This window comes from Microtus pennsylvanicus, chromosome 8, assembly GCF_037038515.1.
Source record: "Microtus pennsylvanicus isolate mMicPen1 chromosome 8, mMicPen1.hap1, whole genome shotgun sequence".
Taxonomy (NCBI): Eukaryota; Metazoa; Chordata; class Mammalia; order Rodentia; family Cricetidae; genus Microtus; species Microtus pennsylvanicus.
Window position 1 is genome coordinate 1,061,595 of NC_134586.1, and position 144,179 is coordinate 1,205,773.

General features: G+C 42.5%; 2 protein-coding genes across 4 annotated transcripts in view; both read left to right on the forward strand.

Moving 5' to 3' along the window:
* Window positions 1-18,822: 18,822 nt before the first annotated feature.
* Caprin2 (caprin family member 2) lies at window positions 18,823-65,441 on the forward strand. 2 transcript variants are annotated; one of them, XM_075982226.1, is made up of 19 exons: window positions 18,823-18,945; window positions 19,869-20,059; window positions 23,805-23,867; window positions 30,511-30,597; window positions 33,872-34,110; window positions 35,097-35,179; window positions 38,222-38,377; window positions 40,138-40,181; window positions 40,475-41,122; window positions 43,752-43,874; window positions 45,043-45,112; window positions 48,718-48,782; window positions 51,913-52,014; window positions 53,871-53,984; window positions 57,612-57,780; window positions 59,842-60,027; window positions 61,803-61,903; window positions 62,758-62,821; window positions 64,537-65,440. In XM_075982226.1, the coding sequence occupies exons 2-19, from the start codon at window positions 19,898-19,900 to the stop codon at window positions 65,100-65,102; spliced, it is 3,042 nt and encodes a 1,013-aa protein (XP_075838341.1). In that variant the 5' UTR covers window positions 18,823-18,945; window positions 19,869-19,897; the 3' UTR covers window positions 65,103-65,440. The 2 variants fall into 2 exon arrangements, with proteins under 2 accessions (XP_075838341.1, XP_075838342.1); XM_075982227.1 differs by lacking the exon at window positions 35,097-35,179 and having other exon boundaries at window positions 18,826-18,945; window positions 64,537-65,441.
* Window positions 65,442-82,128: 16,687 nt separating this feature from the next.
* Ipo8 (importin 8) overlaps window positions 82,129-144,179 on the forward strand; it is a 72,569-nt gene continuing 10,518 nt past the window's right edge. For both annotated transcript variants that reach the window (XM_075982228.1, XM_075982229.1), the window contains exons 1-20: window positions 82,129-82,416; window positions 90,431-90,512; window positions 92,116-92,272; window positions 95,291-95,449; window positions 96,709-96,865; window positions 103,786-103,875; window positions 105,349-105,443; window positions 106,161-106,245; window positions 109,894-110,028; window positions 112,574-112,673; window positions 116,598-116,674; window positions 116,966-117,082; window positions 118,371-118,460; window positions 128,502-128,667; window positions 129,652-129,812; window positions 131,358-131,483; window positions 137,241-137,307; window positions 138,854-138,979; window positions 139,864-139,961; window positions 143,028-143,123. In XM_075982228.1, the coding sequence (XP_075838343.1) occupies window positions 82,333-82,416; window positions 90,431-90,512; window positions 92,116-92,272; window positions 95,291-95,449; window positions 96,709-96,865; window positions 103,786-103,875; window positions 105,349-105,443; window positions 106,161-106,245; window positions 109,894-110,028; window positions 112,574-112,673; window positions 116,598-116,674; window positions 116,966-117,082; window positions 118,371-118,460; window positions 128,502-128,667; window positions 129,652-129,812; window positions 131,358-131,483; window positions 137,241-137,307; window positions 138,854-138,979; window positions 139,864-139,961; window positions 143,028-143,123 (2,268 nt within the window). In that variant the 5' untranslated portion in view covers window positions 82,129-82,332. The remainder of the gene's footprint in view (window positions 82,417-90,430; window positions 90,513-92,115; window positions 92,273-95,290; window positions 95,450-96,708; window positions 96,866-103,785; window positions 103,876-105,348; window positions 105,444-106,160; window positions 106,246-109,893; window positions 110,029-112,573; window positions 112,674-116,597; window positions 116,675-116,965; window positions 117,083-118,370; window positions 118,461-128,501; window positions 128,668-129,651; window positions 129,813-131,357; window positions 131,484-137,240; window positions 137,308-138,853; window positions 138,980-139,863; window positions 139,962-143,027; window positions 143,124-144,179) is intronic.

Genomic DNA, 144,179 nt, shown 5'->3' on the forward strand with positions numbered 1-144,179 from the left:
GCTGCTGCTGCTACATACACAAGCTCAGCCAATTTCCTTCTTACCGTACGAATTGCCGTATGAATGCCCACCAGGTGGCACTAGTCGGAGAAAAAAACGAAGAGAACGTTGTAGGCTTTCCTTTTAAAGACAGGCTCTCCCGTCCCCAGCTTGCGCAGCTATGGGAAGATGAGGGAACCTTTAGGAGGCAGAATCAAGCAGAGGAAGGTAGGTCATTGGAGGAACTTCCTAGAAGAGATACTGGGATCCTGAAAATCTCTCCCTCTATGGCGTCGGTGTCTGTCTGTCTCTCCCTCCTCTCCCACCCTCTGTTCCTCATCTTCCCCTTTTCCCGTTTCCCCAGCTCCTGTGTTGAACAACCTCCCGCCCCTGCAGTTCTGTTACAATGCTCTGCCTCTTCTCTGGGACTGGAACCTTTAGTCATTAGCTAAAATAAACTTTTTCTTTTTATAAGCTGACTTTCCCAGGTGCTTTGCCACAGATGCTTGCGCACCTTAAAGAGAGAAATAAGGCCTACCTTCAAAACTTTTCAATAAGGACAAAGGATATTCCAGGCCAATATAACATTTTGATAATAAATCATTTTTATGTTAATCAGCATATAATTACATCATTTACCCCCTTCCCTTCTTCCCTTCAAACACACACACACACAAAGTACAGGTTCTCAACCAGGCTGGGGGTGGCGCATGCCTTTAATCCCAGCACTCAGCAGAGGCAGATAGATCTCTGTGAGTTCTAGGGCATCCTAGTCTAGGACAGCCAGGGCTGTTATGCAGAGAAACCATCTCTCAAAGAGAGAAGAAAAGAAAAGAAGAAGAGGAGAGAGAAATTAAGAAAACAGTTAATACCCTCAATTTAGATAAACTCCCTGAATGGTCACCCTAATATTTTGGAACAAAAACAAGCTAACATGTTGACTGATTCATAGTTTAGTAAAGAGTTATTTCAACCCAAATGCAAACTTTAAAAGTAATTATTTGTTTCCTTTTTATTTTTTTTTATATGTGGGTATTTTACCTACATGCATATGTCTGGGATTCCCTGGAGCTGGCGTTAAAGTTCTCGGCAGTCATGTGGGTATTGGGAATAGAACCTGGGTCCTTTGGAAAAACAGACCACGCTCTTAAACTGCTGGATGAACTTTCTAGCACCCCACCCAACAGGCTCTCCCTCTGTAGCCCAGGAGGGCCTCAAGCTTAAGGCAAACTCAGGGAATCCTGACTGCCCTTCCTGCTTGACTGTTGGGATTACAACATAAACCACCATGCTCAGTTTACAATCTGTTTCCATTTGTTTGGCCAGGATAATTTAGGTTCTTAGTAAGAACTCAGATAGTGACAGTTATGCTAATGCTATAATCCCTGAATTTGAGAGGCAGAGGCAGGATGGTCGTAGGCAACTCAGCCTCAGTCGTGACCTCTTATTTTACCAACCAAACAAACATTTTTAAAAATTTATTTGAATGTTATGATTGTTTTTGCCTGTAAGTTTGTATGTGTACTGTATGCATTCCTGGTGCCCTCAGAAACTGGAAGAGGGTGCTGAAGCCCCTGGAACTGGAATTACAGAGGATTGTTGGCTGTCATATGCATACTGGGAGCTGAACTCAGGTCCTCTGCAAGAACAGCCAGTGCGCTTAGCTGCTGAGCCATCTTTCCAGCCCTTTTCACTTACTTATAAGGGAGGCATGTATGCCTGCTGCAATCTGCAATCACAGTGGGTGGTCTACTTCAAATTATTTTTAAGAAATTTATTTTTATGTTTAATCATGTTTCTGTCTGGGGGCTGTACATAATTGAGTGAGGGTGCCCACAGGTACCAGAAAAGGATGTCAAAGCACACAGGAGCCAGTTTGTTGTTTGTGTGTTTGTTTTGCTTTTCTTTTACTTGTTTTTTTGTTGTTTTTCTTCTTGTTGTTGTTGTTGTTTTGGATGGTTTCTCTATGTAGTCTCTCTTGGAGACTGTACCCTGAAGTATTTGTAGGCCTTGGCTAATTCATATCCTCAGGATCTGGGGTGTATGTGTAGGACTGGATCCCGGGGAAAGGGAGCTGAATTTAAAATGGAAACAGAGAGTTTACTTAGAAGTCTTTCATGATACAGAATCGATGCCCTGGCTAGGCATCCAGGAGATGGCGCTAATACACTGTAAGGTTGTGTCTTGTAAGTAGTTATCACATGACCTGAGGAAACCTTGGAAGCTCTGCTGTAGCCACGGTGAAGGAAGTGGAATGCCCAGAGAACAGCCTTGCCAATATATATATATATGTGCCTGGTTCACCAGTTACTAGGGAGGTTAAAGTAGGGACTATGAGTTGAAGAGTGAGTTTAATACCAGGCTAGTAACTTAGTAAGACTCTGCTTCAAAATAAAAGCATTTAAAGAAGAAGAAAGGAAAGATGAAAGGAAAGGAAATGGGGGTAGGAAGGTAGAGTGGTGGGGAGCTTAACCAGCATGCGAGAGGCCTCTGGGTTTGATCTCAATTGCCTCATGTCATATAAGCCATAAAACCCACCATCACTCATGTCAAATGGGAGACCCAGAGGATAGTCCATCACACACACGTGCACACACACACACACAAACACACCACACACACACACACATGTCTAGTGAGAAGGGGGCAAGACTTGGGTGAGCGTAGTTAGTGGTAGGATATAGTATCACAGTACTGATACCAGAGGCCTGTCAACAGCACCGATCATGGTGGGGGAGCGTTAGATGAACATCCAGAAACAGTCTGTCATGGACATAGAAGCCAGGATGGGTCAGGAGGTAGAGATCCAGGATTAGCCCTTGGCAGCTCAGCGAGGCCGAGTCTTCCCACCTGAGGTAGATGTGTTGTTTTCAGACAGGGTCTCCTTCTGCAGCCCAGGCTGCCCTAGAGCTCATCATTTAGGCCAAATTTGCCTTGACTTAGAGAGCTCCTCTTGTCTCAGCGTCTATAGTGCTAGGATTATAGGCATAATCCACACTTAGACTCGTGTCTACTCTTAGATAGATGTCCCTTCCCATCTTTTCCTACAGGCCAAACTAACCCATGTCAGACAAACTCCAGGCCTCATTTTTCTTTCTTTTTTTAGAAAGAAGAGTTTATTTAAGACAGTTATCACAGAGAACTTAGGAGTCCATGAACACAGCAAGTAGCAGGGGTGTGTTGTGTAACAGTTTATTCTGTGTTTGAAAATTTTCTTGGACCAATTCTGTTTGATTTTGTAGGTTTATGGGCAGTCTCATTTCTGGTTCTTGGTTATCCAAGCACTGTTGAATATGGGTTCCTTTTCATGGAGTGGTCTTAAATCAAATCAGACATTGGTTGGCTCCTCCCACAACCTCTGTGCCACCATTGCACTGGCTTGTTTTACAGGCAGGATAGATTGTGGGTCACAGATCTTGTGCCTAGGTCGGTGTGCTGTACCAAAGAAACTGGGGCTTAGGGGTGAATTCTCCATTCAAGCACAAGCTTGAGTTCTTTATGTTCTGTGAGATGTACAGATGTTGCCCTTGGTAATGGGTCCAGGCCTCATTTTTCATACCATTATTCAGCCAGTGTTATCAACCACATTTCAAAAACTGGGCTGCTGTTGTTTAATCCCCGAGTGCAGACATTTCTTTATCGCCGGTGCAATTAACCCGAAGTGTGGTCATCGCTTATGTAGAATGCTAAGCATTTCCCTTGCTTGTTTCTGCTTCACCCTTGACTTAAAATTTTTATTCCACGCTGCAGCCAAAAGGTCTTATACAAATACTAAGACTCAGATTAAAACATGAGATCATCCAATAACACTGCTTAATGTCTTCTCTTCATTTCCCATCACACTTTGAATAAAATCCCAAACCTCTTCCATCACCCTTAAGACCCTGAATGACCTTGGCTTCCCTCTGTGTTCTTTTTTTTTTTTTTTTATTATTCTCCCTCTTGCTTGAAACTCGATACATAGGTTTTCTCTCTCTCTCTCTCTCATAAAAAGTAACTCAAGCTTAACTCCAACTACTCCTCTAAGTGTTCTTACTTAGATACTCATGAAGCCTGTTCTATTTAGAAGAAGAAGGGTTGAAAAAAAGAATTTTTTTTTCTTTTGGTTTGATCAACTTGAATGGTGGTTCTGTTCACTGCAGTGTTAATATTGGGGCGGGGGGGGGGAAGGAAGGAATTTGAGAATTCTGTTACTAGCTGACATTTGTGGGGTGTTTGGTGCTGTTAGCCTATTGCTGCATAAGAAATTAGCCCTAGATTTAGTATTTAATGACTTAATACAACCTTTTTAAAAATTTTTTTTGGACAGGGTTTTACTATGTAGCTCAGTCTGGCCTGTAACGCACAAAGATCCACCTGCCTCTGCCTCCTGAGTTCTGGGATCAAAAGCATGTACCACCAGGGCTGGCTTAACACAGCTTTTATTAGTTCAATTTCTGTGGATCAGGGATTGGAGCTTGGCTAGGTTTTTAGGGGTCGTTAAGACTCAGCTATGAAGGCCCAGTTGCCCACTCACCTGGACTGTTTGTTATGTGGGCAAGGTTCTACCGAGTCTTCATTTTCTCGTAGCCTGGTAGTTAAGGCTTGGCCCAGTTTCTCACCACACAGGACTCCCTTAAGAGCAGTTCACTGGAGGGGGATGAGATTATTAGCAACAGAGGAACAGAGAAAAGGAAAAAGGAAAGGAGAGGATTAGGAAGTGGTATCATTTTGCAAGCTGATGACCTAGTTTCCTTTTAGCTAAACAAAGGCCTAAGGACTAGAGAGCCCATGTCAGTGGGCAAAATTAATGAAAGTGACTACCCTACCTCCAGCAGAGTAGATTTATTCTTTGTTCCGACTGTCTTAGTGCCTTGGTGATGCCCACTGCATTGGTGAGTGTACTTTCCTTCACCCAAGTCCATACTTCAAATGATAATCTTTTCTGGGAGCATCTCCTCGGGCCTAGACAGATGTAATATTTTTACCAGCTATCTGGACATCTGCTAGCCCAGCTTTTGATATAAAAAACTCACCATCCACCATCTCTTTTGTTTTAGCCCATGTTTCAAAAGGAAATCATTGTGCTCACACTAAGGAAAGATATCACACAGATCTGAATCAATGATCAGAGATCATGGGGTACTATGTCGGAGGCTGCCTACACTCTACATGTCTTAATTCATTTCTTTTTTCTTTTTGTGTAAAGATTTATTTCTCCTTTGTGTATGCGTGTGTCTGTGTCTGTTGCAGTGGCTGTGGAGGTCAAAGGTATCAAATCCTCCAGAACTGGAGTTACAGGTGGTTGTGATCCATTCTCTATGGGTCTTCTGGAAGAACAGTAAGTGCTCTTCACTGCCAACCTGCCAGTCCCAAATCACAAGAATCTGACTGTGGCTTGGTCATCTTACCTTAAATGGTGCTAATATTGTTTCACTCATAATATTAACAGATAAAGTAATTTGTCTGAGGTCGGGTAGCTTTCAGCCCAACCTGACCTGCTTCAGTATTTTTGTCTCCTTCTTTAACCTCGAATATACTAAGAAAATACTGAGCTGCCTCCCAGTGATGTTATTTCTTTTAGATAGGGCCGTTCTTGCTCTGTAGCCCAGGATAGCCTTGAGCCATCCTTCTGCTTCAGCCTTCCAAGTGCTGGGGTGACTGCGGAGACTACCACATCTGGTTCAACATCTGCATTCTCAGTGTGTTGAATGGAATGTGAACTAGAAGCTGAATTGCTTGGGAGAGCGGTGAGTTGGCGAAGAAAACTGAAAGAAGAAATTCCCTGCATTGAGAGAAGTATCTAGGTTAACCTTAGGCAGTTCTTCCTCTCAAGCCTGCAAATCCCTGGGGCCAAGGATTGTCTCTTGCTCCTTCTGTAAACATTAAGGCAGATATGATGGTGCACACCAGCACGTGGGAGAGCGAGGCAAGAGGATCGCAGGTCTGAGGTTGACCTGCATAGTCATACTCTGTCTCAAAATACCCTCCCTGCCCCATAAAGACTCAGATATTTTACTCACTGTCAAGCAGTTGCTGAAAGAGCACTATTTTGGGGATTGTATTTGTAGCTCTCTGACTATAAAGATGAAACATAAATTGAAAAATTTGAATAACTTGCTCCAGTAATTCACTTAACTGTCATTCATTAAAACTTGAATTCTGTCACCATTAAATGTACCACTATGAAGTGCTACGATATTAGAACATAAGCAATTTGTAAATTATGTGCACAGATTTTAATCAGGCTTACTACTTTGGCTTTCTCTATTATCTACTTAGCAATCAAAGCCAATTGAAGTCTCCTCCACTTAGCATACAAAGCTGAAAAGACTTTCACAATATTTACAGTGAAGATCCTTGACCTATTACTGTTGCTTTTCCTTAATCAAGCGCAGAATGATGTTCTATTTTCTATCTTATCAATAAATCTTCTGTGTTCTTCCATTTGGTTCACTAATAACTCTATGATTTAATTTCAGAGATATTAAATACTATTCCACAAATTATACAATAACCAACTTCTTCAAATGAATCATTAAGTTAAAACCAAAGCTAAACTACTTTTTCTTTGTTTGTCTACAACAAGCCAAAGCTTGATAATTTGTTTTAGTAAGCAGAGTGGGCAGAATTCGGGAGTTTATTGGTAAGAAGTCTGATCTAGAACACAGAGAGGATACTACAGGAAAAAAGACAAGATGAAGATACCTGTGTTATCTAATTCATAATTTATAGTTGGAGAATATAATTGAAAGGCAACCTGAGAAGAACAATGTTGTTTTGCATTCAGCATTTATTAAGTAATTGTGAAGAGAAATAAAAAACCTACATATAAGGTGGGTGTGGTGTCCAATATCTGTGATCCTAACACCAAGGAGTCTGAGGCAGGAGGATCGCCACATGCGCAAGGCTAGCATGGACTACATAATGATTTCCAGGCTGGGTGGGGTACATAGTGAGACCCTACCTTAAAAAAACCAAATCAAACTGGACATGATGGTACAAGCCTTTAGTCCCAGCACTCCAGAGGCAGAGGCAGGCAGATCTCTGAGTTCAAGGCCAGCCAAGTCTACAGAGTGAGTTCCAGGACAACCAGGACTACACAGAAAATCCTGTCTCAAAAAACAAAAAACAAACAAATCAAGACTGGAGAGATGACTCAGTGGTTCAGAGTACAACCTGCTCTTCTAGAGGACCCAGATTTGATTCCAAGTGTACCCTTGGTAGTAACTCACAACTGTCTGTAACCCCAGTTCCAGGGAATCAGACACCATTTTATGAATTCTGAGGACACTAGTGCATAGACATACGTGCAGGCAAAACATCCATACACAGAAAATAATAGTTAAAAAACTAAAGTATCTTAAAAACAAACCAAAAAAGCAGCAATGATGGAGAAGGGTCATCTGTCTATTGGTTAAGGTCATTTGTCTATCTGTTGCTTTCATTGGTTAATTAATAAAGAAACTGCTTGACCTTTAATAGGACAGAAAATTAGGTAGGCGGAGTAAATAGAACAGAATGCTGGGAGAAAGAAGCCGAGTCAGGCAGTCACCATGATTCTCCCACCAGACAGAGACGCAGGTTAAGATCCTCCCTGGTAAGCCACCAGCTCATGGTGTTACACAGATTATTAGAAATGGGTTAGATCAATATGTAAGAGCTAGCCAATAAGAGGCTGGAACTAATGGGCCAAGCAGTGTTTAAAAGAATACAGTTTCCGTATAATTATTTCGGGGCAGAAGCTAACCAGGCAGCTCTGAGCCGGGGCAGCAGGAACTCAGCCCGTCGCTCCGCTCCTCTCAATACAGCAGTAGTATATGGAGAATGTTGGGGACATAATTTCACATGGGAAAAAATCTATTAATTTTTGTTGTTGTTTGAAAAAGCATCTTGCTTCATAGCCTAGGCTACCTAGAACTTGCCATTTAGCATCTGCTGGCCTTGAACTTGTAGCAATATTTCTCCCTCAGTTGCCTGAAGGGTGGGCTCACAGGTTTGTGTCACTATGCCTTGCTTAAATGTCTAGTTTTCATAGACATATGAACTACCAATCTGGTTATACTGTTAGGTTTAGTTAAAGGACAATCAATTTCTTTTCTTTTTCTTTTCTTTTAATTTGGGGGAAGGGAAGGGAGAGGGGGATAGAGAAACAGAGCTCAGGGCAGCCTTGTGGGAAGAGAGAGAGAGAGAAGGGGGAGAGAGTGAGAGAGGGAGAGAGATGCAGAGAAGGGAAAGGAAGAGGAAGAAGAGAGGACAATCAATTTCGTTTTATTTTGCCTTTTGTTTTTTGGTTTTATATTTTGAGATAGGGTCGCTCTGTGTAAGAGCCTTGGCTGTCCTGGAACTCACTTTGTAGACCAGGCTGGCCTGGAACTCAGAGATCCACCTGCCTCTGCCTCCTGAGTGCTGGGATTAAAGGCATGTGCCACCACTGCCCAGCGACAATCAACTTCTAAGGGGTAAATTGACATGGGATGACTGCTCCATTTGTTAGGCCAGTTTTAAAGTTTTCATGCTGTAGCTATGGTAACACTCTGATGACTTACATTGCTATGTCAGAGTCTTCTTATTCATCTATTAGAATTGTTAAGACCTTCCTTTACCAAAGTGTTCATTTTTATGTATCTAAGATACCAAAACAGTTGTCCTCCAAAGAATATTATATCAGGAATTAAATTTAAAGAATTAAATATACAAGAGAGTCCTGGAAATGCGCTGTTGATCTAAATGAGTCCATCTGGCAACCTTCAGTAGCCTTGAAACTCTCGCTCTGACTCAGGCTCAACTTCCTGAGGACTGGATCATAGGTCAAGGCTGCTTTCTTCTCTCCTGTCCTTCCCTGATCATGCCTCCCACCCCCACCTTCCAGACAAGGTCTCTCTGTATAGCTCTGGCTGGACTTGCCTCAGACTGTGACCCTCCTTCTGCCTCAGCCTCCAAGCACTGGGATTATGGGCATGTAGTAGCTCTTGGTGTATTTCTGTGTACTTGAGCCTGTGAAACATTGTATTTGTTGAACACCAAGATGAAACTCAGAGGTTTCCCAAGTACACCAGTAGATAGATCCCGTGGGCCACATTCTGGGGAGTCTAACTGGGCTCTGGCACAGACCTTTGTGGGTTTTGTTTGTTTGTTTGCTTTTTGATTTTTTGAGACAGGGCTTCTCTATGTAGACTTGACTGTTCTGGAACTCATTTTGTAGACCAGGCTGGCCTCAAATGCACAGAGATCCACTTGCCTTTGCTTCCCAAAGGATTAAGATTTTGACTAAATTTCAATTTCACCAATAAAAACTCAGGAGTCAGATGCTGGGCTTGAAAGCCTGTTAGATCAGAGAGGCAGAGAAAGCACCCAGATGACCTTCCTCCTCTGTTGACATCCCAGAAGCCTTTCCTCTCTCCTACCATCCCAAACAAGACTCCTCCAACGGAATGTCCCTCCTTTCTACTTCATATGTGTCTCTCTATTCATCCTTCTGACTACTTCTGACTCTATGTTTTTGTCTTAATAATCCTATATTGACTTCCTGTCGACTGGTTGCTTGCTCTGCCTTTTGACCTATGATTGACTTTATATTTAATCCTGTTTACAATATTCAAGCAGAAAGCTCTTGGATTAAAGGTATGAGCTAGGGCTGAGACACACCATACCTAGGAATAGGTTTTTCCAGTAATAATGCAATTTCTTTCTTTTCTTTTTTCTTTTTTTGAGACAGGGTTTCTCAGTAGCTATGGAGCCAGTCCTGGAACTCCTTCTGTAGACCAGGCTGGCCTTGAACTCAGGGAGATCTGCCTGTCTCTGCCTCTTGAGCACTGGATTAAAGATGTGTGCCACCACCTCCCGGCTGCTAGCTAACTCATACAACTTAAATTAATCCATTTATATTAACCTACATTCTGCCACCTCCTGTTCCTTTTCCTGTCTTGCTGATGCCTCCTCCCGCTCTGCCTTTCTTCTTCCCAGAGTCCTTGGTCTGGTTCCCCCACTTAATCTTATCCTGTCCATCGATTGGCCTGTCAGCTTCTTTATCAACTGAATCACAGCAATATATATTCACATAGTGTAAAGGAATATTTCACAACCCCCCCTTTTTTTTAGCCCATCGAGCTGTCTCACTGGTCCTCGTATCTCTAAATTTTGTTTAAACATCAAGCAAATGCTGCACAGGCTGCCGTGAAGAAACAGTGTGCTATAACTTGAAAAGATACCTTGGAATTGAGAACCATTATAGTTTGCATATAAAATGTCCCCAAAGTCCATTGTGTTGGAGGTCTGGCTCTTAGCTGGCAGCACTGCTAAGAAGTGGTTTGGTTATGAGGATGCTACCTTGATGAGTTAATCAATGGATGATTTTTACAGCTGGATGGACTATTAGGAATTAGTGCCCAGTTGGAAGAAGTAGGTCCTTAAGGTGTAGCTTTGGTGTTCTCTGTCTCTCTCTCTCTCTCTCTCTCTCTCTCTCTCTCTCTCTCTCTGTGTGTGTGTGTGTGTGTGTGTGTTTTTCAAGACAGTGTCTCTTATACAGTGATGGAGGAGGGTCATCTTTCTATCTGTTGTTTCATTGGTTAAGTAGTAAAGAAACTGCTTGGCCTCAGATAGGACAGAAAATTAGGTAGGCGGAGTAGACAGAACAGAATGCTGGGAGAAAGAAGCTGAGTCAGGCAGTCACCATGATTCTCCCACTCCAGACAGATGCAGGTTAAGATCCTCCCTGGTAAGCCACCTCATGGGCTACACAGATTATTAGATCAATATGTAAGAGCTAGCCAAGAAGAGGCTGGAACGAATGGGCCAGGCAGTGTTTAAAAGAATACAGTTTCCGTGTAATTATTTCTGGTAAAGCTAGCCAGGTGGTGGGAAGCAGCCCTCTGTTCCTATTACAATAATACAGAACAGCCTGATGGTCTGGTAATAAACAAGAGTAGCCACCCCAGTTAAGACCCTAAGCAATTATGGAGAGGGTACCTGAACTGGCCTTCCTCTGTACTCAGATTGAGGACTACCTTAATTGTCATCATAGAACCTTCATGCAGCAACTGATGGAAGCAGATGCAGAGATCCACAGCTAAGCTCCCAGAGTCCAGTCAAAGAGAGAGAGGAAGGGTGATAATATGAGCAAAGGGGTCAAGACCATGATGAGGAAACCCACAGAAACAGCTGGCCTGAGCTAGTGGGAGCTCACTGACTCCAGATTGACCAATGGGGAGTCTGCATAGGACTGAATTATGCCCTCTGAATGTGGGTGACAGTTGTGTGGCTAGGGCAGTCTGTGGGACCCCTGGCAGTGGGATCAGGATTTATCCCTAATGTATGAACTGGCTTTTTGGAGCCCAGTCCCTATGGAAGGATATCTTGCTCAGCCTCGATACTAGGGGGAGGGCATTGGTTGTGTCTCAGTGTGATGTGACAGACCTGTTGACTCCCCAGTGGAGGCCTCTGAGGAGGAGGGGAGGGAGAGGGATCTGGGATTGATATATAAAATTAAATATATATACATATACACATATATGTATATATACATATATACACATATATATGAGTAGCCTCAAACTTCTGGTTTCAGGGGTCTCTGTAACCATCATAGCTATCAGAATAATAATCCAAGGGATGCAAGAAGGTGTTTGGTTCAACAGGACCAAGGAGCTGGTGTTGGTTCAAACCCTGAGTAGTTTATTTTACTCACATTTAAGCACAGCACAAGTTGGCAAAAACTTTGCTGATGATAATTAACTGAATCCCATGTGTACAATAAAGTATAAAATACAGACTGAACGTGACTACATTGAGAGTCTTTGTAAAGTGCGTGTGGCACCTTCCATAAAGATGGGTTCTATAGATTGGTTAAGAAAAACAAGCTCACAGGAAGGGTCTGGGAGAGGATCTGGCATGGTCTTGGCCAAACAGCGCAAAGGTTCGAGGCTACTTTCTGGGCAGATAACAGGTTATGCATCACTTCCTTCATAGGAACAACTCTGAGTGTTTGACAATCCAGGTTCCTCCAGTGCTTATCTGTGAGCCCAAGGACCTCCTTGTCTCTGACATCTGGGATGCTTTTGCTACTTCTGTCTCTGGAGTGCTGAGATGATAGGAGCATGTCAGCTCCCTGGCTTTCATGGTTGGAGTTTGTCCTTGCTCTCTCTCTCATGACGGACTTCCTGGCTGCCTTGAGGGAAGAAGCCCTGCCTTGCAACCCCCATAGGCCCAGCAGACACAGCAACAGAGCCAATGGTCTGTGGAAGGGAATCTCTGGAACTGTGAGCTGAAACAAACCTTAAATCCTTCTAGATTGATATCAGGCATTTTGTCATAGCGACTGAAAGTGACTAATACAGTGACAGTTAAGTAGGTAGGGATACCAAAAGCAGTTGTCCTGGAGAAGACGGTACTCTAGCATTGGCCGGAGTCCTGAGGCACCATCTCTTCCGTCCCTTGGGTTTTGTACAGAAGCCTGGGCATCTCCAGCATGGGAAACATGTACATGGGAATCTGTGCTCTCCTAAGACGAGGGCTATCTTAATTACTTTTCTCTTGCTATGAAGAGACACCATGACCAAGGCATTTACCATCATGGCGGGAAGCAAGGTACGGTACTGCATCAGTAATTGGGAACTTATACCCTTTCTTTTCTTTTCTTTTCTTTTCTTTTCTTTTCTTTTCTTTTCTTTTCTTTTCTTTTCTTTTCTTTCTTCTTGAGACAGGGTCTCTCTACATAGCTGTGACTGTCCCAGAACTTATTATGTAGACCAGGCTGTACTTAAAGTCACAGTGGGATTCCCCTCCTTATGCTGTGAATACCATTGGTTAATAAAGAATCTGCTTTGGGTCTATTGCAGCGTAGAATAGGTAAAGGCAGGAATTCCAAGCAGATAGAGGAGGAGAGAGTAGGTGGAGTCAGGGAGAAGCCAAGTAGCGCCCCAGGAGACACCTGGACACCTGATGGAACCTTACCAGTAGGTTACAACCACGTGGCAATACACAGATTAATAGAAATGGATTAATTTAAGATGTAAGAGCTAGCTAGAAATACGCTTAAGCTATTGGCCAAACAGTATTGTAATTAATATAGTTTCTGTGTGAGCAGCTGGGAAACGAATGAGCAGTCTCCGTCTACACAGAGATTTGCCTGTCTCTGTCTTCTAAGGGCTGGGATTAAAGGCATGTACCACCACACTTGGCAAGAGCTTACATTTTATCGACAGGAAGCAAGCAGAGAAAGAGAGACTAGGTAGGCCTGACATGGGCTTTTGAAACCTCAAAGCCTACCCCCAGTGACATGCCTTCTCCAATAAAGACCCAATTACTAGTCCTTCTTAAACAGTCCACCAATTGGGAATCAAACATTCAAATAAATGAGCCCATGGCAGGGGGGAGGGGGTCATTCTCATTCACACCACTACAGGGGATGTCTTATTTTATGAACTCCCATATAGGGACCCATGTGCTTTCCTTTGGCTGCCTTCAAGAACTTTTCATGGGTTGTATATTTTTCTATTTGTTATGAAAATTAACATGTTAATTTCCTTTTATCTTCCGTGCCCTGTAGGTTGCTAGCTTGTAGAAAGAATATCATTCTCTCAGGATTCCTGATGAGATAACATGAAATATTATTTTTCAAATAATTCACTGAATTTATTCTGATACAGGCATTCACGTTAAAGCTTTAATGAGTGTGACATGATTTAAAAGAGGCTAATTTCCAAAATCTTTAAAAATAAAATTATGATGGATGAGGCAAATGGAGAATCATTTATTTCAAAGAATTAAAAACTCATTTGCCACAGGGAATAGAACTTGCTTGCACACCTTCATCTAGTTAATTCTTTCATTGTGATGTATAGTGTCTGTATATATTTATTGTGTGCGTGTGTGGGTGTATGTGTGTGTGTGTGTAAGCCAGAGATCAATACTAGGTGACTCCCTCATGTTGTGGAATAATCTTTTTGTACATTGTGAAGATGTGTACTTGGATTGGTTTAATAAAAAGCTGACTGGCCAATAGCTAGGCAGGATTTTTGGGTCACAGAGGATGCTGGGAAGAAGGGCGGAGTCACCTGCTAGACACAAAGGAAGCAGGATGTGCAGGAGGAGAGGTAACAGCTACCAGCCATGTGGCAGAACATAAATTAATAGGAATGGGCTAATTTAAGATATAAGAACTAGTTAGAAACCAGTCTGAGCTATAGGCTGAGCTTTTATAATTAATAATAAGTCTCCATGTAGTGATTTGGGAGCGGGCTGGTAGGACAGAGAAAGGCTTGCTATACTCTCAGTTGCTCCCTATCTTATTTTTTGAGACAGAGTCTCTTGCTGAAAGTGAACTCCTTATTACTTCAGCTAGACTGCTGGCCTGCAAGCTCCAAGGCTTCTGTCTCTGACTTTCTAGTGCTTAGTTTACAAACACATACTACCATATTGTGTTTTTTAATACTAGCCCTCAGGTCTTCATGCCTGTATGGCAAGCATTTACTGACTGAGCCATTTTCCTAGCTTGTTTTTATGAGACAGCTTCTCACTTTGTAGACCAGGTTGGCCTCCAACTTGCCAAAGATTGTCCTACCCAACCTCCTGAATGCTGGGATTAGAGGCCTGTGCTACAACTGGCTGCCTGATATAGTATTCGCAAAAAGAATCAAAGACATGTGCTGGGCCTCCTTAGCCTTATTCCCGAGGGAAAGGTGAGTGTGCTATCCACCCGTTCTGCAGCCCCAGATGCAGGACAATCAGATCCACAGCCCCGCAATGCAGGACAATCAGACGCGATAGGGCGTCAAGTCAAAGCAGGAACACAGTTTACTACTGTGAACGTCAGTTTATATAGATTAAGTGACACTGTGTGATGTGGGGGTACCTCCAGCCAATGAGAGACAGCCAAGCCCTCCCTCTGGCTGGAGGGGCATCTACCTATATTTTGCTGTCTCATCCTCACCTGGTTCCCTCAAACTCAAGCCAGGCTTTTCAAGCCAGGCCTTGAGGTACAGGCCCTGAGATAATTTTGGCCCAACAAAAGTGGGCAGTTTGGAGGTGATACCAGAAGGGGAAGAAGGGACGTGTCAAAACAGAGCATGTCAGGTAGCCAACAGCTACTCAGTGCTCTCCCAAGGGACGTCAAGGGGTGAATGACAAAGCATCATGTATTCACTCCGTCTCACAAACAGCAGAAATAAGCTACTGAGACATATTATAATTTGAAGGAAAATATAAGCCCCCCAGACATCGGTCTTAGTGGGGTGTCATGGCACACGCCTTAGTCCCAGAATTTGAGATGGATGTCTGTGAGTTCCAGGCCAGCCTGGTCTACATAGCAAGTTATATGCCAGACAAGGCTGTGTATTAATTGATTGGATGAATTAGTGTCTTAGCTAGGGTTTCTATTGCTGTGAAGAGTCACCCTCACCACAGCAACTCGCTTACAAAGGAGAGGTTTAATCCTTTATCATAACGATAGGAAGCAAGGCAGCCTGCACAGATATGGTGTTAGAGAAGGAACTGAGGTTCTTACATTTTGACTCACAGGCAACAAGAGGTGGTCTGAGACACTGGGTGTGGTCTGAGCATATATGAGACCTCAAACTCCACCTCCCCAGTGACACACTTCCTTCAACAAGGCCACACCTCCCCATAGTGCCACTCCCCTTGGGAGTCATTTTCTTTTAAACCACCACAATTAGTTAGAAACTAAAAATTATTTCAAAAATAATCTAAATGGAGAGAGGATGGGAACCAACCAGAGAAGGTGTGTGGGAAAGACCAATAGGGGTACTGAATAAGAACAACATTTAGCAGGGCATGGTGGCACATGCTTTTAATCCCACCATTCAGGAGACAGAGGCAGGAGAATCTCTGTGAATTTGAGGGCAGCCTGGTCTACATATGGAGTTCCAGTGCAGCCAGAATTACTGACTGGTGTAGGAGGTTCTTCTGTTTGTGTGTTACTTTCATTGGTTGAATAAAGAGACTGCCTTGGCCTTTTGATAGGGCAACCCTTAAGTGGGAGGAGTAGACAGAACAGAATGCTGAGAAGAAGGGAAGTGTGGCAGATGCCATGATTCTCCTGCCTGAGATAGAATCTTTCCCGGTGGTGATATACATATTATTAGAAATGGGTTAAATAAAATGGGAGAGTTAGCCAATAAGAGGCTAGAAATAATGGGCCAGGTAGTAATTTAATTAATACAATTTCTGTGTGATTATTTCGGGTGTAAGCTAGCTGGGCGGGATGGAACAAGGGGCCCCACTCCCTTCAACACCAAGCAAAAACCAAACCCCAAAATGAACAAAACAAAAGAAGAACAAATTTAATGATATGTATGTATGAAAAAGCCATAATGAAACCCATTACTTTTTATAACTAAAGCAGCGATTACATGTATATTTGTGGTTATAGCAGCAATTTCTTCCTATCTGTCTTAGTAACTGTTCTATTGCTATGAAGAGACACCTTGACCAAGGCAATTATAAAAACAATCATTTAATTGGGGGCTTATTGTTTCAGAGGATTAGTCAATGATCATCATGGTAGGGAACATGGCAGCAGCCAGACAGCCAGGCATGGCACTGGAGCAGTAACTAAGAGCCTACATTTTTTGTTTTTGTTTTTCGAGACAGGGTTTCTCTGTGGCTTTGGAGCCTGTCCTGGAACTAGCTCTGTAGACCAGGCAGGTCTTGAACTCACAGAGATCCGCCTGCCTCTGCCTCCCGAGTGCTGGGATTAAAGGCGTGCGCCACCATTGCCCGGTTTAAGAGCCTACATTTTAACATGCAAATTGGAGGCAGAGTGTAGCCCAGGCTACCCTCAGACTTAGGATATTCCTACTTCAGCCTCTTGAGGTGTGTGCCTATAAAGGTGTGTGTCACCACCCCTGGTTGGAATATTATTTTTAGGTTCATAATTGCATAGGCTAACAAAGGCATAAATGCTAATGTAAATATGTCAGTTAAATTTTCCCAAGATGTCCTCATCACAGGCTTCATGTCCATTCTCCGTGGTTAAAGGTGAGTGTCTTAGTTTTCCTTCTCTCAGTTTATCCTGGGTATAAACAAGGAGGAAACAGACAGATTAATGTTTGTCTAATGTTCAAGACACATATGGGGTTCTGAGAGTCAAGGCTAAAACACAAAACTAAGGGCTGGAGAGATGGCTCAGTGGTTAAGAGCATTGCCTGCTTTTCCAAAGGTCCTGAGTTCAATTCCCAGCAACCACATGGTGGCTCACAACCATCTGTAATGAGGTCTGGTGCCTTCTTCTGGCCTGCAGACAGAATATTGTATACATGCAGACAGAATATTGTATACAAAATAAATAAATTAAAAAACCCCACAAAATTAAGGTACCTAACAGAAGAGGGAAGAGAGATGGCTCCATGGTTAAGAGCACTGGCTACTCCTCCAGAGAAGCCCTGGGTTCAATTCCCTGTGCTCACATGATGGCTCACAAATATTTCTCTGTAACACCAGTTTCAGGGGATCCAACACCCCTTTCTGGCACCAGGCAACCATATATATATACACAAAACACCCGTACACATAATAAAATAGAATAAAACAAAATAAGCATAGGTATGTAATACCACCAGGATGAAATCAAATGGTAAGTTGCAAAACACAGAATCAAGAAATGCCAAAGGCAAGGTGATCTTTTGTGGTTTTGGTCAGACTTTAAATTGGTGTGCCTTTGCTTACTACTGACTTTTATGATTCATTTGAATGTCCTGTTCTAAATAATTATTGCCCCCATGAATAGGACCTAAAATCTATTCTAGTATTTGGGTGTGGTGGCACACACCTTTAATCCCGACACTTGTGAGGCAGAGGCAGACCTCTGTGAGTTTAAGGTATAGTGGCACACAACCAGCAGGAAGTAGCCTGGTTTCCCAAAAAATGGATTATGGATGTTTGCCTTTGTTTAGAATGTTGGTTACAAGTTGTTATGGATAATGGTCAGTAGAAAAGCTAAACAAAGGAGAAAAAGAATCTATTCTACTTGGTAAAATACTTGGACACAAGCTGGGGGCAAGTCATTGTTCTTTTTATTAGTTTTATTACTTCGTTTATTTAGTTTTTGCCTGTCCCAGCCTTCCTAGGATTAGGGAGAAAGCCACCCCCACTAAAACTTCTTTTGATACAGGAAACATCACCAGTCTCTCAGAAGTTTATATACATGGTCTTTTCTACTAACTTTATGCAAGTCGATAATTTTACCAGCTCTTTCAGGGTCAATGAAATGAATTGTTTCATTGCTACACACAGCCTTGTCGCACACCCGCCTATTACAACCGCTGCAGTCATCGGCTCTGCTTTTGTGCTAGGGCTGTCCCAGAGCGTTCTAATCTTACAGGCTGAGTCCAGAGTGGAAACGGTCTTCATTTCACAGAGGAAAAAAAAAAATCATGGGGTAGCGAGGGCAAGGATGCTCTTGTATTTTAAAAGCGCCCACCTAAACCATCAGTGCCTGGAGAGTGGTTTATCCGGTCATTCTGCACACGCCTTCCTGCCTCTTTGTCAGGGATTGCAAGCTCTGCACAAGGTCACGTGACCCGCTAGTGCTGGCTGACACGAGTGGGTCCACCTAGGTCACCACGAGCAGAAAAGCGCCGGGACCGGAGGTGCTCAGCGGACTGCAGCGCAGAGCAGCCCCGGGAAGGAGCCGTCCCACGCTGGCCCACGGCACCGAAAGGGGGCGGGCTGAGGAGGCCGGGAGCACGAGAGGGGGCGGGGCGACGGGTGGGCGGGGACACCCGGAAGGCGAAGCTTCCATAGGGGGACCTCGCTGGCTCGGGGGCGGGCAGAGAACAGGAAATGGGCGGTCTGTGGGCGTGGCCCCCCAGGCGCGTGGCCTACATAAGCTGCGTGCGCGCCGTTCGGGGCGAACTTGGGCGCGAGCGGCGGAGCGGGCTGCGCGCATCGTCGGCTGCCGGAGTACGGGGTGGCGTCGGCCGGCGTCGCAGCGCGTCCGGCTCCCGCGCGCTTTCGGAAGCAGCCCGGGAGGTGATGCTGAGGGCCCCGTGGTGGGCGGGTCTGCGCGGTCGGCGGCTGGGGGCAGGTTGCGGTGCCTCAGGCTATTTCAGCGGCCTTGCAGAGCTCTTTGCGTCCGGGGGGGCTGCGTGGGCCCTTGGACCTGCGAACCCGGCTGAGGCGCCTCTGCTTGGCCGCTGAGGGCACTTGAAGGAGCAGGGGCGTGCAAGAGCTGTCCGGCTTTGCTCCCTGGGTGGAGGTGAAGTGCCCGACACCTTGGTGTCTTGGGTCCTTTGGTGCGAGCTGTGGAAGTCTTGGCGGTTCGGGAGTGGGTGATTGTTAGTGTAAATACAACCGGAAGCCACCTCGGCATGCAGTTTGTGAGAAGACTTAGTTCGCTAAGGTGTCTGGGGGGTGATGCACTTGGCTAGGCCGTGGGCCAGCCAAAGAGACGGTAACATTCTTGTTCCAGAAACTTAGTTCACGTAGACTTCGAAGTAGATTGAAGTTGGGGCTAAAGTAAAGGCTCAGGTAAAGAGGTGCTACTGTGGAAAGTGGTTGTCCCGCCGCCCCCCCCTCCCCTGGGTAATGACCATAGAAATTATTCAGAATGAGGAGTCAGAAGCCTTTTGCTTGCTTGGCATTCTTCTCCGTGTGGGAAATAGAACTTCTGGAAACGTTCCTATAGTGTAAATTTTGCCTGCGTATGGGCTGTCTTTATTGGCCGTTGCTTGCGGCCGATTACCTTAGTAGGGGAGTGGAAGTATAATGCCCCAAGCACCATTGTGTTTTGAGTACATTTCTGTGAAAGAGACTTTCCAGAGAAGTTAAAGCTCGCTGTGCTCCTTTAGTTTACGTTGGTACTTAGCTGTCCTCCCTCCCCCAACCGTTCTTCAGCGTCCTCTGTTTCAGTGGTGCAACTCTTCATCTCTTTTCGGTTTACCAATCACCTTCAGGCCATTCAGAGGAGGGAAGAGTGGGAAATATGAAGTCAACCAAGTCCCATGCGAACCACAATCAGCACGGGGAAGACCACCAGCCATCTACTCTCAGTTCTGCTTCATCTCCTTCCCAGGCCTATGAAACCTATATCGAGAATGGACTCATATGCCTTAATCACAAAATTAGAAACATCGAGAAAAAAAAGGTAACTTTTTACCCCCTCCAAGTCCTGAATGTGCATCACCTTAAGCTAGGGTTAAGGAGCTGACATATTCTTTATCATCAGAAAACACAGATCTTCCAAGAAATTTAACTGACCTTGAGATCTAGTTGCTTGGGAATAATTAAGCATCTAGGCTAAATGCTTGCTTCATTTGCCAACGTACCTGAATAATAATATTCTTCACAGTAAAATTGTTACACATACTGCTTTTGAAATATTTGAAAAGTTTACTGTTTTAGATCTGATTAATTTCTTGAGTTATATTATTGTTTCTTTAGATAAAGAATAGCTTGATATTTTAGTTCACTCTCCTTGTGATTGCATCAAGTACAGCTACTGTGGTCATTGGAAGCATTTTATCGCGGGCCAGAAATGTTTTAACATTATTTTTCCCACTGGTTTAAGATTGGTTCATGAAAGTATTGTAGAGAGCTTTGTAAAGAGATTTGGATTCTTACCAGCCTGACATTACAGTAAGTGGTATGGTAAAGATCCAGATAATTCCTCATTTCCTGAGTCATTTAGCCTGTGAAACTGACCCTTGGGATGCACTGTTGTGTCGTGATTGTCATTTGCTTCAGACAGGTAAGGCTGAATAAGTATCTGGACCTACATTCTCTTAAAATGTGTGCTGAAGGCTAGCGAAACATTAGGAAAGCTTTTTGTTTGTTTGTTTTTTATTTTATTTATTTATTTTTTGTTTTTCGAGACAGGGTTTCTCTGTGGCTTTGGGGCCTGTCCTGGAACTAGCTCTGTAGACCAGGCTGGTCTTGAACTCACAGAGATCTGCCTGCCTCTGCCTCCCGAGTGCTGGGATTAAAGGCGTGCGCCACCACCGCCCGGCTTTATTTTTTATAAATATGAAGTGATATGGAGAGATTTTTGAGTTTTATTGACTATATCTTCCCTCGCAGAAGGGCTGGCGGCTGGTAGTTTCTGATTACTTTCTCCATGCATCTTTTGGATGAATGCATTTGATTATTAGTGTGACAAGAATATTGTGCCTGGGTCAGCACAGGTTCCTTAACACTGAGAGCTAGCCAGTGCAGTGTCTGCTACCATCAGAGCCTGTTTCCAGCTTCTAGGAAAACATTTTAAGACCTAAAACCAGTGTGGGAAGAGCTTGCAAAATGCTGTAGTTTATATTATGATTATGGGACTAATAAATGCCATTTTTAATGTATTTTCTTAAATAGCAAATTTAGTATGAAAGACAGTGTAATATCTTGGTCCTTCTGTTAGAAAGTTAATCATTATGAAAATGCCACATAGTTCAACAGGTAACAACTAGTAGTATAAACAAGCATGAACTGGTGCAGAGGAAGTCAGCCATGATGCTACTGCTGTTTGTGGCAGATCAGTGGTTCTCAATCTTCCTAATGCTGTGACCCTTGGATACAGTTCCTCATGTTCCATACAATTATTTCATTGCTACTTCATAATTGTAACTGAAATGTGACCCCAAAAGAGGTTGCAACCCATAGATCGAGAACTACTGTGCTAGATAATAATTCCTTGTTGTGAGAGACTGTCCTGAGCATCTGCTTAAAAGATGCCAGAAGCATTGTCCACCTCTAGACTCTGCAACTTGTGATAACCTCAAATATCTCCTGGAATAAATTGCCCTGGCTGAGCACCTCTAGGTTGGGGTTTATGGTTGACTTTAGACCCGTGCACTTAGGAGGCAGAGGCAGGCAGATCTCTGAGTTCAAAGCCAGTTTGGTCTACATGATGAGTTCCAGGACAGCCAGGGCTATGTAGAAAGACCCTGTCTCACCAACAACAGCATAGAATATTTAGAGCTCTTGTAGAGGACCTGGGTTTGATCCCCATCTCCTACGTAAGGCATCTTACACACCACCTGTAACTCCATTTGCTGGTGGTGGAGCAATGTTCAGTAATTACTCTGGCCTCTTGGGGCCCCTACACATACTTGCATGCACCCTCACACAGATACACATAGTTAAAATAAGTCGGGCATGGTGGATTGGCACTCAAGAGGCAGAGACAGGAAGATCTCTGGGTTCAAGGCCAGGTCTGTAAAATGAATTCTAGGACAGGCAGAGTTACACAGAGGTACCCTGTCTTGAAAAGCCAAAGAAAACAGAAACAGAAAAAAAAAAAGAAAAATTCAATCATTAGACTTATAAGACTTACATACTAGTTTATAATAGTGAACTTAGCATGCTGACAACTCTGTGTGTCTTGCTACTTGCCATGTTTTTTCCTATAAAATTTTTCTTCATCAGTGCTGATACTTTTGTATTCTAATTAGGTAACTCCAATGTAATCCTTTAAATAACCCCCTTCACACCTTATTATACTATACACATTAAAAACCCCAAACACTGGTCGGCTTTTGTGTTTCATTTTGGGAAACTTCAGGTTCAATAATGCTTTTAAATACAGTGAGCTTACTTTTTTTTTTCTTTTGGTTTATTAAAAGGTTTCTCTGTGTAGCCTGGCTGTCTTGGAACTTACTTTGTAGACAAAGCTGACCCTGAACTCATAGAGATCTGCTGGGATTAAAGGCACTCATCAGTACAGCCCATTCTTTTTTTTCTTTTGGTTTTTCAAGACAGGGTTTCTCTGTGTAACAGCCCTGGCTGTCCTGGAACTTGCTCTGTAGACCAGGCTGGGCTCAAATTCACAGAGATTCGCTTCCCTCTGCTCCCGAATGCTGGGATTAAATGCATGCACCCCCACCACCCAGTAGAGTTTACATTCTTTTTTTTTTTTAAATATTTATTTATTATGTATACAATATTCTGTCTGTGTGTATGCCTGCAGGCCAGAAGAGGGCACCAGACCCCATTACAGATGGTTGTGAGCCACCATGTGGTTGCTGGGAATTGAACTCAGGACCTTTGGAAGAGCAGACAATGCTCTTAACCTCTGAGCCATCTCTCTAGCCCCCTAGAGTTTACATTCTTAATAGTACTACTATGGGTCTTTCCCCCAAATGAGGCTTAACTGTTGGATAATTTTACTGCGATACCAGATTTCTAGGAATTCTGTTGTTCACATAGAAAGTTATTCCTGTGAGATTCTTTGAGTTAATTAATACATGGCAAAAACTCAATCCTCTAGCCATTTTTATTTTTTACATAGTATATATCCAAGTGGAAGACTAGTGGTTATCTCAGAATTGTGACTATTAAGTGAGTGGGGAATGGAGCATCTGCCACACTGCCCTGTCACCACACGCCTGTCCCTCTACTTTAACTGCTGGGCAGGTTTGCCTTCTGAGAGGCATTTCCTGTTCCCAGATAGGGAGATCTTTGAGGTAGCTGAAATACCAGCACCAGTGCATCCAGTGCATCCCAACTACAGTGGTGTAGAACTATAGTGTTCAGCTTATTCTTAGCAGCGTAAGCTCAGCCTCAGCTGCATTTTTGAGATGCAGACAAATTCTTGGAGTACAAGGCAAATTCTGGTTGGGTGGAAGGATTTTTTTTTTTTTTTGCATTGGTCAAGGACCTGAAATAGCTACCAAGTTGTGGTAAGTTTACCTGGAATCTGCTGGACTGATTACATGGGGCCAAGAGCAGACCGTGCTGCTCTCCTTTTTGTTTGCTTGTTTTTTTTACCTGACTTGGAACTCATACATACTTGCTGTCTGCCTAAATGAAATTATAGTCTGGCATGCTATCTTATTTCAAGAATCTTGTTTGCTTCAGTTTTTTCAATCAGACTATACCATAAAACACATATTTCTGTTTTGTAGCTCAAACTGAAGGATTATAAAGACCGCCTGAAAAATGGAGAGCAGCTTAACCCAGACCAGCTGGTAAGTGGCTTGAGGTCCTTTGTTAGGTGTACTGGTCTGCTTTCTTTTCTCTTTTTGTTTGCTGTCCTGGAACTCACTGTGTAGACCAGGCAGGCCTTAAATTTACAGGAGTCTGCTTGTGTATACTATTAAATAATATTGGTTGGATATGGGTTAAATAGAACAAATTAGATGAGTTACCATATACATTGGAATTTAATTTATACTAGGAAGACTGAGTATACTCAAGTTTTTAGCTCTTACTGATTTAATATAAACTTGGCATCTTTCTATTCTTGTCTGTTTCTTGTAGCTTTGTCTCATGATTTTGAGTTGCTGTCTTTCAGTTTCTTTCATACTTGAGCTACGTCTCTATCTTTTAAAAATTAACTTCACTGTGAATATTGACAATACATTTTTTTCTTATGAACTCATAGTGTTACTCCTGCATCACCCTATGAAACATGTTTGGCCTGTTAATGGTATACCTGATAATTTCAGATTTTATCTAATTTGTGAAGGAGAGCGTTTGCAATATAGACTAAAAAAATCTTTACTGTTATTTGCTGTTTTTGCCTGATCACATTTCCTGCCTTTTAAGGTGGACAAAATGTGCCTGAAGTTATTTAAAATTCATTCATTCATTCATTTATATTTTCTGAGACAGGATTTTTCTGTGTAACAGCCCTAGCTGTCCTCAAACTCATTCTGTAGACCAGGCTGGCCGCGAACTCAGACATCTGCCTGCCTCTGCTTCCCAAGTGCTGGGATTAAAGGTGTGTGCCACCTAGGTAGTGACCTAGCTTAAGATTTATTTTTCAAAATGTATGTGTATGCTTGTGTGTCTGTGTGTGTTAGTGCATGTTAGTGCAGGTGCAGGTGCATATGGAGTCTAGAAGAGGGCGTTGGATCCCCTGAAGCTGTAGTTACAGACAGTTCTGAGCTGCCTAGTGTGGGTGATAGGAACCAAATTCACATACCCTGGAAAGAGCGGCAAGTGCTTTTTAACTACCCTTCAGCATGGTTTGACTCATGGGCTTGTTAACCTTTTATCTAAAATTTGGTTTTGTATTATAGATTTTAGACACTCAAGACTTTGTCTTCTTGCTGTGATGTCATCTCTGACTCAGAAGTTCTATGGTGTAGAAATTAGATTCTATTGAGCATGGCTTTGTGTTGTGTCGCCTTTGAGCATGGTGTACCCTCCAGCTTGTGAAGGGGCTTGGCTTTAGTGAGCATTTTATCCTTGTTTTTGTTTTCATGCTCTGTTTACTAACTTCCAAAGCTTCAGAGAAACCCTGTCTTGAAAAACAAACAAAATTAAAAAATTCTAAAAAGCACCAATGGTATAGACTTGGTGGCGCACACCTTTAATCCCAGCACTTCGGAGGTAGAGACAGTCGATCTCTTGAGTTTCAGGGTCACCTGGTCTGCACAGTGAGTTCCAGAAAACCAGGCTACACAGGGAGACCCTGTCTTGAAGCAAAACAAAATAATAACAAAAAAAACATGAGTGTGGACAGTGTTTGAAGAATTATATATATCTGAGGTTTCTCTTTGGCTTCTGTATATATGTACTTACATGAGCACACACATATATGCAGTAACATTAAAGAGGAATCACAGAGTAAGGTTTCCTATGAAGGTAGAATTGAATTTGCTCTAGGAACCAGGTAGGACCCTTCATTCCTGGGTGAAGAGAAGGAAGAGTGGTACACATTGGTAAATTGAGAGACTATCTGACTAATTATTGCTGCCTCTTGAGAGGGTGTGGGATGGGATTCCTTCTAGTTTTATAGCCCCCTGCGGAGTATGTGCTCTCATTACATTTTCTGTTTATATAGCTGGGGAGCTTCTTTGTCTTTTCTATTATGAAATATATGGTTCTGACAAAAAGTTACTCTTAAGTTCCAGTGGATATAAAACAAGCATAAGTGCTCATCTTGACTCAAGTAACACATACAAACATCACCGATGGGTCTTTGCTGGCACTTTAAAAACAAGTCCCACCAAGCCACTGCATGAGAAGCGGGCCAGTAAGTTCATAGCTGCAGTTACTGGCTGAAACAGCACTAGATTTGGGTGCAGCCCCCGTGCTAATAGAAAAACAGTAGAAGAGAATACTAAATCCTTTGGAACTGGAGTTCTGGATGGTTGTGAACCACCGTATAGGTGCTGGGAATCAAACTGGAGACCTCTGCAAGAGCAACAAGTGCTCTTAACTACTGAGCTATCTCTCTAGCCCAGCCCCTGCTTTTGTTTTCAACAACACCTGTTTGTTCCTATTAAATTTATTAGAACTGTTTTTTTGTGCCTTATGATCAATTGCTATATATTTTAGTTTGTCTTTATTTAGAACTGTTCACTCAATTTTTATTAATGTAAGTAGCTTTATTTTTTTGTTTACTTACTGTGTATGAATAGATGGACACTTCAGTTGCTTTTGTTTTGGACAGCTGAAACAGCTCAGCTTTCATCACTTTTACGTATTTTGATAGGTGAAAGACTTTTCAGGGAACACATCAATCATTGGTCTATAGCAATGGTTCTCAACCTTCCTATTGCTGTGTGACTCCTTAATACAGTTTCTTGTGTTGTGGTGACCCTCAACCATAAACTTATTTTGCTACTACTTCATGACAGTAATTTTGTTATTGTTGTGAATCATAATGTAAATATCTGATATACTACTCTAACAGGGTCTTGACCCACAGGTTGAGAACCAGTGGTCTGTAGAGTTCATCTGTAGTTAATTTTGTAGATAAAAATGTGTGATTTTAGAATCATCATATTCATTTATAGTAGTGGGTATTTATCTACATATCTATAGAGACTTAACTATTACCAGAATTTTGTTGTTATTGTCATGGGAATTGAGAGTAGGGCCTTGCTCTTGCTAGGTTAGTACTCTGCTTACCTAGTTTGTCAAACTTTTCTTCTAGCAGCTGTACTGAACTATAATGTATATATCACAAAGGAAATTTAATTATACAAATTAATTTCTAGCATATTTGTGCAGTCAGGCAATTCTTACCACAGTCCAGTTTTGGAAAATTCTATCAACTTCTGATGTTCCCTTTTATCCTATGCCTTGTTTTTATCTTTACAAATTTTCCTTTTCTGGACATTTCATGTAAAGTAAAGACTTAAAAACATTGTTTTATAGCCAGGCACTTGGGAGGCCAATGCAGGTAGATAGTTCAAGGAGGCCAGCCTGGTCTACATAGTGGACATCCAGGGCTACATAATAGAGAGACCTTGTCTCAAAACAACAACAAAAAAATCTTTAAAAAACTTTAATGTATGTGAGCGTTTTGCCTGCATGTATGTCTGTGTAACACAGTGTTCCTGGTGTCCTTGGAGACCAGAAGAGGGTGTTAGATCTCCTGGAATTGGGGTTAAGAGCTACCGTGTGGGTAGTCAGAATTGAACTGGAGTTCTCTAGAAGAACAGCCAGTTCTCTTAATTTCTGAATCCCCAAAGTAAAGACTTTGAATCTAGACTCTGTCTTTAAATATAGCTATGGAAAACATTTTTTTTTTTTAAGTTGGGACTGTGCTAGGGATTGATCCCAAAGATTCAGGCGATGTATTTTACTAGCTGGACCATATCCCAGAACTCTGTTGGGTTTCTTTTAATGAGCATAATATTTTAGAGGTTTGTTTGTGTTTTAGTATATGGCAGTGTTTTATCACTCTCTGGAAGTTGGGTTTTTATTAGGGTCTATTATGTATAATCCTTCTAAATGGTCTTTTTATTTTTATTATATATGCATTGGTGTTTTCCTGTATGTTTGTCTGTTTGAGGACATCGGATCCCTAGGAATTGGAGATCTAGACAGTTGTGAGCTTTCATTTGGGTGCTGGAAATTGAACCTGGCTCCTGGAAGAGCATCCAATGTTTTCCATTTTTCCAGCCCCAGGAATAATCCTTCACCATCTGTTGACATGCTCATTCATCTAGATATGTTTTCTTTTGAGTGATACCTAGGAGTAGAATAATGCACTATCTGTAAATATATGTTGTGTTTTTTCAACATATATTTACTTACTTTGTGGATGTGTGGATGTTCCTTTGCTATAGAATGTATGTGAAGGTCAGAGAACAACCTACAGTCGTCCTTTCTTTTCTTCTGCGGTGTGGGTTCTAGGAATTGAACTCAGGTTGTTAGTTCTGGCAGCAAATACATTCATCCACCAAGCAATCTGTTGATCCTACTACACTATCTTAATTACTGAGACTCCAATATTGATCTAACTGCTTGAATAAGTTTAATAACTTGTTCTGTTCCAAATGGACTTTGTTTTTTTTCATTTTAAATTAAAAGGGGCTGGGCATGGTGGCATACACTATTAATCCTAGGATAAGAGGCAGAGGCATGTATAGATCTCTGTGAGTTTGAGGCTCGCCTGGTATAGTGAGTTTCCAGACCACTGGAGCTACATAGTAAGATCTGTCTAAAAAAAAAGACCCAAATACCCTCTCAGACCAAAAAGAGCTCCAAACAAAGCCATAACAACAGAAACAAAACAAAGCAAGCAAAAACAAAACAAATAAAAGCAAAATTACATTTATTTGTCTTATTTTTATGGTGTGGAGGTCAGAGGAGAACTTGTAGGAGTTAGTTCTTTTCTTTCACCTTGTAATTCCTGGGGATCTAAGTTGGTAGTCAGGCTTGGCAGCAAGTGCTACCATTACCCACTGAGCCATCTCATCAGCTGGTCTGTCTCAAAATGACTTTTGTCTTTCTCCACAAAGAGTTAAATTACCAAGACAAACTCCTCTTTGATTACCAGTTTTGTTTGAGTATGATATCTTTTATGTATTATTTATTATAGTTTCTGTGATTATTTTGGGACTTAGCAGCCAGGAACCAACAAGCGGCCTCCTGTCAAAACACACACACACACACACACACACACACACACACACACACACACACACACACAAGATTTCATACTAGAGGGGCTGGAAAAATGGCTTAGGGCTTATGCTCTTGCTGCTCTTGCAGGGGACCTGGGTTTGTTTCAAGCACCTATGTCATGGCTCGCACCATCTGTAACTCCTGCTCCAGGAGATTCAACACTCTCTTCTGACATCCACAGGCACCAGACACACACAGGAGGACATATACATATGCAGGCAGAATGCCCATACACATAAAGTAATTAAAAAAATAAATAAATAAAAGCTTTTTTTTTTTTGCGCGCGTATGTGTGTGTTTTGACAGGGTTTTTGTTGAAGAAGGCCACTTGTTGGTTCTCGGCTGCTAAGTCCTGAAATAATCACACAGAAACTATATTATTTAAATCACTGCTTGGCCCATTAGCTTCTAACTCTTACATATTAATTTAACCTATTTCTATTAATCTGTGTGGCTGTGGCTTACTGGGTAAAGTTCCATCTGGCTCTGGCAGGACTACATGGCTTCTCTTTGACTCCTCCTTCTTTCTCCCAGCATTCAGTTTAGTTTTCCTTGCCTAGATAATTTTTGCCATGCTATAGGTCCAAAGCAGTTTTTTTATTCATTAATGGTATTCACAGCATTCAGAGGGGAATCTCACATCAGGTTTCTTTGTGTAGCCTTTGTTTTTATTGGAGCTAGTTCTGTAGACCAGACTGACCTCAAACTCAGAGATCCACCTGCCCCTGCCTCCTGAGTGCTGGGATTAAAGGTGTGCATCAATCACCTCCTACCATGGTATAAAATCTTAAAAAAAATACTTCTTTAATTTCAATAGGAAAGTGCTTGTTATAATACTTACAACGTCTATTACAGGTATTTACACATTTTTTCCACCATGTTTTAGATGTTTCATAGTTGCTGTTCTCCTGTGTGATACGTATTATTCCTATAGTTTATTTGAGTGATGAATGGTGTTGACTGAGGAATCTTAATGGCTTAGTGTTCTTAAAACCCATAGCTATCTCTAACTTAGATGTTATAGGTAGGGTAGAGTTAGGAATCTGACTTCTATTTTATTTTTTTACATGTATGTATGTGAGTGGGTGGGTCAGATGGCGACTGCTGAAGTTGGTTCTCTCCTCCTACCATGTGTACCATGTGGCTCCTAAGGACTAATTCAAGTCTTCCTGTTTGGCAGCAAGAACCTTTATCCAATGGACCATCTCAGTGGCCCCATGACTCTGATTTCTAATATAAAATTTGAGGTCAGGCATGGTAGTATATCTAAAGATATGCTTGAGGGATTGAGGCAGGGGAATCACAAGTTTGAGTCTAGCCTAGAGTACATATGAGTTTTAGGCCAACCTGAGATACAGTGAGAAACTGTCTCAAATAAAATAGTTCTAGCATTAAAATAGACTTTTAAACATTATATAACTTGTAGGTACTTTTTCTTTTAGTAAGTACTTTTTTAGCTTATAAAGTCTTATTTCCTTTATCAATTAAAAATGATTTATGTTTATTTGTATGTGTCTGTTTGTGTATGCAAATGTGTATGCAGGTGTAGTGGAGGTCAGAGGAGGATGTCATATCCTCTAGTACAGGAGTGCCTGATGTGGTGCCTGGGAACTCATATCCCCTAAAGAGCAGCAAGTGCTCTTAACCACTAACCCATATCTCCAGCCCTTTAACAATTTAAGGAACACTTACTGATGCTGAGCTTACCTCTGATTTGCTGTTTTTAATTCTGTCTGGTAGGAAGCAGTGGAGAAGTATGAAGAGGTTCTGCATAATTTGGAATTCGCCAAGGAGCTTCAGAAAACCTTTTCTGCGCTGAGCCAAGATGTGAGCGTGTTTTCATTGTTTTTCTTAGAACCACTTTAACCACTGACCTTGAAGAATATGCCACTACCTAAAAATGGTATTTGCTTGTCATTCATCTGATACCGTGTTGACAGTATACTGAAGAAGTCTCACTGAGTTGTCTAGAATGTCCTTGAACTCACTGAGTATAACCCAGACAAGCCTGGGTATCTGGGATTATGGGTGTTGCACCACTATGCTCAGCTCTTGGCTACTTTTAATTTTTTTTTTTGCTAAATTTAATTAGATTTAATCTACTTGACTTTGAAGAGATTTTTCATACCTTTTTGTTTAGATAGATAGAAGCATATTCATATATATTTGTATATATTTGTTTTCCATCTTCTTAAAGCTGCTTTGTCATATTTTAGTTTCAACTCGGGTTTTTTCCCCTCATCTATGATCATTTCTTTTTTTAAGATTTAGTTATTTCATGTGTATGACTGTTGCTTCAATGTATATTATATACATCATGTGCATTCCTGGTACCTATAGCGGTCAGGAGACAGTGTTAGATCTCCTGGAACTGAGTTACAGATGGTTGTGAGCTGCCATGTGGGTGCTGGGAATTGAGCCCAGGTAACCACCGAGCCATGTCTTCTCAGGTTTTTTTTAAACTATTAAAAAACAGCTGCTAGTTATCTGTGTCATTCCACTAGATTGTTTCCAGCAGAGTAGTTGGGAGATATAGCCCTGTTTCATAGGTTTGGGATCTGAGACCCATGACAGATGGAATTTATTAAAAATAGTGGCCAGTAAGTCACAGAACCAGGATGTGACCTTGGGTTCTTGGATCCCTTGAAAGATGGGTTCTTTTTCTTAGGGCACTCATATGTGTTTTCCACCACGGTGTTCTAGAGGTAGCATCTACCTTGGCAAGTTATGATGTATAGTCAGACTTTCCTTTTGGATCACCAGCCCCCAAATATGATACTGAGACTTATTAACTATGAAAGCTTGGCCTTTAGCTTAGGCTTGTTCCTGACTAGCTCTTATAACCTAAATGAATCAATTTCTATTAATCTGTGTTCTACCACGTAGTTTATACCTCTTTTCTGTATGTCTTTCTCAGTGTCTTGCTGGCGTCTTCCATGTACCTGGATTCTCACGCTCTTAAGTTCATTTCTTTGCCTGAAAGTCCTGCTAACCTCTCCTGCCTAGCTGTTGGCCAATCAGCTTTTTATTAAACCAATCACAGCGATATATCTTCACACAGTGTAAACAAATATTCTACAAAAATGCTGGTTCCATGAAAGCATTTCTCCTTTACCCCCCGCCCCCCCGACAGGGTTTCTCTGTGAAACAGTTCTGCTGTCCTGGAACTCACTTGGTTGACCAGGCTGGCCTCAAACTCACTGAGATCCGCCTGCCTCTGCTTCTCAAAGTGCTGGTTAAAGGTGTGCACCACCACTGCCCAGCTGTGTTTTTTGATGATTCCTTTTTTATTAAATTAATTAATTGTTGTGAGTTGCCATGTGGATGCTGGGACTTGAACCAGGGTCCCCTGGAAGAACCAGCGCTGTTAATCTTTGAGCCATCTCTCCGGCACCCATGAAGGCATTTTTACTTGCTGCCAATGCTTTAGATCTCTCCCTACCCCTTACCCCCAACTCCCACATATGACTATTTGATGTGACAAATACTTTGTTGGAGAATTTTCAGGATGTCATAAACCCTTAAAACACCTTGTAGTCTGAAGGCTTTTCTCTGTCTTATCCAGTACCGCTGGACTCTTTTTTCTCCACCCACTGGGTCCCGCTCACTAGATCCAGAGCTTATGATGTTTGACTTGCATGTGTGTATGTGCATCATGTATGTGCTTGGTGCTCAAGGAGTTCACAGGATATCAAATTTTAAACTTGGGTAACATGAAGTTGGGATCCACCATGTAGTGTTGGGTCTGAACTTGAGTCCTCTGCAAGATCAAGTGCTCTTAATTACTGAGCCGTCTCTCCAACCCCCAAATATTATTATTTTTGAGGTAGGGTCTTACTATGTAACCCAGATTGTCCTGAGTTTCCTATGGATACCAGGCTGGCTTTGAACTCACAAAAATCTACCTTCCTTTGCCTCCTGAGTGCAGGGATTCAAGACATGTCTCATCATGCCTAGCAATATACTTTTTATTTAAATGGTATGTCACCTTGCTTATATAACATGTTAAGCTTCAAGATATAGTTATGAGCTAGGTGGATCCCAGCACTCAGGAGTCAGAGGCAAGTGAATCTCTGATTTTGAGGACAGCCTGGTCTACAGAGTGACTTCCAGGACAGTCAAGACTATACAGAGAAACTCTGTCTCAGAAAAAAAAAAAAGGTTAATAAAAAATTGGGAAAGTTGATATGATATGTTGGGTGAGTGGGTGGGTGGGGTGAGATAGACGGAAGGATGGAAGGATTAGGGGATGGATATGACCAAGGTTCCTATTGTATTATACATGAATGGAATTTTCAAAAAATAAAAATTGAAAAAACCCTAAATCATTTAAAAACTTTAATGGTGGAAGTGGGTGACACAACACATTTACTGTAGGAATTTTTAAAAATGGTTGTGTTTTTGTCTTAAATGCCTGTAGTTAGAAATGTTTGGTTTTTGGAATAATTAATTACACATATAAAATGAACTATTTTGGGGATGAGACTTAATTCTAAATATGAAATATATTTATATTATAACCTGAGGGTAATTTTATATGCTACTTTTAGTGTGCTTCATATTTAACTTTACATTTATTCATTTTGCATGTGTGTATTGGGTGATGGTGGTGTGTACATGCCACAGCACACATGTGGAGACCAGAGGGCCACTTGTGTCTCTAGAATATGGAGTCTAAGATTGAACTCAGGTAGTCAGGCTTGAAGTCAGGTGCCTTTAGCCCCTGAGCCGTCTCCTAACCCAGGATACCTACAGTTTTGACTGTGACCCCTTACATGGCGTCAGATGTGGATTTCACATTGGTACTCAATTTCAGATATTTTGTTGTTTTTGAAACAGGGTCTCTCTGTGTAGTCCTGGCTGTACTGAAACTCACTTTGTAGACTATGCTGGTCTCAAACAAGCAGAGACCTACCTGCCTATGCCTCTCAAGTGCTGTGATAAAAAGGTGCTCACCACCACAGCAAGCCTCTGTTCAGTTCTTTAGTTGCAAAATATATCATTTAATTCCAGCTATTTTGGGTTAGATTTTGTTATATATAAATTGCTAACATGGGTAGTTGAGATATGTGAATCTGTGTTTGTCGTTTTAACATAACAGCTACTGAAAGCACAGAAAAAGGCCCAGAAAAGGGAGCACATGCTAAAACTTGAGGCTGAGAAGAAAAAACTTCGAACTATACTTCAAGTTCAGTATGTGTTACAGAGCTTGACACAAGAACATGTACAAAAAGACCTCAAAGGGGGCTTGAATGGTGCAATGTATTTGCCTTCAAAAGAGCTCGACTACCTCATTAAATTCTCAAAACTGACCTGCCCTGAAAGAAATGGAAGTCTGAGGTAAGTCAGTCAGAGAAGTGATCTTCATGAAATAGAGCTTGTAGCACTTTTAAGCTTTTCTATTGTAGGTAGTTAGGAATTAACTAAAAAAAAAATATTAATTTACTTCAGTATGGGAAACATAGTTATGTTTGACAGATCATTCAGGAATTCAGTAAGTTTGAATGTCCTCATTGACATTGTCTTTTGTGTAACACTGGTTTTAAAAATAATGTGTGGCCAGGTATGGTGAGACCTTCTCTCAAAACAAAACAGCTTGATCATTGTCTTCACTCTATGCAGATATTAACTGTGATACTAATTACAAATGAACTGATAATTTAAAACTGCAAAATTGAAGCTACCTAAGATTTTCTTCCCCAGTTAGCTACTATTTTTGTACTGAGATATATCAGCTAACAGACAAATCTTTTGCTTTGCTTTGTTCAGTATGGGTTGGTCCAAGTCTTTGTTAGCTGTGAAGGCAGAGCCAAGAAGAGCCCATCTGTTATTAAAACATCAGCCTGGTGTAGGGAAGAAGAGAGCTGCATGCCTTACTCCATGCTGATGCTCTGTTCCATTGTCACCTATTCGTTGTTGTTGGTTGCTGCCTTCTCACTTCAGCTGGTTCAGGGAATGAAACTTTCTTCGTGTTGAAAAATAGCTGCCCTCTATAAAGTGAAGTTAAATGAAGCTTTGAGTGTTTCCATTTCATTTTTATTTCTGAGACACATTTGATAACTCATGATACTTCACTGGCAGCTTGGTCTATTCCTTGACAGCTGTATTTGGTAAAATCTTTTTTTATTCATTTTAAGGAAGACATTTATTTTTGATAAATATATATAAAATTCAATATTTTGCTTCCAAATAGTAAAAGGATAGAATTAGCATATTTACATATCTTGACTATGGATGGGTTATATTTCATATGTACATTGTTCTGCTCTTCATGTATTTGTGTATGTCTAAAGCCATTCTGTTCTGCTGCTGCTTTTCCTTGTCAGTGTTGAAGACCAGATGGAGCAGTCGTCCTTGTACTTTTGGGACCTTTTGGAAGGTAGTGAGAAAGCAGTGGTAGGAACGACATGTGAGTTTCCTGTGCTCTGGACTTAGGCAGTAAATAGTAAACATCTTGTCTATAAGTTTAGTATGATATTGAGGGTCTAAACTATGTCAGTCCGTCAGAATTTACATGTCTGACATTGCTGTATTTATTGGAAGAATGATACATTTATTTATTTATTTGTTTTTGGTTTTTTAAGACAGGGTTTCTCTATAGCTTTGGAGCCTGTCCTGGAACTAGCTCTTGTAGACCAGGTTGGCCTCAAACTTACAGAGATCCGCCTGCCTCTGCCTCCCAAGTGCTGGGAGTAAAGGTGTGTGCTACCCCCACCCAGCTGACCACTTTATTTATATTAAAAGAAGCTGTTGTATATTCCTATTTGCTGAAAGGGAACTAACAAAATTTTCATGTGACAGCCAATATGATTTGGGAACAAAAACTTATTTCTAGTACTGGTTTCAGTACTAGCTTAATCATTTTTGAGTTCAGTTTCCTATTCTGAATAGTGGTACCTGCTCTATTTGAGAACTTTAAATCCCTATAAATTGTTAATATAAGACTTATTTAATAGGTCATTGTAAGAAATGACAAATGGTCTGTCTAGTCTGTTGGACTGTCAAATGGCCACATTCAAATTGCCAGACATGAAATATTAAGAACACAACTTAGGATCATGAAAATTCCCTATAAACTAATAAATATTTCCATCATTAGTTAACTTCTTCCTCTTTAGAAAATATACAAGTCTAAGGCCTGGAATATGACTTAGTAAAGTGTTTGTTGTGTAAGCACGAAACCTGAGTTTGATCTAGTATCAATTAAAAAAAAAAACAAACCCAACTGGGCATGCAGTCCCTGAAATCCCATCACTGGGGATCCTTGGAGCTTGCTGCCCAGCCAGTGTAGCTGAATCAGCAAACTTCAGATTTAATAAGAGAGTGATTGAAGAAGACTCCTCATACTGACCAATGACCTCCATAGACATGTGCACATGCAACCACACATAAGTACATATATCTACAGAAAAATAAGCCATGAATGTATAACTACCAAGATTTATAACTGTTTACAACTGTTTAAGGCATGGTAGAATGTACTCTGGTCCTGGTCAATCAGGAGACTGAAGTAAGGTAGCTTGAACCCAAGAATTCAAGGCTAGCCTGAACAGCATGGCAAATCTTGTCTTGGAAAAAACAAAACAAAAAATGACAAAAAAAAGTGGTTTGGAAAAGAGTTTGGCACTTCCTCATAAAATTAATTGTATACTTATTGTATAGCCAATTTGTTACATGTCTAGAACCCAACAGAAATGAAAACAAGTGCTCACATGAGTTCCTGTCTACAGTGTTACACTGTTTATTCATAGGAGTTCTCAATTAGCATTAGTGTAGATGCACAGCAGTAAATTGATAAACAAAATATGATATTTTCATCCAATAGAATTTTAGCAATTAAGAAATGTCTGTATCTGCTTCCCATGTCAGTAATCTCTTGGGAGGCCAAGGTAGGAGGATCATTACCAGTTTGAGACCAGTCTGGTCTATCTACACGGTGAGTTCTAAGCCAGTTCTAAATTCTAACTACACAGTGAGAGCTTATTTCAGAACAAACAAACCAAACCCTACCCACAAAAAACCATTAAACATGCAAGAACGTGGAGGAATCTCAGAGTAATTATGCTTAGTGAAAGAAGCCAGACGACACATGAAAATGTATGTTTATGACTTTATTTGTATGGGATTCTAGAAAAGGTCACCACTATATTGCCAGGTGAGGCAACTAATTCAGGAGGGCCTTGAGAGATTTGGTGGGTGTTAAAAATGCTTTAAAATTGTGGTTCTATTGGTGATTGCATGACTTTGCATTTGTTAAAGCTATGAACTTGAAATGGGTGAAAAGTTGTTTGTAAGTAATACTTCAGAGATGACTAAAACATAGCCATGGTGGTACAAACCTGTAATCCCAGAATTTAGGAAGCTGAGGCAGGAGAATTGCTTTGAGTTTGAGGTCAGCTTGGGCTACAAAGTGAGACCCTGTTTAAAAGAAAAAGAAAAAAGGCTGATTAAAAAGAATCAGGCTGGGTGGTGGTGGCGCACATGTTTAATCCCAATTCCCAGAATACAAAGGCAGGTGGCGATCTCTGAGTTTGAGGACAACCTGGTCTACAGAGTGAGTTCCAGGACAGCCATGACTATATGGAAAAACCCTCAGGAAAAATAAAACTGAACAAGTCAATGTTCTAATATGCCAATGAACAATAGGCACAGGCCATGGTTGTTTTGCCTGGTTTGGAATTGTTTTTTTTTTTCTTTCTTCAGACTTGTAAATAATATGCAACTTTGACATTACTTTTACAATTTTCAAAAAACTATTTAGTGCCAGTTTGTTTGGAGTGGCATATAACATAACATAACTTGAGTGAAATCTAATGAAGGAATTTTGTAATTTTTAAAAGTGCTTAAGCCAGTTCTGACGGCTCAGATCCCAGCCTCTGGAGGGTGGGAGGTGGCCAGGGTAGGAGAATAACCCATTTTAGACTGCCTGGGCTATTTAGTGAGAGTTGGTTTCCATATAACCAAACAAATAGACCAACAATAAAAACGGGAGTGTTAAAAGATAAGATTTCCTATTGGTTAGTTATGGTGGAGGAACTAGCTTTTGTTTATACAAGTCCTTAATTAATGGTCAACACAGAATAGTTACTAGTTATAATATCTTGGAGGTAGATAGGAAAAATGTTTCAATTCAGGAAATATGTGCTTTTGATATTCTCCTTGTTTAGCTTCTTTGATTTTTCGTTATTTTTCAAATGTTAAAAATGGAGACTCAGAGAAACTTCAGTTATTTGTTAAATATCTAGTGTCATCATTACTGTCTGTATTGATTCAGCATGAATTGTAAAGATGAATTACTCTTATTTTGCTGGCACAGACAATTCAAATGTCTCTCCCCGCCATCCACTCTTGTGGTGGTTGACAGTAAGCAGGATAACATTGAGATTCTTGTTTGCCATAATTTTCAGTGAACTCTTAGGTTATATGCTAAGTCTTAATCCCTCTTTTTTAGACAAACACGTGAAAGATCTTCTGTCTAACCTGCTGAACTCAGGGTATTTTGAAAATGTCCCAGTTCTCAAAAATTCTAAGGAAAAAGAGGACAAAATGGTAATACAATCAGAAAAGAAGAAACAGTTACTGAAGACTGAATCTATCAAAGAGTCAGGTTTGTTGTAATCTTTGAAGTTCTTTAGCTATCTATATATTTTTATTTTTGGGGGACAGGGTATAACTGTGTAGCCTGGACTGGCTGGACTTACTGTGTACAGCAGGCTAGTCTTGAACTTGGATGATTGACCTTCTTCTGAGTGCTGAAATAAATAGGATTGTACCAGGACTCCTGTTTTGTTTTTAAATTTTTGCTTAGCATACAAAGAAATGGGGTACATTATGACAGTTTCATTTTCATACATACATCATAATACTTTGTTTTTAATAGTGCTTGTACTCCCTCTTGATGGTGCCTTTCTGCTTTCATGACATATTCCATTATAAAGGTTGCATTTCCTACTGCCACCACCTCCTGGCTGAAATCTATTTCTTGATTAGCCATTTATTTCCTTCGTTCCCTTTTTTAAAATTAAAAAATGTTGCCTGGGTGGTGGCGGTGCACACTTTAAACCCAACACTCTGGAGGCTCTGTGAGTTCGAGGCCAGCCTGGTCTACAAAGTGAGTTCCAGGACAGGCTCCAAAGCTACACAGAGAAATCTTGTCTTGAAAAACCAAAAAAAAAAAAAAAAAAAAAAGAAGAAATGAAAAAAAAATGTTTTTATTTGACAGGGTCTCATGTATCCCAGGCTGGCCTTACTTAAATTTACTGTGTAATGTAGGATGATCTTGAACTTCTCAGTTCTACTACCTCTGTCTCCCCAGTGCTGGGATTAAGTTTGTACTCCTATGACTAGTTTATGCTGTATTAAGAACCATGCCTGGGAACCATGCTTGTGTATGCTAGGCAGAAGCAACCAGCTGAGATTAGTGCCAAGTTCAGTGCTTCTGTGTCTCCCTCTCACACCTCTCTTGACTGTAGCATGGTTTGGTGGAGGCTCTGTTTCAAGCTGGGATTACTGATTGGTCCTTGTACACCTTAACTGTAATTGCAGTTTCAGTAAGGCTATTTGTGGGTGGAAGGAGATTTATTTTAATTAGGAATAAAAATTTAAAACCAGGTCGTGTTGACACATGCATTTAAATGCATTGCTTAAGAGGCAGAGACAGGTGGATCTCTGAGTTTGAGGCCAGCCTGGTCTGCAGAGCGAGTTCCAGGACAGCCAGGGGTACACAGAGAAACATGGTCTTGAAAAAACAAAAATTTTTTTTAACGGGATATGATGGTCCACACTTGAATCCCAGCATTCAGGAGACTGAGGCAGGAATATTGAGAGTTTGAGGCCAGGCTGGACTACACAATGAGACCCCATCCTTAAAGACATGAATTTTTACTGGATTTAGTGGTGCACACCTTTGATCCCAGTGGCAGAGACAGGTGGATCTCTGAGAGTTTGAGGACAGCTTGGACTACAAAGTGAATTCCTGGACAGCCAGGGCTACACAGAGAAACTTTGTTATTAAAAAGAAAATTAATTAATTAAAAAAAAAGCAAAAGAAAGTTGGGACTTCAGTAAATATCTCATAAAATACTAGCTTCAGTTACAATTATTCTTAGAACCCACTCTCTTTTTTCTTTTCTTTTGTGCTGCGGATCAAACCTCAGGCCTTGTGCATGCTCTGCAAGTGCTCTCCCACTGAGCTACATCTCTGACCAATAAACAGTAGCTGGAATAGTCCTGCTGTGAATATATTTAATTGTATTAATTCTTTATTCTCCTGAGTCCTTTGTAATTCATTGCTGGAATGAACTACAGCTATAATCAGGCTAAAAACTTAGACTTTGTATTTATTTATGTATTTTTTAATTTTCCCAGAATCTCTTGTGGAACTTGCGCAGCCAAAGATACAACCACAGGAGGTAAGAAGTGAGCAGGCCGTTGGCTGAAGTTGTTTACAATTTTCATCTGTTACTGTGGTTTTAGAGTCTGAGGCTTGGGCAGACAGACTGAACTTGAATCCTGCCTTGTCGCTTATTAGCTTAGTGTGTGGCTGGGTTGTTCTCCTCTGTGTTGTGAAGACTAGGATCATATCTGGTATCACTGTGAGGGTTAAAGGGGCTAGTCTGATGCACAGTATCTAATAGAGTTGAACATTACATTCAAAGTTTATATATTTTAAGCCTGAAGCACATTGTTTATTTCTCTGGCTTAGTTTCTGAACAGACGCTATATGATAGAAGTAAATCATTCAAGAAAACAAGAAAACGAGGAACGACCTTGGGAAGCAGATTATGCTAGAAAACCAAATCTCCTCAAATGCTGGAATACGCTTCCTGAATCAGATGGTCAAGAGAAGAAGCAGGAGTCCTTGGAGTCTTGGGAGTCTTCTGTTAAGTCCCAGGAGGTGTCAAAGCCTGTGGTTTCCTTCGATCAGGGGAACCTCCGGTCAACATTGCAGGAAGAGCAGAAGCAACAGATTTCTATGACACCTGTCAGTCACTGGAAGCCAGAAAACCCTAAGTCCAAAGTGGACACCCCTCAAGAGCGGAACATACAGGATACACCAAAGCCATGGGTGGTTCAGCCTCAGAAAGAAAAAGATCCAAAGAAGGTACTTCCTGGATCCTGGACAGTCTCTGTGCAGTGTGAACAGAGCAGGTCCTGGACCACTCCTGTGTGTGGAGAAGGGGATTCAACAAAGCCTCGAACCTCAATGTCCTGGGAAAACAATGCTGAGAACCAGAAACACTCCTCAGCACCACAGTGCCAGACTCCTCTAAAGTCCTGGGGGGAAGCTTCAGCTGACCTGTTACAGAATGACCAGCTCCTGCCCAGGAAGTTAAATGTAAAACTCAAAGATGTGAGTAGATTTCTATGTCTGCCTCATCCTGTTGATGATAAATCTCTCTCTAGGATGTGAGGTTTATAAGAAATGATCCTTGGATAACCTCAGCTACTATTGCTTGTTCTTAAATTCTACATTATTTAATATTGCTTATAAAGCAAACATGCCATCACTTTGTTTGCTGAAGACTTTGCTTCAACTTCCATCCCAACTTACTAGTTTTCCTTTGACCACTTGCTTTTTTATTCAGGAATGTTCTGATCAAGTCTTTGGTCATCTAATACTGCGAAGAATCGTTTTGTTTGGAGAGGTCAAAACGTTGCTTTGTAAATAAACAAATACCTATCAGTGCTGCCTTATAGAAAGAATTTTAGAATTATTTGTCTTTTTTTTCTTTTCTTTTTTTCTCTTTTTTTGAGACTGTCCTGGGACTTGCTTTGTAGATCAGGCTAGGCTTGAACTCACAGAGGTCTACCTGTCTGCAGAGTACTGAAATTAAAGGTGTGTGCCACCACACCGGATTTTGTTTTTGTTTTTGAGACAAGATCTCATTATGCAGCTCTGGCTGGCTTGGAGCTCATTATGTAGACCTGTCTGGCTTTAAAACTGATAGAGATCAACCTGCTTCTGCCTCCTAAATGCTGGCACTGGAGACATGTGCCACCATGCCTGGCTTTTTTCTTTTTCTTCTCTCTTGAAATGCTAAAATTTTTTCTCTTCTTTTCTTCAAGTGCTGATATCTTTATTTTATTTCTGCCCTTGTAGAAGATTGACAGCCACACATGATTAATTTATAAATAACATCTAGTAGTAATTGTATGATTGCTGTTTTTGAGGTGCATATTAAAAACTTCATTTTAATATCCCAATAAAGCAGTAAGACAACAAAACTCTAATTTGAGAGTTTGAAGCCAGCCTGGTCTACACATAGCAAGTTCCATGCCAGTTAGTGCTACATAGTGAGAGACTGTCTTAAAAAACAAACAGAAAACCAAAAAAGCCCACAAGTCCCTCCTAATTTGCAAATCTGCTAGGTATATTTGAACCTTTACCATACTAGAATATTGATCTCATACTATTTATTGAATGGTATTGAAAACTAGAGCTATTTAGTTATAAAGGTCCAAATATCTTGAATTTTTTATCCTATCTAAATTAGATAGCTTTTCATTTAATTGTTCCATTTTCAAACTGTTTAGCATATTATATAGAGACCCAAATCCTTCTGTTATAAAGGCTTCCCCTTCCTTCCTTCCTTCCTTCCTTCCTTCCTTCCTTCCTTCCTTCCTTCCTTCTTTCTTTCTTTCTTTCTTTCTTTCTTATTTATTAGACTTTTAAAAAAATACCAATTCAAGTTCCCACTCCCTCCCCACCTCCCATTCCTTCTACACCCCCTCTTACCTCACCCCCATCTAAGCCTCAGAAAGGGTAAGCACATTGCCTTGTTGAAGGTCCAAGGTCCTCCCTACTATATCTAGGCTGAACAAGGTATACATCCAAAGAGAATAGGATCGCAAAAAGTCAGTACATGCAGTAGGGATAAATGCTGGTGCCACTGCCAGTGGCCCCTCAGTCTGCCCCAGCCATGCAACTGTCAACCACACTCAGAGGGACTAGTTTGGTCATATGCTTGTTTCTTCCCAGTCCTGCTGGAGTTGGTGAGCTCCCATTAGCTCAGGCAAACTGTTTCAGTGGGTTTCATCATGGTCTTGACCTCCTTGCTCATATTTTCATTCTTTCCACTCTTCAATTGAACTTTGAGAGCTCAGTCCAGTACTCCAGTATGGGTCTCTGCCTCTGCCTCGATCAGTTGCTGGATGAAGGCTCTCTTAAGTTCCCTCAGTATTGGAACAAACTCTTGAATTTGTTTTTATGGTACAGTCAGCATTTTGTTGAAGTTTGGGCTCTTTCAGTAACTAAGAGGGCATTCACTTCTCTATGAATATCTGATCTCAGCTATAAAAATATGGCTATAGGCTGGAAAGATGGTTCAGTGGTTAAGAGCACTCACTGGCTATTCTTCCAGAGGAGACTGTGGTTTGATTCCCAGAACCCTTATGGCAGCTATAACACCTGAATTTCCAGTTCTGGCTATCCCATGCCTTTTACCCTATGTAGGTACCAAGCATGTACGTGGTACACACACACATGCATGCACTCACAGAGACAAAACACCCATACACATAAAGATTAAAAAAAAAGCAAGGCCCGGCGGTGGCGGCGCACGCCTTTAATCCCAGCACTCGGGAGGCAGAGGCAGGCGGATCTCTGGGAGTTCGAGGCCAGCCTGGTCTACAAGAGCTAGTTCCAGGACAGGCACCAAAGCTACAGAGAAACCCTGTCTCAAAAAACCAAAAGAAAAAAAATTGGATGCATATTTAATACAATAAATAGTAATTTTTGCCTTGATTAGAAGTATTGGTATGTGTCATAGTCAGTGGCCTATCACAGAGAATGCTTCATTTTTAGAAAGATTTTTATTAAAGTTGTTTTGAAAGGGGAAAAATTAATTGGGAAGAAGGATTTATGTAAAAATTTTCACTGCGGTAAGTCTAATAAATAGTATTTCCATCTGATTTCTCAAGATGTAATAGTAATGTAAGCTTTCTGATTGAGACTCATACACGGTGGGTTTGTCTTGTAGGTGCCTAAGTCCACACCTCAGCCTATAGACTCTTCCTCTCCCTTTCCAAAGGATCCGCTGTTGAGGAAAGAAAAACTGCAAGACCTCATGACCCAGATTCAAGGAACTTGTAACTTTATGCAAGTATGAGCTGTTTTGTTTTGATTTTAGAATTTTTTTTATTCTTTGACAATTTCTTACATGTATATTGTGTCTTGATCATATCCAATTCATATTCCCTTTTCCATTGTCTCTTGCAGCCCCCAGTACTTTCCAGTCTGCCTTCATATTTTCACCCTCTTTTTAAAAATAAACCACAGCAGCTAGGCGGTGGTGGTGCACACCTTTAATCCCAGCACTTGGGGGACAGAGGCAGGTGGATCTCTGTGAGTTCAAGGCCAACCTGGTCTACAGAGCAAGTTCCAGGAGAGGCTCCAAAACTACAGAGAAACCCTGTCTCAAAAAGCCACAAAAACTTATTAAAAAAACAAAACAAAAATCCACAGCATTTAGTTAGTGCTGCCTGCATACATGTGAGTGTAGAACCATATACCCATTTACCAGAGAAAAAGCAATCTGGCAACCACAAGAAAAGTGATGTGCTCCCTCCACCCCAGCACCTCCAGCGCTGTCACTTGCTGATAGCTTTTCAGCTAAGGGTAGAGCCTCAAATCCCTTATGTCATCCATGCTAGGATATTGACTGGCTTGGATTTCTGTAGGTCATCATAGCTTCTGTGAGTTCATGAGTGCAAGAGCTTTGTCATATCCCGGAGGGAGCGTTTCATGCTCTGGGTCTTCTATTCTTTCTGTGCTCGCCTCTGGGGCATTCCTTGAGCTTTGAAGGAGTTGATATGTATGTCCCATTGAGAGCTGAGCCTTCAACATTCACTCTAACCCTTTGACCAGTTATGAGTCTCTTCATTGACTGCTGCCCACACTGCAGACTTCTCTGCCCAGGGTTCAGAGTAGTACTAATCTGTGGGTATAAAGTAAGTATTTAGAAGGCTGTTTGAGACAGATGGTAGTGGCACACGCCTTTAATCCCAGCACTCAGGAGGCAGAGGCAAGCAGATGGATCTCTGTGAGTTTGAGTCCATTCTGGCCTACAGAGAGAATTCCAGGACAGCCAGGGCTACAGAGAAGCCTTGTCTCAAAAAACTCTAAACGAACAAACAAAAACCAAAAAACCACAAGGTAGGAATTAGCTAGATGCCTGCATCTTTAGTAAAAGTTGTAGTCAGTACAGTGAACTGTTCAATCGTTTTAAATAAATCACCTGTTTTCCTCACTGTTTTGAATCCTGTCTTCAGGAGTCTGTCCTAGATCTTGACAAACCCTCAAGTGCAGTTCCGTCACCGCAGCCACCTTCAGCTTCTCCAGGTAACCCAGTACAATAATAATAATGTTTTCTGAGAATAGTAATTTTAAAGACTTAAACAGCTTTATAGCTAATACTTATTTCTTTTATAAATCATTCATTCCAGATAGCTTGAGTGTTTGTTAATTTATTCTAGTTGTATGCATCCGTCAGTAGAGTTGCATAGATAAAAATTATCATTAGGCCATAAGTATACTTCAGTAACATGTTTACACTTATTAGAGAAAAGTTCTCAGATGAGCAAGTAGAATACTTAATAGCTGCTTTCCCAGTTTTCCATGGTCTTTCTGGGGTGATTTCTGACTAGAACCTGCTTGACCTTTGAACTGTGAATCTAGTGTGGAGGCTTTTGGGTACTGATATTTAGAACAATGAATACCATGATAACTAATGATGGAGCCTAAATAAAAAAACTGGTGTGATGCCTCAAAGCTTAAGCCTCTGGCTTTGTGCTAATTTCTCTCAGGTAAGGAATGGCATGATCAAGCCATTGTCCAACTGTGGTAAGCATTGGACACCTGCTAAAGACTGATGCTGTAATGCTGGGTGAAACAGAATAGTTAGCAGAAGTGACTGATATTAATAAGAGAAACCAAACTGAAAACTACGTAATTGTAAAAAGTTTGTTAATACGTATAACTACAGGGGAAACATTTAAACAAACAGAAGATCAACTAAGACTTACCCTAAAGATTATATGTATCAGTGGCTCAGTCTTTGTCTTCCAGATTATTTTCCCCAGTGATTTTTTTTTTTGAAAGTCATAGTTCTTTCCTTTTGGAATCTTTGAAATGCTGCTTTTACCCATATAGCCTTAAAATATCACCACGGGGACTGGAAAGATGGTCCAGTGGTTAAGAACATGTATTGTTCTTGTAGAAAACCTGAGTTAATTCCCAGCATCTACATCAGGCAGTGTATAACTGCTTGTAACTCCATGTAACGGCGTAAATGAATGCAAACAGATTGTAAAATATATACACAGCTTTAATGTGGAAATTAGACTTACAGTACCACGATTCCCACGGAGAACAGGAAGCAGAAGGGCTGGCTGCACGCACGCACGCCCGGCAGATTTATAGGTAAACATTCGCCCTAGGCGGACATGCCCCCTAAGGCTGGGCTTAACCCTACATCTCCCCCTTTTGTCTAAATAAGAGAGAACTAAACCAAATACAACTATAACAAATAATAAATATAACAAACAATATTGAGAACAAAAGTTTTGCTAGACATTCTATCTCAAGGAGTCTAAATAATGTAGAGAGTAACTACAATTATATAATCTTCAACTCCGTCAAAGATCTGAGAAGGGAATAAATATTACTTAACAAACGAGAGATATCCAAAATGTGCAACAATTGACAGAGACAACTGACTACTTGGGCAATCACCCAAAGTCTCATTTGTAATGTTGAGTCAACCGACTTTGGCTAAGGCCTAACATAACTGACATATCATTATTAAAGGCAAGGAACTTTCTTAGAACTATCCTACCCTGTCTTGGCAGGATAAGACAATCCTGTTTCATCCACTTAGGGATATTTTGTATCTTTGTCAGAAGTTGAGGTATGGGCTTTTCTTAACCCAAAGGCCAGTTCTGCCAAGAAGACAAGCTCCCAGTGGAGTGTCTTTGGTGCTCAACATTCTCTCGGGAGTAGAGTGGTGTTGCCAGGAGTAATTGTGTCTTGTTGGCACAGAATTTTAAGTTAGATTAAAGGCCATTTTCTACAGGTCTTTGAAGAGGCTGAAGATTATACTATCTATACTAAATATAAATATACTCTCTATGTATCTAAAAGACCTGATTAACCTAAAAATAAATATGACAAATATGTAATTCTCAATACCTATCTAACTTGAAGACTAAAAGAATAAACAACTGTGCAATATATGAAGACAATGATCTTCAACTGTAAACAATGTCATTATATATCAAATGTAAACAATGTTATTATATAAATAGTATCAGAGATAGAAATGTACATTGTAATATGGTAGATGTATCAATATAATATAGACAAAGTTATAAGCATACTCTTATACAAAAATAGAGGTAGGAACACTCACATTCAATATTCAATATATCAATATACAGGAAACAGTACCAATACAATTTTTTAAAAACAGTAATTCACAAATACCAATCATCCCATCTTTGATTTTCTTAGTTAATGTTTTAGTTCCTACAGAAAGGGACTGCTGAAGCTTACGATCCAATTCAATTGTTTCTTCTTTCATAGTAATGAATTTCTCCTTAACATCAGCCTGTATCTTTTTTAAATTTTGCTCAGTTAACCGAGTCATGTTAAACAAAGATCTGTTCTCTTCCTGGAGAACTTTAAACTGATTCTTGAGAAGATTGTTGTCATTCTCAATAGTTTTTAAACGTTAACCTCTGCCTTAAGAATCCTGGTTTCGTCTCATAAAGACTTTATAATATTTCTATTATCAAACCATATAGTACCAAGGAAAACTACGAATCCCAGAAAGATCCATAGATGTGGGGTGCTAGTCACCTTTTGTAAAATCTCCCACATGGTACATTCAAAAAGGCTGTTAAAGTCCTGAATTGTAACGCTTTCAGACATTTTATTTATAAAAGAAAAATTTTTTTTACCTGCAATGACCGGTTCCTGCCAATGGTGGCGAAAGAGTCCACTTGAGTCCACGTGGAGAGCCGGTCTGAAACAACTCAAAACCTTAATTTATTGTTCTGCCTGAGGAGTTAGAGTGGTCGTGGAAGGGGTCACTTTGAATCAGACCAAATCTGCCACTTTGGCGGCTTTTGTTGCAAAACTGCAGATACTTGAGCTTCCGGGGTTCTTCCGGGGTTCCGCTCCAAACTCCAAGGCAGGCAGGGAGGGGTTAATTGCTCCAGTGAGCAGGTGGGATGGAATGGGTGTGTGTGGCCGAGTGTATCTCAGACTCACTCAGCACTGGGGCCCGAGTCATGAGTCACGAACTAAAAAGCGGCACCTGGGAGCGTGCTGTGTTAGCTAGCGGGCTACACGCTTGGAAACGCGCTTCCTGAGCTGAGCTCCGGTTAAAGGCGAGCTTGTCCCCCCACTCCCCCCCCCCCCCCCCCCGTGCCGGGGCAGGGCAAGATTGCTCCATGTTGGGCGCCAAAATGTAATGGCGTAAATGAATGCAAATAGATTGTAAAATATATACACAGCTTTAATGTGGAAATTAGACTTACAGTACCACGGTTCCCACAGAGAACAGGAAGCAGAAGGGCCAGCTGCATGCATGCCTGGCAGATTTATAGGTAAACATTCGCCTGACGCGGACACGCCCCCTAAGGCTGGGCTTAACCCTACAACTCCAGCTCCAGGGGGTGGTCCTAACCTCAGATATATGCCCATATACAGACATACACACATGTGCACGTAAACAGATACTAATAAAAATATTAAAAACAAGAACAAAAAAAGAAAAACCACATCACCATATACCGTAGATGGAATTAGTGTTTCTAACTATGCAGTTTACTTTCTTCAAAGTTGTAGGAACCCATTCTTCCAGCTGATACTTTGTGAAGAGTAAACTTTGTTTTGTCCAGTTGATGCATTAGCATTTCTCTCCCCTTGTTTGTTTATTTTAGTCTCCACAGTATCTGCAGAGCAAAACTTGTCCAATCAAAGTGATTTTATTCAAGAGCCATTACAGGTAACTTCTGGATTAATTTGTCTTACACTCTTTTTTGCTTCAAGGGAAGACTTCTTACTTTGGCAAAGAATAATTGAAAAAACTTTTCTAGAAAAAGTTTTCTAGGTTTTCTTAGACCTACTAGAAGAGGATTTCGTGTGTGTGTGTGTGTGTGTGTGTGTGTGTGTGTGTGTGTGTGTGTGTGAATGTTTCTTAATGTAGCCAGGCTGGCTTTGAACTCATTCCATAGCCTAGATTGGTTTAGAACTTGTGATCCTCCTGCCTCAGGAGTGCTGGGATGTTGCCCTGTGCTAGCATGCTAGTAGCATGTGCTTTTAATAACCTCTCTAGGTGAGTTTGCATACCTACATTTAGAACCACTGGTCTCAAACACCATGTTTACTAGAAGGAAAAGCTACTTCTGGCTACTCCATTTAATGTGATAATTTAGAAGCAAGAGTGATTGCAACCTATAAATGAATATTAATATTAAAGATTTTGTTGTTGTTAAGTAAAACTTTTTCATTTGCCCAATATGGTGCTAGACATTGAGTAAACCTAGCTTCTGTAGTTGTCCACTCGGCAAGTGCCACTGAGTTATATATGCAACCCCAGTAAGTGAAACTTCTAAGTAAAATTTGTTGTTTGTATTTTGAGTTAGGATTTTGCTTTGTAGTCCAGGGTGGTCCTGAACTTGTGATCTTTCTGTCTCCTTATTCTTCTAGCCCTGGGATAATAGGTACATTCCACGGCACAGACTTTCAAAGTCTTTTTAGCTTAACTAATAAGTGGGAAGAGACTGAATTTCTCTGAATGATGGGCTGCAGCTGTGATGTGAACAAACCCTTTCCTCCCCAAGTTGTTTTTGGTCAGAGTCTTATGGCAACAGCATGGACCCCAAGACAGTGTGGAGTGGGGACTCACTCTAAGAATGGTTCTCTCCAGTCCTTTAAGTTCCTATGTGATAGCCGGGCGTGGTGGCGCACGCCTTTAATCCCAACACTCGGGAGGCAGAGGCTGGCGGATCTTTGTGAGTTCGAGACCAGCCTGGTCTACAAGAGCTAGTTCCAGGACAGGAACCAAAACCACAGAGAAACCCTGTCTCGAAAAAAAACAAACAAAAAAAAAGTTCCTATGTGATATATTAATTACACAATAATGATTATGATAAAGTGCTTTAGGATGCTGTTTAGGTCGAAATGCTTTTCTCTAGATAGCATGCTAAAAATTATACCTTGCCTTTGGCCTTAAAACTACAAGGCCAACTGTAACATAGTTTCTGGGAATGATATCATAGATGTCAAAATTAGTTAGCTCTAGATGGGTATTGAAGCACATCTGTGAGGAAGATATATACTGCATTTTGATAGAGTAACATTTCATATTTCTGTAATTATTTGTAATCATGAAATCTTCAAACTCCTAATAAAAATGGGCATTTATCTTCATATGAATGAAGAGAAAATAAAAAAAATGAGTGGACAAAGGAAGATTAACTTAGTGTCTGTGGGTTTCCCTGTACACAAGTATAGCTCACCAGCAGTCAGACCCAGTTATCATGGGTTGGCATATTATTTTAAGTTAAAGGTACTGAAAAAAGCATTGTTTTAGACGTTTTATAAATCTTTTTTTTTTTTTTTTTGGTTTTTCGAGACAGGGTTTCTCTGTGGATTTTGGAGCCTGTCCTGGAGCTAGCTCTTGTAGACCGGGCTGGTCTCGAACTCACAGAGATCCGCCTGCCTCTGCCTCCCGAGTGCTGGGATTAAAGGCGTGCGCCACCACCGCCCGGCAGAAGTTTTATAAATCTTATATTTTGGTTAGATCTAAATCATATGTGTTTAGTATATAAAATGTAAAGTATTAAAAAAATTCTTTCAAACTCTTTCTTTGGGGGTGGTGGTGAAATGGACAGGGTCTGGCTATGTAGCCCTGGTTGGCCTGGTAGACCAGGCTGGCCTATCAAACTCTTTCTGGTGTGAAAATGTGTGTGTGTGTGTGTGTGTGTGTGTGTACGCGTGTGCACGGTGTGCCTATTCCTATTTTTTGTTTTATTGAGACAAAGTCTTATGCAACTATAGCTCAGGCTGGCCTGGAATTCACCAAGTGTAGTTGAGGAGGATGACCTTGACCTCTTGACTCTCCTGACTCTACCACCCTAGTGCTGGGAGCAGGTTATAGAAACATCACCACTCTGATGTTTGATAACCACTCATTGATTTCTGGTTCACCTTTATTACTGGAGCTTCTGAAAACCATGAAAAAGTATTGGGATGCAGAATTGGACGCACATTTTTCTATTATTACTGCTAGATTTTTTCCCCTTAGGCTTCTCTTACATTCTAATACCTTTTTGTGCCATAGATTTTCTACCAAACTGCTCTTGGTGATTCATTGTTGTCACAGCCTTAATTCCTTTTGTGCTTGATCTGGTTTTTATTTTATACCTGCTTATAACTCTTAATTTTCTCTTAGAAATTTGCTACTATTTTGATTTTTGTAACATTTGTCCATCCTTTTCATACATCTGCCTACCTCTGTAAGGCATGAAAAGTCTTCAGACCAGAAACTTGGTTAGCTCTGTGCCTAGCTTGTCAGTATGCATTGTGAAGTGTCAGTCACATTGCAGATCTGGCTCCAGATTTTCAGGGCCAAGAATCTTGGTCAACAAGGCTGGGGTATGTCCTGGAAAGGCAGTCTATGAATCTAATTGTTCTGCTATTGAACTTTATTCTAATCTTGGGCAGATTACTTCACCTTTCTTTGCTCCTGCTTCTTTTTTTTTCCCTTTGGCTATTTTCAAGACAGGGTTTCTCTGTATAGCCCTGGCTATCATGGAACTTGCTCTATAGACCGTGCTGGCCTCTAACTCGGAGATCCAGAGATCAATCTGCTGTATCTTGAGTGCTGGGATTGAGGTGTGTACCACCACTGCCCAACTATTCTTTGCTTTTTCTTGATTTCACTAAAATAAGGATAATTGTGCTTACCACACAAGTTTGTTAGGATTAAGTGTATTAATATATGCACTTAGCATACTGCCTGCACCACTGAATGCTAGTAAAAGCAATAAATCAAGGAGTCCAGCACACAGGAAATAAGAAGTGGCCACAGCATGTGTTGACAGTGTTTTTTTTTGTCTTTCTGTGTCTAGGTGGCTTCTTCAGTTACTTGTAGCTCAAATGCTTGCTTGGCTACTACTGATCAGGCTTCTTTGGGAACTGAAACAGAATTTATGACCTCAGAGACCCCTGAGGTAATGAGACCCATGGTCTTATTTTCTTTGTGTCTTCAAAGAATGGCAGAATGAATTTATGAATTACTGGCATGATTAGTGGAATTATAATGTTTGTATTTATTAATGCATTACTTTCTGTAGATGTTGTGGTCCAAGAACACATACAGGCCACTATTTTGGCTTTACCATGTATGTAGGCTTAATAGTATTTACCTTACCTGATGTTATAAATATATTTTTTAGAGTTATTATTTTTAAGTTTTAAAAATTTCTTTATTTTGTGTATGTATATATTTGCACTACGTGGTGCTTGGTGCCCAAGGAGGTCAGAAAAGGTCATTAAATCCCTGTAACTGAAGTTAAGGATGGTTGTGAACTACCATGTAAGTGCTAGGGATTGAACCCAGGTCCTTTGCAAGAGCAACAATGTCTTAATTGATGAGCCATCTCTCCAGTCCCTGCAATACTATTTTGAGATGATCTCCTCTAGCTCAGGTTTTCCTTGAATTCTTGACCCTTTTGCTTCCACTTTTCAAGTGTTGAGATTACAGTAGAGTATGGCCCAGCTTAGTCAATTTATTAATTTATTTTAATAAGTAGCATACAGGACTGGAGAGATGTTAGTTCAGTGATTAAGAACATGTATTGATTTTGAAGAGGACCTGAGTCTTGAGTCTGCACTCACAGCAGGTAGCTCTCGACTCCCTGTGACTCCAGCCTCAAGGAATCTGAGGCATTTGATTTTCACTTGTACTACGTGCACAAATACAGATATTCGCACATACACATACTTAAAAATAAAGTAAATCTTTATAATAACAAAGTATTAGGTTTCCTTATGGCATTTTTAAGATAAAGAAGAGAAAATCTTTAGGTAGGATTAGGATAAAATATTTTTGTAACTGAAGACTTGTTTTTTTGTAGTGTTATTAGCACTGAGTTGGAATGAGTTACAGTCTCTCTGGCTCATCTTATCAAAATGTTTTGGCAAGCCAGAGGTGGTGACCCTTGCCTTTAATCCTAGCACTCGGGAGACAGGTGGGTTCGTGAGTTTGAGGTCAGCCTGGTGTATGAAGTTAGTTCCAGGACATCCAGAGTTATAGGGAGAAACTCTAAGAACAAACAAACGAACAAGGAGCATTTTGATAGCATGAGGTTTGTGTGTGTAGTTCTAAATTTCAGCCTTTGCTATTTGAACAAACCCTTGAACTAGATAGATATGGATAGGATGAATTTAATAACTATTAGGTTAGATTTTTGAGTGAACTAATAAATGAGAATTCATGACAGACTGTAAGAAAGTATAGATGATGATTAGTTATTATAGTGCTCATTTGGTCTAAACTAAGACAGTGGGCTTCTTTATGACAAGGAAAAAGTGATTTTTACCACATGACTGTAGTGATCTGCTTTATAATCTTCTTGGGATTGGGTTTGTGTCATACTAATTTGGCTTTATAGGTAAGGATTGCTTAAATTATATCAAATTTGTTTTATTTTTTTAGGCAGAGAATTGAGAAATCCACTAATTTTTTAAAATAGAAAATTAACACTAAGGAACTAACCCAAAGCTTTTCTTAAATTCAGTCTTTGCATATATTTGGAGTAATATTGTAAGTTGGAAAATAGCAATTCAAGGCTTGCAGAGAGCTTGGTGCTGGTAGGAAGTTGAGAGCCCCTTGTGTGATATCACTTTGTCAGCGCCCTATCAAAAGCAAGTGCTAGTGTGCTTCCTCAGCAGCCACCGCTGCTCTCTGCATTCCTGTGTTTCATGTCATCCTAAAGAACTTGCTGACCTGTGCCAGCTTGGGGCTTAGTGTAAATTCACCTCGTCGTGTGGAAAGTATGGCTGACGCAGCGTTTCCCCTCCACAGATGACAGTTCCCCCCAGCAAGCCAGCACCTCCCTTGTCAAAAGGCTTCCAGTTACCTCCTGCAAGGGGAAGCTCAGCAGCCGTTAGCACAGTGCCCTTTCAAGCCGTGCAGACAGTGAGTATGAAGGGGAAAGATGCCGTTGAAGAGCCGTGGTCTTTGGTACTGGATGGAAAGTTTGCCTTCATGTTGCTCCTATTTGGGCCGCTGTGCCAATATTTGTCCACTGGAAATAATGTTTGTGACAGAGTATTAAATCTATAACCTCTAGAATTTTCAAGTATTTTTTCTTTTTATTGAAAATAGATTTTTTTCATACAGTATATTCTGATTATGGTTTCCCTTCCCCCTCCTCTTCCTAGTTCCTCCCCAACTTCTCTCCTGTCTGGATCCATACCCTTTCTGTCTCTCTTTAGAAAACAAACAGGCATCTAAAAATAATAATAAAGTAAAATAAAATACAATAAAAAAACCAAATCAAAATATGACAAAACACCAAACAAGAAAAAAAAGCAAAAGAAAAAGCACAAGAAATACGTGTAGACACAGAGACACACACAGGAAATACGTGTAGACACAGACACACAGGAAATACGTGTAGACACAGACACACACACAGGAGTCCCATAGAATCCCCCCAGACTGGAAAGGACCTGTAAGGTAGAGAAAAGTTCTGACTTGACATGAGACAGAAAAGAGTTTGCTTTCTGTTGGCCATCTTCTGCTGGGCATGGGGCCTAATAATCACCCTTAAGAGTGATTTGTTCAAGGAATATTTTTACCAGAGCTTTGTTTCCTTTATGAAAATTAATAGACAAAGCTTAGGACCCTGATGGAGGAAGGTCATTGGTTAAATTAAAAGAAACTGCTTGGCTCTCATTGGTTAGGAGATAGGTGGGAGGAGTAAACAGAACAAAACGCTGGGAGGAAGAGGAAGTGAGGTCAGACTCCGCAGCTCTCCTCTCCAGAGCAGACGCTTCAGAGAGACGCCATGCCCCAGCTCCAACCCAGGATGGACTTAGGCTAAAATCTTCCCGGTAAGACCGGTGCTCACAGATTATTAGAGATGGGTTGATCGGGATGTGAAAATTAGCCTAGAAGAGGCTAGATAGGAATGGGCCAAAGCAGTGTTTAAATGAATACAGTTTGTGTGTAATTATTTTGGGGCATAAGCTAGCCGGGCAGGCGGCTGGGGTGTTGGGGACGCAGCCCCGCCGCCACCCTTATTACTACAAATGCTCAGTCGGTAGAGCATGAGACTCTTAATCTCAGGGTCGTGGGTTCGAGCCCCACGGTGGCGCCCAACGTGGAGTGGGAGGACCTCCCACAACAGGACCCATATAAAATGTGTGTGGTGATCCCCAGTACTCCCTCCCCACAAAAGGAATATATGGGTGATAAACACATTGTTTTGCTAACAGCTCGTTATTAATCATTGTTGATTCTTCATTACTGAGGGTCCTAGCTTCAGTTCCTTGAAGTAAGAGGATGCATATATGAGTTAGTTCTATCATTGTTGAAGCATTGATTTAATTTTATTTTAGTCTCATTCTGGTTCATAGGGGTTTAGGTTTGTTCAGAATTGTGTGTGTGTGTTCTCAATGTGTATTCCTCTACAAATTATAGTCTAAAACTTACAAGAAGAGAATATTACAGGGCCTGCAGAGTTGGGTCACATTCCTAAAGGAGGGCGACTGTCCCTTCCTCCACAGCCATCAACTGCCAGTAGTTCCTCTGCTGGGGGTGGAGTCTGGGGACCTCTCCTCCATCCATGAATTTTGACTGGCTTGATTTTGTGTAAGTTTTGTGGAGGAGACCACACCTCCTGTGAGTTGATGTGTGTGTGCAACAACCATGTCATGTTCAAAAGTCATCATTCCACAGCTCCTGTTCTCATCTACCAATTCTTAAATTCTGTCTACACCATCTTCCACCGTGTTCTCTGTTCCTTGGATGAGGGGAGGTTGATAAAGATGATTTATCCACATCCGAGTGCTCACAGTTACTTAAACTCAGCTAGTGTCTGCATTAAGAAAGAAACGCCGGTGGTGGTGGCACATGCCTTTAATCTCAGTGCTTGGGAGGCAGAGGCAGGTGGATCTCTGTGAGTTTGAAGCCAGTGAGTTCTAGGACAGCCAGAGCTACACAGTGAAACCCTGTCTAAAAAACCAACCAAACAAACAAACAAAAAAAGAAAGAAAGAAAAAGAAAAGAAACGAAGAAGCTTCTCTGACCGAAGTTCAGAGCAACATAAATCTCTGGGTATAAACAGAAATATTTAGGAAGTTGCTTGACAGAGTAAATATAAAATAATAACAGTAGCTTTTGGCCAGGTTTACAGTACCAGGTGTGAATCCCTCCTGTGTACAGGCCTCACAGCCAGTCGGAAAGCAGCTGGTTACCCTAAAAACCATTTGGCTTATTTTGCCAGATTAGTATTTTCACATGCAGGGTCCATCACAGGGTGAGACTTGATGTCTTTTCTCCTCTAGTAGCTCCAGTAGCACCTTCTTGCACTATGTAAACCAGCCAGAAGAGAGAGAGTTGCCTAGTCACGTTGGGCGCCACTCTGTAGTGGTGAGAGCGGTGGGCCGCTTCCCGCCACTCGGCTCCCGCATGGCTAGCTTATGCCCCAAAATAACAACACACAAATTGTATTCATCTAAACACTGTTTGGCCCATTAGCTCTAGCCTCTTACTGGCTAATTCTCACATCTAGGTTAACCCATTGTTCTTAATGTGTGTAGCACCACGAGGTGGTTGCTTACCAGGAAAGATTCAGCATGTCTGTCTCGGGTCGGAGAATCATGGCGACTGCCTCAGAGAGGAGAGCTATGGTATCTGACCAGAGAGGAGAGACATGGCATCTGCCTAACTTCCCTTCTTCCCAGCATTCTGTTCTGTTTACTCCACCCACCTATGTTCTAACCTATCAGGCCAAGCAGTTTCTTTATTGATTAACCAATGAAATCAACAGATTGATATATGACACTCCCACATCACTTTCTGAACCACTATTCTATACTTCTGCCTCTAGTTACTTATTCTAGGTAGAAGTAAAAACATCTAATTCTTTTCAAAACCAATATGATTTATCAGCATGTGCAGAACAGGTACACACTACAGCATGCACGTGGACTCAAAGGATAGTTGTGTGGAGTTGGTTCTCTCCCAGCTTGTTTCCCTTAACATAATGTTTTTGTTATGTATAACACATCTTATTTTCATTCTGTTTTGTGGCTGAGTGATATTTAAAGTATGTGTCTCATTTCACTCAGGTTCTTTTATGTTTTAGGAATAATGTTGGTAAGATCATAGTCCATCTGTTCAAGTCTTAACTTTAACTTCTTTTGGGTGGACACCTACACACGAAACTGGTGGGTTTATATTTACCGTTACAAGGAGCCATTACCTTTTTTCCACAGTGCTTGTACCATTTTACCTTTCCATCAGCAGTGAGTTTCCAGTGTCTCCTCCTCCTTGCCTAATCTTGTTTTTCATCTTGTGACAGTGGTGGGCCCAGTGGCTATGAAGTGGCATCTCCTAGTGGTCTTGGTTTACATTTTCCTGATGACTAGTGATGATTAGACTTCATGTGCTTATTAGTTGTTTTATTGCTTTGGGGGAAATGTCTGTCCAAATCCCTTGCTCATCTAATGCCTTAGAATCTGGTAGAGTTGTACAGATATTTTTGAGGCATTTCCTCTGAACATACCCAGTGTCTTTGTGTGCTCTTTCTTTAAGGTGTTTAATGTTAATGCACCTCTCCCTCCACGGGAAGAACAAGAAGTGAAAGAATGCCCTGACTCACCTGGCTACAATCAAAATTTTACTTCAGCAAGTACGCAGACAATATCCCAATGCCAGCTCCCAGCCATACACATAGAACAGACAGCCCAGCCTCCAGATACTGGTAAGACCTCTGTGTATATTCTACATAAGTATCACATGCTAACTTCATCCCTTTACTGAAGTACCCTCTGTGGCCCTGGAATTTTCAAAAAACAAAAAACACTTTTTATGAGTGTTTTGCTCATGTCCTGATACCTTCAGAAGTCAGAAAAAGTCATCAGATTTCCTGGAACTGGAGTTGTGGATAATTGTGAGCTGTCACATAGTGCTGGGGATGGGACCCGGGTCCTCTGCGAGAGAAACTAGTGCTCTTAACTGTTCAGCTATTTCTCCAGTATCTTGAACTATTATTTTAAAGACCTATTTTTATTTATGGGTGTATGTATACCACATGTGTATGGAGGCCAGAAGAGGGCATTGGATCTCTGAGCTGCCTGATGTGTGTCCTGGGCTTCTCTGAAAGAACAGCAGTGCTCTTGACTGCTGAGCCATCTCAGCTGCCCCGATTTGAACTTCAATGTCTGCTGTAGACTTGTTGGCTCTTATTTTGAAGTCTGGCTGTTTTGGTTACCTGGTGACTGAGATATAGATGGGGGCACTCGAGCTGTTCTGGTGAAGATTTTGAAGCATTGTGTTACACTGTGTTACCTGTAAGCACAGATGATGGCTTGTACAAAAAAAAAAAACTGGTGTGGGGAGATTATGTAGAATGTTATTGTACTGTTAGCTCAGAGAATGGGGACAGTTGTGATCTTTTAAAGCTGTTTTGAATGCTGAAAGCATAGGTGACCTTTTTAAAAATTTTTTTTAAATTTCATTGATTTTTTTTTTAACCTTCCTTCTTAATACTGGTAGGTTTGTGGTGTTTGGTAGTGCAGCCCTCAATGTGCTGAACAAATAACTGAGACTCTGGGTGCTTCCTTCTTCCTCAGTGGCAAAGCGAATTAAGGTCTTGATGTGGAGACACTTGATGCTGTCACTGCCGAAATATAGGGCGGTTTACATAACAGATGCTTTGGCTATAGGCCTTCTCCATTTTGAATTCTAGTAAGATTAGGATTCATGGCCTGGGGATATAGCTCAGCTATAAAGTGCTTGTCTAACGTGCAAGGGGTCCTCCGTTTCATTTTTCACACTGGCTAAACTAGTCATAATGGAAGATGCCTATGATCTTAGCACTTGAGAATTGGAGAATCTAGATTGCAAGTTCATGATTATCCCTGGTTATATAAGAAGCTTAAGACCAACCTGGGCTACACAAGACCCTGTCCCCCTCCCCCCCCAAAATAGATTAGGATTAATTTTCTTTTACTATTTGTAGTAAAGTGTATATAAAGTAAAAAAAAAGTAATTTGAACCTTTTGCTTTGTTTTTGAGATCTCTCGCTGTGTAGCTCTAGTGGATTAGGAACTTGTAGTGTAGACCAGTATAGTCTCAAACCCAGAGAGAGATTCGCTTGCCTCTGTTTCCACGTGCTGATTTAAAGGCATGTATCGCCATACCCGGTGTCATTCTTACACATAGAATTCTTTGATCTCACATCGCCCCGTCACTGGCTGTAACTGTACCTGTTTGTCACTAACTCCTTTTCATTTCCCACTGGCCCCTGGAATCAACCATTTGACTACTTTGGCTTCCTCATCTGAGCTGGCATCATATACTTGTTCATGTAACCTACTTCATGTAACATATCCCCTTCAAGGCTCATTCGTACTGTGACATGTGCCAGCTCTCCTTTCTCTATAAACTGAGTAATGTTCTGTTTATCATACATATATATGTATTCATGTATCGTAAATATGTTTTTAAAGGAAGAAAATACAGGTTAGAGGTTTATATATATTACATATATGTTAATATATATTTTGTTGCCGGGCGGTGGTGGCTCACGCCTTTAATCCCAGCACTCGGGAGGCAGAGGCAGGCGGATCTCTGTGAGTTCGAGACCAGCCTGGTCTACAAAGGGAGTTCCAGGACAGGCTCCAAAGCTACAGAGAAACCCTGTTTCGAAAAACCAAAAAAAAACCCAAAAAAACCAAAAAACATATATATATTGTTATATTGATAAAATGGGAACTTTATTACCACTTAACTCTTGGACTTTAAATTGTTTTCTCTTAAGCTGCAGGTTACCATCCTGATGGAACTGTTCCAGTAAGCAATGGCAGCCTCGCCTTTTACCCAGTGCCCACGAGCGTGTTTCCCAGACCTGCTCAGCCGTTCATCAGCACTCGGGGCTCTGTGAGAGGATGCACACGTGGAGGGAGGTTACTAATGAATCCCTGCTGGTCTTCTTGTGGCTACAAAGGTATGTTTTGAATCTAGTGTACTAAATTATTTTAGTATGTATACTTTCCTGACTCAAACTGGACTCAATTTTGACTTTTCTCTGTTCTCTTTGTCATTTCCATTTATAATTAGTAGGTAATAGAGTACTTAAAATTTTTTTACTTAGTTTTTATTTATGAGTATTTTTCCTCAATGTAAGTGCAGTGCCTGCAGATGCCAGAAGAGGTTGTCAGATCTCCTGGGACTGGAGTCACAGACAGTTGTGAGCTGCCCTGTTGGTGCTGGGGTCTGAACCCTGGTTCTCTGCAGGAGCAGCCAGTGCTCTTAAAGCATTGAGTTATCTCTCCAGTATACCTGTTCTCTGCAACAGACCTAACTTGCTGTCTGCAAAGCAGATTAATCCTGTGGCTTACTGAAGGGAGGTTGATCAGTTTGGTTTTCAGGGGAGATTTTGATTTTCATATTTGAATGATATTTCTTAATGATTGATTTAACTCTTAAAATGTTTCATAATTAACTCTTAAAATGTTTCTTAAAAGGCTCATTTTCAAGTTATTTCCAAAGTATATTGCAGATAAAAACAAGAGAATTTGAATCCCCATAGTGGGTTCTTAAGATTTAGATTTAGTTATGGTTTCAAATATTGTGATGGCAGCTTGATATTAGCGAAAGGACTGATGCTGAAGTTTTCAGTGCCAATTACATTAGCCCCATCCTCACCCAACCCCAGCTCATGTTTCAGCAGTGTTACAGGTCAGCAGAAGATGCTGGGCCTGGTGGTGCATGCTCTTAATCCCAGCACTTGGGAGGCAAGGCAGGGGGATTTCTGAATTTGGGGGCAGCCTTGTGTCTAGAGGAAGTTCTATGACAGCCAGGGCTATTCAGAGGAACCGTGTCTGAAAAAACAAAATAAATAAGTTGCTAGCAGAATTACGGTATTTTACTGTAGAAACATTTTACTTAAATAAGACGCACATCTCTTTCACTCTGTCCCATGGTGCCAACAAGATGGGCAAATATTGTGGTCTCCTTATGCCAGTCTCTGACAGGACTTGAAGTGGTGTGATGAACAGTACAAGAAAACCCACTTGGAGGCTGATCCTTTTGGAGGTGCTTCTCATGCAAAGGGAATTGTGCTGGAAAAAGTAGGGGTCAAAGCCAGATAGCCAAATTCTGCTATCAGGAAGCGTGTCAGGGTGTGGCTCATTAAAAATGGCGAGATTGTCTCAGCATCGGTGCTCAGTGATGGTCGCTTGAACTCCATTGAGGAAAATGATGTTCTGGTTGCTGGGTTTGGTCAAAAAGGTCATGCTAGCCGGGTAATGGTGGCACATAACTTTAATTCCAGCACTTGGGAGGCAGAGGCAAGCAAATCTCTATGAGTTTGAGGTCTACAAAACAAATTCCAGGACAGCCAGGGCTGCACAGAAAAACCCTGTCTTGAAAAACAAAACAAAACAAAAAGGTCATGCATAATAAAATAATAAAAAGGTCAAGAATAACAAAAAGGTGTTATTCTTGGAGTCTGCTTTAAGGTTGTTAAAGTAGCCAGTGTTTCTTCATTGACCCTGTACAAAGGCAAGAAGGAAATACCAAACAAGTCCATAAATTTCGACAGTGGGAACACAGTAATAAAGTTTCATATTCTTTAAAAACAGAGAAGACATACATCTAATGATGACATTGTAAGATCTGTCCAACTGTCCCCGTCCAGTTTAACTCTTAGAGTCAGAGAGTTTAGTGAGCTCCAAGAGTTTCCCATCATTTTATGCATGTTGTTTGTTTACTCATTAGGTTTTGATAGTTGCAGAGGACCCCCTTCAGCTTCTAATGGGAATTACAGCCAACTGCAGCTGCAAGCTACAGAATATCCTGGCACACCTTACACTCAAGGGGTAAGTTATTGCTACTGAATTGTGGGACAGTTGTGGATGTGAGACTGGCGAACATTTTTCCTGTCATGAGGGAGGATGAAATTTAGAAGGTATAAAGGACCTTACATGTTCACATAAGCTCATTTCCTCTTCCACTTTATAGAAGGGTCCAGAGGTTGAATTCTTTGTTGGTTGGTCATACAGCAAGTAAATAGGAAAAATTACATTGAAAAAGAATTTTTTTTAAAACTTCAGAGCTTGTGTTCCTTAGTGTCACTAAACTACCTTCAACTTAACTTAATGTAATGTATCGCAGAGTTCATGTTTACAAATTAAACCTGTTTTGTTTATTCTGATTTGATCACTCAGCTAATTTTTGTCCTTATATCTGAAAAAAATTATTGGGGTTTAGACATTACATTTTAGCAAACCTTATAAACTTTCTGTCATGGTTATATATGGGTTACACCATTATTTTTCTTTTCAAACTTTATTTACTTGTTTGCGTGTGTGTGGGAATATGTATGTGAATGATGTGTGCACATGTGTGTGTATTTTGGCTGGAGGATATTTTATAGGAATTGATTACCTCTTTCTCTCAGGTGGGTTCTAGATATTTAACTCTGGTCAATCAGGCTTGGTGATGTGTGTCCTATCTACTAAGACTTCTTGCTGACCCTAATTTTTACATTGATTTACAACCTGGATCATATTAACTAAGTTATGTGACTATGCCCTTTTATATTAAGGTGAATGACAGAGGCCATCTCTGTTTCTGAATTTCCATCCTTACTCTGCACTGTATATGGTGTTCCCTAAATGCTAATTAATCCGTACTTTTGGTGCCAAGTAAAATATTTATGCATTCATTTTAGGATAATTTCCAGCAATGTTATAACAGATCAGGGACATCTGATGGTCTTCAGGCAAATTCAAGAGGTAAGGGTAATTCCCTGTATAGATTACGAAAGCATGCTTGTACTTCACTGTATCCTCTCAACTTCCGTAAAGCACATTGCCTTCAGCATTTTCTGTTGAAATTTCAGTTTGTTTAACTGTAATTCTAAAGTATTGAATGAGGATGTAGACTACCAAGAAGGATATGGAAACTGTCAATTTAATTGTGTATGTTTATTTAACCCTTGACACAATTCCCCATGTTAACTTTAGGTTGAGTTTGATGGTTCTAAATGATGACATTTTTTTTAGATTTATTCATTTTCTTTTGTGTATGTTTTACCTTCATGTATACCTCTAAACCATATGTGTGCTTGGTGGTATCAAGAAGGAATCTGATCTCGTGGAACTGGAGTTACAGAGGTTGTGAAACAACCGTGTGGGTGCTGAGGGCCAAACCTAGGTCCTCTGTGAAAGCAACAAGTGTTCTTAACCACTGAGCCACTTCTCCAGCTCCCAGAATGATGGCTTTTAAAATAATTGGTGTGGTTTATACCACTGATACATGGTATAAATGATATAGGACAGCGGTAGATCTTAATAAGCAGCAATTAAAACACAAGGTAGTGTGCTTAATCACTCTTGTTAAAATGAGACAAGGCCATTAAATGATTCAATGTAATTGAAAAAGAGTTACTACAGAGATGTTTTTCACAGGGCTTTTTTTTTTTTATTTTATTTGTTATGTATACAGTATTCTGCCTACATGTATGCCTGCAGGCCAGAAGAAGCTATTATAGCTCATTACAGTTGGTTGTAAGCTACCATATGGTTGCTGGGAATTGAACTCAGGACCTCTGGGAGAACAGTCAGTGCTCTTAACCGCTGAGCCATCTCTCCAGCCCCTGAGACATTTTTCAAAGCAAAGAAGTCTTCCTATTTTGAGAAAATGGGCAGAGTCTATAATACTCTTACTCATATTGAGCAGTGTTTTTCACACAGTACCTAAAACATTATTATTTCAGGTCTGGGGAGGTGGTTGTGTGGGGTGAAGTGCTTACCATGGAAGCATGAAGACCTGAGTCAAGATTCCCAGCATTCATGTAAAAAGCTGGTTTCTGTGGCATTTGCTGGTACCCCTAGTGGTAGTGGGCAGATCTTAGAGGCTTGCCAGGCCATTCTGTTTAGCTCTTGGTGAGCTCTAGGGTCAGTGACAGACTCTGCCTCAAAAAAGGGGGGGGGGGGATGTAGAGAGAGACTGAGGAAACTGTGAGATAGCAACCTCTGGACTTCTTATGCACATATATGTTCACACACACAAATTTTACAACATTGCAACATTAACTTGGAAATGAGAATGAAGCCTTTACCTTGGGGCTTAGTCTTCCTGTCAGAACATTGCTGAATTGCTTTGCAGTTGGTAGCTCTAAAAGCTGATGTCTTTTATCTAATCTTGAATTTTCTTGAGCCCTTTTATATTATCTTCTTTGTGTGGAAGAATGGTTACTGAAAAATTAGCTGAGTGACAGTTACTGATATTAATGAGTTTTGGTAAATTACTCAGTTTGGGGAGAAAGACATTTTTTTTTTTACCTTTTAAAAGACAAAAGGCAATTGATACAAGATATCTTAGGACCTTCTGGCTACATTTTATTGCTTTTGTTTTGAAATTTTGTGTTTTCATGAGCTAATTAATGTTAAATGTCCTGTCAAAGCTAATGCCTCACTGAAAACTCACTGTTATTAATGAACAACAGGGTGGAGTGACTCCTCTCAGGTGAGCAGCCCAGAGAGAGACCGTGAGACTTTTCACAGTGGAGACTCTGGGCAAGGAGACTCCCGGAGCATGACCCCCGTGGATGTGCCAGTGACAAGCCCGGCAGCTGCCATCTTTCCCATACACATCTATCCCCTGCCTCAGCAAATGCGAGTTGCCTTCTCAGCTGCCAGAACATCCAATTTGGCTCCTGGAACTTTAGACCAACCTATTGTGTTTGACCTTCTCCTGAACAACTTGGGAGAGACATTTGATCTTCAGCTCGGTAGATTCAATTGCCCAGTGAATGGCACGTATGTGTTCATTTTCCACATGCTGAAACTGGCCGTGAATGTGCCTCTGTATGTCAACCTCATGAAGAATGAGGAGGTCTTGGTGTCAGCCTATGCCAATGATGGTGCTCCAGACCACGAGACAGCTAGCAACCATGCCATTCTCCAGCTCCTGCAGGGAGACCAGATATGGTTGCGCTTACACAGGGGAGCAATTTATGGGAGTAGCTGGAAATACTCTACATTTTCAGGCTATCTTCTTTATCAAGATTGAAATTCAGAGTAAAAGAATGAAGTTCTCATTAGTGGATCTAAGGAAAAGTAGTCCTTGCCCTGGTGATTAGCTGGTTGGGGAGAATATTTTGTTCCTAGAGGAAGAAGGAGGTCCTTACTTTTTTGTTTTCCTCTTTATGTGAAAACTTTGAAGCGGAATTACAATTAGCACGAATCTGGCACTTTACAAATTGTGATGTAGCCTTGCTAGTCACACAGTGAATGTGTATCGTTTGCACTTAGCCCTCAGCTGTGTTAATGGTCTGCGTCCTGACTGCCTCAACTTCAGACCAGTTACAATGCCTTGTTGTGCCTCAATAAAAACTTAGACTACACCTCCAGCTGTTTCTGTGTGCATAAACGTTTGATTTGAGAGGTAAGAATTAGTCACTGACAACTCTGGAATGATGGCTGACTGAAGGGTTCGTGGGTTATTTTAAAAGAAGACCTTTCGTGTACTGGTGTACATGTGTACTGTGCTTTTAGTAAGATGCTGGGTTTAATTTGCATAGACAAAGTGCTGAGTAATCAAAAAGTTTAAGCTTTGTGTTTATATCCTGCCTCTCCTACTCCTAATTAACCTTGGGTTAGCTATTTTACCTCTGGGATTGAGCTCTCTTTTCTTCCCTTCTTCTCCATGAAAAACAGAATCAGTGTAATGGGGGAGTTGTGAAATTCTACTAAGGACATATCTAAACATGTAACCAACACAGAGCCCGGCGTGTGTGTGTGTGTATACATACACAATACATACACACACACACATATATATATATATACACATACATATACATAACACTATATATATATATATTGCTATAGTTTTCTCTCCCCTTCCCATTTTGAAAACTAGGGTTTTGTGGATACGTGTTCACAGTCTGAAACAGTTCAGCAGCTACTGTACCTTTGGCATTCATTTGAGACAGCATTGTCTCATATTTCATAACTTAAACTGAAATCTCTTAGTTGTTACTAAATATTTTATTTCTCAGTTACTATAAGGAGTTGTTTCTGGAACTACTTTGTTATAATACTCAGGAATATATGAAGATTAAAGAATGACATGGATGCAACTCACCTCCAAGGCAGAAAGTTACTTTGATTTTGTTTTGTTTTGTTTTTCGAGACAGGGTTTTTCTGTGTAACAGCCCAGGCTGCCCTGGAACTAGCTCTTGTAGACCAGGCTGGCCTTGAACTACAGAGATCTGCTTGTCTTTGCCCCTGAGTGCTGGGATTATGAGTGTGTGCCACCACCGCCTGCCTGTTTTGATTCTTGATTTTCATGTCCAGAACACAGAGTACATAGAGAGACACTGATATCATTAGACACCTGAAGGCAGAACAGCGCCCAGGAGCAGCTAGTTAACAGGTCAGGGCTTTCTCAAGCCTTCAATTTCACCATACAACAAATGCATTTACAGTATTGTTGGCAACTCTATCCTCTGAGGTTAAGTGCTATAACAATAGATTTGCTCACTAGGTTGTCCCCTAGCCGTCTGGAATTTCCTATATATACCAGGTTGGCCTGGAACTTAGAGAGATCTGCCTATCATTGCCTACCAAGCACTTGAATTACAGGAGGGCACCACCATGCCTGACTACTCTCTGCCTTTAAAAAAAGACTTTGCCTGTGTGTCACATGCTTGCCGGAGCTCCAGCAGGTTAGAGAGAGCATTGGCTCTCCTGAAACTGGATTACAAGTGTTTGTGAGCCAGCATGTTAGTGCTGGGAACTATCAGAACAGTAAGTGCTTTTAACTAGCAAGAATCTCTCTAGCCCCCCATTTTCCCCTTTTTTTTGAGACAGAGTTTCTCACTAAACCTGGACCTCAGTGATTAGGTTAGGCTGTGCTTCCCTTTGGCGCTGGAGATTTGAACTGAGGCTCTCATGATTGAGCAGCAGATACTTTACCCATTGAGCAATCTCTCCAGCCCAGATGCCTTCTTTAGCCAGAAAGTCTGGCACATTCTTTTGGCAAAGGTTGCTCAGGGCTTCTGGTAACTCATGCTGTTGTAAGTGATATTATCACTATCATTTATTAATATAGTACTATTGTTTTTAAATTTATAAACTATTTATATGCTCTCACTAGGCACCATGATCCAGAGCCCTGCCAAGATAGGCTCTCTTAGAATCTTAGCTCAAGAATAAGCTAAATAACATTCACTGACAGGTGACTTAACATGGTCTTAAATGTGCCCTGTTTAACTGATGAGATTTACGTGCTGGTTTTTAATCAGACGAGATCAAGTGCGTTCTGGATGTTGTGGCAGTAGGCTATTGTTTTTTGAGATGGCCTCAAAGTAGCTCTGTACCTGAGGCTGGCCTTGGACTCAAGATCTTCCAGTTTCTATCACTTTAGTGCTGGGATGACTTGCACCACCATGCCTGCTCTAGGTAGTCTTTAGGTCTGGGCTATTAGCTTTCATTTTCTCTCTACCGTATGAACTACTAACAGATTAGTAGATGAGCTACTGTCTACAGATTGGGTGTATAGTAGTTATTCTGTGTGATATTCTGTTTGGACAGCTAAGGTGTTAAATCTTTAAAAAGGCCATACTGGCAGTGTCTAGATAAAAATTACTTTGATATATCAAGCAGAAACTATGCCAGATAATTCTCACGCTGAGCCATATCCCCTGGTAGTTGTCCATGTGACTTCCCTGGGTATAGAGCTGTCTTATTTTATGACTTTAGCCCTTCATTCACTTTTCTTCCCCTGCCAACTCTTGTAGGAATGTGGGTTTTCCAGTTGCTCAATGAAAGTCTCTAATTGAAACTGCAGCACTTAGCTAGCCTGAAAAGCAGCCTCAACTGAAGAATGGATAAGGAAAATGTGGTACATTTACACAATGGAGTACTACACAGCAGAAAAAAATAACGACAGCTTGAATTTTGTAGGCAAATGGATGAAGCTAGAAAACATTATTTTGAGTGAGGTAACCCAGACACAGAAAGACAATTATCACATGTACTCACTCATAGGTGGTTTTTAAACATAAGGCAAAGAAAGCCAGCCTACAAACCACAATCCCAGAGAAGTTAGACAACAATGAGGACACTAAAAGAGACTTACATAGATATAATCTACATGGGAAGTAGAAAGTAGAAAAAGACAAGATCTCCTGAGTAAATTGGGAGCATGGGGACCTTGGGGGAGGATTAAAGAATTGGATTTTTCCTTATATAGTAAAAGGGACACCAATTTCTGGAGCTCTTAAATTCTATACTTATGCAAATAATAAAACTGGAAAGGCAATTCAAGAAAATTAAGTACTGTGACTCAAAACCCTTATGGTTCAGTTTAAAAAAAATCAGAGCTATATGCCATTCTTATGGTGTTGTTAGATTTTCCTGAATCTCTTAATATAGTTACTGAATTCAGTATGCAGAATCTTCTTACACAGTGAAACCACTGAAATTATTCCAGATGATTCAAAATTAACTCCGCTATTTATTCAACTACAACAAATAATCAGAAACAGAAATCATCCATTGTATATATCACCTATCAGATCCTCTATGGGTCTATCAGGCCCTCTAGCACAAGGTAATGACAAATTTAATGAGCTATTAATAGAAAATGCACTAGAAGTCTCCTAATTTCATAAGAAACACTATATTAAAGCAAGGATTTGAAGGGAGATTTTTCTATCATTTCTGCCCATTATGGATGGCAGTATAGGGGATGCTGAGCTGTGTGAGCAAAGAAAGCAGGCTAAGCACCAGAATGTATGGATTTTTCCTCTCTGCTTCTTGATAATGGATGTGGTGTGGCTAGATATTTCAAGCTCCTATTGCCAGCCTCCTTGCCTCTCCTTGCCGTATGGACTGTAGCCTTGGAACTGTGAGCTCACATAAACCCTTTCTCCACCACGCTGCTTTATCAGAGTATTTTATCAAAGAACTAGGACACAATGAAACAGACAGCAACCTGAACACATGTGCAGAGAACTGTATGTAGATCGTCTGTATTTATATAATCCCCTAAGAATTATTAAAATACCTGAAGTTTCTAGGAACATGCTACAGAGAGGAAACCCAAGGATTCAGTGGTGAAAATGCTATCCTTCCTGTCAGTGCTGGCATCCTGGCTGTGATGCTGGACTACCGTTTTACAAGATGTTGTTGTCGAAGGAAACTGGGTAGATTTCATGGAATCCATCTTATTTCTAACAACTACATGTGACCCTACATTTGTCTCTAAATAAATAATTTAGAATATATCATTTAAAAGCCAACCATCCCTATTTTTTGGACAGACTCCATGTTATAGTTATTCATCAAGTTTACACAAGCTCAGGTCATCTGAAAAGAGGAAACTTCAAATGAATCTATCAGATTGACCTGTAGGCAAGTCTGTGAGGTATTTTCTTGATTAAAGATTGATGTGATAAGCCCAAAGGGCCCAGCCCACGGTGAATAGTGCCACCCTTTGAAGCCAGTAGGCAGCCTTACTCCATGGTCTCTACTTAGTTCCCGCCTCTAGGCCTTGACTTCCTGCCCTTACTTCATGATGGACTTTAACCTAGAGTTGTAAGAGAAAATAAACCCTTTCCTCCCCAAATTCCTTTTGGTCAGAATTTTTGTTACAGCGATAGAAAGCTACTTAGAATACTCATTAAAGACAATGTTATTAAAGGTAGCCAAAACAACAGGAAGTCAGCGTAAAACAGGAAGCTAAACTTTGCTCTCATGTGTCCTTACATTTTAAGTGGCTTGCTCTCAGCTATAACTTATGGTTATATCTAATGGTTCATTATGATTCATTATGCATCCCAATTTTTTATATTACTTTGCATAAGAGGCTATCTGTTTACAGATGGCCTCGCTTTGTTGGCCTGGGTATCTTATCTTTTATTATGATTTGCATATATACTTCACCTCTGAGCCTGTTTTCTCCATCCTCTTCCAAGAGCTGTTTAAGGACTTAATGAGATAAGCATAGACACGCTCACTAGGTATTGACGGTTACAAATGTCTGTTTAACCAAAAAGCCACTTTATTCTGTCTTTGGCATATAAACTGAAATCTTTTGCTTCTGGAGTATTTGTTGTTAGTCTCTGAGATAAAGTTCCAGTCCCTAGAAGCTAGGGATTTACCTCCTGAAGAGGTCAATCAGGATGCCAAGACTTTGTTGAAATTATTGTTACATCTGCATCTTTGTTACATCTGTGTCTATGTCTAAATCTTCAAATTCAGTGCCATTTATTTGTATTTTTAGCTTTGGTCTCAGGTCATTTATAGCAGTTTGCCAAAATACTTGTTTTCTGGTCTTTCCTGAATTTTTTTATTTTATATACTGAAGCTGTTCTGCCTTTATTACATCCAGAGCAGTGTTTCTAGCAGGACCACCAAGTCCCAAATAATGACACCGAGATTTCTTATTAATTATGAAAGCTTAGTCTTAGCTTAGGGTTGTTCCCAACTATTTCTTAAAACTTACATTAGACTGTTTATATTAATCTACATTCTGCCACATGGCTTGTTATTGCTCCTAGTACAGTAGGGCTGACTTCCTTCCCGTCTTGCTGGTGAATCCTCTGCCTCTGAGATTCCTTCCCAGAGTTTCTATCTCTTTCTGAAAGTCCTGCCTATCTTCTCCTGCATAAGCTATTGCCGTTCTGTTCTTTATTAAACCAATCAGAAGGTGCCTTAGGCAGATGAGGTAAAACATCTTCACAATGTACAAACAGATTATCCCACGGAAGTGTTGTTTTTTTCCCCAACAGATATTAAATATTTTAATTGCTCTGTGGATGAGTTTTTGATAGGGAATGATTGAATCAAATTTGATATCAAGGCATTCTCTCTACCTTGAGAATCCTGCCTAGCTACTGGCTGTTCAGATTTTTATTAAATCAATCTGAATGACAAATCTTCATAGTGTACAAAAAGATTATTTCACAATTTTCTCTTTTTGTCTAAATAAAAAGGAAAAGTTTTTTTTTAAATTGATTTTTGTTGAGCTCTACATTTTTCTATTCTCCCTGCCTTTCCCCTCCCAATTTATTCAGGAGATCTTATCTTTTTCTACTTTCCATGTGGATTAGATCCATGTATGTCTTTCTTAGGGTAGTCATTGTTCTCTAGGTTCTCTGGGATTGTGATTTGCACACTTGTTTTATGATTAAAAGCCTCTTATGAGTAAGAACGTATGATAATTGTCTTTCTGGGTCTGGGTTACTTCACTCAAAATGATGTTTTCTAGCTCCATCCATTTGCCTGCAAATTTCAAGATGTTATTTTTTAGAAATTCATCTAAGTAGAATATAGGAAATATATATGCATGGAGCTGACTTCTTTTGCTTCGTGTGTTTTCAAGATTCCTTCTCCTTATAGCATACCTCAAAACCTCATCCTTCTTCATAGTTAAATGACATTCTGTTGTATGGATATGCCATGTTGAATTCATCAGTTCACAGATGTTTGGGTTCCGTGCATTTCGGGGCATCGTAAAGGAATGAAGATCCGTGAGAAAGAATTCTCTACTTTTATACACAGCTCTGCAGGAACATGGTGGACAAAAAAGATTTAATGATAATAAGACCTCCACATATAAGCAGGATAGCCATCACAGGAAGATCTTCGGGGTGTATCAGAGAGTTCCATTCCTGAGGAGCAGAGGCGAGAAAGGCTTCCCACTGCCCTCTCAGCCTCCTCTGTTTCTAATGAACAAGTCACAGGAAAAACGTGAGTACTGCAGAAGCTCGCTCCCCCTACTCACAACTGGGTCAGTCCCTCTGGTTAGGTGGTCTGTTTATTGTTTGCTTTGGTTTAGTTGGAGGTGTTGTTTGTGATAGGATCTTGCTATGTAACCCAGGCTACTCTTTCTCATTGCTAGGCTTAAAGGGATGTTGTTCTGCCACTCCATGCTTTAAAGACATCTTTAAAGCTTTGCTAAACTATGTTGATTTAGATCACACGGGTGCAGGAGATGCAGAATCTAGTGGTGAGCTGTCAGAAACCATCATGTTAGTAACTGGGGTCATCACAGTCAGAGGCTCCTTGGTAATATACCTCAGCCATGTGCCCCTCTATTGAACCGAACTGGAGCCCAGCCTGCAGCTTGCCAGGTTTTGGGGCTGTCCACTGTCACAGTTTCAAGTGGCTCCTCTGTAAAGTCTGCTTGGCAGCAGGTTCATCCATGGACCAGGATGGAGGAAACTGACCTCTGGCTTGATCTCCATGGAGACCAGAGAAGTACCTGGTCTATCAATCTGTTCAAGAGACGATTGTGCTGTGCAGGTCACCAGGGTGAGTGCACATCTCAGCTCACCAGGTGCCTCTTTTCTAATGGCCAAGCATCTTAGATCCTTAGATGTTCTCATCAGGTTTTTCACATCTCAGCTCACCAGGTGCCTCTTTTCTAATGGCCAAGCATCTTAGATCCTCAGATGTTCTCATCAGGTTTTTCGATGATAGGATCCTTACTGTGTTCGAGCTTCAACACAGCTACTTTATGTGGGCTCCAACTTCCTCAAATGATGGCAGTGGAGACAATCACAGATGACAGGGTCCCCTTCTCTAAGACTTCTCTAAGGTGTCTTGATATGGATCTATTAAATGTATCAGAGATTCCTCACATGAGGCACCAAAACACGTTGGTTAAAATGTTAAAGATAGAGGCGCCAAAGTGTATTGTGGGCACTAAGGAAAGAAAGCTCATTACATCCCCTGGGGTTATTTGACCAAGGGCCAGCACAAGTTTGAATTCTCAGCTTCACTCCCTGTGTTTTCCATCTGTCTGTAGCTTGTGTTTTCTCAGCTTGTCCTGGTATGTCTGCTGTGTGTCCGTCTATGCCTGCCTGGTGTCTGACTGTCCCTCTTCTGTGTGTTGAATGCTAACCCTAACAAACAGTTTTGCTCTGAATTTATTGGACAACAGGAAAACAATACATGGGTCATATACAAGCGATAGTTTAGAGAAATCTTTAATGTTGTCTGAGTTTCTGTTCTGCTCGGTTCCCAGTCATTAAGTCCCAAAGAAATCACACAGAGGTCTACTTTAGTTGTAAACTGATTGGCCCATTATCTCAGGCTTCTTATTAACTCTTATAACTTATATTAGCTCATTATTCTTGTCTATGTTAGCCACGTGGCTTGGTACCTTTTCAGCGAAGCAGTCACATCTTGCTTCCTCTGCTGCTGGGTAAAGGACCACTGAAGTGGACTTCCTTCTTCCCAGAATTCTCCTGTTCTCATTGACCCACATCTACTTCCTGTCTGGATGTCCCTATACTTCCTGCCTGGCTACTAGCCAATCAGCATTTATTTAAAATATAATCGAGAGAATACAGACTATTGTCCCACACCACTTTAACAGAGTTTTCCAAAAAATTAAGCTATTTACTCCAATTGACCCTAACTTGTAGGCGGAGGGTGCTTGTTCCTGGCTGCCCAGAACCGAATAGTAACACAGAAACTATATCAATTACAACACTATTTTTATAGTTTAGGTATATTTTTAGCTAAATCTTACAGTTTAAATTTACCCATTTTTATTATTTTATGTTTACCACGAGGCTCATGGTTTACCAGTAAGGTTCTGGGGTCTGTCTTTTTTTTTTATTTATTATGTATACAATATTCTGTCTGTGTGTATGCCTGCTGGCCAGAAGAAGGCACCAGACCTCATTACAGATGGTTGTGAGCCACCATGTGGTTGCTGGGAATTGAACTCAGGACCTTTGGAAGAGCAGGCAATGCTCTTAACCTCTGAGCCATCTCTCCAGCCCCCTGGGGTCTGTCTTTTTTCAGCAGTTATATGGCGTCTCCCTGATTCTGCCTACTTTCTCCCCGCATTCAATTTAGTTTTCCCACCTAGCTCTATTCTGCCCTGTTACAGGCCAAAGAAGTGTTTTATTAACCTATGGTAATAAAACATATTCACAGCATAAGAAGGGAAATCCCACATCACTAACTGACCCTGAAGCATTCAGTATTGCAAACATACCATTTATCAAGCAATATCTGTATGCAGGATCCAGCATTTGTGGTGGGTACTTGTATAAAGTTACTTGCACTAGATTATAGCCATCAGTAATCCCCCTTTCTGTCCCCATGGTTGGTCTATTCTGGACATTCATATCCTGAAATATACAGTGTGTTTGGTTTCCTCTGCTCAGCACATTTTCTGGGTTCATCTATGTTACAGCACATATCAGTCCTTCATTCCTGACTGACCAAATAATGCTCCATTGTGTGGGTACCACGTCTTTATCCATCTGTTGGTTCCCACTGTTGGGTTACTATAGATACTGCCTCATGTCAGAGTTTTGTATAAATGCCCTTCTACTTCTCTGGTGTACGTGTCTAGAGATGGAACTGCTGGGTGTACCGTTCTGAGGAGCTACAAAACTCTCTTCAAAGTGGCTCCCTCTGTAGGTGTTCCCCGGTGTTCTGTAGATGCTCTGATTCCTCACATCCTCTCAGGCACTGCTCCTTGTGCAGCATTTCACTGCAGCTGGCCTAAGTGGCCAGTGTATCACTGTGCTTCTCGTAGAGTTTGTCTAGTGAGCATCTTTTCCTGAGCATTCGGCCATCCATACCTCTTGTCTCATGAAGTGCTCACTTAACATATTTTGCTCCTTGTTTAACTGGCTTATCTTTCTCTATTGCACTGGAAAAATCCTTCACGGATTTTAGAGGCTATTATCAGATACCTGATTTGTGATCATTTTCTCCTGGAACAAATATTTTATGAACTGTCTTCACTTTCTTGATAGGTATCCTTTAAAGCACAAAATTTAAATTTCTGAGAAATCCAATTTTCCGTAACTTTGTCTTTCTTCTTGAGCTTTTGATGTCACATGTAAGAATTCTTCACCAAATCCCAGATAGGGAAGATTTTGTGTGTTTTTTTTAAGCCTTCTGAAGTGTCATACTTCATCTCTATGATCCACACTTAGTTCACTTTTGCCTGAGGGATGAGTTGTGTGTTGGAATTTTTAGTTTTGTGACTACAGGTGTTATTATTACAACACCACACACTGGAAACGTTATCCTGGTCAGACAACATGGCTCTGTAAAGGCACTTGTCATTAAGCCTGACAGCCTGAGTTTCATCCCCATCAACAATCACAGAATATTGGTCTTTTGCTTGGAAACCTAGCTAAGTTGACAATTTGTAGTTGAGCTGTACTTGTTGAATTGATTATACAATACTTGGGATTCCTTGTATATTTTGAAACCATCTGTAGATAAGGACAACTTCATTTCTGCTTGTCAGTGTGCATAGCTTTATTTTACACAATGGAGTACTACACAGCAGAGAAAAATAACGACATCTTGAAATTTGCAGGCAAATGGATGGAGCTAGAAAACATCATTTTCAATGAGGTAACCCACACCCAGAAATACAATTATCATATGGACTCACTCATAAGTGGTTTTTAAACATAAAGCAAAGAAAACCAACCTATAAATCACAATCCCAGAGAACTTAGATAACAATGCGTACACTAAGAGAGACTTACGTAGATATAATCTACATAGGAAGTAGAAAAAGTCAAGAGCTCCTGAGGAAAATGAGAGTATGGTGACCTTGGGAGAGGGTTCGAAGGCGGGGGCAGGGAGGGGAGCAGAGAAATAAATATATGTCTATGAAAATAAATATGCTTGTCCAAAATCAGGTGTTCGAAGGTGTGTTGATTAATATCCAGGTCTTTGATTTGGTTCCATTGGTCCTCTTGTCTGTTTTTATGCCAATACCCGGCTGTTTTCAGTACTGTAGCTTTGTAGTAGAGTTTGAAGTCAGGGATTGTGATGTCTCCAGAAGTTCTTTTATTGTATAGGGTTATTTTGGCTATCTTGATTTTTTTTTTTGCTTTTTCATATGATGTTGAGTACCATTCTTTTGAGGTCTGTGAAGAATTTTGCTGGGATTTTGATGGGTCATTGCATTGAATCTGTAGATTGATTTTGGTAAGATTGTCATTTTTTTTTAAAGATTTATTATGTATACAACTTTCTGCCTCCACACGTCAGAGGAGGGTGCCAGATCTCTTTACAGATGGTTTGGAGCCACCATGTGGTTGCTGGGAATTGAACTCAGGACCTCTGGAAGAGCAGACAGTGCTCTTAACCACTGAGCCATCTCTCCAACCCAAGATTTTCATTTTTACTATGTTAATTCTACCTACCCAAGAGCATGGTATATCTTTCCACTTTCTGGTGTCTTTTTCATTTTTTTCTTCAAGTAATCAAAGTTCTTGTCATACAAGTCTTCCACTTGTTTGGTTAGGGTTACTCTGAGATATTTTATGCTATTTGTGGCTATTGTGAAGAGTGATGTTTCTCTGATTTATTCCTCAGCCCATTTATTATCTGTGTAAAGGAGGACTACTGATTTTTTGAGTTAATCCTGAAGGTGTTTGTGAGTTGTAGAAGTTCCTTGGTAGAATTTTTGGGGTCGCTTATGTAAACTATGATATCATCTGCAAATAATGAGAGTTTGACTTATTTTCCCCATTTGTATCCCCTTGATTTCAAAAGGAAAGGTTTTACTCTAACATAATAAAGCTACAAATAATAAGTACAATTATCAGGTAAAATTACATTTACAATGTCTAGTTCATTTACATTTGTATTTTATTTCTCTCTACCACCAGCTACCAAATAACCACACAGAGACATATTAATTATGAAAGCTTGGCCGTTAGCTAGGGCTTGTTAGCTCTTTTAACCCATTTATATTAATCCATGTTCTGCCTGTGTCATTACCTCTCTTCCATCTTGCATCTTCCTGTTTTTTCTCCGTGTCTGACTGGTGACTCCCCAGTGAGCTCTCTCCCTGTCTGCAAGTCCCACGTAACCTCTTCCTGCCTAGCTATTGGCCATGTAGCTCTTTATTAAACCAATGGAAGCAACACATCTTCACAGCATACACAAAGATTGTTCTATAGCACAAAAGCCAAAGATTCATTTTATATTTGTCTGACTTCTGGATCTGATACTATTCTATTTACAGCTGAAGCCAGACTTTTCAAAAAAAAAATCAGTCAAGGCTTCTTTTGGGCTTTGTGTAGTTTATTAAATTACTCAGATTTTTTTCCTGATTCTTCAGACTTGTCCTAAGCATTTAAAGCTGCTAAAATCATATAGTGCCAAGGTCTGGTCACCAAACTGAAGCTGCCTTTGTAATTCGACATATCGACCTTCACCTAGATATTGGGAAATATTAATGTCTCCAATCCTATTTCGTTGTCCATGGCTCTAGCTTCCTCTTTCCACCATGTTCACCGTTGTAATTGAGGAACATCTTCCAATATTGCTGTTGCCAAATCTTTCCAGTTTTTGAGCACAGTTTTGTTCTTATTTGCCCATGGAATTAATATATGCTTCATATGTGGTGAATACATACATACATACATACTGTATGAAGTGCCCACATCCTTAAATCTCAGATCTAATATTTCTTTTTAAAACTTTTTTATTAAGAAAATTTTAGTACATTCTTTTCTCATTTTATCTAGCTATCCCTGTTTCCACTCCCCCCTTTCTTCTGTTCCACCCTTTCCCCCCACCCCATCCACTCTTCAGAAAGAGTAAGGATTCCCTTTAAAACAGAAGTAGAAAATAAAAAGATAAATAACTGCAGCATTATACAGGGTCCTATATTATGATATTTCCAATCCTTAACATGGGAAAGATGTTTCTTTTTCTCTGCAGCTGTTACAATTTCTATGTCTTTGTGATCATGCCACATGTTGTAGTGCCAAGTGTTGTTTTATAATAATCTCAATTGTCCAATTTCATCAATGAAGACCTGGGATCCAGATGCTGGGGTGAAAGCCTGCTAGCTCAGTGAGGCTGAGAAAGCACCCAGCTGCCCTTCTTCCTCAATTGTTGTCCCTGAAATTCCTCTGCTGTTGTGGAATAATCTTTTTGTATACTGTAAAGGTGTGTCACTCTGATTGGTTTAATAACAACTAAGTAGCTGATAGCTAGGCAGGATTTTCAGGGCAGAGAATGCTGGGAAGGAGGCACAGACTCCAGGAGACATAGAGCAAGCAGGATGGGCACTCTGGAGATGAGGTAATAAAGACACAAGCTGAAAGTAAATTAATTAAAATGGGTTAAGTTATAAGAGCTAGTTAGAAACAAGTCTAAACATCAGCCAAGCTTTCTTAATTAATAATAAGTCTCTGATGAAAACTCTGCCTGTACTCTGTCATCTCAAAAAAAAAAAAAAAAACAAAAAAACAAGCCAAACCAAACCAAAACTCAAACATAAAGCAAAGAAAACGAGGTCACAGATCACAATCCCGGAGAATCTAGACAACAATGAGGACCCTAAGAGAGACTTACATAGATCTAATCTACGTGGGAAGTAGAAAAAGACAAGATCTCCTGAGTAAATTGGTAGCTGGGGACCTTGGGAAAGGGTTGAAGGGGAGGGGAGCAGAGAAAAAAGTTAAAAAACACCTCAAACTAAAATGTCCCTCCCTTCTACTTCCTATGCATCTCTCTCTCCATCCTGGGTCCATCTTATTCTCTCTGGTTTTTCTTATTCACTTCCTGTCTGTTGTGCGATGTTTTATTTACTCTTTTGGCTTTTGTGTGGGGGGGTGTCCACCACCCAGGTCCCAAATAAATCACACATGGAGGCTTATTCTTAGTTATGAATGCCCTTCTTTAGCTGGGCTTATTTCTTTCCAGCTTTTCTTTTTTTTTTTTTTTTTTTTTTGGTTTTTTGAGACAGGGTTTCTCTGTGGCTTTGGAGCTTTTTTTTTTTTTTTTAAAGGATTTTTTTTAGATTTATTTATTTATTAAGCATACAATGCTGGCAAGGAAGGCACCAGGTCTCATTACAGATGGTTGTGAGCCACCATGTGGTTGCTGGGAATTGAACTCGGGACCTCCGGAAGAGCAGCCAGTGCTCTTACCCTCTGAGCCATCTCTCCAGCCCCCAGCTTTTCTTAAATTATCCCGACTACCTTTTGTCTCTGGATTTTTCCCTTTTCTTATTTCTTTATATCTTACTTCACTCTTACTCTGGTTTTGACTGGGTGGCTGAGTGGCTGGTCCCTGAAGTCCTCCTCCTTGTTCTATCTTGTTCTTCCTTTTCCTCGGTTCTCACATTTATCCTCTTTGCCTGCCAGCCCCACCTATCCTTGCTCCTGCCTCACTATTGACTGTTCAGGTCTTTATTTTACCATCAGGTGTTTTAGACAGACAAAGAACCACAGCTTCTGTGGCTGGAGAGATGGCTCAGAGGTTAAGAGCATTGCCTGCTCTTCCAAAGGTCCTGAGTTCAATTCCCAGCAACCACATGGTGGCTCACAACCATCTGTAAAGGGGTCTGGTGCCCTCTTCTGGCCTGCAGGCATATACACAGACAGAATATTGCATACACAATAAATAAATATTAAAAAAAAGAACCACAGCTTCACAGAGTTAAACAAATGCAGCATAAACAAAAGCAACACATCTTTACATCATTAAACAAATGTTCCACAGCATAAACAAAAGCAACACACCTTAAAATATTCCCAGCACTGTTCACTGGTTGCTTGCTCTGCCTCTTATGGTTAACTTTATTTAATCTTTACAGTGAGCAGAAAGCTCTTGGATTAAAGGTGTGTGCTGAGTCATACCACAACTAGAAAACAGGTTTGTTGTGGAATAATCTTTTTGTGCACTGTGAAGATGTGTCGCTTTGATTGGCCTAATAAAAAGCTGATTGGCCAATAGCTAGGCAGGGTTTCCAGGCACAGACGATGCTAGGAAGAAGAAGGGTGGAGATGCCCGGAGATGCAGAGAAAGCAATATGGGCAATATAGAGTAAAGGTCATCGGGCCATGTAAAAGAGAGTAGATTAAAAGATATGGGTTAATTTAAGTTATAAGAGCTAGTCAGAAACAAGCCTAAGCTATGGGCCAAGCTTTCATAATTAATAATAAGTCTCCGTGTCATTATAGGGGAGTCAACAGTCCTAATGAAAAAAATCTGACTACAAATGGTTTCTAAAGCGGGACTAGAACCCGCGACCCTGAAACTAGGGGTATCATGCGTTGCTGACTGAGCTAGCTAGACTTAAATCATAAAAGGAAGTGGGACAAGCCTAAACTATAGACCAGGCTTTCATAATTAATAATAAGTTTCTGTGTCGTTTTTTGTGAGCTGAAAGCCCAAAGAAAAATTTGTCTACACAGGTTTTTCTAGTAAATAATGCAGTATGAGGTTTACAGTATGATCAGATACCTGCCACAAAGGAGAACTAATATTTTCTTCTGCCTTCTTTGTGCATTATGTGCACAAACATACATCCAGTCAAAACACGCATGTGAAAAAAAAGATAATAAACAGAATAAAATGCAGCTACAACCAGTGGAAGACAATTTAGTATGAGGAATTTTAAAAAAAGGACCTACTGCATTTGGTCTCTAAAGGGACCAGTCCTGATTGTGTCAGTTTCAAGAGAATCAAGGCCAGAAAGTTGGTGATACCTGCTTGACACATGAATGGAAAGAAAGAGGAATTTGAATAAGAATTAAGAATTAGTATCACTTAACGTTTTTATGTTTTTCCCTATTTCTTTTCTTTTCTTTTTTTTTTTAATTTTTGAGATGGGATCTAGCTATGTTGTCCAGGCTGGTGATTCTTTTACCAAAACCTTCCACCCAGCTTTTAGGCTGAACTTTAGTTAGTGGGGAGAAAGAGGCTGGATATCTCAGAGGAAAAAGTCTTACAGTTTGTCAGCAAAGAACATTTAATAAGTACCACAGACTTATTTATTTTTATGTTAAATTTTTTTAGAATTATTTTACATATCTTAGTGATTTGCTTGCTAGTATAACTGCACCCTGTGCATGCCTGGTGCCTGAAGAGGGCTTTGCATTCTCTGGAACCTGTGCCATGGGTGGTTGTGAGCCAACTTGTGGGGGCTGAGAATTAATCCTGGGTCCTCTCCATAAGCAAGTGCTCCTAACTACTTACTCATCTCTCCAGTTCCCTCCCCATTTATTTTAATGAAAAAAATAAGCAAAACAGAGCCAGGCTCTGGAGAATATGGGAGAGGTTCTGTTCAGGATGTAGGAATTGAGGTGCAGAGGTACACAGAGGTGAATTTGGGGGTGAGTGAATACTGCTGTCAGGGGCTTTGCTTATCTTTGTAGGTCTCTCTAAGAGAGTGGGGTACCTGCGAACATCCCTGTGGTCCAGAACAGTTATCGAAGGAACAAGGGGTAGTATTGGTTGAAGACAAGGAATAGAATTGTGTCAACAAGCATAGTAGTTCGGAGGACAAACTGGGAGACACAAAGCAGAAAAGGATGTGTAGTCTGCAAGAAACCATTCAGGAAGTGTTTCTAAGGGGAAGATAGAATAGGTGATGTGGGGTTACGAACAAGCAGCCTCCATCTACAAACAGGTTTTACGTAGTAAGGAGTACATTGAAGTGAAGCTCAGGATTGAAATATCAGCACTGGAAAGATTGAAACAGCAGGATTGCCAAGAGTTTGAGACCAGCTATGAAGAGAGATTGTGTATCAAAACACAGGGAGAAAAGTCCCTTAGAGTCAAGATTTCACAAGTAAAGGAAATTGAGGGTTGGGGTAAGAAAGGCACTGTTTCAAATTGAAAATGCATTTGCATTCTGATGGCTGAGCGCATAAAGGACTGAAATGGGCATCAGCCCAGAGGTCTTGAACAAGAGGTGCCGCTCCACTTAGATATGCCTAATTTGCTGCATCTGTAAGTAGATGCCAGGCCATGTAACTTACTTTGATTACACAGGTGGGCGGGCAGGCTAGGGTTTTCGTACAGCATAATGGCGGCCGTCTGCGGGAGTTCAGCGGGCGGAACGAATCAGAGCGCCTTTCCTACAACGCCATGTCAGCATCCTGCGGGAGCACAGCAAAGCGATGATGGTTACTGTCAAGCGTAGAGCATTTTCCGTACAGCATCATGGCGTCCCCCAGTGGAGCCGGTCGGCGCAGCACGCCCCAGGGGAAGAGGCGGTCGTAAAGGAGTCGCCACTTCCTGTTCTCCCACCTCCCACCGGCTGTCGTAAAGGGTGAATGGAGAGAGAGTTGTGGGGAGGGGCGAAGGAGGGAGGACAGGGGGCGCGGAGTCAGAGTGGCGCAGCAAGTAGCTGCAGGCGGCGGTGTCGGCGGCAGGGGTTAGGGTAAGGTGGTTCCCTGTGGCGTCCGGGCCCGAAAGGGCCAGGAGATAACCCGGCTGCAACCCGGCCTGCTGGCCCTGGGCCGGAGTCCCCGCCCGGGGCCATGGACCTCAACCGGATCATCCAGGCGCTGAAGGGCACCATAGACCCGAAGCTGAGGATTGCGGCCGAGACGGAGCTGAATCAGGTGAGCAGCGGGCCTGGTTTTTCCTTCTCTTCTCCCTTCCCTGCCTCCCGCCTACCACCGCAGCCTGAGACTCGGACCCCTGCGGAGCTGCTGGAGCACCTGTTGGGCATCCGGTCCTTTCTCGGTGCGCTTGTCCAGCCCACTTGGACAGCACAAAGAAGCTATGAAGCCCTTGCTAGTGTTCTTTGGGTGTGATTTCTTTTCTTCAGCGCGCTTAACGCTGGGACGCCGTGGGAAAATTCACTAGAGCTGAGCTAGCTTTTCTCCGGACCCGCCCTTTTCAGGTGTTGCTGTTGGAAACCCGGTCCCTCGCCTGCTGCTGGCGTGGGGCAGAGTTTTGCTGGAGCGCTGGTCAGTGCTGTCAGAGAGGCTTCTAGGGAGAGCACGCGGTTTCCATGTACCACGTACCCTTTCAAAGACCGGACTATAATACATATTTGAGGCATTTCTTTCCAGTGCTGAAATGTGTGTTATTTTCCCTTTCTTTCTTTTCTTTTGTCTTTTTCTTTCTTTGCGGGGACAGGGTCTCACTATGTAGTGTTAAAAGGCTGGCCTGGAACTCAGAGATCCGCCTGCTGCTTCTGCCTCTGCCCCTAGACTTGTGGGATTAAAGGTGTGCTACCACATCTGGCCCAAATTTCAAGACTGTAATAGTCATAAGCTCCGTTTCTGCACATTTAAGAGGGACCATGGGCCCCTTACTAAAAAGTACAAATTAAAATCTCCTTGCATGACTTGACAATTGTTTGAGGTTGCTACAAGTGTGAGTGATATTACTTAATTAGTCTATCTTAAGGGGCCTCCAGGACCAGTAGCCTCTGCTTCTCTGAGAACAACTGAGCATGCGAATTATGGGGCTTCATCCATGATGCAAAGACTCTGAAAAGCTGGGAGTGGTAACAGGTTTGTATTTTTACTGCCCCCCCCCCCCCCAAGGTGATTCTGTGTCTCCTTAAAGTATAGGCCAGTGTGTCTGTTCTAGTTGAGTTTTAAAAGCATGTCTATTCGAATCTTTGAAAGTGATACTATTAACTGAAAATCTCTGTGAAGTTTACAGTACATGTGAATCCAGGATCCCCAAGAGATAAGAAGGAAAGCTGAGATTCTGTTACTATCTATTTGGCTCTGCTGTAGACTGTTCAAGAATTCTTGAGGCAGGCCCTATGTGGTTTCCAGCCCTGCTCAAGCCTGTAATCCTAACACATACAAAGTTGTGTTGAATGAAAGGCTAAGAAGGATGCTTGATGTTTCGAAAAGGAGTGTGACAGTCACCCTAGAGTAAGAGACACTTAAAGTCAGTGCCTGTCCCAGACTTTGTAGAGTACTGTCTGGAGCAACAGCCGTTAGGTGCATCCTAGGGACTGTTAGTACATCTTACTAGCTACGTGTTAGTAAGAATGCCATGAGGGCAGGACTTGCAACTTGCTGGTGCACACAAGGAAGGCTTCCTGTTTGACACTGCTCTCACCACAGAGCAATAGGTCCCTTTGATAGTGATAAGAGGGAACATAACTTTGATGCTATGTTATGCTCTTTGCCCATAGCCTAACCTTGCCTTCCGATTTGCCAGCATATAAGTGCAGCTTGGTTTGGAAAGCAGAAAAGGCTTGAAGCCTGCAGAACCGGGAGAGGTTCAATCCCATGCTCTCTCTTCATAGTATTTTAATCCAAATTCTGTCTTTACTCTTCCCTGCTCCATATCTATTCATCTCACCAGAGACCGTTTTCTCTGTTACTTGTATTTTAAAGTGTGATACCCCAGGCTTATCCCTAGCACCGCAGAAATCAAACCAAAACAACAAGGTAGCATTTCTGTGCCATTCATTGAGCATCTATATCTTGTACATTCCACGTTTTGGATTGCAATATGCCTTCAATAAGTTTTTGTACTTGGAGTAGAAAGACTAGATGTGATGTTATTTTATTGTTCATGTGATTTTGGTATTGGGTTTGCATGCTTGTCCCTTAGCACCCCTGTGTCATCCTCTCTTGCTGCATGGATGAATAAGTATCCGCTGTAAGGGGTTAGAGTTCAGCTCTTTGACGTCCACCATCCCCCCAGACTAGACTGTCTCCATCTTGCTGTGTAACTGAGAATGCTCTTGTACTTCTTCTGGTCCTCCTGTGTCCACCTCCTGAGTGCTGCACTACTGTGTGGTTCCTGTGGTGCTGGCTCTGGAGCTTGGGGCTTTGGGCATGCCAGGCAAGCACTGTACCAGCAGAACTACACTCCTCCTCATCTGTTTTTCCTTGTGTATTTACTCCTCTTCTTCCTCCTCTTCCCTCCCCCATCTCTTTGAGATAGTGTCTTGCCATATAGCCTAGTCCCCCTACCTCAGTCTCTTGTGTGGTGGGATTATTGTAGGTGTGTACTGTCATGCCTGGCTTTTTGTTTCTTTCGGTGGGAGAGGGGTTTGGACCCAGGATTTTGCTCATGCTAGGTCAACCGTTTACCACTGAACTCTTATTCTCAGCCTTAAGACATTTCATTGTCAAGTTCTGGAATCCCTACTTTATAGATGTGTATGTTTTTTATCTTTTTGCGGTGGTGCTTATTGAACCCAAGATCACACAGGTGAGACATACTCCAAGCTGCATCCTTAGGATCCATCATTTTCTTTGCCCTTAAGGAGTTTGCTTTTAGGAATAACGAGTTACTTGCTGAGTTGTGTTTTAGGCATTGGTGCGAGACTCTACTCAGGAGCTCACAAGCTAGTTGGAGACAGGTTATGAGTTCTGTAGGGAGCAGCCTACAAGTGTGCTGGGATAAATAGATGGGATGGTCACTTTCTAAGGGCGGCCAAGCAGAGGGCAGGAGCAGAAGGTACAGCAGGTTGAGAAATGCTTCATCCGTTCACCCCACCAGCTGGGGTCTGAGGGATTAGTGGGTCAGAGACCAGGAATCTCAAGTCTTGGCATTGAGTGTTCATAAACCATAGGATTTAAGTAAGAAACACAATAGTTTATGTTCAGAAGGCTTCACAGATACAAAGCAGATAGACCCACGAAGTCATTGAGAAACAACTCCTCTTATTTGTTAGAAACTTGGAGCCCAAAGAAGAACAGTGATGGGGTATGATTTGTGAGGGAAGTTGCATGGGAATGCATCTGCATTTGCCTTGATGTTTTAGCTTGCCAAATTAACATCGGTTAAATCAGCAAAGAAGTCAATATTTCAAAGTTCCTTAAAATGGCCAGCGGTTGCAAAACAGGAGTTCTGAAATGTGTACAGTGGCCACAGTTTTAATAAGAAGCATTAGTCTAAGTGTGCAGGTTGTTTTCTGTGTGTATAACAGGTTTGAAGAATTGCGGGGTGATGGTAGTGCAGGCCTTTAATCCCAACACTTGGGATGCAGAGGCAGGTGGATCTCTGAGTTTGAGGCCAATTTAGTCTACAGAGCAAGTTCCAGGATAGCTAAGGCTGTTACACAGAGAAACCCTGTCTTGAAAAACCAAAAAAAAAAAAAAAAAAAAACCAACAAAAACAAAAACCCAACCCAGCAAAAAACAAAACTAAAAAACTGAAGTCAGTTTTTATGATTATAATTAACTATAGATGTTTATTTTTGATTTGATCTTTCACTTGTCAAAAAGCTATAAACCTAAATTATTTTAATAACATATACATTGAAATTGTAGAAGACTGAGTTAAATTCATATTAAAATTTCCTCCATAAAAACTACTGTTAGGCTGCACATGGTGGTGCACTCTTTTAATTCCATCACTCAGGAGGCAGAGGCAGGTGGGTCTCTGTGAGTTCCAGGACAGCCAGGGCTAAACAGTGAACTCTGTCTCAAAAAAACAAAAAAAACAAAAAACAAACAAACAAAAAAACCCCCCAAAACCTAAAAGACCAAACAAACTGCTGTTAAAAACACATCTTTTTTCAAGTCAAGACTTTTTTGAGATCAAGTCTCACTGTATAGCTCTGATTGGTCTGGAACTTGCTAGATATATCTAACTGGTCTTAAACTCAAAGAGATCCACCTGCCTCTGCCTCCAAGTGCTGGGATTAAAGTCATGTGCTGCTGAACTCAACAGGAAGATTTATTCTTAATTGTATGTATAACTAAGAATGCATATGCATAAATAACGTGTATGGGTGTGTATGAACACGTGAGCACGGGCTGCAGAGGCCAGAGTCATCAGATCTCCTGGAGCTTGAGTTACAGGCAGTTATGGGCAGCCTAGCGTGGGTATTGGAAACTGAACTCAGGTGACTGCAAGGGCACCAAGCACTCTTAATGGGTGAGCCATCTCTCCAGTTCTCGTATCTGTTTATTTTCAGACAGGATCTCATGTAACTCAGGCTAACAAATTTGTTTTTATTTAATTTTAATTTATTTTTTTAAATTCTGTGCATGTATATGGGTCTAACTGAAATATATCTCTATATATCTAGAAAATCTAACTAACATGACTACAAGCTTGACTATTATTGGTGACTATCCATTAACAACCTATATTTCCCTCATAAATTATACATTACATTTTAAATGAACTACACAATCACAATACCTTAATCAAGATCAGAAATACATATACATATAACAAAGTTGACCTTAAAATCCATACCAATGCAAATTATTCATATATATATCATATCCCCCTTTAAATGTAAAAGAACATTTATAAACAATATTTGGGAATATGGGCACCTTAGGAGACCTGGATAGAGGTGGGCGGTCCTTGGGCTTCCCACAGGTCAGGGAACCCTGATTGCTCTTCGAGCAGATGAGAGGGAGGGTGACTTGATCGGGGGAGGGGGAGGGAAATGGGAGGAGGTTGCGGGGAGGAGGCAGAAATCCTTAATAAATAAATAAATTAAAAAAAAATTGAGTGGGGCCTGGAGAGATAGATTAGCAATTAAGAGCTGTTGCAGGATATTTGATTATGCTGTGAACCCTGAGATTATGATATTTACTGGAAAAACCTGTTTTCTAGTTGTGGTGTGGCTCAGCCCTAGCACACACCTTTAATCCAAGAAATTTTCTGCTTGAATACTGTGAACAGGATTAAATAAAGTCAAACATAGGTCAAGAGACAGAGCAAGGAACCAGTTGACAGAAAGTAAATATAGGATATGAATATTAAGAAAAAAACCGTAGAGATTAAGAGGGAGTTAGGAGGACAGAGAGACTCACAGGAAGTAGAAGGAAGGGACATTCCGTTTATTTTTTTTTTTTTTTGGTTTTTCGAGACAGGGTTTCTCTGTGGTTTTGGAGCCTGTCCTGGAAGGACATTCCGTTTAAAGAGGTATTTTGAGATGGAGTAAAAGTGAGAGGCTTCTGGGACTTTGGCTGAGGAGGAAGGTCACCTGGGTGCGTTTTCTGTGCTAGAAAACTTTGACCCTAGCATCTGGCTCCTGAGTCCTTGTTAAAACTGAATGATTGACCTTTGTTAAAAACAACACTGGATGCTTTTCCAGAGGACCTGAGTTCAATTCCCAGCACCTGCACGTTGGCCCACAACCATTTGTATTTCCAGTTCCAGGGAATCTGACTCCCTCTTCTGACCTCTGTGGAGACCAGGCACATACATGGTGCACAGACATATATGCAAGCAAAGAACTTATACACATAAAAATAGATTTAAAATAATTTTTGAGTGGGCTAAGCAGTAAGATGGCTTAGTGGGTAAAAGTGCTTGCCCTCCAAACCTGATGCCCAGAGAGAGGTTGATCCCTAGAGCTCATATAAAGATAGATAGAGAGAATAGAGGCCACGGGTTATCTTCAGCATGAGGCCACCTCAGCATGGATGGGCGCGCGCGCGCGCTCACACACACACACACACACAGAATGAATATATATATGTATATATATTTGAGAAAAATGGAGCAGCTGTACTAGCCTAGCTGTGTTTCAAAGGGTGATATCTGAATGGACCCTGTGGAGTGTTCAAGGTCTGAGAATTTTTGAGGCTTCTAGCAATGTCAGTGGGCAGGTCAAGCAGAACTCCAGGAATGTGCAGAGCTGTGGGGTGGTTCGATACTAGACATCTATGCAAAAATATGGTCAGAAGGAATGGGGTTCTCTGTTGGTTGTGCCCATGGCCAGACCTGGAAGCAGATCAGATTAAACAACCTACGGATGAAATGGCCCAGGCAGCAGGCTGAATATGAAGTTGTTAGTGTGGACTCATGAGGCATTGTGATATTGACGGTGCCTGGGAATGCTGGTCCTCTGTGTTGTCCGTGTTTCACTGTCCCTGTGAACCAGCCTCTCTCTCTAGCACGTGGAATCCACTGTCCCTCTGGACCAGCCTCTCTCTAGCACGTGGAATCCACTGTCTCTGTGGGCCAGCCTCTCTCTCTAGCACGTGGAATCCACTGTCCCTCTGGACCAGCCTCTCTCTAGCACGTGGAATCCACTGTCCCTCTGGACCAGCCTCTCTCTCTAGCACGTGGAATCCACTGTCCCTCTGGACCAGCCTCTCTCTCTAGCACGTGGAATCCACTGTCCCTCTGGACCAGCCTCTCTCTAGCACGTGGAATCCACTGTCCCTCTGGACCAGCCTCTCTCTATATCCCGTGGAATCCACTGTCCCTCTGGACCAGCCTCTCTCTCTCTCTAGCACATGGAATCCACTGTCCCTGTGGGCCAGCCTCTCTCTCTAGCACGTGGAATCCACTGTCCCTGTGAACCAGCCTCTCTCTATAGCACGTGGAATCCACTGTCCCTCTGGACCAGCCTCTCTCTATATCCCATGGAATCCACTGTCCCTGTGGGCCAGCCTCTCTCTATAGCACGTGGAATTCACTGACCCTGTGGACCAGCCTCTCTCTATATCCCGTGGAATCCACTGTCCCTGTGGACCAGCCTCTCTCTATATCCCGTGGAATCCACTGTCCCTGTGGGCCAGCCTCTCTATATCCTGTGGAATCCACTGTCCCTGTGAACCAGCCTCTCTCTATATCCCGTGGAATCCACTGTCCCTCTGGACCAGCCTCTCTCTATATCCCGTGGAATCACTGTCCCTCTGGACCAGCCTCTCTCTATAGCACGTGGAATCCACTGTTTCTGTGGGCCAGCCTCTCTCTATAGCATGTGGAATCCACTGTCCCTGTGGGCCAGCCTCTCTCTATAGCACGTGGAATTCACTATCAATGTGTTTTATCTTTTTCTCCTGTGCTGGGGCTTCTGGTTTCTGAAGATGACATTTTGTTTTGTTTTCTGTTTGTCAAAAATACATATCAAGAAAATTAAATCCCAGATAATCTGTGGTAAGTAGGTTATATTAGTTGCTTTTCTTCTTCTAGCAACACAATACCTGATACAAAAAACTTAAGGGAGGAAGGGTTTATTGAGGTTATAGTCCATCATGAGGGGGAAGGCCTGGCATTCAGAGCTTGTAACAGTTGGTCACATTGCAGTCCACAGTAAGGAAGCAGCTTGAGATAAATGCTGGTGTCAAGCTGGCTTGCTGCTTTTTCTTCAGTCCAGGACCCCAGTCCATGTAAGGAGTGTCTTCCCATCTCAATGAACTCAACTACAGGTTCCTTCAGATATGTCCAGAGGCTTGTCTATGAGGCCGATTCTGTCATGAAGACCATCAGTATTGACTCCCACAGAGGTCCAATAAAAGGTTGAGATTGTAAATCCATTAGTAACTCTTAGAGTTGATCAATAAACAGTGAAATATCTCCTTTCAGAGGATAAAGGGTCTAAGAAATTTGTAGAAGAAATGAATGGTCCACAGAAAGTAACAGAGGAAGTATCTTTTAAAATAGTAATAAGATTTTAAAGTTTCAAGGGTTCCTGAGGTAGGTGAATGAACACGCCTGTGCAGGTGTTAGAGGGTTACCTAGACTGTGGAGGACATCATAAAAGTATTCACATTTTTGTTATAAGAAATTTTTCCTCTTTAAAGTATTTTCACAACTTTCATTTTACCTCAGAATTTCTCTAGTTGTTTACAGTTTTTCTTTCATTTGGACAGTAATGTATTCTGTAATGGTGCTAATAGCTATTCTGAGTACCCTATTTTTACAAACATTTCTTTGTAATTTCAGTCCTACAAGATTATTAATTTTGCCCCCAGCTTGCTTCGGATCATAGTCTCCGACCACGTGGAGTTCCCAGTGCGTCAGGCAGGTAAGTTGCCTTTTCAGGTCAATGAGAGTTTCACTTTAAATCTGAATAGTTAAATGCACTGTACAAGACCTGCAAAAGAAAACATTTACTTAATAATAAAAACAACCTTCCAAAAAAAAAAAAAAGACTTGTGCAAGATCATGACAGTCAAAATTCCAACACAGATGCAGGGATGATCCTTAAAGCCCCTCCCCTAGTGGAAGAGCTGCTAGCAGTTGGTTGCTGCTGAGGAGTCACTCTTCTTTGGGGGTGTGGCTCTGTTAAGTTGCTCGTGCCTCACTGGATGTCCACACACCATGCTCATAGGACATCACTTATTAGACTCAGGACTAATAATAACAACAGCAGAACATAAAGAGGACACGGAGATGGGAGGATGATGCCAAAGTGGTCCCTGGGGGAGCTGAATGGAAGTAGTGGTGGGCAGATATGCTCAGTACACGTTATCCGTGGTTGGATGGCTCAGTACACGTTATCCGTGGTCGGATTGCTCAGTATACGTTATCCATGGTTGGATTGCTCAGTACACGTTATCCGTGGTTGGATGGCTCAGTACACGTTATCCGTGGTTGGATTGCTCAGTACACGTTATCTATGGTCGGATGGCTCAGTACACGTTATCCGTGGTCGGATGGCTCAGTACATGTTATCCGTGGTTGGATTGCTCAGTACACGTTATCCATGATTGGATTGCTCAGTACACGTTATCCGTGGTTGGATTGCTCAGTATACGTTATCCATGGTCGGATTGCTCAGTACACGTTATCCATGGTTGGATTGTTCAGTATACATTATCCATGGTCGGATTGCTCAGTACACGTTATCCGTGGTTGGATTGCTCAGTACATGTTATCCGTGGTTGGATTGCTCAGTACATGTTATCCGTGGTTGGATTTTTTTCTTTGCAAACCATCAGCTCCATAATAATGACACTGAGACATTATTAGGTATAAGAGCTCAGCCAATAGTTTAGGCTTGTTTCTCACTAGCTCTTATAATGTAAATTAACCCATATTTTTAATCTGTGTCCTTTTCCATGGCTAGGTTACCTTTAACCATATCTTAACTATGTCCTTTTCCATGGCTAGGTTACCTTTAACCATATCTTAACTATGTCCTTTTCCATGGCTAGGTTACCTTTAACCATATCTTAACCATGTTCTTTTACATGGCTAGGTCACCTTCACTCTGTCCTGCCCATGCTGCTTCCTCTGCATCTCCTGATGTCTCCGCCCTTCTTCTCAGTGTCCTCTGCCTGGAAAATTTGCCTACGTATTATTGTTCAGCTTTTTAATTAAACAGAGTGGCACATATTCACAGTGTACACTAAGATTATTCCACAACAGTTTCCCGATGTCAGTCTGAAAACATGTCTATGATCCCCAGGTCATTTCTGTGTCATCTAGGGATGTCCTCTAGCTTAATGTTGCTCGGACTCCATACGAAACTCTGAGTTCTTCCCATCTCCTCTTCCCGAGTTGGCTTTTTGTACCTGTAAGGTTTTCCATCTCTGTTGGACATCGCATTCCACATGGAAGGCTGTTTAGCCTTTGAGCTCCTTGAGATTGAGTTGAAGTGGTCTTTCTGATTCTCTTAAACTCAGCTGCCATCTACCTGAAGAACATGGTGACGCAGTACTGGCCGGACAGGGAGCCTCCCCCAGGAGAAGCAATCTTTCCATTCAATATCCACGAGAACGACCGGCAGCAGATACGTGACAACATTGTGGAGGGGATAATTCGGTCTCCGGATCTGGTGAGGTAGGCCATGCCCTGTCTGTGATTTGAGGAGGCATTTGACCTCCTTGGTTGGGACTGATTCTTGAGTGTAATCTTCCGCTCTTTGTGTGTGTGTGTGACTGACTCTTGAGTGTAATCTTCCGCTCTTTGTGTGTGTGTGTGTGTGTGAGAGAGAGAGAGAGAGAGACAGACAGACAGACAGACAGACAGACAGACAGGTCTCTTGTATCCCAGACTGGTCGCAAGTGTGCTTCGTCCTCCTGTCTCCATTCTCAAGTACTGGAATTACAGGTTATGATGGATATATGTGGAGTTGGAGCTTCATTCTGGGCGAGTTTTTACCAACTGAGCTACATCTCCAACCCAGGAAGTAAGTTTTTAGTGCCATGTATTGGAGCTTAGCTGTGGAGTCAAGCATCTTGCAATCTTAAAATAGAAATAAATTTACCTCAGCATATGATCCAGTCATTAAGTTTTCCCTGAAATGGAGGGGAGGTCAACAGATGCAATGATGGTGAGGCATAAGGTTGTTTAATATCAGATATTAAAAACAATCATGATGAAAACAGGAAAAGAAAGGAAACTTGAGGGAGGCGGTAACAGGAAGAATAGGCATTGAGTTGTGGTGTAGTTATTTTCTCAGCTAGGGAACACAGGTGTGTGTGCACTGAAGAAAACCTCCTTATTCTCACTGGTTGCCTACAGGCCAGTAGTGTTCCAGGAACCTCAAAACCGTTGTATGTTTATCTGTGAAGACGCTTGTTTCCTGGTCTCCAGAATCTCCCAGTGTTCCTTCAGCAACACACAGGAGTAGCTTCTCCTGCCAGTCTTACACTTACCATGAGGCCCATCTCAAGGTGAAATCTTAAAAAAAGAGAAAAATTTTAGCTATGCTGTACTGCAGTGTTGTTTAAAGGAGCAGCTGCTGGTGGTGGACAGGGTTCCCTGTTTGTTCTGAGACAGTCCTGTGGCTTTGCTCTTCCGATGCCCTAAAGACCCCTGAAGACACTTGTTCTTATTGTCTGATTTTGTCTGAAAGTATTGAAGAGAAGATTGATTTGGTACTATAAGGAAGACAGAATATGCTGCTTAAGTTTTTCTAGTTGTTGTGGATCTAAGTTATTGGATATTCAACTGAACATCATTTTTTTTTATCAATTTGGAATCCCGGGACTGAGGGTGTAGCTCAGCTGGTTCAGGGCTCTCCTAGCATGAGGCGTTGGGCTCATTCCCAGCGCTGCGTACAATGGTGTGGTACATGTGGTGCATGTGTGGATCCCAGCGCTGTGTACAATGGTGTGGTGCATGTGGTGCGTGTGTGGATCCCAGCGCTTGAGATGTAGCAGCAGGAGGGTCAAAAGTGTAAGGTCATCTTCGGCTACATATTGCATTGGATGTCAGTCTGGGCTACATAAAACCTTCTCACAAAACTACAGTTTGGAATGCTAATTTTGTCAGGTTAATTTTCTAATCAAATAGCCTCATGTAGACATACTTGGTAGCAGTGGTCATTTGTAGAAGGAACACTTTTGTTTCCCTTTCGTTATCTTCTCAATATTAATCACAAATGAAATCCCACTGAAGAGGTGATGCCTGCACTAAGTGCCGTGGGACAGCATCTTGTCAAAGTGGAGGAAGTATTCCTCTCTTTCTGTTATTTCTTTGATTGATTTTTTTTTCCTCACTTATTTCTTTGGAGGTGGTTCCTAGATTTCCCCTTTGCAGAAATTCCCTAGCAAATCTATATTTGTTTTACTCAAAGTACAAAATTTAGCGTGTGTTTTCACTATGTTTATCCACTTGATAGATATGTGTATGTGTATGCATACACCTTGTACTTAGAGAGATGCTCTACCAATGAGCCACACACCAGCCCTAGGCTTGCCCATTCGGTAGATATATGTCTATCTGTGTGTCTGCCTATCTGTCTATATTTGGGTGCCTGCCTGTCTGTCTTGTCTATCCATCGTCTATATGTTTGCATATCTCTCTGTATATATTTATGTGTGTGTGTATCACCTATCTCTGAATGTGTATATATAATCTGTATCTTATTATTCCTTTTCTCTGTGTGTCTCTGTCTCTCTGTTTGTCTTTCTCTGTGTGTGTGTGCTATAGATCAGACCCAAGACCCTATACATGCCTCTCTTTCTGGATATGAAGACCCAAATATAAAATAAGTAACAATTTTTACAAAGTCAAGATAGATTTTTTGCATACTTTGATTTTTTGATAGTCTTTAAATTAATTAATTTTTAAAATTTTATTTATACTTTTATGTGTGAGTGCTATCAGATCCTATTATAGATGGTTGTGAGCCACCATGTGGTTGCTGAGAATTGAACTTAGGACCTCTCAAAGAGCAGCCAGTGCTCTTAACCACTGAGCCATCTCTCCAGTCCTTGAATTTATTTTTTTAAGTTCATTAAAAAATACCTTTAGGATAAGACGAAAGTTTCATATATTTGAGGAGTTCCCCAATTCTGTTTATTTTCAGTAGAGTGAGCCACTGAGGTTTTTAATATGATCACTTTTCCTTATACCCCACCAGGTATACAGTAGTTTCTGTTTACAATATATACATTGTATCCCTTGTGATTACATCCGTCTAGATGCATCTAGATGAACATCTTAGGTATAAAGACACTCTGGTGTTCACACAAGTTTGAACTTACAAATGACACATTTCTCAATGTTGTTCACACTCAGTGGTGTCTGACTGTAGGTGAATAACAGGGAAAGGGAGTTAAAGAACTTGATAACAGTATTGTCGTTCTTCCTCAGTGGTGTCTGACTGTAGGTGAATAACAGGGAAAGGGAGTTAAAGAACTTGATAACAGATTGTCGTTCTTCCTTAGTGGTGTCTGACTGTAGGTGAATAACAGGGAAAGGGAGTTAAAGAACTTGATAACAGATTGTCGTTCTTCCTTAGTGGTGTCTGACTGTAGGTGAGTTACAGAACTTGATAACAGTATTGTAGTTCTTTCGTGGACGGTACTCCTGACTGCTTGCATGTGGATTTTCTCTCCCGCCTTACAGAGTCCAGTTAACCATGTGTCTCCGAGTCATCATTAAGCATGATTTTCCTGGTCATTGGCCTGCGGTGGTCGACAAGATGGACTACTACTTACGGTCACCCAACAGTGGGAACTGGCTTGGCAGTTTGCTGTGCTTGTATCAGCTGGTGAAGACCTATGAGTAAGTTCATCCTCCTGGCCAGCGGGAGCCGGTGTCCTGTGGACTCGGGCTCAGAGAGTGGCCGTCACTGTGGAGATGCCGAGTCAGCATGTGACTGTGTTCCCTTGCTGCTCTCAGGGTTTCTGGTGTACACTGCTGATTTCTGAGGTGGGGAGCGCATACTTTCTTTATATTTTGGGGTTGTTTTAGGATGAACATTGCTTTTGTATGTGCAATCCTGTAGTTTTCCTTTGCTTTGAGACAGGGTGTTACTTGGTAGCTCCAGCTGGCCTTGAACCCACAGCCATCCTCCTGCCTCAGCTTCTTGAGTGCTGACATTACCACCCAGGTAGTTTTCCTTCTTTAAGTTTTATAGGATTTCTGTTTAGAAAATATTTTAGATTGGCAGCAATAGAAGTGGTTGTGAGCACCAGGCTTATAAAGTATATTCGCTCTCCATGTAGGATGATATGAGAACGTTTTCTCTGTTGTTTGCTGTACAGTATCATGTTTAAACTGGCAGATCAGTTTTCATTTTATAGAATGAATTATGATTTGATATTAACTACTAGAAAACTTCCCATATAAAATTACTAGATAGTTGGACTTTTCTCTCTTCTCTTCTCTTCTCTTCTCTTCTCTTCTCTTCTCTTCTCTTCTCTTCTCTTCTCTCTCTCTCTCTCTCTCTCTCTCTCTAATTAGCTGCCACCCAAGTCTTATACCTCACCCTAACTTTTATGGAAGCGTCCCGGTGAACTTTTACATTTTCTATCTGATTTCTGTGTCTGAGGTCTATCTACAGCAGCTGCCAAAGAAAGTATGTTCTACTTGATGATATGCTCTCTCTCCCTTTCCCTCCCTCCCTCCCCACCTCTCTCTCTCCTTCCTCCTCTCCGTCCCTTCCTTTTTCACTGATGCACAGCAAACCAATCCAGGACCTTGTTATGGGAGCCACATTTCCAGCTCTTGGCGTTTTGAGACAGGTTTGCTTTCTAAGTTCAGGCTGGCCTTGGAAATCGACATCCTTCTGACTTTACTTCCCAAGAACTGGGATCGCAGGTGTTCAGTTTGAGACTCTCAGACTAGTCCAAACCTTTTAAGAAGGATTTTGTGTCTGCCTGAACCAAGACCTTCTCCTTCCAACCTTATTGCAGCAACTACATAGAAAACTGAAGCTCGCTTTTACATGGTCTGGTTTCATGTGGTTCGTCATTGTTTATAGCTCACTGGGAAGGAGAGACGTCACCACCTTCTTTATTCTGTCTCCTTCGCTCATGCAGATATAAGAAAGCAGAGGAAAGGGAGCCTCTCCTGGCAGCCATGCAGATATTTCTGCCTCGAATTCAGCAGCAAATCCTGCAGCTACTTCCCGATGCCTCCCATTACTCTGTGTCGCTGCAGAAACAGATCCTGAAGATCTTCTATGCGCTCGTTCAGGTCAGTTCTACTTCAGAAGATAAACATGGAGCCTTGTCATTATTTAGAATCACACACGTTAAGGTTTATTTATTTTTATTTCATGTGCATTAGTGTTTTGCCTGCGTACATGTTTGTCTCAAGGTGCCAGATCCCCTGGATTGGAGTCACAGACAGTTGTGAACTGCTGTGTGGGTGCTGGGAATTGAACCTAGGTCCTTTGGGAAAACAGTGCTTTTAACCACTAAGCCATCTCTCAAGCCCCAAGAATATATTTTTACCTTAGGAGAATCAGGCTCCCAGAAATTAACTCAGCCACGATCACTGAGTATCCAAGGTTCAGTCTGGTGTCTGTGGGCTGTTTTCTCAGAAACCAGGTGTTGCTTAAGCTTAAATTCCAGGTGCCCGTCTACAGGTCAGCTGTGGTTATAGGAGGAGGAGAACACAGAGTTCTTCTTCATGGGAAATCACATGGATTGATGCCTTCCTCTTCTTCAGCCAACTTTAAGCCAATACAGATTTAGCTGCTTATTTTTGTGGGAGGGTCCCTGTTGGCCCATCAGGTGGGTCAAAACAATCGTGGTGGGTAAGAATGAAACTCGGCTCAGCCCAGTTTTGGTAATAAATGATGGGCCAAGACTTCTTGGAGTCTGACCCAGCTCATTTTACTTTGGTCATATTTAATCACAGCACAATTTTGGAAAAAGTATTCAGATAACAACTCAGCCTCATGAGTATGACAAAGCTTAAGGCATCTTTACATTGAAGTTCTTAGCAAAGTACATATGACTTCATCCCCAAGATGGTTTCTTGTTGTCTTAGAAACAGTGCTCAGGATAAGGGTGTCTGAGGTCAACAAACACCTGCAGGAGTCAGGATAACGTAGAAGTCACTTAGGCTGTTGTAAAGTACAAATGACATCTTTCAAGGATGTTTCCTGGCTTAGAAGTAAAGCTCAAGGTTTCAGGGGGAAAAGTCTGGGATAAACAAAGTCTGGGGCCTATAGGCGGAGCCTGTCTCAGCAGGTAGCAAAGGATTGTCAGTTTGTAAACTGTATTTGCCTCCAGCATTCCAGGAAACGGCTAAGTATTTACTCCCTTTGGAGAGATCCAGGGCTTAGCTGGGTGCACAAGGCCTTTTTGCCCTCCACATATTTTCTCTGATTTAAGCCAATCCTCTTTTCTAATGTGGAAACTATAAGGGATACTAATATGGTAATTAAAAATAATTAGAAGATAAAGATGAAATGTCTTTAAAATTTGAGAATATTGGGGCTGGAGAGATGGCTCAAAGGTTAAGAGCATTGCCTGCTCTTCCAAAGGTCCTGAGTTCAATTCCCAGCAACCACATGGTGGCTCACAACCATCTGTAATGAGGCTTGGTGCCCTCTTCCGGCCTGCAGGCATACACACAAACAGAATATTGTATACATAATAAATAAATAAAATAAATATTTAAAAAAAATTGAGAATATTTAACAATGAATCCTTGAAAAACTTGAGTAAATGATTTGGCCTAGGAAGAAGCACTGGGGTCAGCCAATTGTGACGATGGAGTAGAGGCTCTTTTCTGAGCTTTCTTGATAATTCCTCGTGACTTGAGGGTGGTTTAGTTTAGCTAGGGCGGCAGGGGAGGTTGGACTTGCTCATTTCATTTTGACTTGGGTGTCTTCCCTCATAAAGTTAAAAAAATTTTTTGGGGGGTGTGTTTTCTGAGATAGGGTCTTTCTGTGTAGCCCTGACTGTCCTGGAACTCAGAGATCTAACTGCCTCTGCCTCCCGAGTACTGGGATTAAAAGTGTGGCCACCTCACCTGGCCTCATACTTGTTTAATAAAGGCAGATTTTTTTTTTCCAGAACAAAAGGAAGGAAGGTGTTCTCACAAGAGAGAAGAAAGTAGGCTATCAGGAAAATACATTCCCCCACATTTCTGAAGTGTTTGGGAGGAAAGCTGCATGTCTGTCTTGTAGAGTTAGTGTTAGAGTTCTCTCCCAGCAAACCTTCTTTATGCTGGGCCATTGTAACAACAACAATAATAGTCCATGTGCTTTTCCTACTGGGTAAACAGAGCCCAGGCACTGGTCGGTAACGTGAAGGCTCCTGGAGTGAGTTTTCTGTGGTGGTTTTTATCTACTTGGCTTACAAGTAGGGCAAAAAAATCATTTAAACACATAAAAAGAAAACAAAAGATGAACCGCTCTAACATCTTTAACTGTTCTGGTAATCTGTCATTTATAAATACAGCAGTGTGCTCCTTTGCAGGCAAAATTAAAAGTAATTGAGCCGCGAAACTGCAATCATGATGTGAGGGAGAATTGCCTGGCTGGGGTCTAGAAGGCCCAGATGAACAGCTCGTAAATGTCTAATTCCGTGAGACTGATTTTGTCTTAAGCAGCATTTATCTGTGTATGAACTTGGTTCCTCCAAACATTTGCCGGGAGTCACCACTTTCTGCCTAACCCCCTGCCTGCGCCTCCTCTGGACCCTCGTGCAAGGCCAAATGCCTTGCTCCCACAGAAGGAAGTGTGTAGTAATATGGATGGCAGGGCTGCGTCCCCAAACACCCCAGCCGCCTGCCCGGCTAGTTTATGCCCCGAAATAATTACACAGACACTGTATTCATTTAAACACTGCTTGGCCCTTAGCTCTATCCCTTACTGGCTAATTCTCACATATTAATTTAGCCCATTTCTAATCATCTGTGTAGCGCCCCTAGGTGCGCTTACCGGGAAGATTCTAGCCTAAGTCCATCCTGGGTCGGAGCTTCATAGCGTGCGTCTTCCCTGGAGCAGGTAGCATGGTGTCTCTCCTGCGTCTGCTCCGGAGAGGAGAGCTGTCGAGTCTGACCTCACTTCCTCTTCCTCCCAGCGTTCTGTTCTGTTTACTCCACCCACCTAAGGGTGAGCCTATCAAATGGGCCTAGCAGTTTCTTTATTGCTTAGCCAAAGAAATCAACAGATTGATATATGACACTCCCACATCACTTCCCCTTTTTCTGTTTAAACAAAAAAAGGAAGGCTTTAACCTTAACATAGCAAAATTACATATAACAAAACAGTTATCAAGTAAAAGTTACATCAGAAACATTTATACATATAACAAAATTGACCATAAATCTCTATCAATAAAGCAAAATCTATACTAATGCAAATTATTCATGTCTATATCATATCCCCCTTTAAATGTAAAAGAACTTATAAACCATATTTGGGAACATGGGCGCAGTTTTTTCTCTCCAAACTGCTTCCTGCTGAATGGGGGCGTCGTTAATTAGGTCTTTCATGGTATAACCTGTGTGCTAGTTTCATCTCAGTTGGCAGTTGAGCAAAGCAATTTTCTGAAGATGTTCACAGCAAACCTTCAGGAGGACGTGGTCCATCATACCAAATCAGAATAGAAGAAATGAACAGGGTCTCATCCTCTGTGAAAACAAAAGAAGACTCTCTCCAAAGCATCATATCCTTAGACCCAAATTCTGAAATCGTAATACCCTTATATCCATTCTGGTTTAGCTTGGCAGCACATGTAATGAAATGTTTCTCTGTACTTAGCTCCTTCACAGTCAAAAATTTTAAAGAAAACACAATGTACATAATCCAGACTCTTTGTGAATTTTTCATTTTTATGCGGCTTATTTTTATTTATATCTATAACTATCTGTACTCTGTCTCTTTAAAGACTTTACTTTTACTTTTTTCTTTTTAAACCATTAACTTTATTCTCTATATTCTTTTTCTTCTCTCTCCCAAGCCTACGTACATTCATCCAACAGTGTGACTCATTTAGTGGTCTGAATCTGTCCTATTGTGAATCTGCAATTTTTTACTATCCAGGAGCACTTTTGATTTGCGCCTTTAAATCACTAGACGCTTAAGAATCTAAGCTGCGACATTTCTAGGTTAACTTTTTGCTTTTTGAGCGCATATCTTTGACCTGGAATAACCCTGTAGACCAGGCTGTCTTTGAACTCTCAGAGATCCGCCTGTCTCTGCCTCCCAGGCATTGGGATTAAAGGTGTTTGCTACTACTTAAACTCACAGACATCTGTTTGTCTCTGCCTTCTAGGCACTGGGATTAAAGGCGTGTGCTACCACACCTTGAAGTCACAGAGGTCTATCTCCCTCTGCCTCCCAAGTGTTGGGATTAAAGGTGTGTACTGCGACACACAACAACTCTCTTCCTTTTTTTGTTTTTTGCTTTAAGAACTTCAACTTTCAGCTTGCATATATTTTTAACACACTTTAAACCATTCAGAAATTTTCTCTGTCTTTGAATCTCTCTTTACTGTATATCTCTTTTTCTGACCACAAGAGCCTTTAATTTACCAAGCAGTCTCAGTAGGACTAAAGGCGTGGCTTTGACGGCTGGATCCTTAGCTTTCCAGCCTCATGGCTGAGGTACTGGCTGTAACCAATGTTTATAGCTACAACTGGCATTTCAAGGTCCCTGCCAGCCAGCGAGCTACAACAGACAACACTCAAGTACTCTCTCGGTAGCCGGCCCTCCTGCCTCAAACAGTCAAAGTTTGCCCTGGCAGGATGACCCAGAAAGCCGGCATTTTAAAACAACACAGGTTTGTTCCTGCTGCTGAGTCAGGAAAATTTCAAAATGGAGGACGTACCATTTTGTGCTAGCTCTGGGGCCACCAGGTAAGAGCGGCACTCAGCACTTTAATTCTGAGACTGAGCACGCAGCACAGAAATTCTTTTCATCCAAGTTACGTCAAAATCTGACACACAGAGCACTGCGCAGTCTGAAAACACGTCTCTGTATGGCGACAGGAATCCGCCATGCTCTTCCGCCTGCCTAAGCCTGATTCGGCCATCTTCCCAGGAGCAGGCGGGGAGCTCTGAGTCATCGTCACGGTCTCAGAGCTCTCTCCTTCCGATCCCAAGCGGGAACACAAACATAAAGCCAGAGTTTGTACTAACGGCACAGCCCCAGGAAGCCACGCTTTGAAATGACGCAGCGTTTTTCTGCTGCTCTTGCCAAATCAGGAAATCTCTCTACAGCACGCCACCAACAAACAGCAAAAATCTGTGTTAAACTCTCTCTCCCTTATTTTTAAGCCTTCTCAAGTTTTTTGTGGACTCAGTTAGCCACACGTCTGGGCGTCATTTGTAGTAATATGAGCGGCGGCGGGGCTGCGTCCCCAAACACCCCAGCCGCCTGCCCGGCTAGTTTATGCCCCGAAATAATTACACAGACACTGTATTCATTTAAACACTGCTTGGCCCTTAGCTCTATCCCTTACTGGCTAATTCTCACATATTAATTTAGCCCATTTCTAATCATCTGTGTAGCGCCCCTAGGTGCGCTTACCGGGAAGATTCTAGCCTAAGTCCATCCTGGGTCGGAGCTTCATAGCGTGCGTCTTCCCTGGAGCAGGTAGCATGGCGTCTCTCCTGCGTCTGCTCCGGAGAGGAGAGCTGTCGAGTCTGACCTCACTTCCTCTTCCTCCCAGCGTTCTGTTCTGTTTACTCCACCCACCTAAGGGTGAGCCTATCAAATGGGCCTAGCAGTTTCTTTATTGCTTAGCCAAAGAAATCAACAGATCGATATATGACACTCCCACATCAGAAGTGTGGCCTTTCTTTTTTTGAGGCAGGATCCCACAGTGTGGTCTCATAGGGCCTCAGACTCAGTCTTCCTGCCTCAGCCTTCTGAGTGATGGGATTACATGTGTGAGCCACCATGCCTGGCTTATATGAACTTTACATCCATGGTCGCCTCTTCCCCCTTCACTATTTGCCCCTCCTGCTCTTGAACTCAGGTTTTCCAGCTGCAATGTGAGTTGTGTGAGACAGCAGCGATGTCTCTTTTAGGGTCATGTCCTCAGCTCTTAGCTAGGGACGATGGGACAGTGGGCATGGAGGCGGGTCCCCTCAGCTCATGGTTTTGTCCTCAGCTCCTAGCTGGGGACAGTGGGACAGTGGGCATGGAGTCGGGTCTCCACAGCTCATGATTATGTCCTCAGCTCTTAGCCAGGGACGGTGGGACAGTGGGCATGGAGGTGGTTCCCCACAGCTCATGATTATGTCCTCAGCTCTTAGCTAGGGACGGTGGAACAGTGGGCGTGGAGGTGGGTCCCCTCAGCTCATGATTATGTCCTCAGCTCTTAGCTAGGGACGGTGGGACAGTGGGCGTGGAGGTGGGTCCCCATAACTCACCGCATAGCAGAGGTGATAGAAACCTGAGCAATAGTCATTGATGGTGTTGGGCCATACACTGAGGACGGGAATTGAAAAAAAGCTTCATGTGTGTTTATGAAGGGAAGGTTTTCATCAGAGTGCTTATAATTAAAAGTTGGATACATGAAGTAAAATAACCCAAGATATTATGTGAAATAAATGGGACATTATTGATAGTAATCTTTTTTTTAAAGGTAGACAAGGGAAACAACTAACTAATGTGTGTATTTCTAAATTTAAAAGATTTATGTATAAAAGCCTGGGGTAGGTTGTACGTGTCTGTGATCCTCCTGTTTGCAGAGTAGAGGGGAAAATTAGGATCTCAAGGCTCTCTTTGGCTCCATTGAAGCCTGCTTGGGTTACAGGAGACCCTGTTTCAAAACGCATCCAACCAGTCAACCTGACAAACAGAAAAAGAATCTGGGGAGTAACCCAGGTGTTAGAGTTCTTACCTAGAATGTAGAAACCCTGGGGTCAGTCCCCTGTGCTGGAGGCCGGAGAAACAGGAGTTCAAGGTCATCCTCCTTGGGTGATTTTGAGGCTAGCCTGGGATATGTGAGCACTTGTTGCCTCCCATCCCCCAAAAGTATATATTTGATTATGCATTTTTTAAAGTTAAATTTTAGGTTGAATCACGAATTGCTGTTTCTCGCTCAAATGTTAGCTATTTTGTATAAGTTAGCCTTCTGATATAAGATATTGATTTTTATGGGCAGGAGGGCTGACTTCCTACTGCTGCTCTGTTTTCCAGTATGCGCTGCCTCTTCAGCTGGTGACTCACCAGACCATGACAACCTGGATGGAGATCTTTCGGACCATCATCGATAGGACAGTCCCTCCGGTATGCAGGGGCTCCGAGGGTTTGCTCTTTGAAAAACAAAAACCACTGTCATATTAGCTAATAAAAATAGCATAATACATAATTAATAATGTTCACTTTTAGAAAGTCAGATCACCAAGCATATTAAAACAGTAACTGTTTGCTTAAACTGGTTAAAACATTTTAGACCTTGCTACATATCTCTCTAGTTTTTTTTTCTGCATGCATATTTAGAATTTTACTTATAAAAATAGTATATGTAGCTATTCCTTCATATTTTTTTGTCAAAAATGAAATATATATTAATACTTTTGTGGTTATAACTTTTTTTAAATTAATTTTTATTTTATATTTAAAATATTTTAGTGTGTGTATGAGTGTGTATAGGTGCTATGTTGTATGGGAGTACACCATGGTGTGTGTGTAGAGGTCAGAGGGACCCTTGTGGGTCTTTCTTTCCACTTTGTGGTTCTTGGGGCTCAAACTCAGATCATCAAGGTTGGTAGTAGACACCTTTACCTACCGAACCGTCTTGCTGGCCCTCGACCGTTTTTATACTGTCATATTTATGGAATGCCTCATTGCTGGATATTTGGGTAGTTTTAATGTCTAAGCTTTTATCTCTTGAGAATGTAGTTTAGTGCTTGACTGGAGTGGAACTCAATGGCAGAGTGGTTGCTTCCTGAAAGTGTTGGGCTTTTGGCAGGCTGTACCAAAATGCCTTTTCATCATATTTAGCATGCTTTTATGGTATCTTACAATATGTTTTTCATAGTTACCTTTTATAGTATATAGACGTTTATTGACTAAAGGGCATGTGTTTCTCATGAAGACGTACATTTATTTAGTAGAAATATTTACTGTTATCCACAGACCGTTATGGTTTTGTTATATTTTATCAATTACTATTCATTCCAACAACCTTGAATAGTTGGGCTTAGGCGTGTACTTTGATTGACAGGTAGAAAAAGTATCTCAGTGTGGTCTGTGGTAGCAACAACAGTACCTTTTCATCTGTCAAATTAATCTTTGTATTTTAAAAACTTGAGTTGGCCTGAAAATGTTCGCTATTCTTTTTGTGTCCATATCTTTTATTTATTTAGGTTGAGTCCAGGGCCTTTCACATGCTAATCATACTGCTCCTTGTTGTCCTCATCTTCTCCATTGTCCACATTTGAAACAAATTATTTCAAGTTTTAGTATGTCCATACAGCAGTACACAGTGCAGTGGGTTTTGGCAACAGTCTTGTTGTGTTGCCTACATCAAAACTCAGAACCTTCTCATCCTCCCAGAGTTCCTCCAGCGGCTTGGTGCTTGGTGTTTTGTTTCTGCTCATTTGCTTCCTTTGAAGATCAATGTGAACGCCAGCACTGCTTGGAAAGATTTACTTATTTTATTCCTAACTAATTGTGGCTTGATCTATACCAATATTTATGCTGTTTTGTAAACCAACCTAGGAAAAACAATCTGATTTGGATGTTTTTCCCCCTTAGGAGACTCTTCAAATTGATGAGGATGACCGGCCAGAGCTGGTGTGGTGGAAGTGTAAGAAGTGGGCTCTGCATATCGTTGCTCGGCTCTTTGAGCGGTACCAGTCCACTTATTATATTGACGCTGTTACAGCTGGTGTCTTGGTATTGGGTATACTAGAACTGAGTGGCTCCCTGATGTTCTACAGACGCAGAGAGTAGCTGGGCATTGTGATGTATACTTTTATTCTAAGTCTTAGGGAGCTGGAGGGAGGAGGATCACAAATTCAAAGTCGTTCTCAGCTACAAAGTGAGTTGCAGGCCAGCCTGACCTATAGGAGACCCTGCCTCATACAACCAAAAACACAGAGGGCAAAGCTTAACCAACTGTTCAAACTAGGCTTGTGCCCACTGTCTTAGAAGTTGTTACAGAGTGTGTAACCTTCCCTGGCTCTTTTCTCCTCTGTGTAAAACATTTTTTTCCCCATTGGAAATATCCAGAAATTATCTAAGAAGGTGCACGTGGATACTTGGCTCCATAAGAAAGTCAAATTTAATTTTAAAAGCTTTTATTGAAAAGCATGTCAAGTATAACTTTTTTTTTAAATCCCTTCTAGGAGTTAATTGGTTTAGAAGTTAAAGTTTCTGTACAAAGTGTTAACTGTGCTGTGGAGTCCAGGAGTTCCTCCTGATATGTATTGTGTCTAGTGGAAAAAGAGAATGTGCTAGTTTTCTGGCCCAGTAGAATACATCTTTTAATATCTGTGTTTAAACTAGCAAGGATGCTTTGTTTTTAAACTTCACAGTATTTAGATGTGTCTTTTTCAAATTTTAAGGTATGGAAGCCCGGGAAATGTCACAAAAGAATACTTCGAATTTTCTGAATTTTTTTTGAAAACATATGCAGTCGGGATTCAGCAGGTAATAAACTTATGGTTATTTCCGAGTGCTATTTCCATCTGTTTTAAAGTAGCTTGCTTATGGTGATTCATTGCACATTTAAAGAAGCTGAAATGGCAGCTGTGGAGGCTGATACAGGGCAATTAGCTTGAGAACCCAGTGTCCTCCCTCTGCTTCCACCCCAGCTGCCTTCATGACTCTTCGACCTAGAAGGAAGCCTCAGATGCAGATGTAGCCTCTCTGTCTTCTTAGAAATTTCATATTTCTTTGAGCTTTCCCTTGTTTATTTGAAGATTTATATACTATGAATAAATCTATTTCAGGAGTAGCCAAGCTTAGACATTAATGAAGACTTTCAGTTAAGAACATACATGTGTTCCTAGAAGTTGGAGTATCCATTCCACATGAGGAAAATGTGGAACTCATGAGACTGTTGATGTTAATACTTGAAAACTAAAAATTGACGGTGGATTCTGATTGGTTCACCAAATATTGCCAAACGAATTATGATATGTTTGCCATTTTTTTTTTGATTTTTCGAGACAGGGTTTCTCTGTAGCTTTTGGTTCCTGTCCTGGAACTAGCTCTTGTAGACCAGGCTGGCCTCGAACTCACAGAGATCCACCTGCCTCTGCCTCCCGAGTGCTGGGATTAAAGGCGTGCGCCACCACCGCCCAGCTGTTTGCCATTTTTTTAAGTGAGTTGGTAATTAGCTCTGCCAGGGCCTTTGTGGGAAAGCCAGGACTGTTTAATCACAACACAGTCCAAGACTTCAATGATACAGAAAGTGTCTATAGATTTTTCATAATATCTCAGTAATGTGAAATTAAGAATTTCAGGTGGAAGGGTTTCTGAAAGGTGCTTTGATAGGGTGCACATGGGGACTATTCTGAGAGCCAGAGCTTAGCTCTTCATCTTACTGTCCTTACCGTTGTTTGTTCTGCTCTCCTCCTCTTCTGCTCTGTTTCTACCCTGATGCTTCCCTTCTCTGTTCTTTAATTCTTCTCCTACACCTTTCCTGGTGTTTCCTTCTCTCTGTGCTCTAGTTCTTCTCCTACACCTTCCCTGGTGTTCCCTTCTCTCTGTTCTCTAGTTCTTCTACACCTTTCCTGGTGTTTTCCTTTTCTCATGTCTTTATTTTTTTCCCTTAAAGCTCATATATCCCAGTAAAATCTTTCAAGGAATATAAAAATTACTGTGTGTTTATATACTGTTTTTCAAATGAATGATTACAATGAATACGAGTAAAAGACAACATATTTTCAAATCCCTTACAACTCGGAACAAGTTGTTCCAAGAACTCACCTACATTCATGTCCATGTTATAGATTAACAGAGTGTAAGCAAGCAAGGTATTTTTCTCAGTCAGTTCTTTTGCTTGCAGGCTGCATTTTGTGGTTGCAAAGAAAAGATCAATTTTATTATTTGTCTTAAAAGGTAATCTTGTAAAAAAATTTTTTAAAGGAATCACAAATGTAGACTTTTATATGTGGGAAGCAGTCAGCTCTACTTTAAATCCTCAGGGTGCATGCCACTCATCAACAGTGTTTATATCAGGAGGGCAGAAATGGGTGTAAGGAATTAATGTTACCCTTGATTACCAACCCAGCCTAGCAAGAAAGGTGCGTCATCTAAAAACAGTCAGGCTGCCGCTGTTCTTGTTCCCTGACCTCAGTGAGTTCCTTGCTCGGCTATTAAAAGTATGCCTTTAAATCGTTTTCCAAGATTTTTTTTTAGCCTGAAAACCATTAACAAATGCATGTTAATCTAATGTTAAATTACTTTTTTTAAAGCTTCGTTTTAGCTGTGATGCACACAAAATCCTGTGAACACACCTCCCAACATTAAGATTACAAGAACTTGAGCTAGCTGGGCTTCTGGGACTCAGCTGTTTTTCTTAATCATTAATCTTAACCTCAGTCTATACGGCTCCTCAAGAAAAACTGGCTGTGTGACATACATTTACTTGTTCTAGTTTTCTGTCCTCTATGGACTCTGCTTTATCAGGGGCAGGGCAAGGGCAACACCATATCTTGCTTTTATCTATATTAATTTTCCCACTAAGCTAACCTTTGTTATAATCCCTAACTATATTCATTAAAGACCCTCAATCATCCAAGTCTTCTTTAAACTATATTGTATAAAATCATTGCTTCAGTTAAGTGGTTCAGCTTAAGAGGAAATAATCTTCATAATAATTCACAGGTAAAACTGTAGAAGGGGATTGTCCATGAGATAAACCCACTGTGTTAAAGACAGTGGGGATCTCTCTACATCCATTCACACCACTGCAGATACCAGAGAAAAATGTCAGTGGCAAACATGCAGAGACACAGCAGGAGCAAGAGACATTCTGGGGCTGAGGCGCTTGGGGCCTTGCATGCTGGTGGACTGATCCCTGGTGCCCTTGTCACTGCTGCTCCTCCGACATGGCCACCACACTTGTCCTGTATCAGGACATCCTCTCAGCTGCCATCGCAGGAGCGTCTAGGTGGCCGTTGCACTCAGACCAGTTTTGTTAACCTAGATTTTTAGGTGCTTGGGCAAAATTCATATTCTGGTTTATAACTTTTGTACTTGTTTTGAAAGATTTAGCAACTCTCTCATAAGCTTGACACAATGACCTGGTGGGGACCAGGATATAGGATGGTCAGGAGCCTTGTGCTGTCTCTGTAGGCCCTTGAGTCAGTCATAGATGCTTTTCAAGGTTCTTTCTTATAAACACGATTGTAGCCGGCCCATAAGAAAAGTTAACCTTGTGTTATGTTACAGAGATTGTCTGTGGCCTAAGATTATAAAATACAAATATCCTACATTTTCTTCTAGAAACTCGGTGCTTAGGGTTTTTAACTGCTAAAGTGTTTACCTGTCTGGAGTTTATTTTGGTATGAAGGTTAGTTAAGAATCTAATTACTTCAAAGGAAAATTGGTGATAAGAGAACTGTTTTTAGAATAGTGTTTATCTTCTGGTTAAGGTCTGAGCTCACATGTGCTGCTGTTATATAAAAGTTTTGAAATGTTTATTTACTCAGTCAGATCTGTAATTTTACTGAAATGAGGAGAAAGTAGCTGTCTTAGTCAAAGTTCTGTTGTGAAGAGACACCATGACCATGGCAACTCTTACAAAGGAGAACATTTACTTGGGCTGGCTTACAGTTCAGAGGTTTATTCCATTGTCCTAATGGCAGGGAGCAGGTGGCGCTCAAGCAGGCACGGTACTGCAGAGGGAGCTGAGAGTTCTACATCGGGATTGGCAGGCAGCAGGAAGAGAGAATGACACTGGGTCTGTCTTGAGCATCTGAAACCTCAAGCCCACCACCAGTGACAGATTTCCTCCAACAAGGCCACACCCCTAAGAGTGCCACACCGAGGAGCCTATAGGGGCCATGCTCATTCCCGCCACCACACTAGCCTTGGACTAGAACATAGACTTATTCTGAACAGCATATGGGTTAGAAGAACAAATGCCTAAAATTCAGTGAGGCATCTCTTAGCTCAGTGTAACATACAGCCCTATCTAAAAAGTAAAATGCCTGCGTGAGCTTTCTCACAGTATCTCCCCCGTCTGTTTGCACAGTATTCCATGTCACACCTCAAATACTCATTTGCTCTTTAACACAGTAATTGCTCTATTTTCATCCCTTCCAATCCCCACCTATTTTCCTACAGGTACTACTAAAAATTTTAGACCAATACAGACAGAAAGAATATGTAGCCCCCCGTGTTCTTCAGCAAGCATTCAACTATCTCAACCAAGGGGTTGTCCACGCTGTGACCTGGAAGCAGATGAAGCCGCATATACAGGTTGGTGTTGGTGGTGGCTCTCTAAACCATGGCCAGTTAAGTTGGGTTTTTCTGGTGGAAGCAGGTGTTGTTTATTCCTATGGTTTCTGTTTAATCTCTGTTGCCACTAACAACAATTTCTAACAAGTGCAGTCTTACATTACGAAGGGCTTCCAAAGTTTAAGCATTTCAGAAGAGAGAGATCTTCAGGTTTGTGAACTGGGAGGGTTGGTGTCAGGTGTCATTCAGTCATTCATTTAGCCTTGGTTTCTGTTCTATTAAGGGAGTTTGTAATGTCTTTTTGACCTTTGTGTGAAAACATTTTGAAAGCTGCCAGCAGGGCTTTACAAAGGGAGTGTTATTTTGCAGAAGATGAAGCCTGATAAATGACTTTTCTTTTGTGGATAAGCACCAGAAGGTTGGCAGCTGGACTGACTCCTTCCTTCCCTCCCTCCCTCCCTCCCTCCCTCCCTCCCTCCCTCCCTCCCTCCCTCCCTCCCTCCCTCCCTCCCTCCCTCCCTCCCGTCCTACCTCCACTCTTCGATTCAGAGAAGTTGAAGTTTTGTTTTATTAAAATTAGCTTTACTTTTATTATTAAAAAGTTTTGTTAAAACTGGTAACAGCTAATCCTGCTTTTTAATACCAACTGGATTTTTTTTTAAAGATAGAATTCAGCATTGTTATTTGTTGAAATTAAAGAACAAATCAGAATGGAAAAGGATGGAATATATACATTTTATTTGCACATAGATATCTGGGTAATTTAAAGACATTAAGAACTGGCTCTCCATTTCCAATAAACTCTGAGTTCTTGGTGTAAAACATTTTTCCCCCTTTTGAGACAAGGTCTCTCTGTGTAGCCCTGGATGTCCTGGAATTCACTATGTAGACCAGGATGGCTTTGAATTCACAGAGATCCACCTGCCTCTGCCCCCTAAGTGCTGGGATTAATTCATGTGTCACCATGCTAGGTCTAAAATATTTTTTTTTTGGTCTTTTGAAAAGTAGCTCAGACTGACACTGAACTTCCTGTGTGATGAGGATGACCTTGAGCTTCTCATCCTCTTGTCCCTACCTCCTAAAGGTTGAGATCGCAGGCACGCTCCACTGCACCTGCCATGTCTGCTCTGTGGGGTGATGGGCCTCATGCTAGGCAAGCGGTCTGTCAACTAAGCTACATCCGCAGCCCCTTGTTCTTAAATTCTGTAAGTTGGTATATGACAAGAAAATCAGTTGCTTTACTTTCATGGTATCTAGGATAGAGTTTAGGAAGTACTATCTTTTTTGTTTTGTTTTGTTTTTTAACTCTGTCTTGCCATATAGTCTGTCCTTGAATTCACCATTTTCTTCTACTTTCTGAATGCTAGGACTACATTTGCTTCTATACCCAGCTTTGGTTAGCATTATCTGAACACAAGTCTTAGATACATACATAAGACTTTTTAAAAAGTAATTTAACTTTATTTTATATGCAATGGTGTAGGGTGGCAGATCATCTGGACCTGGAGTTACAGAGAGTTGTGAGCTGCCTTGTGGGTGCTGGGAGTTGAACCCGGGTCCTCCCGAAGAACAGCCAGTGCTCATAACCACTAAGTGAGCCATGTCTCCAGCACCCTGTAGTATCTTTTAAATTTGTGAACTGTGGGCTCTTTGTAACTATTTGCCTATGTACTGCGATTAAGTAGTGGTAATTTCTTTGCAATAAAGATTGTTTTCATTTTGCTTTCTTTATACCTGTAATTGTAAGGGTGACATGAAGTATGAAATAGCATCTTTTCCTTTGGACTTATTTTTACATTGCTTCACATAGAAAGTTTCAGGAAAATACTGACCTTTAAGCTGAATTTCAACTAAGTGATAAGAATTGATCCTTTTTTAAAAAGATGTATTTATTTTTATTTTGTTTGTATGGACGTTTTGCTGCATTTTTGTCTGTGAACTGTGTGCATGCCTGGTGCCCACAGAGGTCAGAAAGTCTTTGGGTCCCCTAGAACCGGAATCAGAGGTGCTGGGAATAGGACCCGGGTTCTCTGGAAGATTGCCAGGCCACCCTTCTAGCTCAGGCCATGTTTTTATATGAGAAGTAACTAGAATCGAAAGGGCCTGCTTCAGCTTGGCTGCTGTTCACAGACTGCTTAGGGAACGTCCTCTCTGGAACACACGCTGTGCAGTAGAGCACTGGTGCTTTGGAGATGGAGCAGAAAAGGCACAGATGTTGTTATATTGATGCTTGGGATCAACATGGACATATGAAGCATTTCCACAGTGAGAACTATAACAATAGTAAACAGAACCCTGGTGACATTTTTCTTCCACAAGAAGTCAAGGTGTATTCAATGTTGGTCTGTTAGTGAAGTTCTGTTGTTCCTGTCCCTACTTCAAGGAACATCACTGTTTTTCTCTGCTCCTAGCCTCCGGCTTCTACGTGTTCAGTCTGTCTGAGCTATTGCTGTCCTCGCTGATGTGAATGCAGGCTGAGAAGCATTACTGTACCTCTGGAAAATCTGATGTCATGAGTCTTGCTGGAATGGCCGTACTCAATTGTGTTGTTTGTTTCTCATCTTAGAATATCTCTGAAGATGTGATCTTTTCTGTGATGTGTTACAAAGACGAGGATGAAGAGCTGTGGCAAGAAGACCCATATGAGTACATAAGGATGAAATTTGGTAATTGAGATGAGTTTTCCTTCATCAGTTCCTGAATATATAATTATGACTAAATTTATATTCCCAAGCAGTCTGCTCTGTATGGTGAACTCCGAAATTCAGAAAAGTTTGATGTTATTTTGCACCAAGGAGCTTGATGCTTTTGAGTGCAGGAGATGAAAGAAGCCTTATTCATCTCTTCCATCAGAGCTGAGGCCCCTGCTGAGTGGTTTGTTACCTAGACTGTGTGAGTGAAATGGAGGGACCAGTTTTCTGGGCTGTGTTACCACATAGCACTCATTATGGGATAATTGTGGTTCGTGCTGTTTTCAGAACCTCAGCTTGATTTGCTCCCCCTCCTTTGGACTACATATTCCACCAGGGATAGGATTTCCTTCATCAGCCTCACATGGCTTGCATCTTTCTGGAAGCTGTAGTACTGAGTAGGTTGCCTGGTAATGACTCCCGCTTTCTCTGGGTAAAGCCCTGTGCAGATGTTGTTATGTGTAAATCTGTATCCCATCGCTGAGGTACGTCAGAGCAGGAAGGCTGCCATATTTATTTCCTCTATTTTATATTCTTCTTTCCTTTCTCATGTCTATATTCTCCTGGTCTTGATCTGCACAACTAAGGTATGTTGACGGTGCTGTGGGAAAGTTGTTTTACTGTTTGAGTCAGGTGTGTAGAGTTCCATATTGCAGCTTAAACTCCTCCCAGGGCCCTCCTTGTGGGACCTCCAGCGACAGAGCTCAGCATGCTGACTCCAGGGGAGCAAGGGAAGGGGCAGCACTGGCCTTCTCCATTCTCTCTCCATTCTGCCATTTCCTTTGAGACGTCCTTCCTGTGCAGGATTTGTTTCCTCCTCTTCCTCGTGTCCGCCCTTTCCTTGTTTGCTTTGACAGCATAATGAAGTCATTCTTCCTTCTGTTTAAGCCTTTGTGAGATAGATAGGTTCTCACTCAGTTGTCCAGTCAGACCCAGAACTTACTGTGTAGGCTGGGCTCAGATTTCTGAGAGCTGCATTTATAGGTGTATGCCATCTTGCCTGGAGAGGTGTGCTGGGATTGAGTCTAGGGCTCTGTGTGTGCTAAGTCTACACTGAGCTAACCTCCAACCCTAGAGCATTCTTCAGATGGTTAGCATTTCCTATTTTATTTTTAAGACATTTTTATCTATGAATGTGTGGATGCCCGAGAAGGTCAGAAGACAGTGTTGTGTTATTCCTTAGAGCTGTAGTGAGAGGTCATCGTGAGCTGCCTGATGGGAACTGAACTTGGATCCTCTGGAAGGGCAGCAAGTGTTCTAAACCACTGAGGCATCTCTCCAGCCCCAACTTTACTGCTCAGCTGTCCCTCCACTCCATGTTAACTGCTCAGTTGTCCCTCCTCCCCATGTTAACTGCACAGTTGTCCCTCCAGCCCCATGTTAACTGCTCAGTTGTCCCTCCTCCCCATGTTAACTGCTCAGTTGTCCCTCCTCCCCATGTTAACTGCACAGTTGTCCCTCCAGCCCCAATGTTAACCGCTCAGTTGTCCCTCCTCCCCATGTTAACTGCTCAGCCGTCCCTCCTCCCCATGTTAACTGCTCAGTTGTCCCTCCTCCCCATGTTAACTGCACAGTTGTCCCTCCAGCCCCAATGTTAACCGCTCAGTTGTCCCTCCTCCCCATGTTAACTGCTCAGCCGTCCCTCCTCCCCATGTTAACTGCTCAGCCGTCCCTCCTCCCCATGTTAACTGCTCAGTTGTCCCTCCAGCCCCAATGTTAACTGCTCAGTTGTCCCTCCAGCCCCAATGTTAACTGCTCAGCCGTCCCTCCACTCCATGTTAACTGCTCAGTTGTCCCTCCTCCCCATGTTAACTGCTCAGTTGTCCCTCCTCCCCATGTTAACTGCTCAGTTGTCCCTCCTCCCCATGTTAACTGCTCAGCTGTCCCTCCAGCCCCAATGTTAACTGCTCAGTTGTTTCTCCTCCCCATGTTAACTGCTCAGTTGTTCCTCCTCCCCATGTTAACTGCTCAGTTGTCCCTCCTCCCCATGTTAACTGCTCAGCTGTCCCTCCACCCCATGTTAACTGCTCAGCCGTCCCTCCAGCCCCATGTTAACTGCTCAGCCGTCCCTCCTCCCCATGTTAACTGCTCAGCCGTCCCTCCTCCCCATGTTAACTGCTCAGTTGTCCCTCCTCCCCATGTTAACTGCTCAGTTGTCCCTCCTCTGCATGTTAACTGCTCAGCCATTCCTTCAGCCCTTCTTTTCTTTTGACTTTGTGAGTGAGAGTCTTTCTCTGTTCTCAGGCTTACCTTGAACTTGCAGCAGTCTAGGCACAGACTCCCCACCACTGGATTATATGTGCGTGCCACCATGCCCAACGTCTTCCCTTTTCCTCCAGCCCTGTTTGTTTTGTAATGTACAGTGTATTTACTTAACTTTTAGAAACCTAACATTATTTAATTTATTCTTTGTTTTGGTAAAATGGTATCCTCATTTTTTGTTTTGTTTTTGTTTTTAAATATAACAACTAATAGTTCTAGTATCTTTTACCCTCTTATGTTTGCTCTCAGCCTGCTTGCTATAATGGGTAATTACAAATTTCTCCAACTAGGACTGGAGAAATGGCTCAGTAGTTAAGAGAACTGGATGCTTTTGCAGAGAATCCAGGTTTAATTTCCAGCACTCACAAGGTGGCTCACAACTATCTGTAACTCTAGTTTCAGGGGGTCTGACACCCTCTTATAGCCTCCCTGGACAACAGGCATGAGGGGTATCCTGACATTCATGAAGGCAAAATATCATACACATGTAATTTATTTTTAATTGCAAGTTGGTTAGAAGAGTATTGGCAACTTAAAAAAGTCACTGAGGAGCTTTCCCTTTGCGTATTCTCTCCGGGGATGATTGAGAGGTCCTGCCAGTCATTTGACACAGGCGCTGTGTTTTCAACAATGACCACAGGGAAGAAGTCACTACATTCCTGTCTAAATGTATTGATTAATACTAAAACTGGTGGTTTTACCATATTCTGTAATCAGATTTGTTCAGTTCCCAAGAATAATGGTTTTAGATTTGGTAGAAGCTGACCTGAGCTCAGGCTTTGATGCTGTGGAGGTATGAGGTGAGCACCACAAGCTTGCATCCCTGTGTTCCTGTGGCTCAGCCTCTGTGAGAGGCAGTGTTTTCCCCTGTGAGCAGGATGCAGAGACAGTACTGTGAAGACCGATTAGGGAACTGGAATCCTAGTGTAAAGTTGTAGTACAGTACTCAGCATGGAGTGGTACTGAGTGGGAGGTGTGGGAGGGGCTTTGGAGACAGTGTTTCTCTGTGTAGCTCTGGCTGTTTTTGAATTCACTCTGTAGACCAGGCGGGCCTCCAAGTCATAGAGATCCACCTGCCCCTGCCTCCTGAGTGCTGGGAGTAAAGGCGTGCGCTACCACCAACAAGTTTTCAAATTCTTAATGACACAGCCTGTTGTGAAACTGTGGAAGTTTCCATGGTATTGCGTAGCATTTAAGAACGTCCCATTCAACACAGACTCCGTCGGATGCTGTAAAGAGCCAGGTCCTCCTAGAATTGTTCCCTGCTGTCCCCTCTGCCTGCCTGTTGTAGTCCGACCATGTAATCTCTTTCTTGCCGCGTACGCTTCCGTGTTCGATCCTTTATCCCTGGAGTCCAGAGCAGTGCCTGGCATAGAACACTCTGAATAAGTTTCTGTTGCATTTTGATAGAGGTGAAGTACATTCCCTGTGTTCAGGAAAATAGATACCCGAGACATAACTGCTTTCCTTAGTCTTATCTCTTGAAAGGATGAGCACATGGTGTTTGCTAAACATGCTAAATCATAAATTAGATTATGCATCAAAACAGTGGGATCACAACCTTAACATCTGGGCAGGTTTAAATCTGTATGATAAAGAGTTGTATTTTTATTAACAAGATTTACTTTGACATTTTAGATATTTTTGAAGATTATGCATCTCCCACTACCGCAGCCCAAACCCTCTTGTACACAGCTGCGAAGAAAAGGAAAGAGGTATGCAGTCGTTCTTAACCAAAAAGTAGCTTGTATTATTTGGCGTTCTAACATGTCCTCAATATTAATTTATATCATTATTACTTACAACTTATCACTTTAAATAGTTTTTTAAAGTAAAGGATTGAAATATCTTTGATACCTTTCTTTTTGAGTTTATAGTTGATGAATAAAACACAGTAAAATGGCTTTAATTTTGAAAATTAAATTTGAAAATGCACATCATATTTAACATGGTGGTGATAAGATGGAGATTCATGCAGATTGAAATGGATTCTTCTATTTCTTTAGGTGTTACCAAAAATGATGGCGTTCTGTTATCAAATACTAACAGACCCGAACTTTGACCCTAGGAAGAAAGATGGAGCCTTGCATGTGATTGGTTCCCTGGCTGAGATCTTGTTGAAGGTTAAGACTATCAGTTTCTTTTTCTTTTTTTTATATGTTGGAAGGTATTTGTGTAGTGTTTGTGTGATAGTGTGTGTTTATGTGGTTTAGAGGCCAGAGTGAGGTGCCTTCCTCTATGGCTCCCCTTATTTTTACTACTTTACTTACTTTTATGTGTATGGGTATATGTCTGCATATGTGTCAGTGCACATATGTGTGCCTGGTGCCTGAAGAGCTAGAAGAAGGTGTCAGACTCACTGAAGCAGGAGTTACAGATAGTTATGAGGTGCCATGTGAGTACTGAACTGAACCGGGGTCCTCTGGAAAAGGAGCCAGTACTCTCCACTGCTGAGCTCTCTCTCCAGATGCCGTTTATTTTTAGACAGGTCCCTCATTAGTTTGGAACTTACAATTGCTAGACTGGCCATTCAGCTTTGGGATCCCATGCTTGGATTACAAATATGCACGGGGACACCATTACTCTGGCCGCTTTGAGAGTTTCGGTTCAGGTCCCCATGCTGTGTGGCAGGCAGTTCACCAACTGAGCCGTTTTCCCAGCTCAGAATATCAACACTTAAAGCTGTGAAGCATGAAAGGTCTTGGTGACCAATTCTGCTGAATTCTTTACTGTAAATATCCTTTCCATTGTAGCCTACATACATTTAAAAATATATAGTTATTATTTTTTCTGTTTGGGATTTAAAAGTATTTTTATTACATTTTTCCAACATAATATTTTTACTGATTATATGGGAATTTTATATCGTGTACAATGATCACACTCACTTCCCAGTCCTCCGCAGTCCACTGCCACCCTTCTGACGTCTCCCCCTGACAAAAGGAGGAGAGCTTTGATTGCGTTTTATTTACTGATTTTGAGTGTGTGTGCCTGTCCTTTTGCATGTGTGCCTCATAACACAGGCGTGGAGGTCAGAGGAAGACGTGTGGGGGTGGGAGTCAGTTCATGCCTGTCTCTGTGGGTTCTAGGGATCAAAATCAGGTGATTGGCTTTGAGGCAGACATTTTTGTTTGCTGAGCCATCTCACCAGCTCTGTTTCCCACTTTCCTAACTGTGTGGAACTATAGCTCTGTAAAAAAGGTCGGGAAGGATTTGGTATAATTTCTTCTTTGTACAAAAATCAATTAATATAAAATCGTTCTAAGATCCTATTTCTGACCTGCTTTAAAGATGTAGATCAGTTTTACAAAACTGGATATTAACTGCAGGTCATCGTAAACACTTTTGGGACGTGGCTCTTACATATGGTGGAATCATTGGCCACTGACATTGACTTTCTGTTCTTAACAGAAGAGTTTATTCAAGGACCAAATTGAGCTGTTCCTACAGAACCATGTATTTCCATTATTATTGTCTAACCTGGGATATCTGCGAGCAAGAGTAAGTTTTTCATCTTCTCATACCTGTTATGAATCTTAAGATCTCACGTGTAGTGTAGTTTGTGAAGTAGTGTGATGATTCGGTCACAGACTTTTCATGTGTGCCCTGTTCATGTGTGACGTGTTCATGTGTGCCCTGTTCATGGGCGACACCGTTCATGTGTGCCATGTTCATGGGCGACACTGTTCATGTGTGCCCTGTTCATGTGTGACGTGTTCATGTGTGCCCTGTTCATGTGCGACGTGTTCATGTGTGCCCTGTTCATGTGTGACGTGTTCATGGGCGACACCGTTCATGTGTGACGTGTTCATGTGTGCCCTGTTCATGGGCGACACTGTTCATGTGTGCCCTGTTCATGTGTGCACTGTTCATGGGCGACACTGTTCATGTGTGCCCTGTTCATGTGTGCACTGTTCATGTGTGCCCTGTTCATGTGTGCCCGGTTCATGTGTGCCATGTTCATGGGCGACACTGTTCATGTGTGCACTGTTCATGTGTGCACTGTTCATGGGCGACACTGTTCATGTGTGCCCTGTTCATGGGCGACACCGTTCATGTGTGCACTGTTCATGGGCGACACTGTTCATGTGTGCCCTGTTCATGGGCGACACTGTTCATGTGTGCCCTGTTCATGTGTGCCCTGTTCATGGGCGACACTGTTCATGTGTGCCCTGTTCATGGGCGACACCGTTCATGGGCGACACTGTTCATGTGTGCCCTGTTCATGGGCGACACTGTTCATGTGTGCCCTGTTCATGGGCGACACTGTTCATGTGTGCACTGTTCATGTGTGCCCTGTTCATGGGCGACACTGTTCATGTGTGCACTGTTCATGTGTGCCCTGTTCATGGGCGACACCGTTCATGGGCGACACTGTTCATGTGTGCCCTGTTCATGGGCGACACTGTTCTTGGGCGACACCGTTCATGTGTGCACTGTTCATGTGTGCACTGTTCATGGGCGACACTGTTCATGTGTGCACTGTTCATGGGCGACACTGTTCATGTGTGCACTGTTCATGGGCGACACTGTTCATGTGTGCCCTGTTCATGGGCGACACCGTTCATGTGTGCACTGTTCATGGGCGACACTGTTCATGTGTGCCCTGTTCATGGGCGACACTGTTCATGTGTGCCCTGTTCATGGGCGACACCGTTCATGGGCGACACTGTTCATGTGTGCCCTGTTCATGGGCGACACTGTTCTTGGGCGACACTGTTCATGGGCGACACTGTTCATGTGTGCCCTGTTCATGGGCGACACCGTTCATGGGCGACACTGTTCATGTGTGCCCTGTTCATGGGCGACACCGTTCATGTGTGCACTGTTCATGTGTGCACTGTTCATGGGCGACAGTGTTCATGGGCGACACTGTTCATGTGTGCACTGTTCATGGGCGACACTGTTCATGGGCGACACTGTTCATGGGCGACACTGTTCATGTGTGCCCTGTTCATGGGCGACACTGTTCATGTGTGCACTGTTCATGGGCGACACTGTTCATGTGTGCACTGTTCATGTGTGCACTGTTCATGTGTGCACTGTTCATGTGTGCCCTGTTCATGGGCGACACTGTTCATGTGTGCACTGTTCATGTGTGCACTGTTCATGTGTGCACTGTTCATGTGTGCACTGTTCATGTGTGCACTGTTCATGTGTGCACTGTTCATGGGCGACACTGTTCATGTGTGCACTGTTCATGGGCGACACTGTTCATGTGTGCCCTGTTCATGTGTGCACTGTTCATGGGCGACACTGTTCATGTGTGCCCTGTTCATGTGTGCACTGTTCATGTGTGCACTGTTCATGTGTGCCCTGTTCATGGGCGACACTGTTCATGGGCGACACTGTTCATGGGCGACACTGTTCATGGGCGACACTGTTCATGTGTGCACTGTTCATGTGTGCACTGTTCATGTGTGCCCTGTTCATGGGCGACACTGTTCATGTGTGCACTGTTCATGTGTGCACTGTTCATGGGCGACACTGTTCATGTGTGCACTGTTCATGGGCGACACTGTTCATGTGTGCACTGTTCATGGGCGACACTGTTCATGTGTGCCCTGTTCATGGGCGACACTGTTCTTGGGCGACACTGTTCATGTGTGCCCTGTTCATGTGTGCACTGTTCATGTGTGCCCTGTTCATGGGCGACACTGTTCATGTGTGCACTGTTCATGTGTGCACTGTTCATGGGCGACACTGTTCATGTGTGCACTGTTCATGTGTGCACTGTTCATGTGTGCACTGTTCATGTGTGCCCTGTTCATGGGCGACACTGTTCATGTGTGCACTGTTCATGTGTGCACTGTTCATGTGTGCACTGTTCATGGGCGACACTGTTCATGTGTGCCCTGTTCATGGGCGACACTGTTCATGGCGACACTGTTCATGTGTGCCCTGTTCATGGGCGACACTGTTCTTGGGCGACACTGTTCATGTGTGCACTGTTCATGTGTGCACTGTTCATGGGCGACACTGTTCATGGGCGACACTGTTCATGTGTGCACTGTTCATGTGTGCCCTGTTCATGGGCGACACTGTTCATGGGCGACACTGTTCATGGGCGACACTGTTCATGGGCGACACTGTTCATGGGTGACACTGTTCATGGGCGACACTGTTCATGTGTGCACTGTTCATGGGCGACACTGTTCATGGGCGACACTGTTCATGTGTGCACTGTTCATGGGCGACACTGTTCATGGGCGACACTGTTCATGGGCGACACTGTTCATGTGTGCACTGTTCATGTGTGCACTGTTCATGGGCGACACTGTTCATGGGCGACACTGTTCATGTGTGCACTGTTCATGGGCGACACTGTTCATGGGCGACACTGTTCATGGGCGACACTGTTCATGGGCGACACTGTTCATGGGCGACACTGTTCATGTGTGCCCTGTTCATGGGCGACACTGTTCATGGGCGACACTGTTCATGGGCGACACTGTTCATGTGTGCCCTGTTCATGGGCGACACTGTTCTTGTGCGACACTGTTCATGTGTGCACTGTTCATGGGCGACACTGTTCATGGGCGACACTGTTCATGTGTGCACTGTTCATGGGCGACACTGTTCATGTGTGCCCTGTTCATGGGCGACACTGTTCATGGGCGACACTGTTCATGTGTGCACTGTTCATGGGCGACACTGTTCATGGGCGACACTGTTCATGTGTGCACTGTTCATGTGTGCACTGTTCATGTGTGCACTGTTCATGTGTGCACTGTTCATGTGTGCACTGTTCATGTGTGCACTGTTCATGTGTGCACTGTTCATGTGTGCACTGTTCATGGGCGACACTGTTCATGTGTGCCCTGTTCATGGGCGACACTGTTCATGGGCGACACTGTTCTTGGGCGACACTGTTCATGTGTGCACTGTTCATGTGTGCACTGTTCATGGGCGACACTGTTCATGGGCGACACTGTTCATGTGTGCACTGTTCATGTGTGCACTGTTCATGGGCGACACTGTTCATGGGCGACACTGTTCATGGGCGACACTGTTCATGTGTGCACTGTTCATGGGCGACACTGTTCATGTGTGCACTGTTCATGTGTGCCCTGTTCATGGGCGACACTGTTCATGGGCGACACTGTTCATGGGCGACACTGTTCATGTGTGCCCTGTTCATGGGCGACACTGTTCATGGGCGACACTGTTCTTGAGCGACACTGTTCATGTGTGCACTGTTCATGTGTGCACTGTTCATGTGTGCACTGTTCATGTGTGCCCTGTTCATGGGCGACACTGTTCATGGGCGACACTGTTCATGTGTGCACTGTTCATGGGCGACACTGTTCTTGGGCGACACTGTTCATGGGCGACACTGTTCATGTGTGCCCTGTTCATGGGCGACACTGTTCATGGGCGACACTGTTCATGTGTGCCCTGTTCATGGGCGACACTGTTCATGGGCGACACTGTTCATGGGCGACACTGTTCATGGGCGACACTGTTCATGGGCGACACTGTTCATGGGCGACACTGTTCATGGGCGACACTGTTCATGGGCGACACTGTTCATGGGCGACACTGTTCATGGGCGACACTGTTCATGGGCGACACTGTTCATGGGCGACACTGTTCATGGGCGACACTGTTCATGGGCGACACTGTTCATGTGTGCACTGTTCATGGGCGACACTGTTCATGTGTGCACTGTTCATGGGCGACACTGTTCATGGGCGACACTGTTCATGGGCGACACTGTTCATGGGCGACACTGTTCATGGGCGACACTGTTCATGGGCGACACTGTTCATGTGTGCACTGTTCTTGGGCGACACTGTTCATGGGCGACACTGTTCATGTGTGCACTGTTCATGTGTGCCCTGTTCATGGGCGACACTGTTCATGGGCGACACTGTTCATGGGCGACACTGTTCATGGGCGACACTGTTCATGGGCGACACTGTTCATGTGTGCACTGTTCATGGGCGACACTGTTCATGTGTGCACTGTTCATGGGCGACACTGTTCATGGGCGACACTGTTCATGTGTGCACTGTTCATGGGCGACACTGTTCATGGGCGACACTGTTCATGGGCGACACTGTTCATGTGTGCACTGTTCATGGGCGACACTGTTCATGGGCGACACTGTTCATGTGTGCACTGTTCATGGGCGACACTGTTCATGGGCGACACTGTTCATGTGTGCACTGTTCATGTGTGCACTGTTCATGGGCGACACTGTTCTTGGGCGACACTGTTCATGTGTGCACTGTTCATGTGTGCACTGTTCATGGGCGACACTGTTCATGGGCGACACTGTTCATGGGCGACACTGTTCATGGGCGACACTGTTCATGTGTGCACTGTTCATGTGTGCACTGTTCATGGGCGACACTGTTCATGGGCGACACTGTTCATGGGCGACACTGTTCATGGGCGACACTGTTCATGGGCGACACTGTTCATGGGCGACACTGTTCATGGGCGACACTGTTCATGTGTGCACTGTTCATGTGTGCACTGTTCATGGGCGACACTGTTCATGGGCGACACTGTTCATGGGCGACACTGTTCATGGGCGACACTGTTCATGTGTGCACTGTTCATGGGCGACACTGTTCATGGGCGACACTGTTCATGGGCGACACTGTTCATGTGTGCACTGTTCATGGGTGACACTGTTCATGGGCGACACTGTTCATGGGCGACACTGTTCATGGGCGACACTGTTCATGTGTGCACTGTTCATGTGTGCACTGTTCATGGGCGACACTGCTCATGGGCGACACTGTTCATGGGCGACACTGTTCATGGGCGACACTGTTCATGGGCGACACTGTTCATGGGCGACACTGTTCATGGGCGACACTGTTCATGTGTGCACTGTTCATGTGTGCACTGTTCATGGGCGACACTGCTCATGGGCGACACTGTTCATGGGCGACACTGTTCATGGGCGACACTGTTCATGGGCGACACTGTTCATGGGCGACACTGTTCATGGGCGACACTGTTCATGGGCGACACTGTTCATGGGCGACACTGTTCATGGGCGACACTGTTCATGTGTGCACTGTTCATGGGCGACACTGTTCATGTGTGCACTGTTCATGGGCGACACTGCTCATGGGCGACACTGTTCATGGGCGACACTGTTCATGGGCGACACTGTTCATGGGCGACACTGTTCATGGGCGACACTGTTCATGTGTGCACTGTTCATGGGCGACACTGTTCATGGGCGACACTGTTCATGTGTGCACTGTTCATGGGCGACACTGTTCATGGGCGACACTGTTCATGTGTGCACTGTTCATGGGCGACACTGTTCATGTGTGCACTGTTCATGGGCGACACTGTTCATGGGCGACACTGTTCATGTGTGCACTGTTCATGTGTGCACTGTTCATGTGTGCACTGTTCATGGGCGACACTGTTCATGGGCGACACTGTTCATGTGTGCACTGTTCATGGGCGACACTGTTCATGGGCGACACTGTTCATGTGTGCACTGTTCATGTGTGCACTGTTCATGTGTGCACTGTTCATGTGTGCACTGTTCATGTGTGCACTGTTCATGTGTGCACTGTTCATGGGCGACACTGTTCATGGGCGACACTGTTCATGGGCGACACTGTTCATGGGCGACACTGTTCATGGGCGACACTGTTCATGGGCGACACTGTTCATGTGTGCACTGTTCATGGGCGACACTGTTCATGGGCGACACTGTTCATGTGTGCACTGTTCATGGGCGACACTGTTCATGGGCGACACTGTTCATGGGCGACACTGTTCATGGGCGACACTGTTCATGTGTGCACTGTTCATGGGCGACACTGTTCATGGGCGACACTGTTCATGGGCGACACTGTTCATGGGCGACACTGTTCATGTGTGCACTGTTCATGGGCGACACCGTTCATGTGTGCACTGTTCATGGGCGACACTGTTCACGGGCGACACTGTTCATGTGTGCACTGTTCATGGGCGACACTGTTCATGGGCGACACTGTTCATGGGCGACACTGTTCATGGGCGACACTGTTCATGTGTGCACTGTTCATGTGTGCACTGTTCATGGGCGACACTGTTCATGGGCGACACCGTTCATGTGTGCCCTGTTCATGTGTGCACTGTTCATGTGTGCACTGTTCATGTGTGCACTGTTCATGTGTGCACTGTTCATGTGTGCACTGTTCATGTGTGCACTGTTCATGGGCGACACTGTTCATGGGCGACACTGTTCATGGGCGACACTGTTCATGTGTGCACTGTTCATGTGTGCACTGTTCATGTGTGCACTGTTCATGGGCGACACTGTTCATGGGCGACACTGTTCATGGGCGACACTGTTCATGTGTGCACTGTTCATGTGTGCACTGTTCATGGGCGACACTGTTCATGGGCGACACTGTTCATGGGCGACACTGTTCATGTGTGCACTGTTCATGTGTGCACTGTTCATGGGCGACACTGTTCATGGGCGACACCGTTCATGTGTGCCCTGTTCATGTGTGCACTGTTCATGTGTGCACTGTTCATGTGTGCACTGTTCATGTGTGCACTGTTCATGTGTGCACTGTTCATGTGTGCACTGTTCATGTGTGCACTGTTCATGGGCGACACTGTTCATGGGCGACACTGTTCATGGGCGACACTGTTCATGGGCGACACTGTTCATGGGCGACACTGTTCATGTGTGCACTGTTCATGTGTGCACTGTTCATGGGCGACACTGTTCATGGGCGACACCGTTCATGTGTGCCCTGTTCATGTGTGCACTGTTCATGTGTGCACTGTTCATGTGTGCACTGTTCATGTGTGCACTGTTCATGGGCGACACTGTTCATGGGCGACACTGTTCATGGGCGACACTGTTCATGGGCGACACTGTTCATGTGTGCACTGTTCATGTGTGCACTGTTCATGGGCGACACTGTTCATGTGTGCACTGTTCATGGGCGACACTGTTCATGTGTGCACTGTTCATGGGCGACACTGTTCATGTGTGCACTGTTCATGTGTGCACTGTTCATGGGCGACACTGTTCATGGGCGACACTGTTCATGGGCGACACTGTTCATGTGTGCACTGTTCATGTGTGCACTGTTCATGGGCGACACTGTTCATGTGTGCACTGTTCATGTGTGCCCTGTTCATGGGCGACACTGTTCATGGGCGACACTGTTCATGGGCGACACTATTCATGTGTGCACTGTTCATGTGTGCCCTGTTCATGGGCGACACTGTTCATGGGCGACACTGTTCATGGGCGACACTGTTCATGTGTGCCCTGTTCATGGGCGACACTGTTCATGTGTGCACTGTTCATGTGTGCACTGTTCATGTGTGCACTGTTCATGGGCGACACTGTTCATGGGCGACACTGTTCATGGGCGACACTGTTCATGGGCGACACTGTTCATGGGCGACACTGTTCATGTGTGCACTGTTCATGTGTGCCCTGTTCATGGGCGACACTGTTCATGTGTGCACTGTTCATGTGTGCACTGTTCATGGGCGACACTGTTCATGGGCGACACTGTTCATGGGCGACACTTTTCATGGGCGACACTTTTCATGGGCGACACTGTTCATGGGCGACACTGTTCATGGGCGACACTGTTCATGGGCGACACTGTTCATGGGCGACACTGTTCATGTGTGCCCTGTTCATGTGTGCACTGTTCATGGGCGACACTGTTCATGTGTGCACTGTTCATGTGTGCACTGTTCATGTGTGCACTGTTCATGTGTGCCCTGTTCATGTGTGCACTGTTCATGTGTGCACTGTTCATGTGTGCCCTGTTCATGTGTGCACTGTTCATGGGCGACACTGTTCATGGGCGACACTGTTCATGGGCGACACTGTTCATGGGCGACACTGTTCATGTGTGCACTGTTCATGTGTGCACTGTTCATGGGCGACACTGTTCATGGGCGACACTGTTCATGTGTGCCCTGTTCATGGGCGACACTGTTCATGTGTGCACTGTTCATGGGCGACACTGTTCATGTGTGCCCTGTTCATGGGCGACACTGTTCATGGGCGACGCCGTTCATGTGTGACGTGTTCATGTGTGCACTGTTCATGTGTGCACTGTTCATGGGCGACACCGTTCATGTGTGCCCTGTTCATGGGCGACACCGTTCATAGGTGACGTGTTTATGTGTGCCCTGTTCATGGGTGACACTTTTCACAGGGTGCCATCATCCTGTCTTTGTCCCCTGACACTGTCATAGAGTACCGTCACCCCGTCTCTGTCCTGACACTGTCATAGAGTACAGTCACCCTGTCTCTGTCCTGACACTGTCATAGAGTACCGTCACCCCGTCTCTGTCCTGACACTGTCATAGAGTACCGTCACCCCGTCTCTGTCCTGACAGTGTCATAGAGTACCGTCACCCCGTCTCTGTCCTGACACTGTCACAGAGTACAGTCACCCCGTCTCTGTCCTGACACTGTCATAGAGTACCGTCACCCCGTCTCTGTGCTGACACTGTCACAGAGTACAGTCACCCCGTCTCTGTCCTGACACTGTCATAGAGTACCGTCACCCCGTCTCTGTGCTGACACTGTCACAGAGTACCGTCACCCCATCTCTGTGCTGACACTGTCATAGAGTACCGTCACCCCGTCTCTGTGCTGACACTGTCATAGAGTACCGTCACCCCGTCTCTGTCCTGACACTGTCATAGAGTACCGTCACCCCGTCTCTGTCCTGACACTGTCATAGAGTACAGTCACCCCGTCTCTGTGCTGACACTGTCATAGAGTACCGTCACCCCGTCTCTGTGCTGACACTGCCATAGAGTACCGTCACCCCGTCTCTGTCCTGACACTGTCACAGAGTACAGTCACCCCGTCTCTGTCCTGACACTGTCATAGAGTACCGTCACCCCGTCTCTGTCCTGACACTGTCATAGAGTACCGTCACCCCGTCTCTGTCCTGACACTGTCATAGAGTACCGTCACCCCGTCTCTGTCCTGACACTGTCATAGAGTACCGTCACCCCGTCTCTGTCCTGACACTGTCACAGAGTACAGTCACCCCGTCTCTGTCCTGACACTGTCATAGAGTACCGTCACCCCGTCTCTGTCCTGACACTGTCACAGAGTACAGTCACCCCGTCTCTGTGCTGACACTGTCATAGAGTACCGTCACCCCGTCTCTGTCCTGACACTGTCACAGAGTACAGTCACCCCGTCTCTGTGCTGACACTGTCATAGAGTACAGTCACCCCGTCTCTGTCCTGACAGTGTCATAGAGTACCGTCACCCCGTCTCTGTGCTGACACTGTCATAGAGTACCGTCACCCCGTCTCTGTGCTGACACTGTCACAGAGTACAGTCACCCCGTCTCTGTCCTGACACTGTCATAGAGTACAGTCACCCCGTCTCTGTGCTGACACTGTCATAGAGTACAGTCACCCCGTCTCTGTGCTGACACTGTCATAGAGTACAGTCACCCTGTCTCTGTGCTGACACTGTCATAGAGTACCGTCACCCCGTCTCTGTGCTGACACTGTCATAGAGTACAGTCACCCCAGTCTCTACCCCTTCTTTTATTGCAGTCCTGCTGGGTGCTGCACGCATTCAGTTCTCTGAAGTTTCATAACGAGCTCAACCTCAGAAATGCTGTTGAACTAGCGAAGAAGAGCCTGATTGAAGATGAGGAGATGCCCGTCAAGGTCGAAGCTGCGCTTGCACTGCAGTCCCTGATCTCTAACCAGACCCAAGGTGATGCTGCCTTCCTTCCTTAAAGAAGGAGATTTCTAAGTCTGAGGATCCAGTTTAGATTTCTTGCCCCCTTCTGAATTTTATAGGTACTTATTCTACCTGTTTTAGGAGCTCTTTTAGTGTGGTTTCCAGTTAAAAATTGTGGATACTGGGGTAAGCTGGGCCTTAAAACACCTGGACCAGCTTTGGTGCTCTCTTGACTGGCCGCATGAAGTGCGGAAGGCATCTGGTGGCTTCTCTCTGAAGCTTCACAAAGCTGATAAGGCTCTGAACCTTTCTCCTGTCTCAGTTTAAGAAGTTAGCATGGACATCACCAAGATTCAGCTCAAGGGTCTCTATGGTTCTACCAGTTCAGAAATTAGCAAGTAATGTTTCCAGTGGGCAGTGACACAGGTGTTTCCTTTGTTCACAAAGATCTAAATGACCTTTGCAATTAAGTTCAGCTTCATGAGAACATGAGCTTGTGTCCTGTTTTAGTGGGAAGGCTGGATGAGGTGTAAGATCTGCTGGGGGATGGGATTGGTAGAGATGGGTCAGGAGAGGGACAGCCTGCATCAGAGCTGACCATAGAATCTATAGGCAGAGATTGGTCAGGACAGGGACAGCCCCCATCAGAGCTGACCATGGTGTCTGTGGGCAGAGATGGGTCAGGACAGTGACAGTCCCCATCGGAGCTGACCATGGTGTCTGTGGGTAGAGATGGGTCAGGACAGTGACAGCCCCATCAGAGCTGACCATGGTGTCTGTGGGTAGAGATGGGTCAGGACAGGGACAGCCCCATCAGAGCTGACCATGGTGTCTGTGGGCAGGAGTTCTCATACTTGTCATGTGGGTTCACAGTCAGGCTGATGACACAACATTTGTGTAACTAGAATTCCTGAACCACATCCTGGCTCAGCACACACAGCAGCGTCCAGAACCGTATCTAGAGTTACAGTGTGTGAGTGTCCACTCTTGCTGATTTCATTCACCTGCCTGCATTAGCCAAGGAGCACATGAAGCCGCACGTGAGGCCCATCATGCAGGAGCTGCTGCATATCGTCAGAGAGACGGAGAATGATGATGTCACCAACGTCATCCAGAAGATGATCTGTGAGTACAGTCATGAGGTGACCTCCATCGCTGTCGACACCACCCAGCACTTGGTAAGTGTTGGATGATTTCCTCTGGGGAGGCGTGGACAAGTCTAGCTTAGTGAACCAGTGAGCTTATTGGGGTTACTTAAAGGAGAGTGGCGGGCCCAAGGCTGTGGTGTCGTTGAAAAGCCTATTCTGTCATGGGTTACTGGAAGCTGCATCCCTGGAGCTCCCTGTGTAACTTCCAGGCAGCTCACTCTCTTCCCCAGTACTTACTGTCGTTATGATTTGGAGAAGAGCCTTGTGAATCCTAAGAACTTTGTGAATTCTGTTTTGTGAACCTTGTAAGGTTTGTTTGCTTCCTGAGTCTTCTCTTCCCTTCACTCCCTTTAAGAAGAAATAGCCATATAGCAACAGTAAGAATGAGCTAAGTGTGTACTAGTTTTGTAAAGAACCCTTAATGGGCTGGAGGGATGGCTCAGTGGTTAAGAGCACTGACTGCTCTTCCAGAGGTCCTGGGTTCAACTCCCAGCCCACACGGCAGCTCACAACTGTCTGTAATTCCAGATGGTATCAGCCATGTGCGTGTTTGTCGTACAGACATACACGAAGACAAAACACCTATACACATTAAAAATAAAAGCCCTGAGGAGTCTAAATAAGGCCACCCTCCTAGATAAATTAAACAGAATCTGGAGTTGAGTTTTATTTATGTATGAAATCTTAACATGGCAGCATCTGCCTTAGTCAATAAGGTTCCTGGGTTTGGGCTGATCAGCCTTAAATCAACCCACTCAGGGCAGTCCTTTCCCTGCAGTACGCTGAAATGCCATAACGACACTTTTGATGTGAGTCATTGGAACTCTTACTTTTGCACTTGGAACTGGAATTTCATTTCCCTTCTTTGAAAAATTTAAAATTTATTTTTATTGTATACGTTCTTGGTGTGTGTGTGTGTGTGTGTGTGTGATGCAGAACGTGGAGGTTCAAGGACAATTCTATAGAATTGGTTTTCTTCTTTCCACTTTATGTATGTCCTGGGCATTGAACTCCTGTTACCAAAAATTTTTTAAAATTTGTGTGGCCAGTGCCTTTTCCCACAGAACCATCTTGCCAGTTCAGGAGAATGATTTTTGTTGCCTCTTTGATAAAAATGTTCCTATTGTTTTCTCCCCTCTTCTGTGCTTCCTGATGTGGAATATCAGACTGGAACTGGGGCCTCCCATGGCTTTTCTTCTCTTTTTTCTGTGTCTGTTTTTGTTTCATCTTCCGAGTGATCTTTGGTTTCGTCTTCTAATTGTTCTGTTACATCTTTCCTTTTAGAAACACTTATTTTCAGTGTTTCTAGAATTTGATTTAGTCTACAGATTACTAGAAGTTAAATATTAGTCAGTGGCTATAATAGCTCATATGTGGTTCATGTCAGTGACTATCACGGATGCAGAAGGTGTTCATATAAGCATGACATGATCTGCCATTGCAAGAGAAAAGGTGATTCAGTCAACAGAGTGTAGAACGTAGTGTCTGAGAAATGCTGGCCTTTGGGTGCAGCCCTGCCCCTCCGCCATGGTGCAGTGATACCAGCTAGTGAGTATTCTAATGTAATCTTTACAGGCTGAGATATTTGGTAAAGTTCTTCAAAGTGATGAATATGAAGAAGTTGAAGACAAAACTGTCATGGCTATGGGGATTTTGCATACTATCGACACTATCCTAACAGTCGTGGAAGATCATCAAGAGGTGGGACTCCTTGTGTTTTATTATAGTGGTTATATTAACTGAAATTTATATGACTGGTGGTTACGAATTCTTAGTTTGGTGTGTGTGTGTGTGCACGCGCACGCGTACGCATGTGTGTTTTATGTGCTCACCGTGGTGTGTGTATGGAAGTTAGAGGACAGCTCTTATGTTTTCTTCTTCCATTGTAGGTTTTGGGGACTGAACTCAGGTGGCCAGGCATTTGTGGCAAATGATTTTTTTCCCTTTAATTTTTTAAAATTTATGCATTTGTTGTGTGTATACTGAATGTATGCACGTACGTAGGTATCCTTAGAGGCCAGAAGAGGGCCTCGGATTTCCTGGAGCTGGAGTTGTCCGCAGTTGTGGGCCACCTGATATGGGTGCTGGGATAGGAACCCAGGTTTGCTGAAAAAGCAGCAAACATTTTTAACCATTGAGATTCTACCTCCTGAGCCATCACACCAGCCTAAAGTCTTGGTGTTAAAGATTTGTATTTATTGTATTGGTAAGTTTTTAAGAATTGTCCTCACCAAATCACAATCCCAGAGAACCTAGAGAACAATGAGGACCATAAGAGAGACATACATAGATCTAATCTACATGGGAAGTAGAAAAAGACAAGATCTTCTGAGTAAATTGGGAGCATGGGGACCTTGGGAGAGGGTTGAAGGGGGGAGGGGAGAGGAAGGGAGGAGAGCAGAGAAAAATGTAGAGCTCTCAATAAAAATCAATAAAATTAAAAAACAAAAAGAAAACAGGCTGAGTAAGCCATAGGGAGCAAGCCAGTAAGCAGCACTCCTCCATGGCCTCTGCATAAGCTCCTGCCTCTAGGTTCCTGCCCTGTTTGAGTTCCTGTCCTGACTTCCTTCAGTACCTGGAAGTGTAAGTCAAATAAACCCTTTTTTCTCAAAAAAAAGAATAATAATAAGAATTGTCCTCATAATTGAGCATTTATACAGGAACCAGGACTTGGCAGTGAAATTCTGTGTCCAAACACACAAACAAATAGATTGAATTTCTCTCAAATTTTGAAGTAATGTGTTAAGATGATCAAGGAGGGAAGTTACACATTTATTGAAAGTAACCTGCATACACCTTTGTATTAATCTGAGTCTAGGTCATCCTAGCCTCCCAGGCTCGGTTTCTGTGAATTCCAGATTGAATAGAATAAGGGACTTGCCTTCCAGGAACCCACAGTCTAATCTTCGTGGAGAAGGGTGGAACTTTCGATTACAGTGGCGGGCTTTGTAAAGGAGCAGGGTTGTGATGCCAAAGGTACAGTAAGGATGGGAAGGAGTAAGCAAGAACTTGACATCCAAATCCCAGAGGAACATTCAGCTATAAAATTAATTTTTTGAGACTGTGTGTCATGCCACCCAGGCTGACCCCAGACTTACTCTGTAGCTAAGGATGGCCTTGAACTCCGGATCCTCCTGTCCTTACCTCTTTACCTTGTGCTGGGACAGAACAGGTGTATTTCATCCCATGCTTTTTGTGCAGTGCTGGGGGGTGGAACCCAGGGCTTCATGCTTGCTAGGCAGTCACTCCACCAACTGGCCCAGGGATGAGAGTTTAGACATTCTGTTCAGTGCTCACCCCTTTGCTGGCAAAGAGGTAATCGAGTCTCCTTTGCAGAGGCAGAAATGTGAGGGTCAGGAGGTTTAGGACTATTGTATCTGGTCACAGCTGGTCAAGTATAGGTCTAGATTTGTCCTTAGGACATTCTTGTCACACATCAGCTTTTCTAACCTGCAGTCCATCTGGGTTCTCCTTTCCAAGTGGTGCATGGCCTTTCCTTAGTGAAGACTAGCCATGTGTTCATTGCATCTGTGAGCACAGGCTGCTGTGTTTAGCAGTGACAGATCTGCTCAATGAGGGTTTGGGAAGCACTGTTAGCCATGTGACTACGCGTTCATCCCGTGTTTGTAAGGCACCCAGATTGCTGAACCGGTGCAGTGTTTCTCTGCTAGACCTTCCTGCACCTCAGGACTTTATGTAAAATTTTAATTTCCATATTCAGTATTTTAATTTTGTGTTTTCATGTTGAAAATCTGATCTTCTTGGTGACAGTGCGTTAGACCAGATTAACTTAGAGTAGCTGTACTTAGGCCAGCTATACTTCCTTCACTTGCATTTTCAATCTCATGAGACCTAAGAAATCACTAACCCAGTTTTTCCTAGTATGGTATGGTGAGGAGAGCAAACCGCAGGATTATTTTAGAAACAATAGTTCTTTGTCTTTTGCTTAATCTTTTTGATCTTGATATTATTTTTTGAACTTCAAGTAATGTTGAGCATTCAAAGTTAACAACTGTAATCATCAAAGGAGGCATGAGTTAAAGTTGAGACACATTAAGCAATTCACATCTGGCTTCCTGCCTAGAGATGAAAACATAAAACCTTCAGTGTAATTAGAGGCAAACCTGGCTGCGATCTGGCCCCTCGTCACCTGTTCTTACTTTTATCGTTTTTCTGGTCCTTTTCCTCCCTGCAGACCTTCCCATATGCTCCTCTCTCTTTCATCAGTTGTTGCGTGCATGTGTGTATATCTTAGTTATATGTGTGCGTGTGTGTACACGTGGGTATGTGTATATCTTATGTATGTGTGCGTGTGTGTACACGTGGGCATGTGTATATCTTAGTTATATATGTGTGCATGTGTCTACATGTGGGTATGTGTATATCTTAGTTATATGTGTGCGTGTGTGTACACGTGGGCATGTGTATATCTTAGTTATATATGTGTGCGTGTGTCTACACGTGGGTATGTGTATATCTTAGTTATATGTGTGCGTGTGTGTACACGTGGGTATGTGTATATCTTAGTTATATATGTGTGCGTGTGTCTACACGTGGGTATGTGTATATCTTATGTATGTGTGCGTGTGTGTACACGTGGGTATGTGTATATCTTAGTTAAATATGTGTGTGCGTGTGTGTACACGTGGGTATGTGTATATCTTAGTTATATATGTGTGCGTGTGTGTACACGTGGGTATGTGTATATCTTAGTTATATATGTGTGCGTGTGTGTACACGTGGATATGTGTATATCTTATGTATGTGTGCGTGTGTGTACACGTGGGCATGTGTATATCTTAGTTATATATGTGTGTGCGTGTGTGTACACGTGGGTATGTGTGTATCTTATGTATGTGTGCGTGTGTCTACACGTGGGTATGTGTATATCTTATGTATGTGTGCGTGTGTGTACACGTGGGTATGTGTATATCTTAGTTATATATGTGTGCGTGTGTCTACATGTGGGTATGTGTATATCTTAGTTATATATATGTGTGCGTGTGTCTACATGTGGGTATGTGTATATCTTAGTTATATATATGTGTGTGTGTCTACACGTGGGTATGTGTATATCTTAGTTATATATGTGTGCGTGTGTCTACACGTGGGTATGTGTATATCTTAGTTATATATGTGTGCGTGTGTCTACACGTGGGTATGTGTATATCATATATGTGTGCGTGTGTCTACACGTGGGTATGTGTATATCTTATATATATGTGTGTGTGTGTCTACATGTGGGTATGTGTATATCTTAGTTATATATGTGTGCGTGTGTGTACACGTGGGTATGTGTATATCTTATATATATATGTGTGTGTGTCTACACGTGGGTATGTGTATATCATATATGTGTGCGTGTGTGTACACGTGGGTATGTGTATATCTTATATATATGTGTGTGTGTCTACACGTGGGTATGTGTATATCTTAGTTATATATATGTGTGTGTGTCTACACGTGGGTATGTGTATATCTTAGTTATATATGTGTGCGTGTGTCTACACGTGGGTATGTGTATATCTTAGTTATATATGTGTGCATGTGTCTACACGTGGGTATGTGCACATAGGTGTATCAAATCCCCAGGAACTGGAGTTACTCTGTGCTGTGAGCTGAACTGGAGCTCTCACACACTCTTGACTGCTGAGACCTCTTCTCTTCCCCATTCATTAACTTTGAACTTCCATGTAGTGAAGGTGAACTCTGGAAGCCAGACCTCTCTCAAAGAAGAACACACCTATGGTTGGTTAGAAAGGGCAAAATTGGAAATCCAGAATGGGTACTCAAACAGGTTCATTTTTATCTGATGTTTTAAGGATATTGGTAGAGTTCAGATTTTGGATCATTTGAACTTCAAAATAATAGTGTAGCATATATCAAATTATCAAACTGTACCTATAAATTATTTCAATTAAATAAAATACCCAAAATGAAATTAAAATTGAGTATTAGACTATGTTCTAAGGTTGAATTATAAATTTACATGAAAGTATATCTCACCACTGATTTTAACTTTTATTCACTTAAAAAATACAAAATAGTATCATACAAGAATAGTGTTGTTCACCTTTAATCCTAGCACTTGGGAGGCAGAGGCAGGCAGATTTCTGTGAGTTCAAGGCCAGTCTGTTCTACAGAGTGAGTTCCAGGAACAACCGGAGATAGAGTAAGACCCTGTCTTAGGGGTCTTATCTGATACAGCAGCTAGTCTCTGGAAGCAAAGACGGGAAGGATTCTCAAGTTTGGGTCCAGTGATTGCCCCATACCCTCCTCTGAGGAATGTTGGTAGTTGGCAGGACCACTCCTGGTGGACTCTTGAGTTGTAGACACCGCTGCTGATGAAGGTGGGAGTTATTCTGCTCAGGAGGTGGAGCTGCATAGCAACACATTATGCAGTAGTTTTAACTGACATGTTCCACTCACTGTATCTCGTGACTCTTCCCTATCAGTCAGTAAGCATATAGTTTTAATAGTATTCTCTTGTATGCGTGTCACATTCACACAGCCAGCCCGTCACAAATAGACACTGACGTTCTCTGTTAAATGGATATTTGGTTGTTACTGTCACAGATATTGCTGCGCTGAATGGCTTTATCCATGTCCTGTCGCTGGAGTGAGAAGTGTCTGTGGTGACTTCCTCGAGGAGATGTGTGGTGTTTGTGATCTAACGAATAAAGCTTGCTTGAAGCTCAGAGTGCAGACCTAGCCACTAGGTAGCCATAGAGGCCAGGCCATGGCGGCACACACCTTTAATCCCAGCATTCGGGAGACAGAGGCAAATGAATCTCTGTGAGTTCAAGGCTACCCCCCACTGCAAAACTGTCAGGCATGTGAGTGTGCAATCCTGAGATCAGAGCGCCTGTCCTCCTGCCCCTCACTTCTGACACAGCCGTGTAGTGTTATAGTCGTCTCTTCATGAGCTTGAGGCTCTTCTTTATTATTGCTTTATAGGCTTAGCTACTTTTCTGTCAAGTTGTTAGAGTTCATGTATAAGGGGAATTTAATGTTGTTTGCCATACCACTGGACTGTTTCAGTCTGTGTGCCTTTGTCTTGATCTGCTCCTGCCCCTGTGCGGGAATACTTGACAGTGTTGCGGTCAGGTGGTTTCTTACTTTGGCTGTGACTTTATTTCCTTATGGTTATACAAGAATTCTTTTACTTTTTCTGGTATATTTTATATTAAGTTTTTACATAGAAATCTTTGATCCATTAGGAATCATTTGCTTTAGAATATGAGGTAGGGAAGTATCTAATTCTAATTTTCCATGGATTTAACTTTCATTCCTATCATTGGTCTGCTTTCAGAATTCTCTTGTATTTTTACATATTTAATTTTTACATGAAGATTGTAACTTCTCTCAAATATCTGTAGATATTTTATTAATATTAATTTACACAATAACCTTAGAATGACTATAGTAAATTTTAGATTCTTTAAAATTTGTCTTTAGATCACACAACAGTTGGAGAACATCTGCCTGAGAATCATCGATCTTGTTTTACAGAAGCATGTCATTGGTAAGTTCAGAGGTCAGAGAAAAGGTAAACTGAAATTTTTTTTTCAATTTGATGAACTCAAAAGTACATTATTTTAGCTCTTTAAACTTAGGCAGACAGTTTTGAGAGAGTGGAAGTTGCGTTCTTTAAACTTGAGGCTCAGCTTTCTGATATTAGCTAGGTATGTTCTCATTCAGTGGGGAACTCCTAATGTGTCCAGAGAAGAATTTTTGTTTCTAGGAAATTTAAAGGATGGTGAATGTAGTGTCTACATTTTCAGCAGAACTGGGCTGGTGCTGGGGATGCAGTTCAGCTGGTGGAGGGCTTGCCTGGCAGGCAGGAAGCCCGGGGTTTGTTCCCTGCACCAACAGACCCCGGTGTGGTGGGACTTGCCTGAGTTCTCAGTACTTCTGAGGAGAGAGAGGAAGGAAGATTAGAAGTTGGCTACACAGCCTGGGCTACTTGAGACCTAGTGTGGAGGGGCAGAGGGAGAAAGAAAGAAGTGGGGGAAGGAGCACGAGAGAGAGACAGGGAAGGGGGAAGGAGGAGACTGGGATGAAGTTTATCTGGGATTTGAAAAGTGCTCAAGATTAGACAAGTGTTTCACCAGGAGTATACATTAACAGAAAAACTGTGAGCTTCCAAGGTACGTACTAGAAAAAGCAAAGTTTAGAAGTTAGATATCTCTGCCTGGAAGTAAGAGCCGTGCATTTTCTGATGAAATATTTAGATACAGTTTTCTTTTGACCGAGATCATGATAGTGCGTGTGAAAACATAGCATTTCTTTGGGCCTCTTATAGTGGGTATAAAGTGTTCTGAGGTCAGTAAAGAATAGTGCTCAAACTGCAAGTTCTATAACTTGAAGAAAATGCTCTTTCATAGTTATTAGTAAAACTATAAACGAGATAGTAATGTATATTATCTCTGCATCATTAAGGTCTCCAAAAAATTACTAATAGCTTATACATTTTAAATCTACATGATAGAGGTATGCTAATACAGTTATCCTATATACTTGCAATATGAATTTACAGATAGAAATTCTATTTCATGCTATAAAATAGAAATTTGATTTTCTTGTTACTGGTTTTCTGTTTTTGTTTTTTTGAGACAGGGTCTCACTGGCTGTCCTGGAACTCTTCTTTGTAGCCCAGGCTGGCCTCCAGACATCCATCTGCCTCTGCCTCCTGAGTGCTGGGATTAAAGATGTGTGCTACTATGCCAGGCTGAAATTTGACTTCTTTTTCTTCTCCATAGGATTTCACTATGTTATCTTGGCTTGAACTGGAACTTGCTATGTAAACCAGGCTGGCCTTGAGCTTAGAGATTTGCCTGCCTCTGCCTCTGCCTCCAGAGTGCTGGGACTACAGGCCACTATAAAATAGAAAGTCCAAGTTGTTGTTTTTTCAGTACTATGAGAGATTGTCGCTTCGCATTGTTGAGTAGAGGACTGATTTTGGAGTTGGAGGCAGCCTCGTTTATGCTTAGCAATGTTTTCAGTCCTCTGTGTGGTCCCTTTCATCTCTCTGTTTCCTCCCATTCTAACGAGAGGTTTTTCCCTTCTAGAATTCTATGAGGAAATCCTCTCCCTGGCATACAGTTTAACCTGCCATGCCATCTCCCCGCAGATGTGGCAGCTCCTGGGCATTTTATATGAAGTTTTCCAGCAGGATTCCTTCGAGTACTTTACAGGTACGTAACGATCACACTACAGTTCTTCTTTCTAGACATGCTTCCCTTAGCAATTGGTGATTAGTACTAATCAGACGTGGGGTGCTTATAGCAGTGTTCCAGCCTTAGACAGGCAGAGGAGGTGGGTTTGTATGTCTCGTTTCTTACGTTCGTTTGCAGCCAGAGCATGTGTTCATGTTCTATGCACTTAGCTATGTTCTAAGCACTGCTCTCAGCCCAGCCATCCGGCAGTGAACAGCTGAGCCCTTCTCTAGTTTTCATTCTTGTGGGAGCGGGGTTGGCAAGGGTGAACTAAAGGCAACCACTGAGAACCTTGGCAGTGTGTTGGGTTGTGCTGCTGAGGGAGACACAGTGTCTGGGTGCTGCAGCAATGCTAAGGAGACACGGTGTCTGACTGCTGCATCAATGCTAAGGAGACACGGTGTCTGGGTGCTGCAGCAATGCTAAGGAGACACGGTGTCTGGGTGCTGCAGCAATGCTTTAGTGGGAACCTGAGTGCTGCAGCAATGCTTTAGTGGGAACCTGAGTGCTGCAGCAATGCTGAGGAGACACGGTGTCTGACTGCTGCAGCAGTACTAAGGAGACACGGTGTCTGGGTGCTGCAGCAATGCTAAGGAGACACGGTGTCTGGGTGCTGCAGCAATGCTAAGGAGACACGGTGTTTGGGTGCTGCAGCAATGCTAAGGAGACACGGTGTCTGGGTGCTGCAGCAATGCTAAGGAGACACGGTGTTTGGGTGCTGCAGCAATGCTAAGGAGACACGGTGTCTGGGTGCTGCAGCAATGCTAAGGAGACACGGTGTCTGACTGCTGCAGCAGTGCTCCAGTGGGAACATTCATTCTGCTCCTGTTGCACACGTCTCTGGGCTTCTGGTCTTTCTCCAGACATGATGCCGCTCCTGCATAATTACGTGACAGTAGACACCAACACGCTGCTGTCCAATCCAAAGCACTTGGAAGTCCTGTTCTCCATGTGCAGGAAGGTAGGTGCAGCCTCAGCTGTCACGTGAGTCTTCGCAACGTCTGGTGTTTAATTTACCGGAATAGACTTGTCAATTTCATTTTAAAAATTAAGTTTGTGATTGTTGTAATTTTAGTTTCACAATATGTGTTACACATTTTACTCACGAGTGTCACTTCCGTGTTTATGTACTTTGAAAATTTTAAGTAAATACAGCCATCTCTCTGTATCCATGGAGACCCTGTGGTCCTCCAGCCTCATAACTGACAAGTACGGTATCTGCCCATAGCCACCACGCATCTCGCTGTGCACTCAACCCACTTGTGTAATAACACCCAGGACAATAGAGTGTGATGTAAACATTTGTTACCCCACGTGGGCCAGAGAACCAGGGCCAGCAAAAGAATCTACAGATTTAGTGGATAGAGATTCAGCCTCCTGTGGCTGTGGAGGGCCAGCACTCTACTTTTCTTTCCATTCTTTTTCTTTCAAAAATATAAACTTGTGGGTGCTGGAGAGATGGCTCAGTGGTTGAGAGCCTGTTGCTCTTGCAGAGGACTCAGGTTCGGTACTCAGCGCCCACATGGTGGCTCACAGCATCTGTGACTCCAGTCCCTGTGGATTTTTCTGGCCTCTGGGCACCAGACATGTACATGATGCACATACTTACATGAAAGCCATACACTTACATAGATAAAATTAGATAAATCTAAAAAGAAAATTTAAGATCATAAACTTGTGGATAATTAAAGTGATGAGAAAACTGACGCCACAGTTTGCCAGCCTATGACAGAATGGTGCCAGTCTTTACCTTTAATTAATTGTATATTGGAAGCCACCTGTGTACCTACATGTAGTTAATTTGAACATAAGCAGCATAAAACAATGATAAAAGTTTCAAAAGCATACTTTGTGATAATTCATTGATGCTTATACACAGACATAATTGTCCACTATGTTAACTTAATCCTCATTTGGTTATATCCTAAGAAGTTTTTGATGACTAAGTCATGTTTACCTCCTTCAGGTAAGTTGTGTGTGTGTGTGTGTGTGTGTGTGTGTGTAAACTTGTGTTACATCAAGCTGGCAGGCAGATTGTGGAAAGTTCAACTAGTCAGAAACCAAGAAATTTGGCCGTAGAATTAGAGGGAAAATAACTGTAATGCAGCCCATGTTCTCATTAGCAGGGAGGTGAGAGTGCTCAGCTGGTGACTAGTGTGTCTGCTTTAGGTCCCAGCTAGATTATAAAGAGCTTACAAAGTTGTGCAGATGTCTTATCTATCCTGAGATGTAAAACCTTCCGTAGCTCATGATAGCCCCTTGATCTTATCTATCCTGAGATGTAAAACCTTCCGTAGCTCTGTGATAGCCCCTTGATCTTATCTATCCTGAGATTTTAAACCTTCTGTAGCTCTGTGATAGCCCCTTGATCTTATCTATCCTGAGATTTTAAACCTTCCGTAGCTCTGTGATAGCCCCTTGATCTTATCTATCCTGAGATTTTAAACCTTCTGTAGCTCTGTGATAGCCCCTTGATCTTATCTATCCTGAGATTTTAAACCTTCTGTAGCTCTGTGATAGCCCCTTGATCTTATCTATCCTGAGATTTTAAACCTTCCGTAGCTCTGTGATAGCCCCTTGATCTTATCTATCCTGAGATTTTAAACCTTCCGTAGCTCTGTGATAGCCCCTTGACTGAACCATTCCCACCTGTCGGTCTTCAGGTTTTAGCCCTCAGTTGTGAGGTGAGGAAAGGGGGACAGAGAATTGCAGCAGAGCAGTTGTGTGTCCCATTGCAGTTCAGCTGCTCCTGCAGCAGACAAAGGCCAGGCAGTGTTCACAGCAGGTTCTTGTCAAGTAGGTGACATGTAGCTCATTTTTCGTTCTAATACTAGCTCATATTTAAAGAATTCTTGCAATGCATCAGGCATTTCCTGTGTGCTTTAAAAATATTTTTAAGTGTGTGTGTGTGTGAGTATGTGTGTGTGTGTGTGAGTGCATTGCTCAAGGAGGCCAGAAGAAAGCATCAGGTCCCCTGGAGCTGGTGTTACAGGTGGTTATGCGTCTCCCAGTGTGGGTGCTGGGAACCAAATTCTGGTCCTCTGCCAGGACATTCTTAACTGCCGAGACATCTCTGTAGGCCATCCCTCCCCTCCCCTCCCCAGTATTTGTTTGAGACAGGGTTTTACTGTGTAGCTCTGACTGGCCTGGAACTCATTTTGTTTACCAGGCTGGTTTGGAACTCACAGAAATCCACCTGCCTCTGCCTTATGAATGCTGGGATTAAAGGCATGTGACACCATGTCAGACTCTTTTAAAAATGTTTTTGATAACATGAATTCATTATACATAGCAATGTTTCATTATAACATTATTTTCATACATGCACTTGTATGTCAGTCATAATTACTCATTATTGCCCCAGCTTGTCTGGCTCCAACTCCCCGTGACTCCTTCTCTCCCAGACTGGTGTCCTATGAACGTTCATGCCTGCTCCCCTTTCTCCGACCCAGTCAGTTTTCTTAGGGTTGTGTACACGAGCACTGGCGTCTTGCCCGTGGCTACACCTATGAGAAAATATCTCTTCCTTAGCAACAACTCTGGGCTTTTCGACCCTATTTAGCCCTAAGACATTCGAGAACCCCACTTTTATCACTGGGCTGCTGCTTAGTAACCAGGTTTCAGAGCTTCTGTGTTGGAGCCAAGTTTGAACTCAGGTGTGTGGCTCCACAGCCTGTTTGTAAATTACCTTTTTGCAAACAAAGATCAGACAGGCTTTGGGCTCAGAGAGAACTGCCTGCCTCAGCCTTCCAATGCTGGGATTAAAGGTGTGCACTACCATACCCGCCTAGCCAATTTCTTTTCTAAAAACTGTGATCCCTGCAGGGTTGATGGCACAGGCCTTTAATCCCAGCACTTGAAAGGCAGAGAGACAGGTGGAGTTCTCTGAGTCTGATGCAGGCAGTCCACACAGTGAGTTCTAGGCCAGCCAGGGCTGCATAGAGATCCTGTCTCAAAAAACAACAAAAGCTTGTTTCTGTGACTGAATTCACAGGGCTTGCTTCCTCTGACGCTCTTGTCACTCTAGGTCCTGTGTGGAGACTCGGGAGAGGACGCCGAGTGCCATGCTGCCAAACTCCTGGAGGTCATCATCCTCCAGTGCAAGGGGAGGGGAATTGACCAGGTGATACTTCTTATGTAAAAATGTCCATGCCTGACTGATACTCTGCTTATCTTTTGATGGAAAGGTAAAAAGGCAGCCATAGTGTGTGCTTGCTGATGCAAATCCTATTTGATAGAAAAAAAAGACTCAGAAACATTCATGGCAATGGTAACAATAACATTACAATAAACAAACAGGAGCGTATGCAATAGAGAGAGTAGGGATCATGTGGGCTAGCTCCTGCTCCGAGCAGTTAAACAGAGCCCTCGCGCAGAGAAATGACAAGAGCAAAGGCCAGGGTCTGGGTGCTGAGTGTGCTACCAATGAGCGGGTCTTCTGTAGATGAGCGAGGAGGCTTGGGGAGAGCAGTGGGAAGGGAAGAGCGGGATCTGCAGCAGGAGCTCCTGTGGAAGGCATTAGGTGGGAGCCGGGGAAGGGCAAACACCTCGGTTTGCCTGCGGAACCTGCCCTGGGTAAGGAGGCCATGGGCAGCAGCAGGTGGTCATAGATGCTCATTAAACAAGTTTTCTAGGGCCAAATCTAGGGAAAATGAGCCACACAAAAGTCGACAGATTCCATTGCTGTGCGACTGGAGTGTGTCTAGGAAGCTTGGTTTATATTGTTTCCAAGTTAACTATGGAATGGTTTTGCTTTCTAAACCCTAGGGCCTATTGATTATCATGGAAAGGCTGTTTGGATAATGCTCACAGTGACTAAACCCTAGGGCCTATTGATTATCATGGAAGGGCTGTTTGGATAATGCTCACAGTGACTAAACCCTAGGGCCTATTGATTATCATGGAAGGGCTGTTTGGATAATGCTCACAGTGACTTGTCTTGAGATAGAAAGATGGGTTGTGAAAACTTCTGTCGGGTGGACTTTATCTCATCACCAACTTAGGAGAGTTATATCGGGTGGGAAAAGGTGACAGCTTCAGTTTGGAGGGGTGTGGCAAGTAGGAAGGAGCTGGACCAACCTTGTATAGTCAGCGAGAGTCTGCATTGTAATACAGTGAGCGTGCACTAGTCCTGGGCTGCAGAGGGAAGCTCATGACTCTGTGCCAACGAGCTGAGGAC

Bases quoted from the DNA above. Each gene is read 5' to 3' on its own strand.
- Caprin2 (XM_075982226.1), top strand. From the start codon at position 19,898: ATGAAGTCAACCAAGTCCCATGCGAACCACAATCAGCACGGGGAAGAC. The intron at 40,182-40,474 runs GTAAGAAGTGAG...TCTCTGGCTTAG, and splicing joins CAAAGATACAACCACAGGAG to TTTCTGAACAGACGCTATAT. The intron at 48,783-51,912 runs GTAACTTCTGGA...TTCTGTGTCTAG, and splicing joins TTATTCAAGAGCCATTACAG to GTGGCTTCTTCAGTTACTTG.